At 46.5% G+C, this 130,000-nt stretch overlaps 6 protein-coding genes across 12 annotated transcripts in view; 2 read left to right on the top strand and 4 right to left on the bottom strand.

The window, feature by feature from the left end:
* The first annotated feature begins 15,325 nt into the window (after positions 1 to 15,325).
* Positions 15,326 to 18,478, top strand: LOC149339785 (uncharacterized). Its single transcript, XM_089548445.1, has one exon. The coding sequence runs from the start codon at positions 15,360 to 15,362 to the stop codon at positions 17,805 to 17,807; it is 2,448 nt and encodes an 815-aa protein (XP_089404571.1). The 5' UTR covers positions 15,326 to 15,359; the 3' UTR covers positions 17,808 to 18,478.
* A 1,307-nt stretch (positions 18,479 to 19,785) lies between these two features.
* Positions 19,786 to 56,730, bottom strand: Cul1 (cullin 1). 4 transcript variants are annotated; one of them, XM_089548438.1, is made up of 20 exons: positions 56,633 to 56,730; positions 54,985 to 55,023; positions 53,355 to 53,549; positions 52,686 to 52,848; positions 47,004 to 47,171; positions 45,852 to 45,902; positions 45,319 to 45,409; positions 43,868 to 44,031; positions 37,965 to 38,210; positions 36,042 to 36,197; positions 34,063 to 34,169; positions 33,856 to 33,904; positions 32,893 to 33,024; positions 31,806 to 31,926; positions 30,886 to 30,962; positions 29,277 to 29,411; positions 27,436 to 27,528; positions 26,176 to 26,418; positions 23,692 to 23,805; positions 19,786 to 21,249 (listed from the first exon to the last, which is right to left on the bottom strand). In XM_089548438.1, exons 3-20 carry the CDS (start codon positions 53,510 to 53,512, stop codon positions 21,169 to 21,171), a joined length of 2,349 nt encoding a protein of 782 aa, XP_089404564.1. In that variant the 5' UTR covers positions 53,513 to 53,549; positions 54,985 to 55,023; positions 56,633 to 56,730; the 3' UTR covers positions 19,786 to 21,168. The 4 variants fall into 4 exon arrangements, with proteins under 4 accessions (XP_089404564.1, XP_089404567.1, XP_089404565.1 ...); XM_089548441.1 differs by having other exon boundaries at positions 56,711 to 56,729; XM_089548439.1 differs by lacking the exon at positions 56,633 to 56,730 and adding an exon at positions 56,421 to 56,533.
* A 2,818-nt stretch (positions 56,731 to 59,548) lies between these two features.
* Positions 59,549 to 72,482, bottom strand: LOC149339783 (methionyl-tRNA formyltransferase, mitochondrial). 3 transcript variants are annotated; one of them, XM_089548443.1, is made up of 9 exons: positions 72,202 to 72,482; positions 69,830 to 69,887; positions 68,604 to 68,752; positions 67,932 to 68,054; positions 65,102 to 65,204; positions 64,406 to 64,481; positions 64,027 to 64,118; positions 63,058 to 63,225; positions 59,549 to 59,804 (listed from the first exon to the last, which is right to left on the bottom strand). In XM_089548443.1, exons 1-9 carry the CDS (start codon positions 72,327 to 72,329, stop codon positions 59,652 to 59,654), a joined length of 1,050 nt encoding a protein of 349 aa, XP_089404569.1. In that variant the 5' UTR covers positions 72,330 to 72,482; the 3' UTR covers positions 59,549 to 59,651. The 3 variants fall into 3 exon arrangements, 2 of the variants coding, with proteins under 2 accessions (XP_089404569.1, XP_089404570.1); XM_089548444.1 differs by lacking the exon at positions 72,202 to 72,482 and adding an exon at positions 71,379 to 72,174; XR_016283557.1 differs by having other exon boundaries at positions 59,666 to 59,804; positions 64,023 to 64,118.
* A 199-nt stretch (positions 72,483 to 72,681) lies between these two features.
* Sem1 (Suppressor of exocyst mutations 1) lies at positions 72,682 to 73,664 on the top strand. The gene is made up of 3 exons (XM_089550573.1): positions 72,682 to 72,796; positions 73,342 to 73,438; positions 73,515 to 73,664. Exons 1-3 carry the CDS (start codon positions 72,715 to 72,717, stop codon positions 73,573 to 73,575), a joined length of 240 nt encoding a protein of 79 aa, XP_089406699.1. The 5' UTR covers positions 72,682 to 72,714; the 3' UTR covers positions 73,576 to 73,664.
* A 7,196-nt stretch (positions 73,665 to 80,860) lies between these two features.
* On the bottom strand, positions 80,861 to 123,852 carry LOC149339781 (uncharacterized). 2 transcript variants are annotated; one of them, XM_089548437.1, is made up of 7 exons: positions 123,769 to 123,852; positions 100,921 to 100,974; positions 100,051 to 100,137; positions 97,573 to 97,717; positions 94,180 to 94,276; positions 85,036 to 91,408; positions 80,861 to 83,378 (listed from the first exon to the last, which is right to left on the bottom strand). In XM_089548437.1, exons 3-6 carry the CDS (start codon positions 100,083 to 100,085, stop codon positions 86,292 to 86,294), a joined length of 5,394 nt encoding a protein of 1,797 aa, XP_089404563.1. In that variant the 5' UTR covers positions 100,086 to 100,137; positions 100,921 to 100,974; positions 123,769 to 123,852; the 3' UTR covers positions 80,861 to 83,378; positions 85,036 to 86,291. The 2 variants fall into 2 exon arrangements, with proteins under 2 accessions (XP_089404563.1, XP_089404562.1); XM_089548436.1 differs by lacking the exon at positions 123,769 to 123,852 and having other exon boundaries at positions 100,921 to 101,095.
* A 3,568-nt stretch (positions 123,853 to 127,420) lies between these two features.
* Positions 127,421 to 130,000, bottom strand: part of LOC149339780 (solute carrier family 22 member 4-like) — a 21,703-nt gene continuing 19,123 nt past the window's right edge. The window contains exon 12 of the mRNA XM_089550572.1: positions 127,421 to 127,740. Within this exon, the coding sequence (XP_089406698.1) occupies positions 127,422 to 127,740 (319 nt within the window). The 3' untranslated portion in view covers position 127,421. The remainder of the gene's footprint in view (positions 127,741 to 130,000) is intronic.

Here is a 130,000-nt window from a genome sequence, read left to right as displayed (position 1 = left end):
GCCAGCCAGCCAGCCAGCCAGCCAGCCAGCCAGCCAGCCAGCCAGCCAGCCAGCCAGCCAGCCAGCCAGCCAGCCAGCCAGCCAGCCAGCCAGCCAGCCAGCCAGCCAGCCAGCCAGCCAGCCAGCCAGCCAGCCAGCCAGCCAGCCAGCCAGCCAGCCAGCCAGCCAGCCAGCCAGCCAGCCAGCCAGCCAGCCAGCCAGCCAGCCAGCCAGCCAGCCAGCCAGCCAGCCAGCCAGCCAGCCAGCCAGCCAGCCAGCCAGCCAGCCAGCCAGCCAGCCAGCCAGCCAGCCAGCCAGCCAGCCAGCCAGCCAGCCAGCCAGCCAGCCAGCCAGCCAGCCAGCCAGCCAGCCAGCCAGCCAGCCAGCCAGCCAGCCAGCCAGCCAGCCAGCCAGCCAGCCAGCCAGCCAGCCAGCCAGCCAGCCAGCCAGCCAGCCAGCCAGCCAGCCAGCCAGCCAGCCAGCCAGCCAGCCAGCCAGCCAGCCAGCCAGCCAGCCAGCCAGCCAGCCAGCCAGCCAGCCAGCCAGCCAGCCAGCCAGCCAGCCAGCCAGCCAGCCAGCCAGCCAGCCAGCCAGCCAGCCAGCCAGCCAGCCAGCCAGCCAGCCAGCCAGCCAGCCAGCCAGCCAGCCAGCCAGCCAGCCAGCCAGCCAGCCAGCCAGCCAGCCAGCCAGCCAGCCAGCCAGCCAGCCAGCCAGCCAGCCAGCCAGCCAGCCAGCCAGCCAGCCAGCCAGCCAGCCAGCCAGCCAGCCAGCCAGCCAGCCAGCCAGCCAGCCAGCCAGCCAGCCAGCCAGCCAGCCAGCCAGCCAGCCAGCCAGCCAGCCAGCCAGCCAGCCAGCCAGCCAGCCAGCCAGCCAGCCAGCCAGCCAGCCAGCCAGCCAGCCAGCCAGCCAGCCAGCCAGCCAGCCAGCCAGCCAGCCAGCCAGCCAGCCAGCCAGCCAGCCAGCCAGCCAGCCAGCCAGCCAGCCAGCCAGCCAGCCAGCCAGCCAGCCAGCCAGCCAGCCAGCCAGCCAGCCAGCCAGCCAGCCAGCCAGCCAGCCAGCCAGCCAGCCAGCCAGCCAGCCAGCCAGCCAGCCAGCCAGCCAGCCAGCCAGCCAGCCAGCCAGCCAGCCAGCCAGCCAGCCAGCCAGCCAGCCAGCCAGCCAGCCAGCCAGCCAGCCAGCCAGCCAGCCAGCCAGCCAGCCAGCCAGCCAGCCAGCCAGCCAGCCAGCCAGCCAGCCAGCCAGCCAGCCAGCCAGCCAGCCAGCCAGCCAGCCAGCCAGCCAGCCAGCCAGCCAGCCAGCCAGCCAGCCAGCCAGCCAGCCAGCCAGCCAGCCAGCCAGCCAGCCAGCCAGCCAGCCAGCCAGCCAGCCAGCCAGCCAGCCAGCCAGCCAGCCAGCCAGCCAGCCAGCCAGCCAGCCAGCCAGCCAGCCAGCCAGCCAGCCAGCCAGCCAGCCAGCCAGCCAGCCAGCCAGCCAGCCAGCCAGCCAGCCAGCCAGCCAGCCAGCCAGCCAGCCAGCCAGCCAGCCAGCCAGCCAGCCAGCCAGCCAGCCAGCCAGCCAGCCAGCCAGCCAGCCAGCCAGCCAGCCAGCCAGCCAGCCAGCCAGCCAGCCAGCCAGCCAGCCAGCCAGCCAGCCAGCCAGCCAGCCAGCCAGCCAGCCAGCCAGCCAGCCAGCCAGCCAGCCAGCCAGCCAGCCAGCCAGCCAGCCAGCCAGCCAGCCAGCCAGCCAGCCAGCCAGCCAGCCAGCCAGCCAGCCAGCCAGCCAGCCAGCCAGCCAGCCAGCCAGCCAGCCAACCAACCAGCCAGCCAACCAACCAACCAACCAACCAACCAACCAACCAACCAACCAACCAACCAACCAACCAACCAACCAACCAACCAACCAACCAACCAACCAACCAACCAACCAACCAACCAACCAACCAACCAACCAACCAACCAACCAACCAACCAACCAACCAACCAACCAACCAACCAACCAACCAACCAACCAACCAACCAACCAACCAACCAACCAACCAACCAACCAACCAACCAACCAACCAACCAACCAACCAACCAACCAACCAACCAACCAACCAACCAACCAACCAACCAACCAACCAACCAACCAACCAACCAACCAACCAACCAACCAACCAACCAACCAACCAACCAACCAACCAACCAACCAACCAACCAACCAACCAACCAACCAACCAACCAACCAACCAACCAACCAACCAACCAACCAACCAACCAACCAACCAACCAACCAACCAACCAACCAACCAACCAACCAACCAACCAACCAACCAACCAACCAACCAACCAACCAACCAACCAACCAACCAACCAACCAACCAACCAACCAACCAACCAACCAACCAACCAACCAACCAACCAACCAACCAACCAACCAACCAACCAACCAACCAACCAACCAACCAACCAACCAACCAACCAACCAACCAACCAACCAACCAACCAACCAACCAACCAACCAACCAACCAACCAACCAACCAACCAACCAACCAACCAACCAACCAACCAACCAACCAACCAACCAACCAACCAACCAACCAACCAACCAACCAACCAACCAACCAACCAACCAACCAACCAACCAACCAACCAACCAACCAACCAACCAACCAACCAACCAACCAACCAACCAACCAACCAACCAACCAACCAACCAACCAACCAACCAACCAACCAACCAACCAACCAACCAACCAACCAACCAACCAACCAACCAACCAACCAACCAACCAACCAACCAACCAACCAACCAACCAACCAACCAACCAACCAACCAACCAACCAACCAACCAACCAACCAACCAACCAACCAACCAACCAACCAACCAACCAACCAACCAACCAACCAACCAACCAACCAACCAACCAACCAACCAACCAACCAACCAACCAACCAACCAACCAACCAACCAACCAACCAACCAACCAACCAACCAACCAACCAACCAACCAACCAACCAACCAACCAACCAACCAACCAACCAACCAACCAACCAACCAACCAACCAACCAACCAACCAACCAACCAACCAACCAACCAACCAACCAACCAACCAACCAACCAACCAACCAACCAACCAACCAACCAACCAACCAACCAACCAACCAACCAACCAACCAACCAACCAACCAACCAACCAACCAACCAACCAACCAACCAACCAACCAACCAACCAACCAACCAACCAACCAACCAACCAACCAACCAACCAACCAACCAACCAACCAACCAACCAACCAACCAACCAACCAACCAACCAACCAACCAACCAACCAACCAACCAACCAACCAACCAACCAACCAACCAACCAACCAACCAACCAACCAACCAACCAACCAACCAACCAACCAACCAACCAACCAACCAACCAACCAACCAACCAACCAACCAACCAACCAACCAACCAACCAACCAACCAACCAACCAACCAACCAACCAACCAACCAACCAACCAACCAACCAACCAACCAACCAACCAACCAACCAACCAACCAACCAACCAACCAACCAACCAACCAACCAACCAACCAACCAACCAACCAACCAACCAACCAACCAACCAACCAACCAACCAACCAACCAACCAACCAACCAACCAACCAACCAACCAACCAACCAACCAACCAACCAACCAACCAACCAACCAACCAACCAACCAACCAACCAACCAACCAACCAACCAACCAACCAACCAACCAACCAACCAACCAACCAACCAACCAACCAACCAACCAACCAACCAACCAACCAACCAACCAACCAACCAACCAACCAACCAACCAACCAACCAACCAACCAACCAACCAACCAACCAACCAACCAACCAACCAACCAACCAACCAACCAACCAACCAACCAACCAACCAACCAACCAACCAACCAACCAACCAACCAACCAACCAACCAACCAACCAACCAACCAACCAACCAACCAACCAACCAACCAACCAACCAACCAACCAACCAACCAACCAACCAACCAACCAACCAACCAACCAACCAACCAACCAACCAACCAACCAACCAACCAACCAACCAACCAACCAACCAACCAACCAACCAACCAACCAACCAACCAACCAACCAACCAACCAACCAACCAACCAACCAACCAACCAACCAACCAACCAACCAACCAACCAACCAACCAACCAACCAACCAACCAACCAACCAACCAACCAACCAACCAACCAACCAACCAACCAACCAACCAACCAACCAACCAACCAACCAACCAACCAACCAACCAACCAACCAACCAACCAACCAACCAACCAACCAACCAACCAACCAACCAACCAACCAACCAACCAACCAACCAACCAACCAACCAACCAACCAACCAACCAACCAACCAACCAACCAACCAACCAACCAACCAACCAACCAACCAACCAACCAACCAACCAACCAACCAACCAACCAACCAACCAACCAACCAACCAACCAACCAACCAACCAACCAACCAACCAACCAACCAACCAACCAACCAACCAACCAACCAACCAACCAACCAACCAACCAACCAACCAACCAACCAACCAACCAACCAACCAACCAACCAACCAACCAACCAACCAACCAACCAACCAACCAACCAACCAACCAACCAACCAACCAACCAACCAACCAACCAACCAACCAACCAACCAACCAACCAACCAACCAACCAACCAACCAACCAACCAACCAACCAACCAACCAACCAACCAACCAACCAACCAACCAACCAACCAACCAACCAACCAACCAACCAACCAACCAACCAACCAACCAACCAACCAACCAACCAACCAACCAACCAACCAACCAACCAACCAACCAACCAACCAACCAACCAACCAACCAACCAACCAACCAACCAACCAACCAACCAACCAACCAACCAACCAACCAACCAACCAACCAACCAACCAACCAACCAACCAACCAACCAACCAACCAACCAACCAACCAACCAACCAACCAACCAACCAACCAACCAACCAACCAACCAACCAACCAACCAACCAACCAACCAACCAACCAACCAACCAACCAACCAACCAACCAACCAACCAACCAACCAACCAACCAACCAACCAACCAACCAACCAACCAACCAACCAACCAACCAACCAACCAACCAACCAACCAACCAACCAACCAACCAACCAACCAACCAACCAACCAACCAACCAACCAACCAACCAACCAACCAACCAACCAACCAACCAACCAACCAACCAACCAACCAACCAACCAACCAACCAACCAACCAACCAACCAACCAACCAACCAACCAACCAACCAACCAACCAACCAACCAACCAACCAACCAACCAACCAACCAACCAACCAACCAACCAACCAACCAACCAACCAACCAACCAACCAACCAACCAACCAACCAACCAACCAACCAACCAACCAACCAACCAACCAACCAACCAACCAACCAACCAACCAACCAACCAACCAACCAACCAACCAACCAACCAACCAACCAACCAACCAACCAACCAACCAACCAACCAACCAACCAACCAACCAACCAACCAACCAACCAACCAACCAACCAACCAACCAACCAACCAACCAACCAACCAACCAACCAACCAACCAACCAACCAACCAACCAACCAACCAACCAACCAACCAACCAACCAACCAACCAACCAACCAACCAACCAACCAACCAACCAACCAACCAACCAACCAACCAACCAACCAACCAACCAACCAACCAACCAACCAACCAACCAACCAACCAACCAACCAACCAACCAACCAACCAACCAACCAACCAACCAACCAACCAACCAACCAACCAACCAACCAACCAACCAACCAACCAACCAACCAACCAACCAACCAACCAACCAACCAACCAACCAACCAACCAACCAACCAACCAACCAACCAACCAACCAACCAACCAACCAACCAACCAACCAACCAACCAACCAACCAACCAACCAACCAACCAACCAACCAACCAACCAACCAACCAACCAACCAACCAACCAACCAACCAACCAACCAACCAACCAACCAACCAACCAACCAACCAACCAACCAACCAACCAACCAACCAACCAACCAACCAACCAACCAACCAACCAACCAACCAACCAACCAACCAACCAACCAACCAACCAACCAACCAACCAACCAACCAACCAACCAACCAACCAACCAACCAACCAACCAACCAACCAACCAACCAACCAACCAACCAACCAACCAACCAACCAACCAACCAACCAACCAACCAACCAACCAACCAACCAACCAACCAACCAACCAACCAACCAACCAACCAACCAACCAACCAACCAACCAACCAACCAACCAACCAACCAACCAACCAACCAACCAACCAACCAACCAACCAACCAACCAACCAACCAACCAACCAACCAACCAACCAACCAACCAACCAACCAACCAACCAACCAACCAACCAACCAACCAACCAACCAACCAACCAACCAACCAACCAACCAACCAACCAACCAACCAACCAACCAACCAACCAACCAACCAACCAACCAACCAACCAACCAACCAACCAACCAACCAACCAACCAACCAACCAACCAACCAACCAACCAACCAACCAACCAACCAACCAACCAACCAACCAACCAACCAACCAACCAACCAACCAACCAACCAACCAACCAACCAACCAACCAACCAACCAACCAACCAACCAACCAACCAACCAACCAACCAACCAACCAACCAACCAACCAACCAACCAACCAACCAACCAACCAACCAACCAACCAACCAACCAACCAACCAACCAACCAACCAACCAACCAACCAACCAACCAACCAACCAACCAACCAACCAACCAACCAACCAACCAACCAACCAACCAACCAACCAACCAACCAACCAACCAACCAACCAACCAACCAACCAACCAACCAACCAACCAACCAACCAACCAACCAACCAACCAACCAACCAACCAACCAACCAACCAACCAACCAACCAACCAACCAACCAACCAACCAACCAACCAACCAACCAACCAACCAACCAACCAACCAACCAACCAACCAACCAACCAACCAACCAACCAACCAACCAACCAACCAACCAACCAACCAACCAACCAACCAACCAACCAACCAACCAACCAACCAACCAACCAACCAACCAACCAACCAACCAACCAACCAACCAACCAACCAACCAACCAACCAACCAACCAACCAACCAACCAACCAACCAACCAACCAACCAACCAACCAACCAACCAACCAACCAACCAACCAACCAACCAACCAACCAACCAACCAACCAACCAACCAACCAACCAACCAACCAACCAACCAACCAACCAACCAACCAACCAACCAACCAACCAACCAACCAACCAACCAACCAACCAACCAACCAACCAACCAACCAACCAACCAACCAACCAACCAACCAACCAACCAACCAACCAACCAACCAACCAACCAACCAACCAACCAACCAACCAACCAACCAACCAACCAACCAACCAACCAACCAACCAACCAACCAACCAACCAACCAACCAACCAACCAACCAACCAACCAACCAACCAACCAACCAACCAACCAACCAACCAACCAACCAACCAACCAACCAAAGGTGCTAGAGTAACGAAGTGTAAAAAACGGGGAAACATCGACAGCTCAGAGCTTTCCGAATTTGTGCAGCAAAAGGTTGCCGTTTTCTCTCTCCGTTTTCCTTCCAAGAAATGTTCAGAAAACACTCGCAAGAAAGCTACTCGTGGAAGGTAGCAAATCCTTTTATCGAGGGAAGAATTTTTTTGTTTTAATTTAGAAAATAATTTTACGGCTATATTTTCACCTCTCTTTGCCCGCATATTATTCTCCGCCCGCCCGTCCGTCCGTCCACAAAACGAGAAAATTAAACGCACGCGGAAAGGTACGGGAATGGTTTGGGGGTTTATGGGGGTTTAACGTCCCAAAGCGACTAAGGCTATGAGGGACGCCGTAGTGAAGGGCTCCGCTTTAATTCGGACCACCTGATCTTCTTTAACGTGCGCTGACATCGCACGCCTCCATCGAAATGCGACCGCTGCGGCCGAGATCGAACCCGCGCCTCTCGGGTCAGCAGCCGAGCGCCATATATAACCACTAAGTTACTGCGGCGGGTTGCGATAAAGGTTAAGTTTTTCATACTTTTAAAATATAAGTGCGTCAAACTGAGTGTATTTCAAAACATTATAGTGCTTTAAACTGAATGTGTTTTGAATGGTACGGCAAAACAGCGCTGACGGACGGGACGGAAGAAGATGAGACAGACACATGCGCTGATGATCATGAGACACATGATCTTCTTCCGTCCCGTCCGTCAGCGCTGTTTTGCCGTACCATTCAACATGAACCAACCAGCCCGACTCAGACCTCTCCTTGAATGTGTTTTCAATTTTTTTTTTATATTTAGAAACTATAATGTGTTTCAAGTTGACTGCGTTTCTAATGTACCTCGAACTGGATGTGCTTTCATCTGAAGTGCTTTCTTCTGTAAAGTGCTAATTTGGTTCTGCGAACTGAGGCGCGACAATTTGAACCCGGTATAATGTCGTTTCTTGTATTGCACTAGAACTGCTGCCGAACTGCACATAGAGGGGGCCGGGCTTTCTGAAGCGCCGCAGTTATGCGGCTTTTACCCGCCACCCCCTTTTCTTCTTGAGAAACAAAATAAAGCTTGATATGATATGATTTGGTTCTGATATGATTTCCGGAGCCCTCCACTACGGCGTCTCTCATAGCCTTTGTCGCTTTGGGACGTGTTGCGGCTCAGGTAGCATGGTCGTGCCGGAGAGGGGATGAGGAAGGTCGGAGACGGTTTAAGGGAAAGACAAGAAGAAGAACTTTATACAAGTGAATTTACATATATACAAAAAGCAACTGGGAGAACCTCTCAGTAAGAGAGTCTCAATAACAAGGGGCTTGATGACGAGAAGCTACTCCGCCGTCCTCGCTGCCGAGTTTTATAGCGTTTCCTTTCCCTGGGCTCCCTAGATGGGGAACGGGCTTGTCGGGGAAGGAGTGTCCCGAAAGTTCACTGTGGCACCCATCACACACTCTCTCCATAGGGAACAAGTCCCCGTCACGTGTTGGGAGAGAGAGAAGGATGCCATCTGCGTCGCGCAGATTCTGGAAGGTTCTCGAACAGCGTTCCTGCGCTTTTCAAATTCAAAATTCAAATTCAAATTCTTTATTACATTCAAAAGTACACAAAGATGTGTCCAACACTGTCTGGACCCGTAGCCGTAGGCTAGTCATGGGTCCAAAAAATGAAATACAGTTATACAGACACTCCAGTACAAAGCAATTAGAAATTGTAACAGCGGGGTAGATACATGTGTATGAATACAAGCGCAGAAAAGGGAGAAAGAAAAAATTAAAAACATTACACGGAACAACTATATAATATGAAAAACATCGCCTATGTCCAAAAAAGAAATAATAATAATAATAACAACGAATTCGCGCAGCAGGTTGAGTAAGAGTTAGTTCTTAGTATGTATGTGCTGAAAGAATTTTTTTGCTGTAGGAGTGAAATTTTGAGCGTATTTTACTTCGTGGGGAAGGGTATTCCATATTTTTGCACCAATAAAAGCGAGCTGTCGTTCTCCATATACGTTGTGAGTGGGTGGCAGATTAAAGTTTCCAAGCGTTACATTCCTGGTGGGACGTGATGACATGTTAAATAGGGATATATGGAAAGGATGGTTGTATCTTACGACGCTGTTTACGGTAGTAGCTGTTTTCAGTAGCCGTAGTGAATCGAAAGGTAGTATCTGTAAGTCTTCGAATAATGATTTGCTGGGATGATCCGGTTTAGAATGAGTTATGACTCTTAATGATCGTTTCTGTAATCTTCGGATTGGCTCGATATAACTGTTGTAGGTCCATCCCCAAGAATCTAGGCAGTAAGAAAGGTGACTGTGGATGAAGGAAAAATATAAAATGCGTAAAATATTTGTATCAAAGAAGTCACGTGCCTGTAGCAGTTGATAGCACCCGGAGGCCAGTTTCGCCCCCACTGCAGATATGTGATTTTGCCAGTGCAGGTGCCTATCAAATATTACGCCAAGATATTTAAAAAAAGGTGTATGTTGCAGTACAGAGTTGTTAATGGAAATGTTCATACAGTTAATATCTACTTGTTTACTACGGGAGTGAAATACAGTATATTTTGTTTTTTCAACATTAACAGACAGCTTGTTAGCTGAAAACCAGTTAGAGATGCTTGCTAAATCTAAGTTCGTTTTGGACTCAATTTCCTCGATGTTGTTTCCTGTAATAATTATAGCGGTGTCATCGGCGTACATCAGCATATCTCCGAAATGTAGTGCACGTGGAAGATCGGAAACATATAAAGAAAAAAGCAGGGGTCCCAAAACAGACCCTTGGGGTACGCCCGTGTGTATACGTTGTGGTGACGATGATACATTATTCATTACGACTACCTGATGACGTTGATCGAAGTAACTAGAAAACAGCTCGAAAACCCGTTCTCTAAAGCCGTAGTGTTTTAGCTTGTACAAAAGGATGGAATGGTCAACGGTATCGAAAGCCTTTCTTAGGTCAAGAAAGACCACAGCCACAAGTTTGTTGTTATTTAAAGCACAATTTATTTTTTCGGCTAATAACTGGACTGCAGTTGATGTTGAATGATGCTGCCGAAAGCCGTGTTGCTGTGGGCAAATTATATTGTATTTTTCTAGAAATCTATTAATTCGATTTGCAAGAATTTTTTCGAAAAGGATATTAACAGCACTGAGGACTGATATAGGTCGATAGCTAGAAGGGTTTGAGCTGTCTCCATCCTTGTATATTGGAACTACTCGGGCGGTTTTTAGCGGCGTTGGGTACTTGGCGGTTTGCAGTGAGTGATTTAGAACGTGGCATAATATAGGACCGAGGATATCAATGTTGTCTTTCAACATACGTACAGTTATTCCATCCAATCCAGCGGCTTTATTGCTAGCCATAGTTGCCAATGTAGAATGTATTTCGCTAAGTTCAATGTCGTCTAGAAAAAAGGTATTTAGTAGTGGACTGGGTAACGAAGAGTTTACATCTGTGTTATTTGCAGAGGTGGCTGACGAAATCCCTACTGTAGTAAAATATGAATTAAAGTGGTTGACTACGTTCTGATCAATAACTGCCGGAAGCGTCTGTTGGCGCGGTTTACCAACAACACTGTTCACAATTCCCCACAGTTTTTTGGAGTTCCCAGCGCTATGTTCAATGAGGCGTGTGTAATATTCCTTTTTCCGTGTGCGCATAGCTGCAACAGATGTATTGCGCATTTTTTTGTACTGACCCAAGTAATAGTTGTTATCCTTATGCTGTTTCCATTTGTGATACCAGAAATCCTTCTGTTGTAGCACTGCTAGAATTTGTTTTGTCATCCAGGGCGAAATGGGCTGCTTATACGAACGAGCAGATAACTTCGTACTGCTGCTTGTTGTAGCGCACGTAAGAGTGTGAATAAGATTGGAGAATTCAGTTTCAACGTCTTCATGGTATATGGTACTAGTGTCAATAGACTGAATTTTGGATCTGAGCAAAGTGTAATCGATTCTCGTAATTACTTTGGTGGGTATTGATTTCGGTTTAATGATGTTTTGAACCGTTATATAGGTAGGTAGATGATCAGAAATAGGTTGGTTGCATACCCCTGCACTTATATTCGAAGTTATATTTGTTAAGATATGATCAATGACCGTTGCAGATGTGCTGGTTATTCTAGTGGGGATGGTAATCAAATTCCGAAAATTAAAGGAATTCAGCAGATGCGCATAGTCATTATGGTGTACGTTACGGGTATCTATGTTAATGTCTCCGCTAATTATAACCGGGTATTTGTGTTCTGACATGAGGGTGAAAAGTACTGATTCAAGTTTTTGAAGAAATAAGGCTACAGCTGAATTGGGGGGCCTATACACGACACCCACGATAACACAGTTCTCCAGTCTGATAAATAATGCTTCGATATAAGGTGTGCTGCAAGAAACGTTTGGCAATGCTGAGTAGGTGCGACTGTTGTGAACAAAAAGCGCTACGCCACCACCACGCGAAAGTGAATCACGTGGATGTGAATGGGTTAGGTAATCAGGAATGAGAACATTTTCCCCTTTTCTGAGCCAAGTTTCGGATATTGCGATGACGTCATAAGGTTTTTGGTGCTGGGAAAGATAGGCAAGGAGCAAGTTCAAGTTTTTTCTTATGCTACGTATGTTGCTGTGAAATATGTGCAAGGTATCGTTCTTTGTCTTCGTGAACGCCATATTTCTGCCCTGAGGTGGCTGTGCCTAAGAATGCGTCACTAGACAATTTTCGCAAGATCATCTTCGCATGCAAGATGTATGACTTTGGAATTATCTGCCTTCCGCACCAGGATTCTTCCATTGGAGACCCAGGCAAATTTCCAACCTTTTTCCCGCTTCAGTTGGACGGCCTTTCCTAGCAAAATTTTGTTTTCAGGACAGAGGTGGTCGTTCACAAAAACTGGGTCACTTTCCTCAAAACCGAGCATCGATGTGTTCAACCGGTTTTTCTTTGCAGCCTGAAAGAACGTGTCCCGCACAGTCCTTGATGTAAACTTCACAATGATGTTTGACAGTCCAGATCCTTTAGTTGGAACACGATGTGCGACATCTATATCACAGGCAGAGAGCTCGACTTTTAGGCACTTGGCCACTTTCTGCACTGTGTCACCTACATTCTCATTCTCTACCTCTGGTACGCCCTTTAGTTCAACATTGTTGCGCCTACCATATTGCTTCAACTCGACAAGTTCCTTTTTCAAATCCCCCATGTCTTTCCTCATCCTCTGACAATCTCTTTCCGTATCTTGAATCTGTTGCTTCACCTCAGTGAGCTCCTCGCGCAAGTTCCGGATTTCATTCTTGAATTCATCGAAGCTGTCACTGTTAAATTCAACGGATTTCCTTATGGTGATTACGTCCGTTCGGAGTTCGGCTATGGCTTCAAGAAATTTCGCTGTCATTTCAACGAATAGCTTGGCTAGTTCCTTAATGGTATTTGGTGCCTTTTCTGACATGGATGTAGCAAAATCCTTCAACACTTCCATAGTGTAGAAAATGTCGGAATCCGGCCCGAGTACAGACACAAACAGGCAAATAGGGAACAAATGGCGTAAACTTCCAACCACGTTCAGAGCAGACTGGCAGCTACAAAAATAGATACCTCAAGAAGAAGAAAAATATTTCAATAGCCCACCTGCGATGCGTAAAAACGGCAGGTTAGCAGTCGTCGCTGAACGGCCGCCAGCCTGCTCTGAAGTGTCGTCCGTCGGCGTCCGGTCAGTTTTGTAGGCGTCGAAAGCGCCCCCGAGTGTGCTGATATCCTGCTTTTGTTGATTATGACACGTGCTGAGATGCAAAGGGTGGTGCGCGTGCGTGCAGTCAGAGAACCCGTTTATCCGCCGCCGTCTTGGGCTGATTTTCACAGCTTTTTCTTGCCAGGGAGGCCTGCGATGCGTAAAAACGGCAGGTTAGCAGTCGTCGCTGAACGGCCGCCAGCCTGCTCTGAAGTGTCGTCCGTCGGCGTCCGGTCAGTTTTGTAGGCGTCGAAAGCGCCCCCGAGTGTGCTGATATCCTGCTTTTGTTGATTATGACACGTGCTGAGATGCAAAGGGTGGTGCGCGTGCGTGCAGTCAGAGAACCCGTTTATCCGCCGCCGTCTTGGGCTGATTTTCACAGCTTTTTCTTGCCAGGGAGGCCTGCGATGCGTAAAAACGGCAGGTTAGCAGTCGTCGCTGAACGGCCGCCAGCCTGCTCTGAAGCCTGAAGCCTGCTCTGAAGCCGCCAGCCTGCTCTTCATGTGGTCACACGTGCAGGGTCGCACGTGTGGTTGCACGCCCAATTCCGCGCGGTGTAGGGGAAACGGTCGCTGACCACTTCTTCCTGGAAGACGGATGCTGCTGTCAAACTTGATGACTGGACCCGGCTGACACCCGGGCCCCTTGGAATGTCTAGTACTGCCGACTGTGGCAGCTAACTTCTTTCTGTATTGGACGGTGCACTGCAGAGCTTGCTGGCTAGATGCGGGGTGGATAACTGACGCCGCTTCCGTGGCTAATTCAGGCGTTGACCCCGCGTGCCTTTCGTGACTCATCGGCATTCCGCTGCAACCGCGCCGATTTTTTCTCACGACGAAGGCGAAACGTAACAGACGTTAAACCCCATAAACCATCAAATAAGCGCACATGATTAAGCAACACTGGAGAAAAGGTCACTCTAGGGAGGCTTAAAAATGCGCCGGTTTCCTTTGTATATTAAGCAGGGCAGTGTAAAGAACATAACGTGCACAGTATTCAAGATATTTCTGAGAAAATAAAAACAGCGGAAAAGGGATGAAAAGTAAGCAACCGTCGTTCGCCGCACAAGGACAAGAAGTTGTTATGAAGAGCATTTTTAATGTTCCCAAAATTTAAATAGACCAAGGTCTTCATAAAAGCGTAACAATGAGAAAAGTAAACCGACAACATTACAAAATATTTGTGCTTATACACTGATTTCGACTTCGCTGATCCCGCCCGTAAAGTAAGGCAGTTGTCAAGCAGCGTTTCATGCTGTTAGAATGAGATCGCATTAGATCAAAAGAAAATGGGTCAAATCAGGCTAACAATCCAGTAATCTGTGAAAAAAAAAAAAAAAACTTAAGCAGAAACCCGTCCCTGCTCCCATTCCCAACCCTTGTATCGGAATCTGCCACAATATTTTCAAAGTAGGTCTACACCGGCATGAATCAAACCACAAAACAGACGCATATATGTCTGTGTAAAGCATTCGAAGGCAATAACAATTACTACCACCAGAAAATGTCGTCCAGTGCTTACATGATGGCGAAAACCAGTGTCGTGACTCAGCACATATATGAACGTAAAGAATAAGACTTAACTCAACAATTTTTTACATTCAAGCACATGTTGCCGATGACGTCAGAGTTATATGTGTGATGCAAAGCGCAAATTTTAAATGATAGAATATTATGATATGAAAGATAGAGCGACTCGGTTTGCATGGTCAAAAGCAAAAACATCTCTGCAAGCGTTACAAGTCGGCAGAAAAAGAATAAGGGAGTAAGAACACCTCCCATATTAAAGTCAACAGTTTCGATAAAAACGCACAAAGCAGTTATGATGCATGACGTGGGCAGAGACCATTTGCGTTTCTTTCGTTCTTCACAAAAGTAGCACTCTAAAGTCGAAACCGAAACTTCTGATGTCGATATTCCTCGCGACACCTGGCGACAGAGCTCTTCGCCTTGACGTCATAGGCAAAGCAAAGTCTGGGCAGCAGGACGGGAAAATGCGCATATCAGCTGCACTCGTTGACGACGAAAATTATGTGAACATGGCTGAAACTCGCTTCATTGTCGAGTTTACACCGCGCCCTGTAAGATTTCAGCTGAGCCTGCCGAGTGCTTCCAGCTGGACTACGGTGCAGAACACGCTGCTGCAAGGCTGCGGATTGTCCCCGACTGGGTCCGCCGTCCGCATAACGTACGCTGATGACGAGGACGAGAGGGTGCTGCTTTCTTCCGAACCCGAAATGCAGGAAGCACTTCGTGTCGCAGAGAAGAAAGGCAACGTTCTCCAAATACAGATCACCGAAGAGGATGCGCCTCCGCCAAGTCCATCGACGCGACCACTGAGCAGCGCCCCCCACAGCAACGACTCAGGCGAGTTTGTGTTTGTTGGCGGAAACAGAGCGTCGGCCGAGTCGGCAGCCAACACGGACGCGTCTGTAGCAGCCACCGCGTCGTCCGAGGCGTCAGCCGTGCCACGATCCGATGCAGGCGACGGCGGTTCAACCCCACCAGCCTGGTTCGTCGAATTCGTGCGAACGCTCAGGAACGAGCTCAAGGATGAAGTTACGGCAGAGGTTTTCAAGCGGCTCGACGCGCGCAAGGTCGACAGGTGGACGGCCGCCGCTGCTGCGGAGGCATTCCCGGACGCGCCGACGTGCGGCAATTGTCGCTGCCAGGTACAGGGTGTTCGCTACCGATGCTGGGTCTGCCCGAACTATGATCTGTGTGAAGTGTGCGAATCGCTGCCGAGCGTGCATGACAGCTCGCATGCGATGCTGAAAATCCGTAAGCCCGCTGGCTTGCAGCAGGCCGCGCGTCGTAAGCGTTCCAATGGCTGCACTTTTCGGCCTATCCGGTCCCCGAACCGCGCGTCCGCCATCCGGGAGATGAAGCAAGAGATGAAAATGCAGAAACTCATGAAGAAACTCGAAAAGTATAATCTCAGGGACAGCAACATCTACCGATTGCCTGGTGCAGCGTCTAGCACCGAAAACTACTTGAGCCCCGACGCTTACGATTCGGAGTTCATCTGCGACGAGACCATCCCCGACTGGACCCACGTCCAACCGGGAACCCGTTTCACAAAGCGCTGGAAGGTGCGCAACTCTGGAAGCAGAGCATGGGACGAAACCATCCTTCTCAAGTACTGCTGGGGTACCTTGGGGCTCATGCCGAATGACACGGACATTGAGGCCCCCCGACTGTTGCCGAACGAAGAAGGCATGCTGGAGGTCCAGTTCTCGGCGCCACACGAGCCCGGCCACTACCAGACTCACTGGCGGATGTTCAGTCCGCACGGCTACTTCGGTCACCGCCTGTGGTGCAACGTAGTTGTGGACCCGGCTCTCACCCTTGAGCCAAAGCAGAAGCACATGTCCAGCCTCAAGGTTGTTGATGGAGCCGACGATGACATCGGTCACGAGCCTGCCCTCAAGGCCGAGGACTTCGCCACTGGCCTCAAGGCTAACATTGTCTCGCACACCGCAACCCCATTCAATACTCCGGCTGCCGTTACCCCACGCAAGTCACCCGAGCCTGAGGAGGTAGAGGAGAACAGTGTGACAGCGCTTGGTTCCAACATGTCAATTCTGGACATGCCAATCCTTCACGACACTGAGGAGTCTGCCAGTGTGCTTAGCCTGAGCAGTGTGGACACTGAGGGTGACTTTGAGGTTGTGCCTCTGCCATCATGCTTCAATCTCAACATCCCGTTCAATCTGCCAGAGCCAAAGTCTGCAACAGAGAGAAGCGAGTTGACTGTGCAAAGCCCAGCAACTTCTTGCGAAGTGATATCCAAGCCTACAAAGTGCAACTACTGTGACCCACTGCAGTGCATGTCCTCACCTGCCGTTGCACCTCCCCAGGGCTACAGTGATAACGACGGGGATGGCACTGTTCCTTCACGGTTTCAGGACCCGCTGATTGAATCTGACTCATCCAACTCATCAGCCACTGCTACTCAGACAAACACAGCCGACGCCAAGACATCGTCTGACCATGAAGAGAAGCGAAATGAAGCTACCTCCACAGAAAGCGCAGAAAGTACGACCAAGGCAACGGCGAAGCCAGCGTTTTCTACGCGCAAGACATACAAAGTAGAAGGTGTTGGAGATGCACTACCAGAAGCCCTAGTAAATGGAGCTTTGAATGCAGCGGCCACAGTGTACAATACTGCCAAGACAGTCTTTTCGGGAATCCAGCAGGAAAGGCAGCGAATCAGCTCGCCACAGTGGACGCCACCAGCCACGTGCCTTGCTCCAGAGAACAAGCTCTTCGAGATGGGTTTCAGGAACAGGGAGCTCAATTCAGTACTGCTGAAGAAGCACTCCGGAGACATCCAGAAGGTGATCGAAGAGCTCATCAATGCCAACGCAGAGAGCTGGTCCACAGCAAGGCCCATGGAGGGCCCTCCCACAGCACGTCCTTTCATGTGTTCGTTTGACTAAATTTATCTCTGCACCTTGTGTGTCCTCCATTGGTTCTCTGCTTTCTAATATTATAAGCTTGCATTAACTACAGGAGCCTCTATTTAAGCGTAGATGTTTTTTTAAGCCATCGTACTGCTTGCCTTCACCTTTGTTTATCTAAAATTAGCATGAGTATGCACAAGACGTTTGATCACAAGTTGTACTTGTTTTGCCTGCTGCCTTGAAAATGTAATCTTGGAAACCATAAATCCTACAGTCTTGGCTGTGCTACCATTAGTGTGCTTTTTATGTATACTATGAGTTATCTCTCAGATTACAAGGATAGTGTCTAGTAGAGTTACAAGGAGTAGTAGTGTGTTGCTGTGGTTATTTGGATTTTTTTTCCATATTTTCCTTTTGGCTATAGAAACAATGTTTTACATGTTAGACAGTCATTTCTAGTGGTTCGTTTTGAGTTGCATTGTAGACTGAGCAAATGTCTCTCGTTTTAGACTGTTAGCCTTTTAGAATGTGGTGCACATTCATGGGTATGCACAGCTTTTGAACACTTGATGCATTTGCAGGGCTTTTTTTTTTTTTTTTCTTGTCTGTGTACTCGCAACTGTCTGGTGAAGGCTGTCACTGGCCATCAGCCTGTCGTTTGTTTGCCCACATGTAACAGCATAGAAATAAAGACGAGTCAACAAAAACAGTTGTTTGTTTACTTTTTTGAACCACAAAGTAACACGCGGCGTCTTTACAGAGCTTTTAATGGACATGAAAGAGGGACGCTGCTGCACTTCGTCGTATGCTTCACGGTGAATGTGGCTGCGCCAGCAATATGAATTTCTGGTTTTCTCCGACGCCTATGCGGCTGAAGGCATGGCATTTGGGGCCAAGTGAAACTTCCGTTTTCATAACATCAACTCCAGAGTCTGGAGTCACTCCAAGCAGCATACGCCGTTTGGCGCCAGGTACGCTCACGAAGAACGACTGAAAAGTGCATCAGAACGCTTGCTTGACAACGCAGATTTTACCACTTTCCAGCATTCTAAATGTATGCCTAGTGGCGCACACGCAAAAAACAAAAACAAAAAAAAACACTGCTCGCCAGGTAACGGTTCTGCCTTACTTTAAACGGCGCCCCTCGCTCAAACATGAATACGCTACAGCGCTAAATAATGGATGCGCTCGCCGAGCCCGCTTGCTAGATGATAGATATTACCTTTGCGGCAATATTCAAACAGCGCAGCGTTTAATGTAACCGGCATTCAGCCGTGATGGCGCCGAACTCGGTCACCACGGTAACGCGACCCGTAGCTTATGAAATTCGGTGCAGCGATTGCGCGTCCAACGCCAAGAAAGTGCGCGCTGTTCCCGCGGAAACGCCTGCAGCGCGACTGCATTCCGTACGCGTGAAGGCACCAGACAAACCATTTTGTTTTCGTGGCGGGGACCTAGTGGACGTTGGTAAACCACGTGGTTCTTGTTTGGATACGTCTCTTCCTTTTGTCCGTGTCTTTTTTGCGCTGTTTTAAAATGATATGCGATTTGGTTCGGTTTATGGGGGTTTAACGTCCCAAAGCGACTCAGGCTATGAGGGACGCGTAGTGAAGGGCTCCGGAAATTTAGACCACCTGGGGTTTCTTTAACGTGCACTGGCATCGCTTGGAGGCAGAAGACGCCACAACACCTGCCGCCCCAACTTTACCGTGGCGCTCAAAAATCATCGTTGCGAGCCTCGTTACACGACGCACCTAGGAGTGCCAGCGCATCAATTTTTGCCGAGGTTCCGAGATATATCAATTTCATTTCAGAGCTAACAAGCAAAGCTACAACAAAGCCCTGGCTAAGACAATTCCTCAGTACCTTTCCATTAGAAGTTATTGCACACAGCTGTAGCAGTATAGCTGCAACAAAAAACTGCCGTTCCTCACCATGGATGCCAGCCTGAAATATGTTTTAAAGAAAGAAAACGGCCTACAGACTACCATTTCCAAAGTGACAATGCATGCTCTTCTGTGCACATTTTTTTATTGCTCCTCAGAATCCACATTTCAGCACTCTCATACACAACACGGTCAGCATTTTCGAGGGAGGCAAGTGCCCGTACCCTCTCAAAGAGAGGAGCATGCTCAACAAAATGGAGAGACCCAGTTTTCCCTGCGGACTACGAGAGAAACAATCATGGGAGATGACCACTGGAGAGCGACAACACTGCACCCACCTTTCTCTGCGCCTCCGAAACAAGAGAGAGAACAGGGCCCACTAAAGAGTCAACACAAAAACAGAGAGGACGCCTTGGAACACGCTGCGGCACCTAAAATGAGTGCGCCAACAAAACCGTTGCCGCTATCACAAGACAATGCTTTGGATACCGAAATCCCCAACTAACATGCACTTTTTCTTTCTGCATGGTTTTATATTTGCTCCGTTGATCAGGAAACAGAGCTGGTGACCCATGAAATGACAACTGTAAAGACAGCGTAGCAGGAGCTGCAGCGCAGAAGTTACATGCACTGGAGGACCACCAACCGCACTGCAAATGCTGGAAAAGCGGGGAAATAAGAAAAGGAGAGAAAGGGGCATAAAAGGTAGGAGACCACAGAGAAAGGTTTAAAAAAAAAAAAAGGGAAATGCAAATTTCACATTAGAAAAAAAAAAAACATAGCACAGCACTGTTTCGTTTTCTTCAAGTTCAGGTCGGGCCTATGCACAAAAGATGCCGCGCTGGCTGCAACAAATGCCAACAGGCAGAGAAACGTTCCTAAGGAGCCACACACACACACTTCACCTCGCTTACTATAGTGACGTACTGGCAACAAACAGCATGTGTTACAAAGTCACAACAGAGGCCTTCATCTTTTCTTTTCTTCTTTCTCCCCCGTTGAAGTCCGGTGTTTTCTTTTTTTGCTTCGTTTAAAGTCCTGTCAGGAGGAGGAGGAGGAGAAGAAGAGAACGAGCAGCACATACACGCGCACAGCTGCCAGAATTTGTCGTCTTCAGCGCACAACGTGACCGCCGCTGCTCTTCAGGCCAGGGCAAGTTCAATGGGGAAGGCATGCGTGCCTTGTGTGTTGGGCTGCTGGGAGAGGAACCAATGCCCTCATATGGTCGTAATGGCAGCGACAACCGCAGCACAGGAAATTAAAAAAAAAAAAAAAAAAACCTTGCGCGACCAGCACTGTTCTCTTTCTCCACGAGAGGGGTGGGAAAAAAGAGGGGAGGTCTTGAGGGGGGCAGGCGCAGCAGCTGCGTCGCCATCTCTGCACACAGTTTTGGCTCAACTCTGGGAGCACGCCTTCCTTGAGGCTGCCTTCTTGTTCGCATGCCTGCCGCTTGATGTGCCGCCTGGCTCTTCTTCTGGACCCTCCTTTCCCACCCAGCTGGACTTGGTGCCTCACGCGAGATAAGTGTAGGTGTCCTTCTGGCCGTCCGCCCTCTGCAGGTACTCCTTCTCTATTAGGATGTCTATGCATTTCTGCAAAAGAAATGAAAGTGCCCGGTGAGAAATCATGCGCACACACTTCACCAAACAAGCCAACTCAATTCATGGAAGCCCAGTGTCTCAACAAAAACCAGCCTCTCCGCCGAACCCATGTGACAAGTGGGGTCACAGTCGTGGATCAGAATTCGATAAAAACGCTCTGGGATAAGATCATGTTTCAGAGCACGGAAGAGGTCTTCCTACTTCAAGACGGAAGCCACTGTAAGTCGATCATTTTTCAAGATAAGACTTGCATGTAATGCGACAGAATTGATTACTCAAACTAAATTGCATTTTCTCCTAATTCTGTAATGCATTGATTACTTTTCGCAATGTGCAACGTTCCCCTTAGCCCAATTATATTTTTCAGTAATCAATTATTACCAGTGTTATATTTTTTCCAAAAACAAGTTTTAGCCAGTGGTATAACTACGAGAACCTGAAGCAAAATAATGATGTAGCACAGAATTTCCTCGCGTATCATTGCACATTGGTCGAGCTGCGGAGAAGCCACTCATGCAGGGATGTCCGCACATGCAAACTGGACTCGCCCACATTTGACTAGCCTCATGTTCAGCGCTTCGCACTTTGGCACGATTGCGTAACGGATTGTCATGGTTATTGAGAGCTTCGCCTTTTTCCCCTCAGTGTGTGCATAACACCGAAGTGCAACTTCAAGCTGATATGCAGTCTTCTATGGTAAAGCAATGCATGTCCCATCAGTGCCACATCGAGACGCTCTTCAGTGTTGCTGCGAGTGAAGTGTCCACAAAGAAACACGGAAAAATGCCGGAGACAACTTTGAAAAACAACTCCAGATGGAATTATCAACATATGTACTACAATAGACTACAGAGCAAGCTGCACCAGCTCATTCTCGCACATGTGTATATGTGCTATGCTAATACAGTAGAATCTCAATGATACGAACACTGTTGATACGAATTTGCAAAATTCTCTGACTGGAGTTTACTCTGTATTATGTGCACAATTTGTGATCTTTCGAATGCTCTTCAGCACTATTATGAAGGATATGAATGAGTGAGCCTTGAACACTAAACGCTGCCCGTACATTGGTGGCACCACGATTGCTAGTCACTGCCAGCAGCGAGCTGCGGCACACGGCCCGCCTGTCAACACTGCATTGCACTGCATTAGGGGCATACAGTCGCACTGTATGTACCACGAGTAGTGAGCTGTGTGGGCATACGGCCATAAATAAATCCCGTCAGCTGTAAACAGATCTGCATGAGCGCACTTCCCATGCTTCTGCATGAGACTTTTGTTCTCTTTGGATGATAAAAAATTTCGGATGCAAATTTTTTCATGACCACGCGAGATTCGCATCGCCGAGATTTTAGCGTGAAAGAAGGGTTTAAAATAACATACTATTAACAGATTACATCCCTATGATAATTCAGTAACTTTTCATGGGCTGAAATCTACCGCTGAAATCAGCAAGCTTTCAGATGAAGCAAATGCAATTGCAATCATTCGGTTGCTTGGTTCCTGCAACATGAAGGCTGCTCAAGATGCACTGGTGGGGTCAGAAGTGCCCAGGACGCTCGAGCACTTGCAAAATGCGTACAGCTGATGGTGGCACGTTTTTTATCACCATGTCCATTCCTGCTAGAAGGGGCAGTCGTCCAAGAACGTCATCGAAACAGTTTTTCAATCTCTCAGTTTGATACGCGTAGGAACGCTCAAATGCAAGCTGCGACTCTGCTGGCACAGCGAAGCATCTGAGCCAGTGGTGGCACGTCCTAGGAACTTCTGTACTCGATGGTACACGTACGACATCCTGACCAGTGCCTACAATTTCGCACAGCTGTAGAGCGCCGTCTCAGAGCATAGCGAAATGCACAGAGCCTATGGCATTTGATTCAATGAGCTTTATGACACACGATTCAATGTGCTGAACTTTAATTTGCATCAAGCTAAACAGTTTTACAATGAATCAAAGCTGAAATCAACTCCTTTCCTCTGAACATAACGGAGGATCAGCTGGACTAAATAAAAGCTGCATGAGTAGTATGACAGAGACCTGTAGACAGAACTTGGCTAGGCAGCAGTGAGGCCATACTCATGATACATACGACAGCCAAAACAAATTAATTTGTGCAATGCCTCTCCAATTAACTGAGAGGAATCAAAGCAGTACCAAGTAAGCAGAGACGCTGTAAGCAAACGGGGCAGCACAGCTGCATCGGCCCCAAAGTAATCACTTTGCAAAAACAATTTATAAAGGAAGATTATCACCAGTCATCAACTCAAGCAGAGGACACAGTTCACAAGATATGAGGTGTGTGCAAATTATTGGCAAAGCCTGGTCACTTTTTTATAAATTACCCAACCGCTACGAATAGTGCACGACTTTGAAGTCAGAAAAGCATTCGAAAGCAAAAAAATGTGCCTATGGCTGGAACAAGTGCTTACCTTAATTACAGGCACCCTGGGTTTAAACCTGGAGGACAGCTGGTTCAAAACCTCGGCGAGAAGTTGTTGGTGCTTGAGTGTCTTGCGCATCTTCATGATTCGCACAATGGCCGCCTGGAACAGCACACAATCGCGGATGTTAACCCATTAGGGACCAAGAAAAATCTAACAGACAGATTTTCTTCATTTTTAGCACATAATACTCTCATATAAAGAAAAAGAGATTGCTGAAATTTCGTCACGATTGCTTTATTCCTTCCAGAGGTTACACAGGTGTACTTTTTATAGTACACTGGGTCTTCCCCATAGCACATGTGGCTACTTCACTGCATTCCTATTGGTGGCATGAATTTTGTTATTATGTCCGCGATTTTTACGCAGGGTGATATAACACTTCTTGCAGGCCCTCATGAATATTTTCTGGCTATACTGGCACCGCAGTTATCCTACTTTGCACGGAAAGCTTTCTCCTTTTCAAAGAAGCATCAGATACGATTGAGCCAGAGTGTCTGCGAACCGCTGGTTACTGCATGTCAAGGTGTAGGTAATAATGAGTAACATTCTTACCAAAGCAAAAATAGTCAGCAGGCTCATCTCTAGCATTTTGGCAGATTGTTCAGGCTTTCACAATTGCAAAGTTGAGCTTTGGTGTCAACAACTATCCCTATCACTTTTTGTCCCTGATGCTGATATACTGGCAGTAGATGGCTTGAAGCGAAAGGTCAACACCTGCCATACCACTATTGTAAAAGGAAAGGAGTTTTGGCTTTAAAAAAATCTGTTTTTCTTGTGCTATAGGCAACCACCACTCTACAAAACACGTAGGCTCACTGCTGCTATAGTTGCAAGCCATAGTTACTATACTGTTGGTCGTAGACTTCAATAAAGGCATGTAACCTATACTACTGAAGCAAGAATCGATGTTTCATGGCTGCTTCTATTTCATCGCTTTCTTTGGCCCGAGTGGACACTTTCTAAACCCATTTTGGCGAACGGTTCCTCTAGCCCTAAATTCCTCCCAGTGGAGCGTTACAAGAATGTCTTGAGAGGTAAAAAAATTACAAAAAAAAGATGAAATGGTCACTAAGCGTTGAAATCACCTCAGGTGACGACAGGACAACACGCGCTTCCAAAAGTTTCATTTCTGAACTCAAGTACTTTCCGCAGACAGTGTGAATGGCATAACAGTAACTGTCTGCTCTGTAGAACCTTGAGTTCTTATAACCAAACTTTATTACAACCAATTAAAATCATACCATCATCATACTCAAGACCTCTAGCGGCAAGTACAGCAGCCTCCGAGGCCTTGCTAAGCAGACAAAGTGATTTTTTCAGAAAAATTGGAAGGAACCATAAGATCTATGAAGTGGAATAAATAGGCGCCGTTCTGCACACAGGAAGACCCAGTGTACTATAGAAAGTACAGCAGTATATAAACCATCACAGAGCAAAAAACGCCAAAGGTGCGGGACATTCAAAGCATCCGTTGTTTACTTTCGTCTTTCGTGCTGCTCTATACTTGAAACTAGCGTGATATGTACATAAATGCGGCCGTGAGAAAATAATAAGCAAGAAACTACCGGTGCAGTTTGTGGGAAACAAACATCCTGAAGTTTCACCACGGAAAGCTAACATACTGAGCAGAGGAAGTGCGCCAAATTAGTTGAGGGTGGTTGGCCAATCCCCTGTTGACAAAAGCATGCCCTACTTCAAAAGAAAATTCCAGTCTTTGGGGGTGAAATTATAAAAAAATTAACTGTACTTTTAAAAGTACGCTGGGCGCTAATGGGTTAAGACACTAATGAGCCGTACTATCCTGCTTTCTGGGCTCCACACAAACTGGACTAATCAGAACTTCGTCTACATATCGTTCCCCAAGCGCATTGGGCAATATCAATGCATAAGTGACCAACATATGCACACAAAGCAGGAGCTATTAGGTACATAGTTGCTTGCTCCAGCACAGTGCAAAAGGAGAATGAGTGCACCAAGCTCGCAGGTAGTGTTAATCTCTGACTCGGACCCGAGAGTGCATTAACAGGGACTACTCAAATGAACATGCAAGGTAATGCTGCTGCATGCCGCTGAGCCCATTCGTGCACGCATAACAGAAGACTTTCATAAATCAGTTTGAACGAATGCCAGTACAGCAATGCCATTACAGACGAGGACAGCCACTAATTACCAATGCTCAGAAACAGATTGCCTTGCTTCTACCTTCACGCACAGCTGCACAGACCAAACCCTTCAAAAGCCATTCGAGCCACACATCCTTCAGCAAAGGGGATCCTCTCCAGCAAATTCAAACACATTTTCCTTCCTACCCATTAGAAGAAGCTCCGAGTCTTCCACTATTTGCACAGATACATTTACATGTTTCCATGCCTTTACTCTAAATGTTCGTGACAACTGGCTGCGTGCTACAACACCAAAACGCTGAGCCAAACAAAAAGTTCTTGGCTCTGCAAAACATGCAGCACATGCCTGAATAAGGATCTTCCTGTCCTCTTCAATGTTCTTGTGAGTCGTCTCTTGTTCCACCTTCATCTCGGCCTTCATGGGGACGTTGATGTTGACGCGCAGTTTCTTGTTCTTGTAGTCCTCAAAGAGGGCCACCACAGCCTCGGGCCGCAGCTCACAGTTGCCACCGGATGAGGAGTCCTCCTCTTCTGAACACACCAGCAGCTTGGACTTGAGCAGGATCTGCAGGACCTGCTGCAGAATGTCCTAGAAGAGCAAGCAGGCAGGCAGGGAAGTCAGCAAAACAGAACTGACACAACAGAGCACATGGCCTTCAAGGGTTTTCCATCGTTTTAGCCTGGAGGAACACCTGCGACTTTCAAAATGTGCTGAAGAACCTGTACGTCCTCCCTTCCAGCCTATAAGCAAGCAAGATAAAAAGAAGTGCATGCAGATGCACATCTCCACAAAAAATGCCCGAATTCAATAGTTAATGACAGGCTGTAAAGTTAAACAGCTTGCTATGATTACAGTGTGATTAGCCTCGAAATAAAGTGAGTTCTGGATAGGTGAGGACTCAAACAAGCATGGATATAGGCAATAAGGGAGCCCAGAAAACAAGGGTCCCAAGGAACCCAGTTTAAGAGCCCCAGCAGAAAAGAATAATATGTACATTTTAACTACTGGGTCGGGCCACGAGAGGCTCTGATGTGTTTGTGGCGCCTCGCAGCACGGCAACAAAGAGGGAGGGTGCAAGTGGAATCAACACGAATGCAACAGCATCAAGACAGCCTTCAGTGCCGATGGGCCAGTGCAGCTCAATTTTTACATACAGCCACACAGCAGTGGTTATTGGTGCCAAGCAAATTGCGACTTGCTTGCCTGTTCATTAGCTTCACTGGTGACAGTGCTATGGACGCCAACCATACCTTCATTTTCGTGAGACTGCAGTGCTGTCAACAAGGCGGTACCCAGGCCAGACTTTCAATACTGATAGGCAAGTAGCTGAGAACCACTGTTAGCAGTAGCTTTATAAGAACCACACTAGATCTAGCTATGCTCCTTGAAAAAAAAATTTTTCCGAGCACCATGACTGCCTTCAGTTCCGAACTCCACCTGTGGCTCGAATTACTTGCCATCTTCAGCACAGCTGGAGTATTTTCAGATATTTATTCGGAGGAGCACGGATGGAAGGCACCGTGTCTAAAGCACACGGTCCATACACTTAGACCCAAATCAGAGGCAAGCATGTTAAAAAGGCAACGGCAAACAAACACAACCAACCATTTTGATGCCAGTCCCTTCTTGAAGCTGCTGCACCGTGTAGGAGAGTTCAATGTTGTACTGCAACAGGACAGCCATTTGGAAGGTGGACGCCTGCAAGTAGAGATTAACACACACTTGTCACTCAAAGGTTGACAGGCTCTTTCAAGACAAGGCCAGAAAGCTTCACACATAAGCTTCTGTGTTCATTCCTAAGATAAAAAAATTGTACGCCAATAAAGCCAGAATTTTTTTTTTTTGTGAGACAATATTACTGCAGCGAGCCTACAATTCATGAACTCACCAGTAGCCTAGCAGATGGTGCTACGCCGACATATTAGTGACAGTATGTTATCTCCCTCAGGGCTCAAGACAGCAATGAGAGTGGTGGGCCAGCCCACAGAAGTACTGGAGCAATTTTTAAAGCTGGAACACTTCAGGATCAGAGGAGATTAGATTCCATTAATTTTCACTTCAGGCTTGCCTTAGCAGCAGTAAAATGGCTACACACCATCCCCAGGCAGTGGACACACTGCATTTTTAAGTGCACACTGTGATCTGCTGAGGCGATAGCACAGCAACACAGGGGTCACTACACCCGATGCAAATGGGTTTTTCAATTGTTTAGAGCAGAGCTTCTCTAACTTTTTTGCCTCAAGAAATCTCAACAGCCCTCCATGCATTGTGTCGGCGCACGCACACACAAACCATCACAACTGGTCCGTGTTCCCTATGAGCAGACCTTGCAAGCTTTTTTACCGTTCTGTTCATTTGGTATGTATTTTGTATTATTTTGTATTTTGTATTCACAGTGTGTGTGAATATAATCACACTTCAATAAAAGCTCATAAAATTTAACCTCCATTAATTAGGAAATCAGGATAATTCAAACTGCAGGCTCTGTCCCGGACAACGACAATGCAAGTCTATGGTGTCGTAAGCTCGCCGATTAGAATGCTACGGGTCTCACACCGGTTAAATTCAAACGGTGAAGGGAGGCCAAGTCCAAGTATGACCAGTGCAGCAAGAGATCATCGAACTAGCCCCACTCAAAACCTGAATTTCATGGTGCAGAGTCACTCGTGGCAAAAGTGAAGATGAAGAGACAACCCTGTATTCACCCCCCCTTCCTCTCACTTTCGTTTCCTTCACTTCCGTCCACACGGTTCCATTCTTCCAGTGTGCCGAAACTCTTCGCTCGTCACGTGCCATTCGCTGTTCATACGGCTGAAGCCTCCTTAAACACGCTTGAGAGAGATGTTAAGCGGTAACAGAGGTGCTCCACCGCATCGCACCGTGAAGGACGCCGGGGAGACCCTTACTATTTTGAAGCAGTTTTGCTTCGATGCTCTGGACAGTATTCACACAATAAAGAATTAATGAAGACATGAAAAAGTAACCAATGCCACGCTATTCTTATCTCAAAAGCAGGCACCCATTGCCCAGCCTTTCACCAAATAAATTATTCAGATTCAGGCAGTTCTTGACATTTTTTCCGGAGTCATTCAACAATTCGAACTTTCGGACATTTCGAACATTTATGGTTTGGTTTGGTTTATGGGGTTTAACGTCCCAAAGCGACTAAGGCTATGAGAGACGCCGTAGTGGAGGGCTACGGAAATTTCGACCACCTGGGGTTCTTTAACGTGCACTGACATCGCACAGTACACGGGCCTCTAGAATTTCTCCCCCAAAGAAATTCTAGCCGCCACAGCCGGGATCGAACCCGCGTCTTTTGAGTCAGCAGCTGAGCACCATAACCGCTGAGCCACCGCGGCGGCTCGAAGATTTTTTTTTCGGTCACAAGCTCAAAATAACAAGCTTTTACTGTACACCCGAAATTAAACGTTCCCTAAGCCCACCTGCAATGTGTAGCGGTTCTTGTGGAAGCAGTTGGCAATCAGCTCTCCCTTAGACATGTTGTACAGCCAGTGGAGCTTCCGGCCACTGTGCTGGCTGCTGTAGAACATGGTGAAACGCTGAACGCTGCGTTCCAGCTGCAACATAAGAAAAGTGCACACAACAAGGTCAACAGCTACTCATACAACATGTTTACCCCACCATACAAGTGTATACCTGCCAGTTTTGATGCCAAAGAAATAAAAAAATGAATAATTAAACTGGTCCATCTCACCCACTATAGTAAGATAAGGCACATGAGAGCACTGCTGCAGTGAATGTTCAGCGATGCCTGAGTGGGACCACCACAGGTCACACACAAGTTGCCACTTTGGTTAAGCTAGTCATTTTAGCCTGATGAGTGAATGTTCGGCTTCTTTCTAAGAGGATTACATAAGTAACCTTTGCAATAGAGGCTCGTTGTCTGTGAGTGGCAAGGCAGCTCTTGCTAAGGTCTGTCCATATCCCAGCCACAAGCTTTCCTTTTGGCTACACACAGAATGGATGATATGGTGTGGCATGCGGGGTTTACAGTACTACAGCTGGGCTTACGACACGATATGAGCTATGAGAGACGTCAGAGCAGACAGAGCAGATAACTCCGGATGCCCTAAATGCCAAACTACATCATGGACGGTAACACACAATGCAAAAAACCACTGAAAATGCACATCCAATAAGACTCCACACTTTGTGCACTTTGTGACAGAACCACATCCAAAACGAATTCAGTTAAACCCAGACATAGTGAATTCCTCGATATTATGATGTTTCTCAATTCCCCAATGCCGCCCCCATTGAAGCGCGTGTACTTGTGACCTTCATGTAACAAAGGTGTTGCAGCAGTTCACCTTGATACAGCGAACTCGTGATGGCGACTCTGTTAGCTAGTGCCGAGTTACGAAATTTGGCAGAAAAAGTTTAATGACGATACAACACAAACTGCCATGAGAGGAACGTCTCCAATTGCAATGAATGGCCGCAGCTGATGCAACACGCTGTGGTCCAGCGCTGTTCGCGCATCTCCACTGCTTTGATTTTTTGAACGTCATGCCACGTAGCACTACAATGCTCAAAAACAGCAAAAAATAACAGGACATAACAGGGCTGCACAACATGGCAGGGGTTCTCAAACCGGGCTCCACTGAACCCAGTAACACTACTAGAACGCCCCAGGTGTACTTCACCATGCAATAATGAATCAAAAGCCGGACACAGGCCCAGGCCCAGCATGGGCCCGACAAAGCAACATATTTCCTGGCATGGGACGGGCCGGGCCTGGGTTTTACCTAAAACACCAATTTCAAACTATTTGAAGCAAGCAATAGCAGACTGCCCCTACGTACTGCCTGAATGGTTTACTCATTCATACCAAACCAGCAATCTTGAAAAAAAAGCTTGCTTTTAAAGTCAGTTTTTCCCAACTGCACAGACAAGCAAGTCATATCTCCATGAAGGCCACTGAAACAGTGCATGAATGGAAAAATGACCAGCTTGTTGTTAAACACGCAACAATGGTTTCACAATCGCAATGAGACCACTTCAGAAGAGCAATGTGGAGGAACATCTTACCGCCTGCGGCAGAGCTAACGTGAATGACTGCTGGAATGGCCAAGATCCAGAGCTCAGGACCTGTATACTGAAGTCCACTGGAACAAAGAAATCGGCAGAACATTTTCAGGACAGCAAACTTTCGACAGCGTCCCTCTTTTCTATGAAACAGTAGCAATGCGCAATAAATACTGCGTGTCCCACAATGCAAGGTGAGCTCAGGACTGATCACCTTTTCATAAAAGCGTCCGCAAACAGACTTAAAAAGGGATAGCAGCACCATACTTAAGCTATAAATAGTTTTATAGCTTGAAACTGGAAAAACCATTGCTGGTCAAAAAGTAATGCCATCCATTTTTGTGAACGTACTCCAAATTTAAAAAAAAAAAAAAAATGAAAGAGCCTACAAGAGGTGGTCTTAATTTCTATACCCAGGAAAAAATAGGGCCAAGGTCTTGAATTCTATAAAATCTATAAAAGCAAGGCCTATAAAATCAAGGCACAACTTAAATTAGTGCCTTGGTAAGCACAAGAGGTCTCCAAGGCACGTGGTGCCGTCAATGAATTTGAGCCTTAATTGCTGGGAACACAAATGCGATATGATAGCAGATAACAACAAAAGCGTCTTCCTTCACCGTAATCAAACTTGGTGACCTAGTGAAAGCCTTACATATTCATAAGGCTGACACAACATGGGTTAGCAAGCCATCTACCATGCTGCTGACGCGCGATTTTGTACCATTAGAGAGCATCTTATGAGCATGGCAGGATGGCATCATCATTGTGACATGTATGTATTCCATCCTTGTTTGAAAAAAAAACCTTCAGTTGACAGCAAGCATCTCTTCTTGATAAAAGCACTGGCAACTTGCCAACTCAAAAGAAGCACATTGAGTGGAGTGTAACATCCACAAATTTTTTTTTTTCTGCCCATTACTCACGTCCGAGGGCGTCTTCGGAATTCGACATATGCTTCCGGAATTGCTCGTTGAGGTCCTTGCTCACTCCAATGTCCTGGAACATGCGCTGGAGCTTCGAGGTGTACTCAAAGCCACAGGCTTGCTGCAAATTGAACACGCAGCTAGTCAGCAACAAGAAGCGCCAGTGCCAACAAGCAACAGTGAAATGACACGACTTCACTGCAGTTAGCAAGTTGTGGGAGGAATCTCAGTATCGAATAAGTTTAAGGCATGGTCAGTGTGTTAACGGTGAGCAAAGAAGTGGACCCAACAATGGCGTACCTGAGAATGAAGAGAGATTATCTGAACCATGACATTCCTGCACAAAAGGCTCTTTAGGCTCAAAATTTCACCACAGGAAAGAGGTGTTTGATAGCACCTTCTGACTAATGCTGTTTGCCTAGTTTGAAGTTCTTTCTTCTGTAACAAATTTCAGTGAACAGAGACAGCTCTTAAGGACCTATAAGTACTTGTAACTATTTATTGACAGTGCACTTGAAACAACTTGCCCAGTGAGGCTGTCTCGCATCTTGTAAAACCGGCTAAAAAGAGACATCCTTTTGAATTAGCATGCATGACATTACATTTCTGGTGCATTACACTAACATGGCATAGGGTAAGGTTGCCTTGTTTAAAGTATTCAACAACAACTTCATCCATATTTTTTTTCTTAGTAAAAATTAATTGTTTGCTCTTTTTTTTCTTTGTTAGGCAGCAAAAGACACTTATTGCTGAGGAAATTTAACGCTACAACATTTTTTTTCCCCCGCCCTCTGATTCAAACTTGCAACATCGACCGATAAGGACTCTGATCAGCACTTGCAAGTAAACAGTGGTGCAACCTAGCTTCTGAGATCTGCACTCTAAGAGCTGTCTCGACGCTGCAGTTAGCTCGCAAGAATGGCCATTGCCACCAACACCTGCATTTTTTTTCCGGCCTTCTCTAGCTTAAAAGAGCTCCCCTTTTCTGTGAATGTAGCCGCTTTTTCATTAAAATCTACTCTAACAGGCCAATTTCAATTCGTAAAGGGGAGGTCTGAAACAAAGGCATCAAAGAGGGGACCTGTACCTTGAGCTTGGAGATCATGCTGGCCTCAGCATCATCACTGGCCGACATGTGTTGCACTAGCCGCTTGGCCAACATCTTGCTGTAGAACTTCTGGAACACATCTTTGTCCTCAATGTACTTGAACACTATCATCTGTAATAAGAAAGACATTGCTTGCATTGTCACTCAGCACAACAGCGAAACCGAACACAACAGCAATGCTTGGCAGACGCAAATTGTGCCACACAGCTTGCACGGGTTTCATCTTAAAAGTAGATAACCACCACCCAGGTTTTTACCAAATAAATTTACTACGATGCGAATGGTTTCTGGCAGTTTTTTTCAGGTCCTTTAATAATTCTGATATTTTTCTTGGCCCCTGAAGTCAGAATTAAGGAGCTTTTACTGCATTAAAACTTTTCGGTTGTCTCTCAAGGACTGAATGAACTACCCATAGAACTAAAACTGATTGTGTTCAGGAAAGAAAAAACAGCGCTAAATTCTACACAAACCACACAGAAAGACGGACAGGACGGGCACTGACTCTAACTAAGTTTATTGAAAGCCACATGTAGCATATATATAGCCCGAAGAAGGTGAACGCATGCGCATTTCCCACATGGCAACAGCACCCACACACACACGGACGATAACTTCTCATAATCGCGTATTTTTTAACAATCTGTGCTCACTTCCTCGTAGGGAGGTAGAAGTGGTGCTGACGCACATGCCACCCCTCTCTTTGATAAAAAAGGCTTCGGCCAGTTCGCAAGCTAATCTATCTTTACTTCTGGTTAGAATTTTAATCTCTTCAAGTCGTGGTGCACAGTGCTTTTTATTTTCATCAATGCAAGAGCGGCACAATGTCACAATGTCAGAATTTAGCGCTGTTTTTTCTTTCCTGAACACAATGTCACACCAACTAGCCCAGCAAAAGGTACTGTTAAACTAAAACTGAGCACATTTTTCTTTTCTCTTACTCACCACTTGATTAAGAGTATCCTCTAGCTCCGACTCCTCTGGGTTTTTAGAGCTGAAAAGGAAAAAATAAAAATGAAATGAGACAGGCACAAACATTCAAAGCCGCATTCCTACTCCAGTCACCCTGCCCAGCAAGTGCCCTGTGCACACTCGTGCAGCCTAACAACCAATTCTGCAAGAATGCCGAAAGCACCTTGTGCAAGGGCTCACCTCTTCTTGAGTAGAATGTCACAGTATTTAGCCAGGAGCTCAGGAGATTTACTAGACGAGTTGGCAAGCCTTGTGATGGCATTGTTGTTGATGAACTTTCCACAAGCCTGCACATAAAGACAAAAGAAGTGCACATGAGAAACTGGCAGCGCATCTGGTCGCGAGGTAATGGCTAACAGTGGTGTCGAAGCCCAGCTTATACAGTCGACAACCGAAAATTCAGACGGCTCATTTTTCGGACATGCTTGATTATTCGGACTTTTTCGCGGCACCGCGACATGGCCCATAGAGCCAATGTGTAAGAGCGCTTGAAATTTCGGACGCACCGCAACTGACCACTCGATTTTTCGGACCTCGTTCGCACTCGCCGCCAGTACCCAAGCCGCCATATAATGTGTACAGTGGAACCTCATTAATTCAGACTGCAGGAGATATCGAAAACTTGATCAAATAAAACTAAATTCAAGCCACTGTGCTCGTGTGGTTTCGAATTCGTACTGTTCTTGAATATCTTCCGTCGCACGAACTTAAACTGTAGTCTCAGTTCACGGAACTCATCTGTGCCGACTGTTTCGTCCCGAATACGGAACGCGAATACGATCGCGGAGGCGACGTGAGCGCACACAGGAGCTTCCAAGTGCCGTCCATGGATGGCGCCCGAGGCCGTGATCATCACCATCAACTTTTTTTCTCCGTCGCGATTTTCCGCTATCCACATCGCCATCAGTATTGCCAGCGCCAGTCTTTTGTGGCATGTTAGTGCATTTGCCGTAATAGTTGTGGTTGTGGCTTTCGTGTGCTGCCACCAAGCTTTGCAGCTTTAGCATGATAAGCAAGCGCCTTAAGCTACACGGTTGGGAATTAGCTCTTGAACACGGTAAGCATGTGGCGGGCAGGACATTCGACATGGTCAAGACGTGCGTCTGATGATGGTGCAACCAAAAGAGAAAAACAAGCTGCAAAGAGCGCGCAAGCCGTGCGAGTTTCCCGAAATGGAAGAATAGCTGTCTGCAATGTGATGGAAGTGCGGAACAATGGCTACGCGTTGTCAGCAGACATGCTGCGCGGCTTCTTTTCGGATGAGCATGCACCAGAGCACAGCACCAGCTCAGAACTCCGTGAGTGACGATTGAACCACAAATAAATGTCGCTCATTCCTGATTGGGTGTTTTTACTTTAAAAAAAATTTTTTTTTTTTTTTCGCACATCGCGTGTATGGGCCGCACCCCGAAAATTGGCCCGCGAATCTAGAAAAAAAAGTGCGGCCCTTATACGCGTTCATACGTTATGTCACGTGGTAAAATATAGTCATGAGGAGCTTTAGAATGTGTGCAGTACAACTGGCCGCTTCCTCCGGCATACTGGTAATAAGTTCCGTGATTTTTTCGATGATTTTCTGGACTGGCCGATTTTTCGGTCGTTATCGCGGTCCCTAGAGAGTCCGAAAAATCAGTCGTCAACTGTAATCAGTTTATCAACCCATTTTTGCAATAAAATAAATAACAGAAGAGGAAAAACATGCGCTGGTCTATTCTGTAACTGGCATTGCATGTAGGCACGAAAAGTAAGCTTGAATTACAGATACCCGAGCCCCAGATCGTATCATATAAAGGGACCCAGCAGTGGTACATGAGACATAATTACAGCTTCAGTACAGCTCATAGAGCAGCACTTCAGTGTGGCTCAATGATCTAAAACCTCAAGTGTCTACTCTGCAACAAAACTTGAAGCACTATCTGCAGTTCTAGTACACCACTGATCCACTGCAAACAAACACAGAGTTTACCTTAAACCGTGCTTTGGCTTTGCTAAACCTGCTTTCTCAAAGTTGTGGAATGCCACCAGATCCTATTTAAAAATCTGCCACAATACACACGAAGCTGGCCTGTACCTCTCAGTGCCACTACTACTCCCAGTTCATCGACCTGAACATGAAACTAAAGCCTTTCCAAGGCAACACCCCCCCCCCACACACCGACCTTGTCGAGCGAGGCGACGAAGCCCACATCGTTTGCGAAGGCAGTCATGACGAGGGCATTGTACTTGCGGTGCACTTGAAGAAGGGTGGCCACGTACAGCTTGGGGTCCTGAGCAGCCCCTTCGCCCAACCGCTCCACTGCAGAGAGGCCCTGGGCCTGCATTGAAGACACACTGCCTCAGCATGGCAATAGGTGGAGTGGCTAATGCAAGGACCACTCGCAGCCACACAGTGGATAGTAGACATCTACTGACTACTGAAGAATGCAGTAAAACCTTGTTAATTCACATTTCAAGGAGGAGAAAAAAATGTCCGAATTATCCAAAGGTCGAATCAGTGAACGGCTCCCACAAAACGACCAAAAACCACTTGGATGATACAGACAAGCCCCAATATACCGAATTCAAAGGGGATCACGAAATAGTCTGATATATTAAAACCTCAATAATTAAAAATCAGATAATTAGAAGAATTTCTGAAGCCTGGCAATTTCTAATGTAAATTTGGCCAGATAATTCGAAGTGGCTGCGTGCATTAACCCTGTTAATTTGAAGATCTGAGGTGCTGTGCGAGTTTGTCCAATCCCGATTTTGCCATCAGCCGATGAAGCGACAGTCCCTTGCAGCTACAAGATGGCGCTGCAGAGCGATGCCGATTAGTAATGCTGATGCTTGATATGCGAAACGCGCCAGCCCCAGTACTCTCAGCACAAAAAGCAACCGGTACGATTCGCAGACCGCCGGAGCACGCGCCTGCAGAGGAGAAGACATGCTTCACTGCAATGCTGGCATGGATATCAGTTTCAAAGCAACGTGTTCTCAGCGCTACGTCAAGACATGGCCAAACTGGAGGCACTGGTATGTGCGCGCTCGTCGCTCTTCTCCAGCCGGGCCGCAGTCAAGGCAGCGTCTCGTGGAGAAGCTGACACAGAAGAACCTCCCACCCCTAACAGCTTCAGTGCATGTACCGCGACGCAACCATTCTTGTTATGTGCCTGCGACGGGTTGACCGTGCTCAAAGCCAGCCTGCTACGTTTCCTTGAGTAGTGCGCCCTGGTTAGAGGGTCAAACTTTCTTCAAAAAAAAAAAAAAAACAACCATCGTGAAGTTCGGGGTCGACCTTAGTGGAGCTGACCTATATGCAGGGTCTAGGGTAGTTTTGGACAAGCGCTAGATAGTACATGCCCCGTGCCGGTGCCAGTTTCCAACAGGATGCATAGGGCTCCATGCCAATCACGTTGATTCTTATGCAAATTGGTTCAGCTGAAGATAATTCTAATTGCGTGCCGTTTACAAGGCTCGTTCGCACCATCGGTCACTTCCTCAGATAAGCAGTAGGTAGCGCGAGAGCAAACTTCCGATTCCGAGAATCTCTGGGGAATGAATCAGGCCAGAATACGGAAATACAGGTCCGTTTGCAGTTCAGTTTGCCGCTAGTCAGTCAGGCCGCACGCAAGTATAGAGAAAATATGAAAGCCCCCTTTTCACTTTTCGTTTTCATTGGCTTTGGATAGCTGTCCATGTGACTGCATTGTTATGTGCTTGTTGTGCAAGTTGTGATGCCATTCTGAGGGGAACTACAAATACAGTAAATGCAGCGGCGAGATGAACCACGCGGGTAAGGGCAGGGGTGCGCGTCGACTCATATTTGGAGTCAACTCTTTTTGGCCAGCACGGTCTACATGCTAAACGGAAGACTTTTACAGGCAATATACGGTAACCGCAAAGTTCGTCCAGTGAAGGTAGCTTCCATTTTTTTAAAGGTAGCGCGTTCCCGCAACTAAATTTTCTTGCTGCGGTCGGTTAATTTGAATTTTTTCACGGTCCCAATGACTGAATTAACTAGGTTTTACTGTATCTGATTTGCCAAGAGTACGACAACTGCAGTTCTTAAGTCACGACCCCGGCAAACTGGCCCAACGTACCTGTATGTGTTCCTCCAGCAGAGCTCGCAACTCCCCAAGGCCATCGACGATGCGCGACACAAGCTGGAACATGCGCCCGAGGTCCTCGTCCTTGTCATCACTGAGCAGGTTCTTGAACTCGGCGTAGAAAATCTCCAGGTGTTTCTCGATGAGCACCTTCTCGCACGTCTTTGCGAGTGCCTCCAGGGTCGTCTCGTGCAGGTACAGCTGCACCCGCCGCTGCTCCTCACTCAGGCGCTGCTCCGCCTGCCAAGCCAAACAAAGCCAGCATTAGGCCAAGCCAAGACCGACCACCAAGGGAACTCCCCCGTGGCTGCGAGTGTGATGCTGACAATAGGCACATATGGTCACAAAGAATCCAGGGCCCCTGAACATGCTTAGTGGAACATTAAAGAGAAATAGGAGCACTGAGGAACATAATCACTTTCCAGCTGTTATTACACAGAATATGCTGCGTTTATGAATGAGAAAGACCCCCGGTAAATCCACTGACAGGAACATGAATGAAAGGCGATTCAATAACATTCAGCAAGTCATCTTGGTAATGTCAGCAATAAAATAGAAAGACATAACTGCAAGAGGGAGGGAACATGGACACTGATCAAGAAACTAACAGGATGAACACTAGCGTGCTTGCTCACTTAAGAGGGGATGTGACTTTCAACATCAGCTTTCTGATTTGTTCATGGATTTCATGAACAATTATTTTTTGCATGTTAGCAATGCTGTCAATTTTAAACGCACAAAATTTCAGCATTACATCTGAATACCTTTGGAAAGCCTGCAGACTTGACAAAAATGTCACAGACAACTGGTGTTCATTTTTTTAAGAAAGCAGTTCGCACAAACATATCTAACCTGAAAACAAGATGTTACACCAAAAATGTACAATCCATCAAAGTGAAAAATCAAGACCGTCACTTTGAAAATGCTTGTAAATGCAACAACACAAATGGGGCCAAAATATAACAAAACAGTAAAAAAATCTGCTCCACAAGGCGAGCCTATAGTCATAAAACCAGAACTAAAAAAGCAGATTTTTCGAGCGCTCCTCCGATATCAAGTGCTGCCACAGTTCACGAAACAATTTTTTTGGAGTACTACCTGGACTATTTAAATTTAGTGCACTAAAGAGGAATCTGAACTTGGTCTTTTTACCACCGGAACTTGATCTACACGTTCCGAGCATTCTTAAAAACTCTGAATTATTGTCCTGTGCAGCCGATTTTCCCAATTTATTCCGGATTAAACGTCCCAGTCACGGCTCCTGCCATTTTTGAACTCATTGCTGATGGTAGGAGGTCAACCAACATTTCAGCCAGTCCAGTGTAGACTTGCTGCTCTGTCATCGGCGGATCGATACATAGCGATCAGCAAAAGCAAACAGTCCACGCATATTTTCAGTGGGCCTAATTTGCAGCTATGTTGCCTCTGACTGGATCTATTTATTCAAGGAGACCTAAAAAACAAAACAAAAGCAAAAGAGAAGCCGCCACGTGACCGCTCGAAAGGCGTTCCACGCGTTAGTTGACTTCTCCTACCTTCAGCAGTGAGTTCAAAAAAGGGCGGGAGCTGGGACGTTTAATACGATTTAAATTAGGAAAATCGGCCGCACAAGACGATAATTCGAAATTTCTAAGAATGCTCGGAACATCAAGATTGAGTTCCCATGGAAAAAAGACGCGTTCAGATTACTCTCCAGTGCACCTTTAAGCAACTAAACTTAGGGCAGAAAACGAGGCGTACGAGCGGATGTACAGTCGACGACCGATTTTTCGGACTCTCTAGGGACCGCGAAAACGACCGAAAAATCGGGCAGTCCGGAAAATCAAATTTCACCGAAAAAATCACGAACTTATTACCACTATGCCGGAGAAAGCGGCCAATTGTATTGCACACATTCTAAAGCTCCTCATAACTATATTTCGCCGCGCGAAATACCGTATAAACGCGTATAAGGGCCACACTTTTTTTTTTCCAGATTCGAGGGCCAATTTTCGAGGTGCGGCCCATACACGCGATATGCAAAAAAAAAAAATTTTTTTAAAGTAAAAACACACCAACCAGGGAATGAGCGACATTTACCGTATTTACCCAATTCCAACGCGCCCCCGATTCCAACGCGCACCCAATTTACGGCACCAAAAAAAAAAAAAATTTTCAAGCCCCGATTCTAACGCGCGCCCGATATTGGTAATAAAAAAAAAAACTACAAGCCCCGCTTCTAATGTGCATGTGACTTCCACGAATGAAAATAATTTGCAACCGTTTTTATATTTTAAGGGGAGATGCGGGTGAAAAAACCGCGATTTTTTTCGATAGTCGATTTTGTATTTTCTTGCGTTTTGTATTCCCCCAAGCCTCTTCTTTTATGTGTAAAAAAATCAAAGCCGATAATCAATGGGAAGTTAGTAAAAAATACTATTAAAGCACTCGCGGTGGCTCGCGAAAGTGCGAATTTGACCGAATTTCGGGAACGCGGCATTTCGCTCCACGGCGTCGCCCGCTCTTGAATATTCGCGGGGAAGTAGGCCTACCCATCGTCTACGAGAAGCCACTTCGGCAGCGGCGCATTCTTGATAAAAATACGAAAAAAAAATATCGTTTCCCGCCCGAGTCGAGCGTCGCGACCGGCCCTTCAAATCACGTGGTACGATCGGAGCCGTTCCTTTGGCTACGAGCATTCCACCGCACGGTCGGGCGCAGACGCTCTTTCTTCGTTCTGCCGCCACCGAGACGTGAACCAACGCTTCTGCCCGGGTTTTTCTCCTATCTCCGCTATGGATGTGACTGAGAAACGAGATTTTCGCTCACGCAATTTCCTGACAAAGCATCAGTATAAAGGAAGACGCCCCAAGCGCAAGCGGAGAGCTCCGGTTACGGGAGGTTCGTCTGCTGCTAGGCGTAACTGCGGCAACGGCGATGCTTCTTGCGGAGCATCGATGACTTCGTCAGTGCGTCTGAGCGAAAGATAAAGATCTTCGACTGTAAAAACGGGTGCGGGAGCGCTGTTATCTGTGAGATCGGCACGATGCACGACCTCGTCAGCGGCGCGGCGTGCCCCGCCTGCGGACGATTTAATCTCTGTCAGAGAGTCGGCCGCAAAACAGAAAGGAGTCTCATCGTTTTTGGAACTTTACCGCCGAAATGACGCGTTTCCGATAACCGTTGTTTCATCAACATATTCTTCGATCCGCGTATCTTGATCGTGCAACGGCAGTGATGAGGCGTCCGCCCGCGGCAGTGCACGGGATACCGTCGCCGTGAACGCGGTCCGTGGTCGCTGAGCACGCGACCAATGACAAGCGCCACACCGGTTGAAAACGGCTCCTGCGACGCAGAAAACGACGAGCAAACGTGCTCCCATGTTTCCAGCAGTTAGTGAGCTCCCACATCGTATAATGGCGATGACGATGGGCAGCTATGGGGCAGTTTCGGTTTGCACTCGAATCCAACGCGCATGCGATTTTGAGACGTATTTTCCCCGAAAAAAGGTGCGCGTTGGAATTGGGTAAATACGGTATTCTACGTTCAATCGTCACTCGCGAAGTATTTAGACTCCTGAGCTGGTGCTGCGCTCTGGTGCACGCTCATGCCAAAAGAAGCCGCGCAGCATGTCCGCTGTCAACGCGTAGCCGTTGTTCCGAAATTCCATCACATAGAGGAGCAGCTCTTCTTCCAGTTCAGGAAACTCGCACGGCTTGACTCGGAAAGCGCACTTTTTGCAGCTTGTGTTTCTCTTTCGGTTGCACCATCATCGGACGCACTTCTCGGCCACGTCGAATTTCCCGCCCGCCGCACGCTTACCGACCGTGTTCGAGAGCTAGCTCCCAGCCGTGTAGCTTAAGGTGCTTGCCCATCGCGCTAAAACTGTGAAGCTCGGCGGCAGCACGCGAAAGCCACTATCACGGCGAACGCGCTAACACGCATGCTGACACGCCACGAAAGGCTGGAGCTGGCGATACTGATGCCGATGTGAACAGCGGAAAATCGCGACCGAGAAAAATGTTGATAATGATCACGGCGCCATCCATAGACGGCACTTGGAAGCTCCGGTGCGCGCGCGTGGCCTCCGCGAACGGCGCAGCGCCGGAGCAGATCGCGGCCGCGATAAGATCCGGCGGCGCGCCCGAAGCGCGCTTCGATCGCGGAGGCCACGGCGTGCGCGTAGCCTCCGCGATCAAGCGCTCCGCGATCGTATTCGCGTTCCGTGTTCGGGACTAAAGACTCGGCACAGATGAGTTCCGTGAACTCAGACTACGTTCCGTGTTCGGGACTAAAGACTCGGCACAGATGAGTTCCGTGAACTCAGACTACGGTTCAAGTTCGTGCGGCGGAAGACATTCAAGGACAGTACGAATTCGAAAACACGCGAGCGCAATGTGCCGACTCGCGCAGAATTTGAGCGTCGCAAGAGGCTCCCTTTAAGCTTGAATTTCGTTTTGTTTGATTAAGTTTTCGATATCTCCTGCAGTCTGAATTAATGAGGTTCCACTGTACACATTATATGGCGGCTTGGGTACTGGCGGCGAGTGCGAACGAGGTCCGAAAAATCGAGTGGTCAGTTGCGGTGCGTCCGAAATTTCAAGCGCTCTTACACATTGGCTCTATGGGCCATGTCGCGGTGCCGCGAAAAAGTCCGAATAATCAAGCATGTCCGAAAATTCAGGCGTCCGAATTTTCGGTCGTCGACTGTAATAGGTAATTTTCAAGAAACTGATTTTTTTCTGGCCATTTTTTGCGATCTGAGAGCCGTGTCACCCCTTAAAGCAGCCACAATTAGGCAAGAAAACATCACTGAGCCGAGCCAAGACAAGCAGGTAACTTTCACTGCAATGAATAAATAGCATGAAAAATTTCATGGCACCACAAGTGGCATTTCAGCACCACAAATAGAAACAGCCACATTTTATGACCATTTTCTTAAGATGAAGGTGCTTAGCACATGCAAAACTCATGCAAAAGAACCAAATGGATGACGCATGGAATCATTTTAGCGCTTCTCTAAGGACACTAAACAACACACACATTATCGACCATGTCAACTGCCAATTGCTGCCAGCACGTGGCCTCGTGCTCTTCACGACATTTTAGCACCACGCCAGAGTGAGGTTATCCTTCGTCACGTGTAAATGACCCTAACACCAAAACCCACATAAGGCTAGGCCAGGATTATCATGACACAAAGCTGACCACTGAGCTACGCTCCACCTCACAACTTCCTGCAACAGAGAGAAAGGAATGAGCACGAAGTGGCGGCTTCTGGAAGTGTGCAATTAGATGCAAAGTGTCTGAGATCAATAAACTCATCCAAGCTATCAGCTTACAACGCAGGTTGCACAGCAGAAGTTGCAAGGTGGAATTTAATTGCTTGCATACTCCACGAATCGAACTAACCTCCTCGGCTTTGAGTTCTAAAGCAGAGTGAGAAGACAGAGTTCATAGCTAACAGCACCGTATTTACTGGCATAATGAGCCCACCTTTTTTTTATAAAAGTATCAATTTGGGGAGAGGGGTCATTACATGGGAAAAAAAAAAAAGTTTACAGACTTTTTTGTAACATCCAATATTTCATGTCCTACGTACATCCAGCCGTCTGCCTGCCCACTCACACTTCTGCCCGCCCTTCAGCCGACTTGTCCTCCTGTCCATCGCTCACCCGTATGTCCACACGCCCATCCATCATCAACAAACAAGTTGATGATGGATGATCATCAACAAACAAGTTGATCATCATCAACAAGTTGCATCCCTGCATCATTCACGTTCGTGTGTGGCTCGTTTACAGTAGCCGACCGATCGCAGGGACAAAAAAACATGCACGGACAAAAAAGCTGCCCCAGTCCTACTGTTTATCATCAGAGGAAGCCCAGCAGAAGCAGTGAAAATCATGCACACATACTTTTTTCATGTACTCTGTAACAGGATTCTGTCTGAGGAACTCCATGCTTTCTCTGTTGTAGAAGCGCTCAGTGTCTTCCAGGAACGTGTTCTCAAAGGCATCCTTGTATACAGACAGGTTGGGCCCCTTGGCTGACGGGTCCTCCTCGTTGAGACCAAGCTCAACTGCGATGATGAGTGCACACGATCGGGAACATGATCAGCATTCAAGAGGGTCTATATATATTGAAGCAGGTGGGTTATCATCCAACTAACTCCACATATCTCTATGCATTACATTGTTGTCCAAACTATCTGTCCACGACAGTGTCCACACACAATGCCCTCCAGTGCACACATTACAGCTATGTTACCAAGATCTGCTTCTAACTTTTGTAAAGTTTTCAAGAGACCATGAGGAGTGGCTTCATGAAGCTGAAAAGTCCTACAAGTTGCTCACTGCATTTCAAAGTGGAAGCTGCTTCCCCACTGCTGAAGCTTTTTTGTTTCCGTTTTTTGCGTAAACAAATGACATTTTCCTTCAAATATGAATGGTCTAAGTGTTTGACACGCGTACTGTGTCACAGCCTTTGCTACAGCTTCCCCAAGGTTGCTGCAATACATATGGAAAGAACTACTGCAGAGAAATCCATCTTTCAACACGCATGTATCAGCAATCAGTGTGCAGAGAGTTATGAAACAGCAGCTTTTTCTTTTGGCTCCCACATCATTCTCAGTTGACAAGAAAGACCACGTATTATCGGGAACAAATGTCCCCAATACACTCCGAAAGTTGCTTAGGCCTACAGGCACCACGTTTTTCAGCAGTCAGATGATTCCACTACCGCAGATTAAAGAATGTGAGTGACTTACGCCTCAAGTGTGGCCTCAATCCAGAATCTAATAATAGTGCTATTGACTTTTTTTGCACCTCGCATGTCCTAGAGACTTTTGTCCCCAACTGTACACTCACTACCAAAAGTGTATGGAAGGTACTGGGGAAAAAAAAAAAAGTAATTCCATCACCACCTATGCACTGCCTGGAATCGATAAATGCAGCCTAAATTTGGCTGGGCAAATTAAACAGCTCGCTATTAAATACCAAACAATTTACGCCAAACGCCAAATCTGCCGAATAAAAAATATCTCGAACTATGCACCATGGATGCAAATCAATGATAGCATTTCTTTGCAAAAGTTATCTTCCACAAAGTTTTAATGGTTTGTGTACATCTGTGCAATTTAACTGGTATGGAGGTTGATCAGATCAGATTCATTTGCTACTGAAGTGAGAGAGAGAAATGCACTCCACTAACAACAAAGCTACTGAAGGACGCTAAAAGTGACAATGCTCAGTGTTTTCTTGGATCACAGAAAATCACAGCACCCTAACTGTAATTCTTTGTTTTTGTTGTATTTCATACCAAAAAGAGATGGCAAAGTCACAACGTATCATATCGAGGTGTTTCTTACCATAACAGAACATCACACCGCTGACCAGCCTAGTGTTGATTGGTTCGCCATTCCGCTCCTTCTCAATCAGCTTGAGCACAGCGTTGGTCACCTGAGAAACACACCAATGTGAGCAACATGACAAGAAAGAAAATAAGGTATAGCACATTAAGCCAACATAAAAAGCCAGTGAGAAAATCATTTTATTATAGCATCATTACACACAAAACAAAGTGAAAGCTGCGGTTTCCAGGTTTGATCACAAGCGACTACGTTTTTCAACTGCACAACTGCCATGTTTCCACATGCCTTGTTTGGCAGATGCGTGGTCATCAAATAGATGCCTCCCAATTTACAAGCAGTGTAACATCAAGGGGCATGACCCAATTGGCAAAACTGTTCATTTTGTTTGTAACTAGACTCATCTGCTCCAATTTCACAAACACGGACTCGGTAGGCTGTGAACACAATAAGCAGTTCCCCTTCAAGTCAGACTTCTCATCGCTTCATAACTATCACCACCACCTACCGATGACAATAAATTGGTGCATCACCTGTTTGTGCAGTGGTGAGAAGAAGCAGTCCCTCCAGGATACCAGGGCCAACTGAACAAACAAATCAATGATTTGAATATTAGCATCGGAACAGTGTGCAAAAAAGTTCACGTAAGAAACATATGTTCAACATCTTGATCAGGGCACGAAATGGTGAAAGCACATCAGGCTAATGACTTAAAGAGAGGCTTGATAGAGCAAGCACCGGAAAAAAGCACCGAGTGGTTTGGGTTGGGAGAAAATGTTATAAACCACCATATTCACATGAATATAAAGCAAAATTTTTTACTCAGATCGTCTTGTGAACGCACCTCGCGCTACAGTGTTCAGAACCAAAGTATGAATATAACACAATTTTTTTTTTCGCAGCTCTTCGAGACAGCTACAGCGATCTTCACCACCAGGCTCGCGAGCTACCAGGAGAAGCCAACATGCGATAACCTTTGGGCAAAACGCTCGATGCACATGGGCAAAAAGAGAGTGGCTATGAACACGGAAAAGGGACACAGGCAGTTGAGAACAAGAAGGCCACCTAACACGTCACAGGCATTGTTGTGCTCAGTGGTGTCGCGCACATTTGTGAAGTGTTGCATCTTAAATAGCGTCGATGCTTTGGCTGCCTTTATATCCAATTTAACGACAACAAAGAAATTTTTGGTGGCTCCCGTGAATTTCATTGTAATGCGGTTCTCGACTGCACTGGCACAGTTGGGCAGCGAAGATGCTCCACTGCTCCGATTGGTGGCTGCTTCAAACACAGCCACCAGCAGGGTTGTGAGACTCAAGATTGCTTGTCCCGAGCTCACGTAAAGCTCATTTCTGCACACACAGTTCTTCGGGAAGCTGTCTATATCTCGACCAATGAGCTCACGCGCCACGAGAGGAAGAACCGAATTAATTTCATTGCCACCTGACATGGTGGGCAGGTTGGCCACAACCCAACAGGCAGGTGCGGCAGGTGAGCCTACGCTTTTTCGTGACACGTACAGATGGACGCCAGCTTTTTCTCGTGAACGGGTCCTCTAATGCTATAACATTAAAACATTACGAAACTTGAGCGCCTCTCTAGGTGCAAGCTCCGAGCATCTTTCAGCCTCTCTCCGCAATGGAGAAACGGAAGATAAAGAACAGGAGAGCAGAGAGTGACCCCACCTGGTATATCTCGTAGATGTTCTTCCTGCCCTCGTCGCACTCCCGCTTGACCCAGTGCCGGTTGAGGTACGAGCAGATGCCGTTGAGGACCTTGCTCGAGAACTGGTACTCCTCCCACTCCTTGGTGTAGAAGCGCAGGACATCTTCGTCCATCAGGTCAATTCCATCCTGCACACAGGTTGCAGGGCCCAACGTGAAACACTGGGGCTCTCCACTAGCACAACCGCGATGCCAAGTCCCCCCCCCCCCCACCCCATGAGGGTAACAAAGCAACCCAAACAGCTGAACACAGAATCGTTTATGGGGGGTCTAATGTGCAAAAACGACTCAGGCTATGAGGGACATTGTAGTGAAGGGCTCCAAAAACTTCGACCACCTGGTGTTCTTTCACGTGCACTGACATCGCACAGCACACGGGCCTCTAGAATTTCTCCTCCATCAAAACTCGGCCGCCACAGCTGGCATCAAACCCACGTCTTTTCGGTCAGCAGCCGAGCGCCATAACCACTGGGCCACCGCATAGGCTATGAAGCTCACTGAGGTTATATACTATGCCTGCCTCATGAGAATGAGTAGACCAATCTCAACAGTACTTCATTAGCTCATTATGCTGATGCCATTTGATGACATTTTCACCAGAAATATTTGCTCAGAAAACCTGAGCTCTTAGATCATACCAGTTGCGAAACTCTGCTTCAAAAAGTGACTAATCCCAGTAGCCACTTTCTGGATACTTACGGATGGTGGTACCATCTGGAAGCGGCCAATAAAAGCTGTTGCCATGTAATGCCATTGTATCCTCAAAAACTCCTTTTTTTTCTTCTTTTGCCTCTTAATTTCTCTCTCAAACTGCTATATCTATGGATTTTTGCTACCACATCTCTTTCACTGATTTTGTAACCGGGTGGTTGCGCGTTTATGCAACATGAACCAGTTTACGTTGGAGACTGCAGATGGCGCGGCAATCCGTAAACACCCCAATTCTGGCCACCTCATACCTCTCGTTTTTTGATACGCGGAACCTAGGGAAGTTCCGCACCTGATAATATCCAAGAGCTCTGCAGAAAACCATTGGAACTCTCTGGATTTGTGGGAGAAATGCTATTCAGGTAAATCTCTTGTGTATTACTAGTTGTCAAAGGACACATCTCAGCAGCTGTTCATCAAGTGCTGTCTGACAGATAGTTAAAAAAAAAAAAAACACCAGACTGTGCCAAAAAAAAACTATATAGCCCACATAGAGGAACGACTATCACTAAACCCAGATGAAACATTCTTCATCTGTATGGTCATTCCTTTGTGTGTACCTTAACTTTTCTACAACCAGACTGGCGCAGTTCTCCCTCACAATGAGCAACCAACTATCTCCTGTTCTTGCCGTATTTGCTGTTTGGCAGATTTAAATATTTGCACTAAGCGAGAAAGATTCCAGGGGCATTGGCACCTTAATTTTAAATAGAAAAACTATAAAATGAACCTACAAAAAACACCCATTTTTTCATATGGTAAGGAAAAAGCTATTGAAGAAAATACTGGAGCACTAGAGCACTAAAGTGACCAATAAATGCATTTTAAGGACTTTTCTTTTTTTTGGGGGGAGGGGGGGAGGAGGTTGGAAAAGAAAGGGCACTGTCCGGGGTGCCCGACCTTTCAACGGTTTGATAAAAAATGATGTGGCATAGCTCTGCAGAGAATTTCTAAATCAGTGGGTACTATAGCCCATGTGTACCCAAATGTTAGAAACCATGGTAGCGGAGCACAATAGTGATTGCACAAAAATGATGAAACCAAGAAATGTGGTCCCAGCTGCCAGTCAGTAACTAGTTTTAATGTAACGCAGTGTTCATTAGCATTTCTTGATACAAAGCCATTGCGGCACATTAACATACATCCTGCCAATGAGTTTGAATGGACAATTTTTGTGGACGAAATACAAGACGCTGAGGCAGATTCAACAACTCAGCGTACTTCAGCTTGGCAATGCCAAGAGAGCACCACTTTCCAGCCAATACTTTTTTTTTTCTTATTTTGTGTTGTGTTGATGAATTCTTTCTGTTCTTTCATATATTTATTCCTCCTACATTAGTGCCCTCTTGGTCACTTGTAAGTACCTTCAATAAATAGCATAAACAGACAGACAAACCACATTTTACTGACATTTGGTTACGCTGAAAGATACTGATAATGGTTACACTGTAGGGTAGGATACTGATAATATTGAAATTTAACTACAGAACAACAACACTACACCCTATTTTATGCAATTTTCAATACCAAATTAAAATGACAAATCCTCCTTTTATAGTGCCCAATTCTGTCAATATGAGGAACGACCTTTTTATGTCCACCCCACTCCCCTGTCGATCCCTTTCAAGTCAACGAGGTGATTACTGTGAAGCAGACAGCGCCAAAAACCATTTCTTTAATCCAATAACACAGGGCTGCAGCTGGTTGTCATTCAATACACAAAATTCATTCAAGTGTCACTCTGAAGATAAAAATTCAAAAGAATATCTGAGAGCAAGCAAACAGCTCAGGAAAAATATGTTCTTACATGGCTGCAAAAGTATTACTGCTTTCAAGATATTGAAAGTGTAAAGCAGTGTGCTTTTGCTGGCTCACTACCATGTTGGCTGGAACTGAGCATCACTACATTTACAAAGTTTTACTGACATCTCGAGACGGCAAAGCCTTAATAAATAATCCTCTTTCCTCGCAGATAAGGATAACTTTGCATCGACCTTGAAAATGCTTCTTTTTTTTTTTGTAATGCACACATTCAGCAAGTGCATCTGAGCATTCTTAGATTTTGAAACAGTTCACGCAAAAAAAAAAAAAAAGGAAAACTACCTGTGCAGTGATTCTCATGAATCTTCTGCCAGGACAGTCGTGCAATTAGTTGCCCGAGAATTTCCCTGCTTTAAGATTTTCATCATTGTGACGTGCAAGTGTGAAAGATGACATACGACCGTATGCAAATACCGATCCATGTTAATACACAAAATGGGCAATTACGACACCCTCTATATGGGCCAGATCACTCCGATCAGCAAAACATGCCGCTTCACTTATGCACATCAGTTTCATTCACTCAAAATCACTGACAGGCGCACCCATCGAAACAGAAAATAAAGATGGCGTTCCTAACTTTTAGGCCCATTATCACTAACTTGCATAGTCTGCAAACTTCTAGAATGCACCGTACTGCAACATTTAAACACATATTTTGAAAGCAAACATTTTGTTTGCTTGTCTTGTTTCCCGACAAGACTATCAACTGCCGCCCAAATACTGTAGCTAATACACATTTCCTTTAGCAATGATAACCTGCAGCAAATCGACCCCATCTAAGATTTCCTAAAAATTTCAATTGCATTTCTTATGCAAAACTAATGAATAAATTTAAATCGACATTCAGCAATAACCTCATTGTAGATGTAAAACTGGGTGTCGCGGTAGCTCAGAGGTTATGGCGCTCGGCTGCTGACCCGAAAGACGCGGGTTCGATCTCGGCCGCTGGAGGTCGAATTTCTGTGGAGGCGAAATGCATACTGTGCGATGTCAGTGCACATTAAAGAACCCCAGGTGGTCGAAATTTCCGGAGCCCTTCAATACGGCGTCCCTCATAGCCTGAGTCGCTTTGGGACGTTAAACCCCCACAAAACCGTAGATGTAAAACTAATGAATAAATTTAAATCCACATTCAGTGATAACCGTACCGTAGATTGGGTTCACGACTACCTAACAAATCGGCATCACTCTGTGTACGTAAATAGCAAGAGCTCACAAACAGTACATGTCAGCTCAAGAGTAACACATTTTTTATCTTTATAATGGCCTTTCTGGACAAATATCAATGTAAATATCAAGCTTTTCACAGGCGACTGCATTCTCTATAGTGAAATTAATTCCTCTGAAGATCATGTCACCTTAAACAATGTACCGGAAACTGTGTCAAAGTGGTGTACAGAGTGGCAAATGACACTACATGTTAACAAATGCGTTTTCCTACCAATAACAAAAAAAGAAAAACAAAGCTTACATTTCCCTTACAAAATAAATAATACTCTACTAACCGCATCAGTGAACATAAAATATCTTGACTTGATACCAACGCATAACTTCAGATGAGACTCTCGTGTAAATTTCATCACAGCAGCCACTACACAAAAGTTACTTTTCCTTCTTCAAACTGCACCACCCAAAACCAAAATGCAAGCTTACAATACCTTCATAAGATCAACAACAGAGTATGTAAGCGTCGTATGGTACCCAGCAACTCGACAAAACAAACAAACTAAATGGAATATAAAAGAAGGCAATAAGATCAATTTTTAACAAATATAAAATCACTGACTAGCTAATTCAGCCACCCAGAAAGCTGGTTTGCTCAGCCTGGAGAAACGAGCCATACTCGCCCGCTTAAAAGTTTTGTACCAACTTATGCATCACCATTTTAGTATATATACATCCAAGTACATTGCCACTGCAGACACAAGAATAAACACGCCATAAATACTCCGACTTTAAAGGACCTCAGAAAGGGGCTCTCGATAAAGTTTCGGTACGTCTGGTATGTTAAAGGATGCTGCTTTGCAAACATCCACCAGCGAAAATTTCTTTTTAATGCGTTTGGTCGAACATGAGTTACATGCAGTCAAAATTTGAGCTTCTGTGTCTTTGCGCCTTTCCCTCTCCTCTCGTCACTTTTCGCAGACCGATAAGTCGGCGCTCCTCTACCCACCCAAACCCACTTGGCCCCTCCCCTACCTCCGCCGGCTACCGCACGCGCGTGATGGCTGTGGCCATTGTAGCTTTGTCATGTCTGAAAGAATTTGGTGCGGTGAACCAATGATAAACCCATGCTGTTGACGTCACTTGCACGACGTAATATCGTATGCCAGGTTTCGCGCGAAAGCCTGGCACCACGCATCACCGCAAGGTGCAAAAGCGGGAATTTTTAAAAATGTAGTGCAAATTTCCTGCTCACTTTTGAGGTCTCGTACGCGGCATGAATGCTCAGTGGCCTGTACTCTACATAGAGCAAGCATTTTAGAGCCAAGCTCGAACACCCTTTCCTGTGGCCCTTAAATGAATTCCCACGTTACTCTGACTGCAACACTCATTTTTTTCCACTTGCAATTATGAAGTGGAACAGCTTGCAATCATTTACACTGGATGAACTTGTTAAACTAGTATAGGATTTCTCTCACAAAAATTCTTCAATGTTAAGTCCATGAAGTCCTCATCAGAGCTCATTAATTACTTGAAAATAGTACAATGTAATTCTATAATTACACAATTTATATATTTTTATTGATATGTCTTCATTCTGACCTGTTATTGCTGTGTAATAACAATCTCACTGAGTCATTATTGAAGTTATTTGTTATCAAACAACGTTTTACTGTAGTTATTAATGTACAATGAAATTTTACCTTCTTCGTTTATGTCTTGCTGCATTTTTCCTTTGCTTACACATTACTTTTCTTGTTAAATATTCCTCCCAACAATGCCAGACTTTTCGTACGTGCGCTGTGCCCTACCTGTCAAAATCCCGCAGGAGATCGACAGCTAATAAAATAAATAAATGAGTCATCACATCATTGCAGCGGATGACCTCTGCAACGGGAATTTTGATCACGGAATTCATTCATAGATAAAAACAGAGAAATTACTCACTCTGAGCAGGGTGACAAGGTAGTTCTTCAAGAATTCCTTCAGCCGCTTGTACAGCTCGTATCCCACAAACTGGGCACCCCCAACGGGTTGATTCTTCTTGGCTTTCGCCGTTGGCGTTCGCGAGCCTCCTTGGTGTACACTGGTGCAGTAGTCGTAGACATGGCTGAGCAACATCCCATCGGTCAAGGAACACAGGGCACACCAGCACAAAATAAAAAAAACACACACACATAAGGTCGCCAAACATGGGCTCCTGAAATACTCTTGAGAGCTTATTCTTAGGTCTTTTCCGCTGTTTCCCATCCTCTGCGGCATCTGCTGCAACAAGGTGTCTTTTGCTGCATCACTGAACATGAAGCATCACCACAGTCTGAACTAGAGGGAAGAAGAGGTTTTCAGAGTACATCATCAAAAAAAAAGGCATAAAGATGACATAATTGCATGAGACTGTCCCAGCATCAAGCATTAGTATACAACTGAGACTAGGCCTGCCCTTGTGGCACCTTCCATGAGCACACCAACAATGCCTGGACTCCCGGGGAGGGATCTGCCAGAAACAAAGCAACTTTGCCAAAAGATGAATCTTCAGGAACGCCTGCCACACAAACACAGCACAACAGTCTGACCTTCCAAAGCGCAGTACGAGCAACGTCAGGCATGAAAGGATACGTGTACAACTGCATGTACCGAGTCTTGGACATGTTGTCCTGCTTGTTGGTGTAGACCTGCTCGATGCCCTCGCGCAGATCGCCCCATATCTGGTCCAGGTCGATCTGCTTCAGCCCGTGGCTGTTCTGGGCCCGCACCGACTGGCTGCCGGATGCCATGCTGACCGGCTCTGGCCCACCCCTCTAGTCGGCTCTCCTGCGGGCACGGCACACATCACTCACTTTGCACACCAAAGTGTACGGGGAGCTGCACAGTCTCATTTGCCAGCAACCATGGGCAACTTTGTTTTGTTTGCCACACCTGAAAAATGTCACTGGACAAGCAAAACATGGCAGCTGGGAAACAGCAGACTGTGTTGCTTTCCATCATGGAACCAGAAGACTCCCTACAATGCCTTCACTTCAGTCGATAATGCAGACCAAAAGAGAAGCATCAGGTCATGCTCCTGCACTGGCTTTGCTCAAATGAACAGCAATAGAAACTAACAGCACGCAGTAAACAACGGCCTCTCAATATTTTCTGTGGCACCTACAGCTCCAACAAAGACATACACACTAATACTTAGCCGTAATTACCTGCTAAACACCCAGGATTACTACTACCCAGGAAAAGAAACTACAGAATAAAACACACATGAATGTCCTATCCCTGGCTTCACGATACAAGGAGCCATAACTTTTGTTTCACAAAATTGCACGAATGCCTTGACATACAACAAACTGCGTCATCTGGCGGCATGTAAAATTCCAACATAATGTTTGGTTTTGTGATATTTAACATCCCAAAGCGACTCGGGCTATGAGGGACGCCATAGTGGAAGACTCAAGACAATTTCAACCACCTAGGGTTTTTTAACATGCACTGACATTGCACATACATGGGCCTCGAGCATTTCGCTTCCATCGAAATGTGACTGCTGCGGCTGGGATGAAACCCGCGTCTTTCACCCAACGCAAAGGCTTGCTAACATGTAGAATTTTTGGGCAAGGAATGTAAATATTCCCACCACAAGAAGGTGGCACTAGTATATGGAACTACACGTTTTGAAACTGCACGTCAGCTAGGAAAGGCCATAAAGCAGGGCTCCGGATCAATTTCCTACCGCAAAACCCTCCAGTGGAAATTTGGTTGCAGACAGCTTGCAAATTCAGCCATCACAATTCTGTTGTCCTAAACTGACAAGCTACCACTTTCCTTCCTTTCTGTAGACTTGGTGCCTGAAGCAACACACTTCTCTCAAAATAACACATTCGCAATGAAGTGCGACAACTTCACAGCAACCGCTTATTAAATTAGCCCTGTCGGCTAAGACCAATAGTCATAACTCCCAGCACAGCAAGTGTAAGAAGGCCTTCATCACTGATCAACAGCAGTTTTCGTAAGCTCTCAAGTGCAACGAGCTGGCGAAGAGAAACCCTGGCGAAAATCATTCCCAGCCCAAATGGTTTGTAAAACAATTTCCAGTTGGTTCCAGTTGGAACCATCAGGGTTCCAGTTCCAACTGGAACCGACTGGAAATTGTTCCATAAACCAGTTGAGCTGGGAAAGATTTTCACCTGGGTAGATTATGCACCTTGTTCTTCTCAAGCAAGGCAAAGCAAGCTGCTTAGCAGAAATGTCAGCACATTACCTCTCAGGTGCAGTAGTGCTGGTCATGGATGCGATGTATCTGGAATGCAAATTCAAATGAGAATTCATGCTATACTATCATGTCACCAGTATTGCCTACACTGTGGTGAACAGTTCAAGGGCCGTAGTAAACTAACAAAGGAAATTACAGAAGACCACTTAGGGTACTGTACCCGCACCAATCCAGGTTTCTAATTTCATTAAGTAGGCTAGAGAACTACTGAAATCACAGATGTAGTGCTTATTCTGATCCCATTTTAATGCGTTTCTCTAGTTCCAAAAATCCATACCCATGAGACCTCTTTAACAATCACTGCCATCCACAAGAGAACAGATCAGAAGATCTAGCCATTTTTGAGTATTTTGCATCACGCAAGTCATTACCTGCTGTAATGGTCGCTATGAGGTCTCCGACATTCGTAATGAACATTACGCAACAATTATGGTCTAAATGAAGCTCAGAGAGTTGCAACTACCAAGACCAAGTGACCCTTCCTGATGCAATGCAAAGAGTTTCTGCGGAAGGGCACACTATGTGTACAGACGAAACGAACCGGATTACTGTAAATGCCACGCGGTGCACGACGCGAACGCTGCCTTCAGATAAGCAACGTTTCGTCGGTAACGGCTGCGGTATGAAATGTATCCACGTATTTTAGTGAAACGCAGCTCAAAATAAGTGCGGACGCAGCACTCGCATAAGAAAGCAACTGCAGGAACTACGCCTGACAGCAAGCAAAGCTCATCAACAAAAGACCGCTTGAATTACGTTTCGTTGTCGAATTGCGCCGCAAAAACATGTGCTGCCCACGGCACGGCTGTCTGCTCGTCGACGCGAGTCAACTTCCGCGCCGTATAAATCCGGGCAAGAACATGCGATAACGGCGAAAGACTGGTCGGCTTAGCGGGATGGAACGCTTTTGGGCTGACCCTTTGCGGTCAGCGGTCAAATCTAGGCCACTTCCACAGTTGTCGCGTAACACGGTCATTGTTTGCGCCGACGCGGAGACAGGCCTCGGCTCTGGCGTCTACGGGGGAGAAGCAGCGGCAAACAGGGTAATGATACGGGCTGCTGTGCCAAACAACAACGATGAACGCTACATGATCGAGGGCCGAGTTATGGATTTCGACGCGCCAAGGAAGGTCACTGCACCAAACCTTTAAAACAGGTTTCAGAAACGGTGCAATCCACGTGAACGTGACTCATCCCGCTTTAAACCCGTCGAATGATATCAAGCGCGGCTGAACAGCGTAGGTGTTTCTCCGCGTAAAGCGCCTGTAAAATGACCACACGAATCTACAGCGCCTTTATGAGACATCGAGCAGGATTTGCGTGCCGATGCTCCCGCATGCGGTACAAGCCAACAAAATAATTTTGCAAGAGGCAATGCGAGATATGCAGTAGCAGGATCAACTTCAAAGGGTTTCCCACCTTACCAGAGGCTCTCGGGCTTCATACTAAGCAATTTTGAACGAAATATGTGCTCCACTAGGTCCCCTCATTTTTGACAACAGCCTTTCGCACAGCAAAAATGGCGGATGGATTTTTTTGTGCAAGTAACCGCTGACCGATCGTGAAACAAGCCTGCAGCTTCTATAGCGCGAGAACAAGCGTTAGTGTGTCGGAATTTAAAAAAAACAATACTCACGAGATGGCATAAAATCAATTCCACAGATAAACACAAGACGAACCTTAGCATCTACTGCACAAAAATTTTACTTCCTACCTTCTGTCCGACCCCTGCCGGAGAGCGGAGGCACCTGTCACAATGCAAAACAACCGTAACTAAAGCGCTAAAGCACTAAAACGGTCATTCACAAAACGCAGTAACCATGTCGACAAAAAAGTATTCCGTAAATTTTTGTGCACGAAATAAAATAGTAAGTGTTGGTTTGGTTTATGGGGTTTAACGTCCCAAAGCGACTCGGGCTATGAGAGACGCCGTAGTGAAGGGCTCCGGAAATTTCAACCACCTGGGGTTCTTTAACGCAACGTTACTAGAACAAACGTTGCTTTAACGTGTGTCATGATGTATTAAACATAACTCAGTTTTGAAGCAAACCAGTTGCACACGGTTCCTTCGACGTAAATCAAGTATGCGGTTTTTATTTTTTGCACTCATAGTACACAAAATGGCGTTACCTTAACGCCCAAGGAGATCGTCTTATTCGTAATATTTACATTCTAAAATGTTCGCTTCGGCCTGATGGTATCGTATCGTACATAGAGTTAATATGTTAATATAGCGGCGATTTTCGTCAGCTATAATGAGGTGGCAACCACGGCAACTACATTTTGCGCTGCTGCTTTCCCGATTGGTTGGACCCGTTGGGCGTTCAGTTCGAATTTAATTCCTTTATGTCGAAAGCTTTCCGCATGAGAAAAAAAAGTTAAAGGAAGTCTGAGCATGCACTGTGATATGTTCGACAAATCGAATACAAGGGCATTCAATTCGCTATTCGAACCACACCAGTACAGAATGACTAATTGAAATCGGAGCATGCAAACGAAAGTAGTCCGCAAAGAAAAAACAAATTAAAAGATGTCAGACGAAATTGTATATCCCTCGCTCTGTGCCGAGAATGGGCGCTCCCAACCACTACCGCGCTTTGTACTACCGGGGACAAAAGTGGTTAACCCCAAGCGGCGGGAGCCGCAGCAACGGAAAACTAGAGTTCCTGTATATGCTCCTGCAGGGAGCATGTTAGTAGCATATACAGTAACGCTACGGAAAACTGCGTTGCAACGCCATCTACAGGCTGCATCTGGGATCGAGACAGCCAATGCATGACCTTTATTATCAGCATGCATCATGCATGTCGCTTGGCTTGTTTCAATGTTTCGTGCTGTAGCTCGCCAAAACGCCGCAGTTTTCCGTTGCTCCGGATCCCGCCGCGTGGAGTATACCACTTTTGTCCCCGATAGTACGTTCTGCTGCTACGCCGCGGGATTGAATCCCGGCCGCGGCGGCCGCATTTTGATGAATGCGAAACGCTAACACGCCCAGAACCCTCCACCATGGCGTCCGTTGACTGTAGCTATATATGTGTCGCCACGGGACGTTAAGCTCCACATACCACTCGCACTAAGTTTATATCATTTATATGCCGAGTTCGTGTTGCACACCCCTAGTGATCTGTGTTGTGTCTACTGACAGCTGTCTTCTAAAGAGCGGTGCGCTGCCAGTAGAGTACACCGGCGGGCAGCACGTTGCTGCAGCGCCACAGCGGGGTTGCGATATATTACTATTGCTTCTAGGTTACAGACAGTTTATCTATTAATTGTCATTTATATGTATCGAAATGTAAATGTATCGTACTATTTCGCGATCCCGTTTGAGTTTAATATGCCCTGGTTCTACTGTAATTCTCCATATTGCATGCGTTGTGCGCTTTGGCATATACTATATTACTGGCCATAGAAGATACATATATCTTCGATACTATATCGAAGTGCACTCGGTTGGCGCCATGTGCGCTTTGCTTCCGCAGACGCGGTCCACATGACGACGGCAGATATGAATGTGCCACTGAGCTGTTGTGGAAGCCAGAACGTGACATATGTTGGTGAATGGTTTTGAACTGACGCTAGATGCATGGTTACTGTCATAAATGTTATAAGATAATGCCAGTGCGGCACTATGCTACTAGATGAAGCTTGAGGAGGTAGTGGAGCCTCTCGGTCTGCACCAGTCGTTTGTCCAAGGTAGCAAAGCAATGCCTGAAACATGGTGTAGGAAGTGCCCCCAAATATACAGCAGCATTACTTAATCCAGTGGTCCCACTATCTTACCGCTCCTAGCTTCCACACTCAGTTAATTTTAGCTAGTGACCGATTATAACTTGTACTCAGTACAATCAGCATGCCATGGCGCACATCTGAAGTATACTGACCTTTTTCACTTAAATCCAAATTAAAAAAAAAATTAAGTTTGCATACTTTTATAGTTTTTTTTTCTGTTTAAACCAAAAACTCATCTCAAAGCATGGAGGAAGATAGAAAGGAGAGCCGACTCCGCTGATAGGAACAATTTCGCAGCATTGGAGGAAGCTTGGTAGAGTATCTGATAGGTGGCGCTTGAATTTGGTTTAGGCATTGGTAGCACACTTCCGCCGTGCCACTGCTATGGTGGTTCCAGAGTCCTCGGTGCCAGATGCTTTCTCCCCCTTGTTCTGCAGACGCAAGCATACGCTGTGGCATGCATACGCTGTGGCATGCATTGTCTGGCGCATTGTCTACATCTGCTGCACCACTGATCGCCACAGCATTTCGTTTTGTGGCAGTGTCGACAGGTGGCGCATAGATGCGGCCATTTCTGCAAGGAGGATAGCAAAGGGGGAAAGCCTGCACAAAGCCATGTCGGCGAGCAAAGGACAGCGAAAGGAGAGAGTATTGTGCAACACTGAGTGACCAATGCACACTGGGCATTTGTGTAGCAAAATCGCACCTGTCGATTGTACTGCGGCATACCAGAGTACCAGAGTATCTTACATCTCTTATTAACACGCAGTAGAGAAGAATGCAAACAAAAAGACTACATGGGGAAGAAGACAAAACGAACACCAACCAGTGAAACAGAATAGTTTAACCATGGAAAACGTACCTAATATTACCACAGAGTACACAACTGCTGAATGGTCAAACAAGGATTGTGAGACAATGCCAGCTCATGTCCTGGTTCCTTCGTTACTTGCTGCATTTGCTACTGAAAAGAACTGTTCATGAACAGGCACTTTGCTCAGAAAACCACAGTTGAAGTCTGTAGCTGTCATCTTCTTGTGCCCTTTTATAGTGATGGTTGAGAAGGCAACCCATCCATCCTGAAATGATAAAAGTAAACAAATCATAGCATAACTATGTACCACACAAGTTGCTTAATGAGTGAACCAAATATGTGATGCAATTTATTAAGACAGAGATAAAAAATGAATGAAATATAAAATTATAAACATGCAAACAGAACTCAAGCATATGGATTGCGAAGATCTTAGATCAAACACAGGAGGAAACCAATTATTTTGCCAAGGGGTGCAGTGGAAAAAGACGGATCTGCACATCTAAAATCTAGAAGTAAAACAGACCCAAGCAATGAAATCACAAATATCAAAAAGCCACAGAAGACATAACAGAGGACATACAGTGTGTAATATATGAGCTGAAATGAGATTTCACAACTGTTCTGCAGAAAATGTTGGCTTTGGCTACCAAGCCAACAAAGTAACCACCAGTGCATGAGTCAGAACATCAGCCAAGCAGTGTCAACAAAAAGCATCAGTGAAAATCATGCCACTACCACCTAAAATGCTGTAAAGGTGCCTTGTCCAAGTAAAAGTTGTGAATAAACGATGTGTTACATGACAGGATATTGTTTCTAAAAAAAAACCTTTGCTATTCTGCGTAACCAATTAGAACGAAAGTATGCATTTTCTGGATGAATAAGTTGAGATGAACTCACCAAACGATTCTTAATGGCATTGAGTTCAGTGGCATCAATGCCACTGTTAAACAGCCAATTAATGTTCCTTACATTTAATGACATTAGCCCACTAATGCCATTTTTTTTTTCGTGACGCTTTTACACAGCAAAAAAAAAAAAAATGTAATTTGCAAATGATGGTGATAAAAATCATAACACAGCCAATGCAGAAAAAGCACACAAAAGTAATCAATGTTTTAATGCAAACATTTTTACATTCCAAAAAAGTAACAAAACCCATGTCAAAAGGTTACTATTTGAAACAGTTATTATATTTGATTACTGAGAAAAACCAGCACGAATCTGAACATACAGAAACTAATACAACTAAAAGAAATAACTGCATTAACTTGTACCCTGTGGCTGTCTGCACCACGGATGGAAGCTGATAGACACGCAATGCCAAAAACAAACCAAATAATGTTCCCCAACTAGTTTGGTGGCACTAAATGCCATCTTCAGCTAATGTCACAACCTTTTAAAATGAAACAAGAGCCAAGTGACATTAGTTATCAAACATCATTCACTAGAAATGACAATAAATTGGCATGTGACAGGGATATGAGTTTGTCCATGTCATGTTACATGAAAGGCATAAAGGAGTAGAGACCAAATTTGCACATGAATGTTTTTTCTTTGGAATGGTGTACAAGACAATAATATACACAAGTCACAGTGTGGAATTCACCTATGCCAGCTGAATTGATTTGTAACTGAATTCTTTTTTGTCGTGCCGCTTCGGTTTTGATTTCAGCAGCCAAACAATGGCTGTGATGTAACAGATGACTATAGGTCTTACGGGCCATGCAAAAGCAGCGACGCTATCACTGCTTGTCCATGTTTTGTTATTCCAACTCTCGGGCAAGCTTGCTTATGAGTTGGCGTAAACTGAAATAAAGAAAGCAGCAAGCATACCGCAGTTTTTGTGTGCCTCATGTGACCTGAAATCGTCTGTCACGTCACAGCTATTGTTTGGCTGCTGAAACCGAAACGACATGGGAAAAAAATATTCTATAATGAATTATTTACCACTTCTTGGCGCAATCCACATGGCTGTCCATGGTTTCTAATGTGCTGCACTTCATTCCAAAGAAAGAACATGCAACGAAAATTTCGTACATCTACTACTTTTAAGCTTGAGGCACCGTGACCTTATACTGCCATTTTTTGTGCATGCGCAGCACAGGTATCAGGAAAGCGAGACAGCTGCTGAAGTGGTTTGCATCTGCACACTGGCAGAACTATAAAGAGCCATAAGCTGACCTTCAAAGTTTTCAAGACTCCATTTTTCAACATTTCTATGAAGACAGAAGCTGCATTCTTAATGAGTGCAGGAAATACTCTCTTAAAGGGACAGTGAGGAGAGCTCTATCAATACTTTTTTTACAGCAAAATCCGATAGTTTGGCATTTCATGGCTTTGTTGGCACATGGCCGGCAGCGAAAGTAGCATTTATTTCTAAGAAATTTGGATTCGAAGTTGACAAAGTTTTTCCCGCCGCTCTGATTCAAACTTGGAATTCTCCTATGACGACACAGGACTAAGTGACGTGAAACATGACGTGTACATGACGTAACACAGACTCCGTGATTTCTGACGGCCAGCAGTGCGGCCTGGCAGCAGCCGAAAAGAAAGCTACCGCCGGCCGCACGTTGAAGGCATCTATCGGCTATTGCGGCCGTCGCTACCGTCGCTTCGTTTACGTTTGCACCAGCGTTTTGCCAGCGTTACGATGGATCCCGTTCTCGAAGTCGTCAACGTAGTTCTAGCAAATAGACACCTTTAGCATACGGTGTACCTTGTTACCGCTAGCGGAATACCGGGAGCCCACCTACTGCCGGAGAGCAGGTGCTGATTGGTCCCGATGTTGCAGGCGCGCCCGTAGCTGCCGGATACGCGACGTCAAGGAGATTTGCGCATTGCCATCTGGCGACGTCAAGGAGATTTGCGCATGCATTGGCTACGCCTCAGTGATTCGTAGTTCCTCTTTTTTTAGTGTTTCTAGAACCATTGGTTCTAGCAACATTGTTTTGTCCTATGACGTCATCACGCTTGTACTTGCGAGTTTGGCCTGTGGCGGCGATACCTGTATTTTGGTTCTTGCTCTTTTCTACGTTACAAGAGCTTTTGTTGTCAGTATGAGTGGCGTTTTTGTAATCAGGAGCTGGTATTCTGTCGATACAAGCCAGCTTCAATTTCTCCTCAGTGTCCCTTTAATGAGTCACTGTGCACTGCCAAGTCACTCTCTGCTGCCAAACAGCCATTTTGCTTGTTCGCTGCTGGTTTCCTTTTCCACATCTTCACTTGGCGTGGTTCCTGCAGTACTTAAATTTGTTTGCGAAGCATGATTAAAGGCGATCAATAGAGCCATTTTTTATTGACATATACATCAATGTGTTGTAAAAGCAGGGTAGGCATTTAGAATAGCTTCAGAAAAGATGGCCAAACTTTTGACCAAAAATGTGCATTCTGTGTCGCTTTTGGCGAGCTCAACTGCGCAAGTTTGTACACGTTGCACAGCCACTTTAATGAAAACAAAAAAAAAGCAATACATAGCGACTAAAGCAGGCAGCCATGCATACCAAACTGCCTCCTACCTTGCATTTGATGCACAGTATTTTGCGCTTTGCATGGTAGTAGCACTGGCCAGGTCTCGCACTGTCACTGTTCACAAGTTGCTCCAGTCTGGCAGTGACTAGCTCTGATGGGGGCACCATGTCAAACAATTTCACCTTGAAGCCATGCCAACAGGTTGTCAGAGTGGTCTTGACAGAGCGATGGAAAGACAAGGGCACAAGAACACGTTTGTAATGTTACTGCACTCCGACAACCACATTCCACGCAGCATGCATCTGTCTCCATTTCTGACAACAGCTGAGATCATTCGCACTGCTTTACTGTAGCGAAAAGTACAAACAACAAAGCATGCAATTACTGCCATTAAGCAGAGCTTGTGGTCAAACATTGTAGCATAACAGCAGAACTTGACTGTGAGACTTTGACCACTGATTTCAAGCGAGCCACTAGTGTTTCCAAAAACCACCAACTGCAAGAGTGACTAAGCCCTGTTTCTTTGATATGTACAGTTGAACCTCCTTACAACAAAGTTGAAGGGGTCCGGCGATTACTTTGTTATAGCCATAGCTTTGTTATAGCCCGCGCCGACTAAGCTTCCAAGAGAAATCGTCAATACTTTGTTATATCCATTATTTCTTTATAAACCGTTTCATTATAACGAGGCATGACTGTGCATAGTAATCATCTCTAAGTCCATTTTTGCCAATGACATATGGCATGAATCCAGGTCAAACACTTCGTCTGTTTTGTTTTTGCATCCTCATTAACTCTTCAGGAAGTAAAACTAGAAGTGCCAGGCACCAAGGAGCCAGGCACCAAGAAGCCAGGCTTAGTTAAGAGCTTTACAATCATGCTAGGCTTGCTTTTTTTTTTTTGCCTCTTAGTAACAAGCACACTCCCGGTTCTTATTAAGGATGACAATGATAACTTTAAGCCAAAAACGTCACACTTGAAGACAAGAGTTAAAAGATGTCTAGACTTATACCTACAAAGTTTCCAACAGCCCTGTACAGTCTATCAATGTAATCAGCTGTGTGTTGAGCCCAGTCGATGGCACCAAAAGATGGAGAGACCTTTGAAGCTGAAAGAAAATAACACTACATGAAAAAAAAAAAGACAGACCTGGGTTAGTGTAGATTTGAGCGAGAAACCTACAGCGAAACAGAAACCTACATTTACTACAAAGCATAACATAAAACAAACTGCATAAGGGTCTGTGAGAGCTAAAGTTGGCATAGCAGCCCATGGCAACAGTGACCCCAGTGGACATGCCAACATTACTAAGTATTAGGATCAATCTATCGGCACAAACGGCTTTCAGAAAATTTACCGCCGCAAGTGAAAGTCAAAGATGAAGACATGATCAACCTTTAGTCACTCCACTTGTTCCCTGCTCTCGGGCTTGCGACAGCAGCAGTGGAAGGTCTTGCAGGCACTTCAACAGCTGAAAAAGCCATCAAGGAGGAGTGTATTGTCAGCCAAACTGTACAACTGTATACTATGCGTGCCTTCTTCGGCACGTTCAAATGAATGAAATCATCACCCCGTCTCGCCTCTTTCTCTATCGCTATCGATCGGACCCTTCCTGTCCCAACTGACCCTGTATCTATGCGGACCTTGCCCATTGCCTCTTCTATTGCCCGGCTGCTCAGCAGTCGGGTTCCTACCCCCCACCTTCTTTATCCATCACCACCTGGCTTGACTGGCTTGGCGCTGAAGGGGAGGAAGAACAGCGACTTCTGGTCGCTCAGGCGGTCGACATGCTCGGCCTGTAAATTTTGGCCGAATAAACGTCTTCTACTACTACTACTACTACTATGCTGTATTGCACTGTGCTGTTTAGACACAGTGTACTTCAGCACGGTCAGGAGAATGATTTCATAGAAAAGCTTGGGAGCATGTTCCATGTACTTGAGTGAGGGCCAGCTGACTGGACAGCAAAGTGATGTGGCATTAATTTTGTTCCTATCAAACATATCTCAAGAGGTTTTGTTCATGACTATACATTACAGTATACAACTGTACACCATTAGGAGACTGTAGAACAGTCTGCACCATGCTTACCAGACTGGCCCCAAGGGTGGCCATCATCTTGGTGTAGTCCGCAAGGTGGATTCCCTGAGGCACAGTGACCTCCTCCTGTGCCAAAATTTTGCCCGTGTCAAACCTGAGTGGAGAAAAAAAGAAACACAGTGACAAGAGACAGTCAATAAGTAACTTCAGACCAGAGTGCTCGGATTCACTTTTACTTTGTGCATTTCCGCACTTCACTTTTCACACTTTCGCGTAAAATTTATTTTCACATTGCATACTTTTAAGGGGGGACACTGGTCTTGAAAAGAAAATTTCATTAATTTAGTCATAGTTATGAAATTTTCAGGGCACATGTATTTCTGTGCGCTGATTTTAGATATGTCATTCAATTTCATGTAAAACAATTCCTTGAGCACTTATGCACTTTTTATGCTAGTATTTTGCAGAGAGTTTTGAAGAAAATTTGCTGTGGGAAACTCACTGAAATGTATGCCATTGGGTTCTCCTGACACCAAGGAATGCAATAAGGGTAAAATTATCATCCTGGCTCTCATAGAACTTGAGTAATAGGGTACTGAAGCTGCCACTTCAGAAACAGGAATACACACTTTCCTTCTCATTTCTGAAGCAACAACTTCAAAACTCTATAACTTAAGTTCTATGATAGGCAGGAAGATAATTTCACCCTTATTGTATTCCTTGGTGTCAAGAGAACCCAATGGCATACATTTCAACAAGTTTCCCATAGCAAATTTTCTTCAAAACTCTCCACAAAATACTGGCATAAAATGTGCATAAGTGCTCAAGGAATTGTTTTACATAAAATTGAATGACATATTCACAATCAGCATGCAAAAATACATATTCCCTGAAGATTTAGTAACTGTGACTTTATTAATAAATTTTTTTTTTCAAGACCAGTGTCCCCCCTTAATGCAGTGACAGTGAGAAACTGTGGCTGAAAATACATTCATGCTGCTGAGCATGCTCAGCCACCAATACTCCTGCGCCAGTGAGGCCTCACCTTAATTAATTAATTGGTGGCATTGCACATTGAAGAGCTCAACAGAAAGAAACGGGAGAGCTATTACAAGGTGGGAACGGATATCTCATTTAATGTTTCTAAATGAGAAAGTACACTGCTGGGCAATGTTTGATCACTTCTTGCACTGCGTCAGCCTCACACATTCAGATGAGCATGGTTCGTATGGCAACATCTGTATCAAGGCCCCAGAACAGAGCCCATGACTCATGATTACAGTGGTTTGCAGTGTAGCTACAAAAATGGTGCAGCAGTTCAAACTTCCAATCAATCAGGAGCTTCAATTGAATAAAGTGAGTGTGCAGCCAACATAGGTTCCGAACAGTGTCTGCTCCCAGTCACGAGAATGCAAAAGGATGGCTTCCTGATGATACAAACTTGGTCAGGCGCCTGTAAGTGCATACATTAAAATTCCTGCAAATGCATGACGTTATCATGCTTCTGTTCTGAGTGTGCTTGGAACACAAGACTAGTGATTTAGTACCATGATACCTGCAGCATTCTTTCAAACCTCTATGGTAACTGTCATGTGAACTGTAGCATTACACAATCTTTAAATGGTCATTTCGATAGTGTCTAGAACATTCCGAAAACTCGCTGCATGTCCCACTGGTTGATAAGGAACACTCTCATTAAGTCCAGCTAGTTGTATTCAAGTGTGGAGCTCTAACTATAAGTACTCTCAGGTGTTCTTGCCTCAGAGTGAAGAGCATTCTAAATCTGCGAGAAAGTGACTGTCACATGATGCCAGGCACTTCTGCTGCCAGACACACTCGTTCAGACTGCTAAAGATACTATGTGTGCACAGCTGGAGTTGCAGTCAAATGTGCACAGCAGTTATCCTTCGCTGTCTACTTCTGGCACCCTCATCGCTCAAAAACCATGATGAACGAATAGCATTCGGCTGAGATGCACTTCCTCATGTTTAGAATCAGAATGGTTATGCATTTAGCAGCTTTGAGTAAAAGGACTGAAGAAACTAGTAGAAGAAATTGCTTGATAACGCTTGACTGGAAAGTGAATGTACAGCCACTCTGAATAGACAATCATCATGCTTTAATATTTTTTTGGTTGTTGCAGCTGCTGAGTCGATTGTCTGTTTTGTGGGTTTGGTTCTGCCCTATGAACAGCCTGCAGCCAAGCTTGCTCAGAACAATTTTCTCACAGTGGCTGCCGAATACAGACTTTCATGAGCACTTTATAAGATAACCACGAGAACTGCTAACTCTGCATTGGCGGATGCATGTGAATACACCTCCTGCATTACGCGCCCACAAAGAAAAAAAAAAGCCGGAGGTGAGCCTTTTTTTTTTTTTAAGTGTTACTTGAGGTTCAAGGTCAGCAGAATTCTTATGAAAAAATTGTGTACAGTGCTCGGACATAAGTAAACGGAGCATGTTCTTTCGTTCTAATTGCAATCACGCCTTCTCCATTAGACTTGAAGAAACACTATTTGTCTATGAGAAAACACACTAGCGTCCACTAGCATCCTTTTCATGCCACCACAGCCAGTTTCAATTTGGCAATGAAAAACGTTGGAAGGCAACAGCGCGCTCCGATTACTTTTCTCCGCACCTGTACAATAAGGATACATGCTGCAAGCTGCTTTCCTTTGCCAAGGGAAGAGCACCATGAAAAGAGAGCTGAATGAGCCTTGTGACTTCACAACTAACCCTAAATAGTGCTCACACATACAGCTTTCTAAACGAGAATGACTTTAGTTGATTATGCAAAGTCTGGAAGCCATTCGTGCACCAGCTGTGCCAATAGTGCTGCCAGCAAAAGTACAGACATCGAGAACTTTTTCTCAGTCAGTACCTTTTTGGTGCCACCGTGATCACCGAGACGCCGGATGTAGTATCGCCAGCTAGCAGCGTGTGCACCAGAGGAGCGGCCCCTCTCCATCTTGGAAGCAAGCTCGGATGGACATTGATCATTCCGCTGCAAAGCAAGAAGCAAAAAAAGACCGGTTGTCCATCTGACCGTAAATTACTAACCGGAATTTTACTGCCGCTCAGCTGTTTTGTGAACTGTATCGCCAAGTTCACTAGTACACGAACCCACTTTCAATATATATATATATATATATATATTGTATGCTTTTCTATGTTGCAGAGCAGACATTTGGGCTAGTTGGTGTGAATTCATGGTGGAATTCATGGTCTTTTCTATGTTACCTGATTGACGGAATGAATTTGGTCCATTGTCGATTAGCCTCACAATGCCCAAGTCTAAGCAACTGCACTAAAAAACTTGAGGTAAGTTTGTGAAGTGGCTTTACTTTGTCATCTACAGAGCTGAGGATTGTTCTCAAATGGCACTGGGCATCCAGTACAACTCATGCGCCAACATGGGCACACATAAGCCTTCCATATCCTCTGCACATAAGTTCCACAACATGCAGATGTTCATTAACTGCCCTATTGAAATCACATGCTAGAAAGAGGATATGCAAATAATAGAAGCAATGCAAAGGTATGTGAGACTTACTATTTACATGCATGGATGCTGTTTTCTGGGATTAAGTGCCCAAATGAAACCACAACTCCGATGTCAAAGGCACCAGGGTGCACGGCATAGGGCCATTCATGGACTGGCAGGTTTTCCTTTTGGGCATAATCAGCCACAGGGCCCTTGAGCTACAAAGAAACCAAAGCAAATGAACAAGAAAGCATACAAGTGCTAGAAAAATTTCTTCTCACTGCTAGAGCAAGAAGTACAAAAAGCCCACCATCCATGAGTCTATTGCAACACGGGTGGCAGCAAATATGTTAGCATAATATTATATCAGGTGAAGGGAGTATAGGCCCAACAAGAGCACTGCCATGAGAATGTGCTGGCGGTATTCTCTAGGAAGTGCTCTTGTTGAACATGCGCCCCCCCCCCCCCCATTCAAGAAACTACCTTGGGCCCCTCCAGAAAAAATTTCCTGGCTATATGCCTGTATGCTAGCGTAGAGTCTTTCATAGTACACCTGGAAAAGGAAGCAATACCACAAAAGTTCCTTACAATAAAGTCAAAATTTGTAGACCTAGGACAAGGACACAGAAAGAAAAACGAATGTATCAGATAGCACATTCTTGCCAAGTGCAACAAATTTTGAGAAAAAAAAAAAGAAAGCGAAAGAATGACAGATGGAAATAATGAGAAAGTGCTTGTAGACAGATTTGACGTTTTTTAGAATGCAGAAATAAAAAAAACTTCAAAAAACTATGTTCATATCTTAATATGCACAAATAGTCATCTCCCAATTAATACAGCTGAGTTGACTTAAATCTCACAGATAACATGCTGGAATGGATTACAATGATAATGCAGCATCTGCTAGCCATCCTGGTTAGCTCAGTCAGTAGAGCGATTGCTCCAGAAGGGAAGTGGCACCGGGTTCGAACCCTGGACCAAAGCGAATTTTTATTGAACTTCGAAGTTTCTGTAAAGCTGCTTTACTTTATAGCCATATGAATGTGTTTTGGTGGATGCTATCCGGTAATTACTCCCTTATACAAACCTATTCTACCTCGGGAGATTCCCCTAAAACACTAGACCGATGATGATGCAGATTTTTTACGTCTAACTCGCTTGACAGCCCAGTAATGGAATGAGTGGCCACTAAAACACAAAACTTGTTACAGCTGCAATGACATCAACCAGGCTGTATTCAATGCAGTGGGTGCCACACACAGCAGATGGGGTATTCAGAAAAAAAAATGCTTTACCTTTGGACATACAACTTTGACTGTGTCAATAACTTCAGGAAGCTTCGTCTTTTTCAGCCTGAGGAAATGAACGTTTGGGCACAAGGTCACAATATGCTTGGGATCTTTAGCATATCAAGATCCCTTTAGTGTGATTAATGCGTGAATGTGGCCCTTCATGCAACATTGTGTGTCTAAATGAGAAGCAGTTCAAAAGAGTAGAAACATCAAATTTTAGTTCTGCTCCCTCTCTTTAAAATGATGCACAGTACATTAAAAAAACATAGACAGCCACGTGGGTTGTGCCAACAAGCACTAAATAATCTGTAATTGAATTTTTTTTTATTGCATGCTGTTTCCGTTTCAACAGCAAAATGACAACTATAAAATAAGACGCATCGAGGTCACACACAAAAACTCTAGTATGGTTACTGCTTTCTTAACTTTAATTCACATCCATTCTTACTCAAGCCTGCTCAAGAGTTGGAACGAAAAAAATGAACAAGCAACGATTATATCACAATTTTTGCATGTCTCACGTGGCCTCATATTGCCTGTGATGCCACAGCCGTCATTAAGCTTTTAAAACCAAGCTGAAACGACATGAGAAAAAAATTAAATTACAAATTATTCATCTGACAAAGAAAAATTCCCCATTGTGACTCATGTATACCACTTTCCATCACACCATAATTAAGGAAAAAAACATGCATCCATAAACATGGTGCCTCTACTCCTTTAATGAGCATTCGTGCATTGATGCAAGTTGCTGCCATGTATAGTCAAATTGTCAATGCCAGTTACCAACGGGCGATTTGAATAATTCTGCATTTCAAGAAATCTCTTCATCGCATGGAACCAGCCAGTTCTAGGAGATCAGTATAAAGTGATGTGAACTTCTGAAACAGTCCAATGGGATCGTGAGTAGTTCAAGCATACTGGCTAACAGTATGAGTTGTTGTAATAAAGAAGGTTGAGCCTCACTATTACCAAAGATCTTTCGTTAATTGAACAGCACACAACACTTAAGTTAATAGGAACACTGAATATGACATTTTGCGCCTTTGAGCAGTAGCAAAAGGTTGGAGGTGTCAAAAGAGCTCATTCAGGGTTGTCTGCCCTTTGACTTAAAGGTGGGCTTGTCAGCAGGCGAATCAAGCCATAGAATATGTCAAGCATTTGAGACTAATGCTGCGACTGAATGCACTGCCAGGAAATGGTTCCAGAACTACAGCCTGGGAGATCTGACTCTCTTGCACACACCACTGTCACCAGATAATAGTGTTGGATGACGAGGTCCTGGAGGTAGTCATAGATGACAGCAGCCAAGCATGAGGTGAACTTGCTATATGCTTCCAGGTTTCTGACAAAACCATCAGGCTTCACCTGCACTGCACTGGGAAGGCATTGAAGAAGAGCATGTGGGTACCTCATAATGTCGGATGCCATCAAGCAATGACAAGTGATGACAGCCTGTTTGTCATGACCCTCCAGGCACTGCAACGCATGCTTTTGTCATCTAGAGTCACCAGTGACGAAAGTATATCCTGTATGAAAGTCTCAAGTATACCTGACATTGGCAGTCACCATGGAGCCTTGTGCCTCATACGGGGAGACCTAAGCACTGGCGCAAAAGCTAAATTTCTCTTTGCCGCTGCTCGAACTGTGATTGCAGTGATGGTGCAGCACATGTGTATTAGTAATGGTCAATCTTCCTAGGACAACTCTAGTATACTCTGCTAGCACAGTGGGCAGTTAAAGGCGTATCCGTTCCATTTTTCTACTGGTTATAATGGGTGTGTACAATTTTTCAAATAAAAGAAAGGGGAAGAAAAACTGTGTATTTAAAGTACAAGTGGAACCGGCTGCGGCACTAACACCGAACAACGGTATTTTTTAAACGGCTTTAATTTTGTTTCTGAGGCTTCCGACGACATCTTCATTTTCAAATACAGTCGAACCTCGTTATAATGAAACGGTTTATAACGAAATAATGAACATCACGAAGGAATGACGATTCCCCTTGGAAGCTCAGTCAGCACGAGCTATAACGAAGTAGCCACCGGGCCCTTTCAACTTCGTTATAACGAGGTTAAACGAGCAACATTTTCTCATGTGCACGGTATACCTTAGATGACTTCAGAGTAAATCACACCGTGTGCGCTAACAATCACTGCGAAGATTTGACAAGGCGGGTAGAATTTTATAAGGTATAAGGTGCAAAAAGGACGCGACTCAACGAAACACGATATCTTGTGTCACACACTGGTGCCTCATGTCGACACTATTCTCACGTTGCACGGTACCCAAAAAATGCGCGATATTTCCCCATGGTTTCAAAACCGACAAGCCTTAGCACGAAATACACTGATGCTGAAACAACGATAACGTACCTGTTCTCGTTTAAGAGTTGAAGACTCTTCAGCGAGAAGCTATCCGATCCAAAAAAGATAACCTTCCACAACGGTCTCTCGGCATTGCAACTAAAAGTTTTTCTCTGAATGTAACGCGTGAATGTCATCAACAAGAAAGTCGAAACCTTATAGTTCAGGCCACGATGCTGTTTGTATGTTGTCTCGATCAAATAGTACAGCAGCTAGCTTTAGCAAACACATGTACCCCGCACATGGCTCGCTGGCCGCGCCGGCGAATGTGAAACTTGTGAGCGAAACCAAACAAATGGAGCGCTCCGGCTGTTTTTTTTATGCCAAGCGCATTTCTTTGGAAGTAAACCGCTAAATTCACAATGCGTAAAAGCTACACTATAAGCAACTATTAGAAACAGCTCTTTAGGTTTTAAAATGTTTTTATTTTTCCTCGTTATCGAATAAGTACGGTGCTACGGTGTGGCTGAATTTATTCTGTACGTTTCCCATAATGCATCATTTTTCAGTGCCGCTGACAAAATGGCTGACCAGAACGCTAAAGCCAAAGTTGATCTGGGGCTTCTCGAAGAGGATGACGAGTTTGAAGAGTTTCCTGCCGAAGGTAAGCTACACGTCGCTGTGCGATGTTCGCGAGAGTGATCCTGTGTTGTTACGTTGTTGTCCCTTTGACGTACTGCTTCAAAATGTGATGTACCGGTGGACCCCATTGCGCTTCGTCACGGTGTGGACGCGTGCGTAACTAATGTGCGCAGCCAGTAGGATTCCCCGCTCATTTAAAAGGTGGCCAGTACAGTTACATGCACGTTATTAAGAAAGGTCACAGCTGTGTCAGTTTATAGTAGTTATGCAGTTACGACAAAAAGCGCTTGGCGTCTTGTGTATCCGGGACTTAAGGGTCTACTGTCATAGTGCGGTACCATCAACTCTTGCATTGAATATTACTAATGTTGCCGGGATTACTTTTCTTGGCATCGGCTGCTTGAAATCGCCGGTGTCGCAGTTTATATTTCATGTTTTTTGTTCTGCATGCGCATATATACAAGGAACATAGACAGGAAGCGGAGGGTTGGCAGTGGAGAACTCTGGTCAAGTTGAAACTGTATCGTGATTAGTTGACCCAACTAATTAGCTTTTATTTGTCTGTAGAGTGGACGGCGAAGGCGGAAGATTCCCAGGACGTCAATGTTTGGGAAGACAATTGGGATGACGACAACATTGAAGATGACTTCAGTCAGCAACTGAGGTATGTGCGTTGTGCGGCGACGTATCTTTGCACATCCCACTTCAGTGTGCTGATTCATTCTCCCAATGCTTTGCAGGGCGGAACTCGAGAAGCAGGGCTTCAAAGTTGACGGTACAGGAGAACCGATCAAGACGTGAAGCTTAACACTTAAAGAAAATGTTCATGTGAAGTTTTTCTCTTTCTTTTCTCTTTGTGCTTCGATAAGAATAAACTGTTTCCTGTATTATGTGATGGCGGACTGACCTGCCTTCCAAATGTGCAGTTTCTTTTGGATCTCGAAAAGAATGTATATTTGCTAGCTTTGTGTGAATTTTTTTTTTCATTTGGCCATTGTGACACTTATTTTTGGATAATGGCAGCCTCCATTGCCAGAACTGATTTCAGAGCTACACTGTAAAAATGGGCAGGTCTTAATGTTATGACACTGAGTATGACACTTATTTGTGGCATGGCAAGAATTGTACTGCTCTGGTGTAGTCCTAGGACGAGGCATGTCAACTTTATCTGCTGTGGTGGCTTGTTTGGATTGGTTAGAATTGCCAAAAACATGTGCACTTGTAATTAGTGGCTGTACCATGCTTCTCCAATGCTGTTGGGTATGTTAACATTGCATTTCTTCTAAACCAGGATAATGGTTTAGTTTAGTTTATGGGGTTTAACGTCCCAAAGCGACTAAGGCTATGAGAGACGCCGTAGTGGAGGGCTCCGGAAATTTCGACCACCTGGGGTTCTTTAACGTGCACTGACATCGCACAGCACACGGGTCTCCAGAATTTCTCCTCCAAAGAAATTCAACCGCTGCGGCCGGGATCGAACCTGCGTCTTTTGTGTACAGACAGTTTGAGCATTCTACAAACTAGCCAAGGCGATGGTATGCATTTTTATCAAGATCAGTGAGCTAATTGATACAGTTTGATGCAAATGGCAGAAAAATGCACAAATGCTAGTGGCATTCTAGTGCAACATGGCATTTTTAGCTACCTCAAGATTGAGGTTGGAGTAGTTGGAATTATAGAACCCTGGGCAGCTTTTCTTTTTGATCTTTTTAGTTTTTATCCTCTGTTTCGTGGTAAACTTTACAAAGCCCACCTGGTACAAAACGGCATAGGCATCGCCGTCACCACAGAACACTACATTTGCAGTTCAATCAGGTAGTAGAGGGTATGCATGAATGTATAAAAAAAGAAAAAAAAATGTTAACAAGATATCAAACATTAAGCATAGGTATCCATGTTCTAAAACTGCACCTTTGCCTTGTGCAAGGAAATTGAGAAGTGCTCCAGGGTGGACGTCTGCCTTTTTCCTTGGTGGTCAAAGCCTCATCAGATCCTTAAGCCTTCTGATGCCACAGCTTGTATATGACCTCTGCTTGATCGAAATCTGTAGCTTCCCTCAATTTTTGCAGTGTGTTGCTAAGTACTAGGAGGGCATGCTTTTAAGTAGACTTTTCCATAACCAAGTGCTCGGACGCCTGCAAGCAAAGAGGAACAAATGTATTGAGTGTACTTCATCCACAATTTTCTCAGCTCACAGTTGTCTCCAAGCAGCAAAAATGCTGGTTCCCGAAGTTAGCATAACCTAACCTATAGGTTAGCATAACCTATTATTTCCCTTTATTATACTTCATGATTCATCATCAGCGTGACTACGCCCACTGCAGGGCAAAGGCCTCTCCCATGTCTCTTCAATTAACCCTGTCCATTCATATCCCTGCAAACTTCTTAATCTCATCCGCCCACCTAACTTTCTGCCACCCCTTGTTGCGCTTGCCTTCTCTTGGAATCCACTCCGTTACCCTTAAAGGGCAACTGCATAGGTTTTAGAAAGTGGTGAGCTTAACAGGGTTGAATGCGTGAAACTTCCAGGTAAAGCAGGCAAAGTTCTTTTGGGCTAGCATTTGAAATGGGGAGGTAATCGCCGATTAAAATCGCGACGACCTTCAAGCTTCTCCGCACTGCACAACGCCAAGTAGGGGGACGCATAATGACGTCATCGAAGGTATTGGTACATTTCCAATGCATGAACGCTTGCTTTGAAGGAGACAAACCACCACCACCGAAGGCAAAGCCCACCAAACGTTTGGCAGCATCCAACAAGGGAATGCAGGGTGTGGCTGACGGCAGCGGTAATTTCAAATCATACCTTCCATGATGTCACACTAAACTTCTCCGCACTCCTCCGGTGCATTGAGGAGAAGCGCAAAATTAAAACGTCGGTTACGTGGCTATCTTAAATGCTAGCTCAAAAAAACTTTGCGTGCTTTATCTACAGCCTATATAGATTTGAATACTTGAATATCGCAAAATTCTCAAAAAGTGGTGCAGCTGCCCTTTAAGGACCAGCAGTTATCTTGCCTTCGCATTACATGCCCTGCCGAAGCCCATTTCTTCCTCTTGATTTTGACTAGGATATCATTAACCCACATTGGAGACCAAACTTTTTCAATGTTTTTGGCCCTCATTAATATGGAAACTCGCTACAACAGACAGAGTTGCAATGCATAGAGCTGCGTAGAGGCCCACATATTCTTGCCTTGTTAATATCGACAGCAATGAGAGCTTGAAGAATTGGATAAAACAGCACAACGGAAGACGAGACAAGAGAAGGACAAACACCAGCGCTGACTAACAGCCAAATGGTTGTTAGTCAGCGCCTCTTCTGGAATGAGAGCTAGGCCTCGACTGCCCAAACCTAAGATTTCTTTTCCTGCTTTCACAGTGCAGGACATCTGCGAAAGGTAATGCAAGAACTGAAATTTGTCTAGCTGTCTTTATTTCTTTTGCAGTTTTGTGGCTTGCAGAGCCAAAGCACCCAGTCCTTTTTCATCTACTGTGATATATTGCACAAATAGCATCAGCAGCTGCTGATGCTTTGACAGTCGTGTTCAGCAACTATTGGCTGTCTGTGTGCTTGTGATTCATGCAATGGCAACAGCCGCAGTAGGAGAGACCCATTGCTCGTCTCATGGCCCAGAAGTGCTTCAAAACTATGGTTTATTGGGGTTTAATGTCCCAAAGCGACTCGGGCTATGAGGGACGCCGTAGTGAAGGGCTCCGGAAATTTCGACCACCTGGGGTTCTTCAACATGCGTTGACATCACACAGTACACGGGCCTCTAGAATTTCGCCTCCATTGAAATTCAACATGTGCTTCAAAACTGCACATTTTTTTATATAATGGCAACCAGGGTAATGCGCAAAGAGTTATAAAAATGTTAATTTTAGACTGCACTGAGCACAGCTCTGAGTGAATGTTATTATGGATGACTTGCTTCATGAAGAGTTTTGGTTGGGAACTAAAGAATCCATATTAGTGGGGTGTGACTGTATGTCCCTTTAATGCCACTTAGAGTTACTGCGCTAGAAAACAGAAGTGGACAGGACGAGTACCACGAGAACAGTAAGTGTGGGTGTCTTCACACAGCTATAGTGTTGCCGTGGGGGTTTCTTTTGTTAACTTAAATCCAAACTTTCGAAATTCTGTCATGATTTTTTCAAAACAGATTTCGATTTCCTCTTCCTTTCAAAGTGCCCCATTGCCATGTTTTCTGCTGTCATTTCATATATGTGTAATTAGACGTGTTTCGTCTCTTTCGTTGGGACCCAATCCAAAGTCTGGCCAGTCCATCTCGCATGTATCTGTCTGTGCCACAACCGACGGGGAGGAGGGATGAGGAATAAACATTGTTCAAGGCCAGTACTAAGGCCCAGTGTAAAAGAGCGCTTGCTTTGGCGAGCACTAGTGAAGCCAGTTAAACACTAGGAAGGAGGGGGAAGGTAAGAGAAATAAGGAGAGTTAATGGCGTATGTTGTCGTCGATCGTTGTGCTGAGACAGGACACGCATGTATAACGACGACATGCGCAAATGCATTCTTGCGAAGCTGGTGCTGGAGAGAGTGCTCAAGTCCAAGACAAGTGCTTGAGCTGGATCAATGTTGGCCTGGGATTCCGTTTGAAACTCAACAACTGGAACACGTAGAATGAAATAACCTGCACAGCTAGGTCATTCCATATTCTACGTTTCGTGGGCCGTTGGAAGAAACTGCCGATCAAAAGCCGGTCATAAAGCAAGCGAGTTCACAGACATTGATGAACTTCAGGGAACAAAGCTTTGCACATACAACTTCAGATATAATCACATGTCGAAATAAATTATGCATTCATTGGCAATTAAGTTTTATAACAATACACTTTGCAACAAAATAAGTGCAGCGAGAGCCCATTATGTTGTGATTATAAATGAGTATTAACTGATGGATATTAATGCAATAACGCAGAAACACAAAATAGAAAAGCCGTGGCGGTCGAATTTCGTTGGAGGCGAATTCTAGAGGCCCGTGTATTGTGCGATGTCATTGCACGTTAAAGAACCACAGGTGGTCGAAATTTACCAAGTCCTTCACTATGGCGTCCCTCATACGTTAAACCCCCATGAAACCATAAAAATTAGAGACAAATTGCAATAGATTTAAGATAAAAAGAAAGGCGCAGTAATTGTTGCTCTCGTGGTGGACGCTTTTTGATGTTTTGAGGAAATGAGACGCTGTAACTGGCCCACTTCTCGTTTTTTTTTTTAAATTTAATCAACTGTCTCACTTCTCCTACGACACCTCAACCAGGCTTTGAGGGAAGGGAGTGAAAGAAGAAAGAGAAAAAGGTGCTGTGGTGGAGGGCGCCGACATAATTTCAACCACCTCCCAGTCAAAAAAAAAAAAAAAACATTGGGTCCAATTGGAAATCTCAATTGGACCCGATTGGACTGAGGAAAGCCAATTGGGAAATCCAACTGGTTTCCCTAATTCTAATTGGACAGTCCTGAACTTCCAATTGGACTCCGGAATCCAGTTGGACTCGGGAATCCAATTGGGGAGTACAAATGGTTTATGTACTTTCAACTGTACTCAGGAATCCAATTTGGTCTCAGCTTCCAGTTGGGGTCCAGTTCGCTCTGCCATTTAAACTGAATCATTCAACTGGTTCCCGGGACTCCATTGGCTTCAGCACTGTCGGTTCGACTGCCCAGTTGGTCCTCTAGCTGTGTTCCAAACTATGTTCAAGTTGTGTAAAGGCAGAGTTGATTCCTCTATTACCAAGTGGTTGTCTGCTAGCCAGGTAATAGAGTTAGTGCCTTGCTCCAAATGAATAGTCGCTTAGGGTGTGTGTGTGTGTGTGTATTGGTTGGGTGGGTGTTTTCTGTGGCTTAGCCGCAGTGCTTAGCGCCGCGCAACAAATTCAAATTTCCCGCTCTGCATGCAGCAGTCTCTGGCGGTACCACACTGCCAACATACTTTGTTTTTATTACTGTAGTAAGAAACGACACCCCAAAAATTGATGCGCTGACAATCGACCTCTATTGTAATTAGTTATTAGTACATTAAGTAATGAAGGAGGAAGAACTACCATCATGTCAGAATTCATGCCTGGCACGATCGACGCGCCGTTCGTCAGCCGATAGGTGCACTACAGTGGGCGGGAAATTCCGAAAACGTTCATATCGTTCGGTTCAAGGTTGGTTCTGTGTTCGGACTTCACAGATTCGGTGGTGTTCGTGTGATCCTGCTGGCCGTAGTCGCATTTGGGGCCCGCCAGGCTCTCTTTCCGCTGCCCTATCAACCTTGGTTTCGCTGCCGGTGAGTCTACATTGCCACTGCTCCGTCATGGCTCACAACGCCCCATCTTTAGCTGCACCGCAGCCGCTGCAGCCTCTTGCAACTTGCATGGACAAATTTCTGAAGAAGTGGACCACTAAAGCGGAAGCCGTTGGCGACGACGAAGACGATGTATTATTCGACAGAAGTCTTGACGGAAGGGAAGACAGCGTGTTGGGCTCTTGGGTCACGATTGGAACTACCGAAGCATCGTCACCACTTTGTACCGCGCAGGTAGACACGCCAAGCACCGTGGCTGGCAGCGATGACAACACCTCACGCACGCAGCAAGAGTCCAACGGTCAGCAGGACACCTGTAACGTGGCTCTTTACCCGCCGGAGTTACTGAATCAGAAAGTGTCTGAGCTGCGCCCGCACGACGCACACACATCGGATGACGTGCGTGGCACCGATGGCAGTATTCCCGTCCAGCAGCGACTGCCGTGTAATGAGGCAATTTGGCCGCCTCTCTCCGAGATACCTCCTTGTCCGCTGGGGTTGTATTACCAGCAGTCAGCTAAATCAAGGTCGCTCGACATTCTGCGACGCGCATTGGGCGAAGAACGATTTGCTAGCTTTTTCCCCGGAAAAACGCGGGCAAAACAGAATTACAAGGAGAGTTGACGACTAGCTCCCAACCGACGCACAAAACGGGGTTAGTTCGCCTAAGTCATCTGCTGGCTTTTCGAACATGGACATCTCGCATTGGCCGCGCCTTCTGCGGTGTGTGCTATACTGCGTTTACCAATTGCAGCTACGCGCGAAATTTCGTTGGTCGCGCGGCATAGAGGACGTATTCAGCGATCGAGGAAAACAATGCCTAATTTCACAAACGTGGTCCTTGTTTTAAAGCTCAAATATCAGTGGCCAATTATACGCGCAGTTCTGCATGCAAGGATTAATGGTGTATTATTATTAACGTGACAAGCCATTGTTCCAGTCTGGTGATGTGCAGCAATAAAAACTGGTGAATGCAAGTGCTTTTAAATGAGTATGGACATCAAATTTTTAGGTGCGTGTTTTCTTCGTTGAAATTATCTGCAAGGCATTAGTACACATGAATCGCCATAGAGAATTCACATACCCCCGTAAATAACCTAATTTTGAGTGTACTAGCATTAGACGGGTCATTAGCAAAAAGCTATTATGTCCAGATGAAGACTCCGCTTACCAAGGGAGAGAATCCAACTCTCCACTTGAAGGGACAAGGATGGGGAGGCCGGACTAATGACTCGGCAAAAAATTTAAACTACGCAGAATGGCTTGGCAAATTTAAATGCATCTGAAATGGTGGCTGAAGTTGCTGAAGAGAATGACATCTAGATATAGACGTTTAAGCAAACGCCATTGCATTTTCTCTGCATCAGTCCAACCGATTGCCCCTAAACAAGGGCAAACATGCTAGCGCACCTAAGTTGCATTTAGCTTAACTAGGTATATCGGTGCCAATTGTTTCTTTCATGCTGTTTCCGTTCCAACAGCAGGACAGTGCCTATGATGTCGGTGAAGTTCACATTGCGAGAGACATTAAAACTGCGATATATCCACTGCCCCATTTCAGTTTGTTACCGCACCCTTATGCCAGCTTGCCCCAACAGCCAAGATGACAACAAACGAAGAAGCGGCTAAAACATCATTGTTTTCATGCGCCCCATAAGACCTAAACTTCTTGACGGCACCATTTGTTTTGAGCATGCACTGCACAACCAGATCACTAAATTCTTTTACTGTTCACAGAGAAAAACGAGTGACCATTTGTTTTGAGTATCATGTAGCCAGATTACAAACGTCTTTTATTGTGTTCTAAAATATATAGAGCCACATTTTACAGACACTGGTTTCATGATGACAAAAAACATTCCTGTACATATTCAATGAAGTACGTACATCGGCAAGGACAGGTGTTCTTGATGCTATGATGGAGTCGCAGAACAAAACTTATTGCGAAGCGCTCGTTTTCATCACCAAGGATGCTTATCAACTCGCTGTGCACACCCGCAGATGTGTCAAAAGAAGCGCACCAAACACAGGCCCCCAACGCAATCTACAATTCTGTGCCTCTTATTTTGCCATGCACGACAGTTTGAGCATATGATACGCTTGGAACTTCAGACGACAAACAGTTCACATGATGCACGATGTTCAACATATGTACAGCACTGTTCACCTTAAAGCCGGTAGAAACACTATTACACCAAGCTTATTTACACGCAAAGTCAAGCAAAGTGACTGCAACACAAAAAACAGCGCGATCCATACAGCGAGTAAAATTTTCTTCTAAAGCACAGTGACTGGACTGTACATTGCCGCTGTGCACCACAGTGAAATGCCAACAGCAATAACCTACACAATGAGTGCAAAACATGATGCAGCGTATCATAGGACAACTCACTACATACATCCACTCTGTGTAACAAGCTTACATTATATAAAAGCTGCGTGGTAAAGATGTGATGCGACTGGAAGGGAAAGAAAGAAGGGAGCGGCAGCTTTATACATCGGAAAGTAAAGGGTTTTGTGCTGCATTCTGTCTACCATTTGGTAATGTTGGGAACAAACGCTGGCAAAAAGGTATTTACAATGCAAAATGGAAATGACAAATTGAGTGCCATCAGCTGGACAGATGGATGCAATGACTAGATCAACGGGCCTTTCCACGCAATGGCGGAAAACAGCTCGCATTTCTTTCTGCACCAATCGAATGACCATACCTTGCACCATAACCCAAGGTTATTTTTGTGCAAGACCACACAGGTTCTATAAAGTGGCAGCAAGTTCAAAAGAGAGCCACTCAATTTGATGAGATAAGCACCTTTTATGGCGCTCATATCAAACAGTAGCACCTCCGACTTTTCAATTTCGTAATACACTTTAGCTGAAGTCCACCTGAGCAATATTTTTTCCCGCATGTTACTATTACAGACAATAATTATTATTCGAAGTGCAGAGAGTTTCTCCTATCCATCATTACAATGCACGTCTGACACATCCAAGATGCAGTGTTGCAACTGTATTCTGCTGCTGAACGCTACGCCACTGATGTTGAGAAGAAAATAATTTTCGTCAACTAAACGGAAGAAAAAAAAAAAGGCATGGCAGCAAACACTGACAAAGATGTTGGGATGATGCTACGATTGAAGTCTGTACACAACACTGGAGAATTTAGCTGCCAGACAATGTACGGAAAAGGAAAGTGCTCGAAGTCTATATAGTCCTTTATGTGGCAAAACTGCTTCTTTCTGCACGGATTCACAGCCTCAGCATTGAACACCGGAGAGTAACCTAGGGCTATATATAGCAATGTCTAATTTTTTTTTGGTCACAACTAAAGTAACAGGAGGTGGGAAACAAACGGGAACCTCCAATTTCTTTTCTTTTTGATGCGTGCCAAATTCACCTTCAAGCAAACTCACTCTGGAGACGACCTTGAGTTATCAAGTACGAGTACTAACAAGAAGCTTAGGGTAGTAATGGCTGCACATAGAATAAATGGTGAGGGCTCACCATTTGAGCCGTAAAGCAATGATGGGATAGGAGGACTAAGACTAAAACTGTTTTCAAAGGTCATCTATTAGAACTTGGCCTCTGCTTGTGTAGGCGGTTTTCCAAAAAGAAAAATGAAGTCAGGAAGTACATACAGTGTGCTAAAGCACCCAGTGAAATATGATGCTTGCCATCAAAAAAGAAAAAAAAAAGCTTTGGAAGCATGGCCATTCTATGCCATGTTACAGATGTTTCAGGCGATCTCAGCCATGAATTAAGAACAATACATTTAATACGATGTCTGTAGCTCCTCAATAAGCAGCCTGCCCAGTTAACAACACAAAACAAAATGAAAAAGGGGTGGGAGAGCCCCAGTTTGCCAGCTAACGCTTTGACAAAAGAACTTGTCTTTCTTCTGCCAAAAGACTTGCATTAGGACTTGCAAAAGACTGATTGTTGAAACGTTAGCTAGCAGAGTGAGGCTTCCCTCGACCCTTGTTCATTTTGTTTTGGGCTGTCAAGAGTCCCATCTTCCTGCTTTCCCTCTGCCCAGTCAAAGAAAGATGAAAGCACAGAACACGCATCACAGAATGGCAAAAAGGTACAAGGCAGATGCAGACTACTGGAAGGAAAATATGTTTAGCGGAAAACAAGAAATGAGGCCCGAATCACGTTGCGGGTGAGCACATCAACAGCTTGCCTAATATTTGTATAGCATGAATCAGAAGGATGCCTGCTTTACTCAAAAGCAAACAAAAAAAAAAGAGCTAGCAGCACTAAATTTGCTTCTGCTAGAAAATTTTATAGACCTTATGCAAAATTGCTGCCATCTATCGGAGAAAAGGAGAACCAGTGGAAATCCGCCATGTTGGAGGATGACAGAAGCTCGTCCCGCCTCTGATGTCTGGATTTAGGCGTACCCTGCGTTAGCTTCCTTACTGCTGTGCTGGCTCGAAAATCTTATTTACTGTCACTTGAGCCTGTAAACATGACTGAATGGTCAGTCGACCTGTTTCTGCTGCCCAAGTTTCTAAGTGACTTCGCAGACACTTACTACGCGTCCAAACCACTTTCCGAAAGCCACCGAGTACGGAGCTACAAGTTTTTCACGGAGTCCTACGTCAGTTTGCCGACGCTGAACACCAAAAAATGTACGAAGCAAGTGTAATTTCCGTTTACGGCTATAAATGTGCGCATTTCGGCCTAGTTTGAATCAGTTTTTATTTGGTTCGATACTTTTTGCGGACGGGCGTGCTGCTTGAATTGCTGTTGTTGTGGTTGCGTTTTCTGTGTTGTGTAGGCGCCGAAAGCAAACGATAGTAAACTTCACGCTCATGTTGGTAGTGTCGAAAAAAGTGGCCTCTCAACATGTGACGCTTTTCATTTTCCTTGAAAAGTTCATACAGCATTTGTTTGTTTGCCCTAGTGCTCTAGAGCCCCTAGTTTGCCCTAGTGCCCTAGACCGAGAGAGAAAACATTTTATTATTATTACCGGGCACATAGACCCCTGGGTCGCCGCACGACCCCACTACACAAGTGCTTACCATTCTTGGACTATCGCGCCGCTAAAAACACGTAGCCCGTGAATGCAGCAGTGTATATGGTTTTACCACGACGAGCAAGCAGTTGTGCAGTGATATTTTTGGAGGATTCTACACGCGTTATGCATTCCCGCTACTAGTTGGAACTATAGTACCGCTTGAGCGGCTGCCCTTACGGTCCTTTCTTTTTTTTTTTTTACACAACACACGGTTTCGTGGAAACCGGCCGGTTCAGTGAAATCGCTACACGCATACAAGCCGTAGCTCCACAAAATAGGCACCTTTCCCTGGTCAACAGAAACGATTGACTTACTTGCAGAGCGCAAACGTTCTGTGCCACGGGCACTTGACCCTTGCTAGTGTTTCCGTCGAAACAAATATTCGCACTAAAAACTAACGCGTGTAACCGCTGCAGCGGATAACGCTAGGAGCGACGGTTCTCACAAAGCGCGACCCGTACCACTGAACAGCTGATCACGATTACTCTCTTGCGAGGCCGATAATCGCAGCACTTCACGGGAAATCGCAGCAGAAAAACAGCTTTTGTGTGATATTTTCTTCGTGCCTACAAAGCTTATTTCTAATTTCATTTGCTACATGGCGTTAACGAAATGTGTTGCGCGATGTCTCGACATGTAGCGACGGTTCTGCAACATTTGTGCTGCGGACGTCGGGGATCGCAGTCCAAAAATAGAAATGCGCTCAAATCAAGCCCTCTTGCCTTTTCTCCCTGGGCTTCTTTGCGACCCTCCTGCGTACAGCAAGGCAATGAGCAATATGTGAGGGTATTGAAGGCGGTGAAACTCGAGCGCGCACGACGAGCGTGTACCAGTACGTGCTGTGAATCCGGCGGCTATCCTCCAACATGGCGGAACGCGCGCGGCGACCGCTAGATGGCAGTGCATTTCGCATAAGGTCTATAAACTCATTTTCTGTAGTTGCACCAAAGATCACTAATAAAATTCCAAATCTGATCCTAGTTTCTGCGTGAAACAGAACATACCATTATTCTTCAGTTGACTTGTGACAATTTTAACTTGAAAGACCGAAAGTTTGCTCAAATCAATGGGAACCTTATTTTGGCCACCTCATTTTCATGGGATCTATGTGTCAGTTCAATGAAACCAAAGTTCGAATTGAGTTTGATTTGCTGCGATTTACTGCGAGTCCATTGCATTAGCATATGCTCATCAAACCAATAATAATAAAAAAAAGCATTGGTGCATTATAAACTTCTGCTGAGAGATTCGCATTAAATACTCGGTGAAGTTCCTACACTGAGAACTGGCTTTGAGGAAAGGAAAGATGCAGTAACTGCCTCAGTTCTCAGTGGACACTTTAACCCCGCTGTGAGGGAAGGGTGGAAGGCAGCAGTGAAAGAAGGAAGAGAAAAAGAGGCACTGTATTGAGGGCTGTAGATTAATTTCGACCCTCTGGGGTTCTTCGATATGCAATGACATCACACAGCACACAGGCAGCTTCTGCATTTCACTGCCATCGAAACGCAGCTGTGATTGAACACATATCCTTGGGCTCGGCAGCCGAGTACCCTAACCACTGAGGTACCGCAATGGGTAGTGCCTAAATTATATTACAGACTCCGTGCTGATGCTGCAGTTTCAAAAGTTCAACGTGAGCTGTGCAGTGCAGAAAGAAACGCTTTTTGAAACCAAGGCATATCTCTCAAAGGTTCCCAACAGCACCATGAGCAGATGCAGCTTAGATTCAATGAAGCCAGTTGAGCAAGTAAGTGAGCAGATCTGTGCGCTCAAAAGACGTGGCTGTTGGAGTCAGGTGCCCAGCGAGCATCAGACACACACCTGCTTTGCTTGTCGTTTCGAATCTCCGAGGATAGAGTCCTTGCAATATCGGGCAAGCAAAAACCACTAACAGTTCTTTTAACATGCAACAAATCTAATGTCAAGTCAACATCACGTGGGACAAGGACAAGAAATAAATAATACACAAAAAAGACGCCTTCAACAGAAACAATACAAAGGCAGAAAGTAACACAACTTTCGCGCGAAAGACAAAACTTTCAAGCATAAGTACAAGAGCACCAATATGTGCGCCCGGCATTGAAATCACCCCTAAGCTGCCCAAGGTACCACCGAGATGGCGCTTCGCACACAGAGGCACCTCTCTGAACTGCCTCAATTCACAGCATGAGCGAGGACCGGTCTAGTGTTCGTGCATAGGAAAGGTGAGTGGAGGGATGACATTGGAGAAAGAGGGGGCGTGGTGGCCCGAGTGCACAAAGTTGTTGTGAGTTGGTGGCGGTGGTGGAGGCGGCGGCAGGATGTGGTTAAATGAGTTGTGCAGTACGCGACTCGACGGGTAAAAGTGCGTCGACGGTGGTGGTGGGGGTGCCGCACTGGCTCTGCCCTGTTCCACCGAGGAACCGATGTCGGGAAAGATGTTGCTTAGGTTGAAGTTGGGCACGTGCTGTGACGGCGCAACTGCTGCTGCGCAGTTTGTGTAGGGTGCCGCTACTTGGGCAGCTGCGGAAATGCTGGGGCCGGACGCCATGGATGCCACGGATGCGACTGATGATGATGCTGAAGTTGCTGCACTGCTGTGCTGCTCGTTTCTATGCAGCGAACTGTGGTGGTGTGAGAACGGAGTAGGTGCTGTGGATGAGTGGGGTGTTGGTACACCCGGCCCGTTTAGGTTGAGGTTGAAGCTGTTCTGCTGGGACTGAGGCCTGAAGAGCGGGTTGTAAGCGGCGCTACTGATGTTGGCGCCACGGTCAACCTCAACACCACTGTGGCTGGGCTTCGAGTGTGGCGGTTGTGGGATTTGCTGCTGCAGCTGCTGGTGCTGTTGATGTGGCCAAGGTGATGCTGACGATGTTAATGTGGAGGTCGATGAAAGGGAAGAAGCGTGAGGTAGTTTTTGCGAAGGTGCTGGCGGAGGCGGTAATGTGATCAATGCGTGGTTGTGAGATTCGTTTCTGAAGTCTGGGAAGTAAGAGATGCTCGAAACGGAAGTGTGTGAAGAGGTGTTTGAGGGCTTGCTCTTTTTGGATTTTGACTTGGTCTGCTGCTTTTCTGTCTCGGGGCACCCAGCCTCGGAGGTCAGATGGACGCCCTGCTTCTCCCGACGACCACTCTGCTTTTCAACTTCTGCACTTGCAGGGGGCAGTGAGGTGCCACAAATGGTGTTGCCAGTGGCTCCGAATGGACCAGGAATCAGGTTGTTCACAAGATGCGGTGCTTGTGCACAGTGTTGTGAGAGGTTCCCAAAGACTGGAGGGGCAGGTGGTGCTAGAGGACCTGAGCACTGGGGCCCAAACTCTGTCGTCAGGGGCAAGATCGGTGCTGCAGAGGCACCCGGAAACAAGCATCCCTGCTGCTGGGAGGTGGGAACCTGCATTCCGAAATGGTGGGACTGCCTAGGAGATGTGGCCTGCAAGCAGCTAGCTGGCGCTCGACTTGTCATCGGGACTTCAGGCCGTGAACCACAGGTGGCAAAACTGGGGCTTCGGTGGCCCAGGGAGAAGTTGGGGTAAGGGTAGTTCTGGTGCTGAAACATGTTCTGATTTGAGCTTGCCTCCGGTTGTACATGATGGTTGCGAGATGATGGGGACTGTGACATGTGCGGTGCCATGGTGTGCAGTGGTGGAGTGTGCAGTGGTGCCGAAGGGAGCATGGGGAAATCCTCCTTTGCTGTGTGGTAGGAGTGGATGGGGTACCGAGAAGGCGTAGCAGCTGCCAGACTGCGCTGCATATTGTTGTAGCTACTGTGCACAGTGGCAGGTTGAGGAGGCATGGCCGTTGATACGGGCAGTGCCTGCGACCGGTTGTCTGCCACTGACACGCTTGTAGTGGGAAGGTGGCTCTGCTGGGATGTGCTCGTTGGCAGCTGTCGTTGATGCGAGTGTCCAACCGAATGCTGCGTGCTTGTCTGGGGTTGATAGGAAAGCCTGTTTGCAAACCCAGGATGATTGGAGAAGCCAGGCTCCTTGGTACTTCCTTGGAGGTCCTTCTTTGGATTGCTAGCCTGGGATTGAATTAGACTTTCTGCTGAATAGGAGATTTGGGGACGTGATGACTGCTGGCAAGATGACCTCTGAGTAGTGGGCACCTGGGCGCATGAAGGGGGCGTAAGTCGATACGAAGATGGCAAGAAGTTCTGAGCCCCAATCAATGCTTCTGCAGAATAGCATGACAAAGCAGTGTTACTGCTAACCTGCGAGTTACTCTGTGGAGTAGGTGTTCTTGTGCAAGGGGTGTACTGATCAGGTCGAGGAAAAGGAAACGAAGTGGTTGTCATGTATGGGTTTATGGACATGGGAAATTGGGATGACAGACTTTTGCTTGGCGTGGTGCACCGCCCAGAATCACGCACCATTCGACATGGTGAAGGTGGTGGCTTGCCACTGCTGTCTAGCATAGACAGAGATTCAGGGTCCTTAGAGGCAGCAAAGCCTTGCGCTGTACTGAACCCAGGGAGTGAAGTGGTTTGCGTTTGGATTGGCGCAGTTACTGCCGGCGCGGTTGAAAACTGCGGGCCTCTGCTATGCATCGAGAGTGCTGGCTGTGGATTCGAAACAAAACTGTGGCACGATACCTCTGTGTGCAGTTTTGCGGGAGGCACACTGTGAAGCTGTGGAGATCGGGCAGCATGGTGGCAGTCTTGCTTGCTACCAGAGTTCCCTACAGCGTGCAGCTCTTCCGAGTGATTTCTGTGCGTTGAAAAGCTCTGGGAGTCGACATAGGCATATGTGCTCCTGTCTGCCGACTCCTTCTTTTTGTTTAGACTTGATGTGACTGATGCTTGCGTTCCGCTGGCTGGGAGGTGAGGTGTTGGCGGGGTTAAAACAAACTGTGAAAGGCTGCTGGTGCTCTCCACCGTCTTGGCAGTACTGTTTCCTAGTTCGTGTTCCAGCTGATCGCCAGGTGACAAGGACGGGAAAGACAGACCTGGGTTTGAGTTGCTATTGAGTGAACCGTGCCCATCATCTTCAGGAATGCTCAGTATAAGGGGCAGCTCCTGGTCCGACGCCAAACTGTCAGTACTAGACACAAAAGCTTTGCTGTTGTCTTCACTGCTCTTGCTACTGGGTGGTGTAAGTTGGCAGAGTAAAGAAGCAGCACAGTCGGTGATTTTAGTGGAACCTTGAGGTGTGTTGTGGCCACTGTTATTAGCCCCAACTGAAACGTAAGTCTCAGTAAAGGTTGTTGAACTGACGCTCGGAGATATGTCAATATTTTCTTCCATTACTATAGAGTGCAAACTGAGATTAGGAAGTTCATTTCGATCACTATCGGGTACCTGCACGTCATCTGATCCTTCAGTTGCTGACGCCACCTGTCCACCATTTTCGGTTGACACTTGGCTAGTAGACGTTGTCTCTGCGTCCATCTGAGTAGGCCTCTCGTTCTCAAAGACATCTTTCATCTTAGGAGACTCTTCAACACTGCTGCTGTTGGCTCCAGCAGCGTCTGTGCTACAAACCGCTTCTGCGAGCACCGAGGCGCTTGAACACTGGCTTTGTGTGACAGCAACTGAAGTGCTGGGTGGTGAAGCAGCAGCAGTTGTCACGGTTGCTACTTGCCCACTTGTGGTCTCAACAGAGGTTGAAATGGAAACAGCAGGAGCAGAGCCCTGGTCATTCGAGCTTGCTGATGATTGGCCTTTACTTCCAGACTGGGGTGCCTGGTTTACCCCTGCAGCTTCTACACCACCACACGAAAAGATCGACTCTGTTGCTTGCGCAAGGATGTCTGCAGCAAGTGGCGAAACCTCCTTGTTGCTGGTACTGCTCACACCCTCTGTGCCTTGGGCTGAAATGGTGGCCGTCGTAGATGAACAAGTCGCACCATGCGTGACACTCTCCTCATCCGACCGCAGCATGTCTGTGCGTGGCTTCTTGGCTGGCACCTCTGGAGACGGCCTCGTTGTAAGCTTTTTGCCACCTCCTTTACGAGCGCACGTAGGCTTAGCCTGACTAGAATCTGGAGTTTGTGGAGTTGGCTTGGGCCTGATGGAGCAGAGTGGTTGCTTTGATGCTGAGTGGGAACAAAGCGGCTTGGCCTTCGAACTGTCTGGCACAGCAACACACTTTGACGAAGAAGGCGATGAGTGCTGTGGGCAGGTGTGATGCTGCTTTCTGCAGCCTCCGTGCTGAGCCGACGCAGTGGCTGTAGAAGAACCACCTGATGAAGGTGCGGGTGCCAGCGCTTTGCTCTGTGCAACGGCCGAAGCATGCTCCCTGCACATGTAACCTTGCGTACCATCACATGGCAACACCCTCCCGAGAGAGGTGCTGCAGCTGCTCACAGCTGCAGCCACACTGGCTGCCACCTGGCTCCCGAGAGGGTGTGCCGATGGCACCGGAGCGCTGACCACTTGTGGCTGCGTCACCACAGGAATTATCTGTCCCGACGGAAGCAAGAAGGCGGAGGGAACCTGCGGTGCCGGTGCCGTCTGTCCCGCAATCACCGTGGTCCCAGCGCCGAGGGAGAGGAGGGGCTGGTTCATCATCATGCCGGTGCCCGAGAGGAATGTTGCCGCGTTGTGCTGCACGCCGCAGAGCTTGGCCTCCTTCAGCTTGGGGTCGCACTGCATCAGGCCACCCAGAGCTGAGTGGGCAAAGTCGTCGGCGTTTTGCCCCGCTGCCAAGTGCATCTGAGGCAGCATGTCGGGCCCCGCGAAGGAGACCATCGATCCGGGCGCGCGAGCTCCCATGGCATGCCCCTGTGGATTTAGGATGATCGACGTGTTCTGGAAGGTCACCACGTTCTGCAGCACTGGGACTCCCTGGTCGTTGATCACCAGGATCGGCTGTGAGACGACTCCGCCAGCACCTGCCGCAGTGGCCACCCCTGCTGTGGCTGCGGGTGTGACGGCAGTCAGCGGGTGCTGCTGCTGGAATACCGTGACTGCAGAAGGCTGGGCTGTGGACATGACTGGTGCCGATGGGAGAGCCTGAGTCACCAACGTGCACCCAGGTGTTGCGTCACGGGCGCTACTTGCCGGAGGTGGTGGTGCAGCCGGCACGGGCGCTTGCTGCGGCACTTTTGGAGCCACAGGCTCGGCAGGCTTTGACTGTGCTGTGGCGCCAGTGCTGTGGTGCTGGCACGGCTGGAGAACCGTCTTCACCTCGGTACAGGCAAGTAAGGCACGTTGCTTGTCGGGAAGGTGCTTCAGGGAGTACTTTTTAGGTTTGTGGTCCCATATCTCTTCGGGACCGCTTGTCAGGGGGATGCCCGCGGTGGTGAGCAGCCTCGCATAGTTAGCGTTCAGTTCTTCCAACTCCTTTATCTGCTTGCGCAGGCTGGCAAACACAGTTGCTGTTGAAAATAAGAGAAGAAAACGCCCACAATGTATATATTGAATTCACTGTGTCGTAACAACAAGCGATACTCCTGTCACATGGGAAGCTTCAATGTCCACTGAAACTACTGTCATTGAGCTCAAGGGGGTCAACTGGTGCTGCACGGCGATTTTCAACAAACCATGAACACTACAGGAATCGCCTCAATGGAGGCTCACAGATGGCCACTGGAATCTCAAGGGCTCTTTAGAACAGCCTTGCAATCACCATACGTTGAAAACATAAGACAAAAACTCAAAACAAATAATCAAATAATAACTGTTTCAAAAATAAAATTTCAAACTATGTTAACTTATTCACCAACTAATTTTGGATCACTACGCATCTGACTATTGATTGTGATAGTCATGTGACTGTGCATGGGAAAAGTGTGTAGAAGGAAGGCGACTGAGCAATAAATGTGGCTGCTCACGTCCTTTTCATGGTCTCGTCCTTCTCATGAAACTATGCAACCATGAAAATTCCTGCTGGTGTATTTTAACAGGTCTTACTTCAGTAGGTGGCTCGTGCTTCATTGCTTCATTTTTAATAAATCGATGGACAAATTTTCTTAGCATCCCCTTTCAATCGAGGCAGTAGCAAGTGCCATCTTGCATAGTAAATGTAAGTGCTTGTTTTCATCCATACTTTTTCAGGTATGCTTAGCCTTATTTGATTCCTTGCTATTCTAAGCTTTTTTCTTACTCTGTTCTAAGATGCGTTACTTTGATTTCTGTAATGGTCCGTGTAATTTTTTCATTCTGCTTTTATGCCACCAATACTCTAGACTTCTTTTGCTCGTCTCTGCTGGTGATGTGTTAATTTTGCTTTCACTATCTCTGTAACCCAAAACTTCAGGAAGGCTAACTATATACTGCCCTCGACATCTGGAGGTACAGCTTTATGGTCTGTTAGAATATTTCATACCCTGCTTCTGCAACTTACATATCGTCTTCCTGCTCATGTTGCTGTGCCTAGAGCCATCTTTGTGGATCACTTGCTCACTTTTCAATGGTCATTGAAATTCACTGCGTGGCAGTGACACATCTGGACGAACCCGAAAATGTTTACGGTCAATGACAGCATGGGCTTCGAGATTGTCCATGTGACAGGCGTATAGAATTCGCAGCACTCTAGTTTACCCCCTCAAGTTGTATGTTTTGAACCCGCAACGCTAATGTTTCCACTCTGTTACCACCAGGACAGGCAACAGGTCAATATTTGTCAATTACTTTTTTATTCTTTGAAATCATTGGTTCTTTTCTACACAGTGGAGTTTAGAGTCTCTAGTACCTGAATGTTCACTACCGTGCATGCACGTTAAGACAACTTTTTACAACAAACATGCCTCCAGTTTCCCATACTCTAGAAGCATTCCTGGCATCACCCGTGACATTAAAAAAACCACGATGGGAGGGTTTTTATTGTGATCAAAGCAATCTGCTTGGTTTGACATGCTCTTTGGCTAAGCTAACAGCACAGGCCAGTGATTGAGCTCACATCAAAACTCACACCATGTTTGTTATGTCATGCTGGCAGATCACTCGAGTGTTCATAATGTTGCAAGAGCATTTTCTCAACTCCTGCAGTTTATACTAATAACATCAGAGCCTTGGAAAATGGCCCAATAGCCTAACAGTGTCGTATTTATACAGTTGCCGACCGATTTTTCAGACTCGGCGGGACCCGAAAAATGGTCCGAATAATCGAACAGCCCGAAAAATCCGTGAACTTAAAAAAAAAAACTTTTCTGCGAAAAACTGGCTTCCAAAATCGCGAAAATCGTTGCTCCCCCTGGTCCGCCTACAAGCGATAATATTAGTCTCTCTCTGAGTCACAGCCCTGCTTTCTTCATGTCCGCACCCTATCACATGATGATAGCAGACAGTGCGACGCGGCCGCAGTCATGCCGTGAATGAATGCACTCGCTGCATGAAGCAAGAACAGTCAGATTGCATGGGGCAATGACGCTGACGAAGACCGAGAGGTAACCCACCGGAAGACACGAGCGGAAGCGAGCGCCTCCGAATGCAGTCCCCCCTCCCCACCTCTACCGCGGTTGCTGCCCTGCACCGCGGGGTGCGTTGTCCAAGCCGCGGCGGACACTGCAGCTGTCCCGCTCTGCCGTTTTCAATGCGATCATGCACCCTTTGTATGCCATCTCGATGGCAATGGAAAGCATCTCATTATCTCGAGTGGCAATTATGGAGAACAAATAGCCAAGCCTATCCTAGCCAGTCTGATTGCACTCGCCGAGCAGATTCAGTTTAAATCCAAGATGGCGCCTTTCACGGTGGCGGCAAACGGGTTGGTAGTGATAGCGATGGCCGCACGCGTCTATATATCAGGCCAAAATAAAGAACAACACAACATTGTTGGCGTCTATTTTAGTCCGAAAATTCGAACTTTTACACCCCATAAAGTCCGAAATATCGGTAGTGAAAATGCACACGTTCCTATGAGGTGCGCGAAGGTTCCTCAGCGAAGTCCGAAATACCGCGCTAGTGCGAAATATTGGAGTCGGAAAAATCGGTCGGCTACCGTATTATTACACACCATACAGCCAGAACAGGCATTACTTTGGCACCCCCTTTAGAAATGATGGAAAAAATAGATAAGCTCCAAAATCACAGGCTTCCAAACAAGGTGCTCCAACCGGGTAAATTCCCCTTGCAAATAAAGCACTGCTAGGTGCAATTTAGGCTTTGCTATTAGGTGCCAGGAAGAATGACTGAAGTGGTAGCTTGCCTTCCACATTGGTGACCTTGTCCCTCACCAGCTTCTCGTTCAAGTCCTTCAAGTATGTTATGTAATCCGAAGCACGCTCAAGGATCCCATTCTTGCTCTGCAATAAAAACAAAGGAGTGCAGTGAGCACCAGCATCCTGTAAATGCTTGCTAGCAGGTACTAACGTGGGCCCGACATCAATCTTCAGAACTATAGCTCAGACCTGCTTCAAGAGAAGTGCACAACATTTTAGCGCCTTCAACTGTTGTGATCCAGTCTAATAAGGATTACAACAGTGATATCATAAAATTTTTATTTTTTTTTCAGGCACAGACTTTTGGAAGCCATAGTAGAAGACAATATTTTTTCAGCTATTTCTTTGCAATAACCTCGGAGCAAGAATACATTAGAGCAAAGGGTCAACAGTGTGTAAACTGTAAAAAAAAAAAAAAGCACATGAGCAACTCAGCAGTGCTGGAGGACCATCTTTTGCAACTGTCTAACTTGCATCAAGTATCACATGCGCCAGTACCCAGCAAGGTAATTGGTTGTAACAGAATTCCTTCTACAGAGTTTCATTCCTGAGAACAAGGATGAGCCTGCGATCTCGCATGCTGCAGGTCAAGTCAGCCAGCAAACCATGGGCTACGTCATGTGTAGCCATAGGCTACAATTTTGTCCATTCAAGAGCGCATGTGAACACACAAATGTGTTATAATGCGAATGAAAAGCCACCATAACGACAGTTCTGAAACGCCTGACAGTTCATTCCAGTTGACCTGACAGTTCATGCCAGTTGATTTCGAATGCTTCAAACTTGTGACATATCCACAGCCTCTCAGCTATGCTTGGTGATGTCAATGCTTGCAAGCAAATAAAACGAATAAATTATGACTGTGGACTGTAAATTGGACTTTGGACTGTCCACCTAGATCTGATGCCGACGCTTTCATGCTGATTATCAAAGAACATTCTTTTGGTTTAGGTTGGTTTGTGGGGTTTAACGTCCCAAAGCGACTCAAAACATTCTTTTGCACATTTCCCGGAAGTGCACCTTTTTGAATTTGCATGCAATATAAAGTGTGCTTGACTGAAGCGGAGCAGGATGGATCACAAAATGCAAAAGACGCTCCCTAATTCCACCCGCATGTGCTAGGTCTCAGAGCAGCTACAATCTGTCGCAGGTTCTCAGGCCATTGTGTTGACAAGAGAAGTGTATGCAGGGCTGTGCGGTGTCAAAGTGATTGCTACTATCATCATCAGATGATGAAAAGGTATTTTGCCATTGCTTCACAGGGTGTGCAAACAAGTTAACATACATTAAGATAAGACGCAACTGCTCTTGCCCTAGATTCAAGGCTGTTGGTCGACAAACTTCTGCGACGCCACATACCAACTAGCCCAACCTTATACCTCACTAGTGCAATTACAGGCGAGTCACTCACCCCAATCACTACCAAAGACAGTGAATACGACACATAACGACAGCAGGAACAAGAATACAAGAGCCCGAAGTAAAAACAGTTCAACATTCCAATGGCACAACATATGCAGTTTAACGCACCAAAGCTGCTCACATGCTACAAGAGATGCCGTAGTGGACGGCTACGAAATAATTTCGACCACCTGGTGATCTTTACCGTCCACTAACATAGCACAACACATATGCGTCTCTTGCATTTAGTCTCAGCATGCATTCACAGAGTGACAGTCACATTCCCCACATTAAGTGGTCCATGTTATGTGCTTCATGTTACATGCCCCACGTTATGTACCCCACATTATGTGCCCTGAAACATTTGCAACAATCTTATTATAAATGCTGTTTGCAAAAAATACCAAAACACATTGGCCTGACATCAGTATTTAGGTTACCTGCAATTGTGTGAATTATAACACAGAAGCATGGTTTTAAAGGGGCGGAGACACCAAAATTTTTGTAGCGAGCTTTCGCTTTGGAATTATGCATAGGACAACAGTGCACATGGATCCCCAAGGTGACAGCTCAAGCCAGTGCAGCCCTGGAATGAGGACCCCACCCACAAGCCTCAAGAAACATTCCTCTCATTTCAATCATGAAAGTTTACTTACCTACCTATCAACCCAAGGTGAATTCGCTAGTGCTCAATAAATAATTTGTAACTGTTTTTTATCCTGTAGTTTCAGTTTCAGCAGGCAAACAAAGGTTACGAGGTCACAAGTTATGAGATTATGTGATGCATACAAAAGCTGCAACATAATTGCTGTTTTGTTGTTTTAAATTCCCTCCAGCTCTTAGGCTAAACTGCTCCAGAAGCCAGAATGACAGCGAGTGAACAAAGAGCAATTATATTGCAGTTATTGTGCATCTCGCATGACATCATACTTACTCAATGCACCACAACCACCGTTCGGCTGCTGAAACGGAAACTGAAACTGGATGGCACAGGAAATTCAATTATATATTATTTAATGAGTGAAGCCAAATTTCACGCGGTGATTCATGTTTACTAATGTCTTATGCATCACCGAAAGCAGAAATTACTAAGAAAAATTTGGTGTCGTTACCCCTTAAAGGAGCAGAGAAAACAATTTTCTTTAAAGAGCATTTTTGCTCTGTAATGTTGCGTTCGACATTAGTAAACATGGATCAATGCGTAGCATTTGTTAAAGCTCAATAAATAATCTGTCACTGAAATTTTCTTCCCTCTGTAGTTTCGGTTTCAGCTGCCAGACACAGGTGAGTATAAAATCACGTGAGGCATACAGAACATGCAGTATAATTACTGCTTTGGCATTTTAATTTATTCAAACTCTTAAGCTAAAGAGCCCCAGAAGCTGGAATGGCAGCAAGTGAACAAAGAGCTATAATATTTTGCAGTTTCTTTATGCCTCACATGATCTGGCACCCACTTGTGACGTCGCAACTGTCTTTCGATTGCTAAACCAGAAACCGAAACTGCAGGGAAGAATTAATTTATGGATTTATGGGAGTTGAATGTCCCAAAGCGACTCAGGCTATGAGGGACGCCGTAGTGAAGGGCTCCGGAAACTTCGACCATCCGAGGTTCTTTAACGTGCACTGACATCGCACAGTACATGGGCCTCTAGCATTTCGCCTCCATCGAAATGCGGCCACTGTGGCCGGGATCGAACCCGCGTCTTCCAGGTCAGCGGCCAAGCGCCATAACCACTGAGCCACCGCAGCGGCAGAATTGGTTAAATTACAGGTTAGGCACTGAATTAAATTAGAGGTTAGGCATTGAGCATAGGCAAATTTGAGCTATGGTGGTCACACATCATTCAAACCCAAAAAAGAAGAAAAAAAAGCCACGAAAAATTTGATGTCTCCAAGCTACGAAAATTTTGATGCCTCCATCCTCTAACGACAATGCGCAGAAGACAGGGTGGCCAACGCACTGGCTCTTTCCACACCTGCTTCCTGGGATCCTTGTCGGGCAGCAGCTCCCCGAGGCGCAGGATGCCGATGTTGATCTTGTCTTTCCTCCTCCTTTCCACCTCATTGTGGATCTCCTTGCGCTTGTGGCTGCTGCGGCCGCCCACTTCCCCATTGCAGATGCTGTGCACGTGCACGAGACCAGTTTAGCCGCAAAAAGGTGGATCGAAAAACACCCGAGACCTAACAACAATCTGTGTGTCCAGAAGAGCGGCACAGAAATTTGCGAGGTCATTCATTTTGCTGCTTAGAAACAACAAAGGTTCACCTTTACCTCAGAAGCTAGTTTGGCATCTCATATTTAAGATTCTAATGTTTCATTCTGGCAATGACAAGAACAAGAAAGCGTGATTACTTTTGAACACGCCAGTAGGCTAGTGCTGAAAATAACTGAAAAATTAAGTGAGACTTGAAAAAAAAAGAAGCAATGAACTAGTATGCCAAAAACTGATAGTTTTTGCAGAAAAGAAAAACACAACAATACGGTCTGCGGCGAAAATGCTAGCCAAGCATAAAACATGTAAGACACCGGTCCCTGTATTGTGCTCACTGAAGAAAGTCTATCGTAATGCACTGGAAAGATGAATATCTATACTTCGACGATTGAATTACTGGGCAAATTGGTTTCCCTACAGCGAGAAACTGGCTAAAGAATATCAGAAGTAATGTAAAAGGATATTCCTGCTAACATACTTTTTCGAGCATCCTAGCCCTCCTAGCTGAATTTGTGTGCCACTTTGTTATTACAGTACGATTTTTAAACAGTGGCACTGAAAAGCAAGCAAAACCAATAATAGCTACAGCTCGACACGCAAGAAGAAATAGCTAAGAAAATTCAAATAAACCACGCACGTAACAACATTGAGCTGTGGTTGACGGAGCAAAAGATTAGACATTTAAAGCAGGTAGTGGTTTTCATAGGAAATTCTTGCACCCAAGTGCTGCCACACAGCCACACAGACAATAAAAGCATAAGCACAGTGCCTGGAACAAAGCAGTTGCATTAAGATCTCTCCTGTGGCACACCACTCAAGTGCTCTATACTCTGTTTCATACATAGCAGTCAATGCTGCCAAGGCAAGTGCCTCTGTTTGCGCAGGCTAAGTCCACGCCCAAAATCAAACTCAACACAGGCATATTTCGGTGCGACAAACTTTAAAGGTTTGGTTTGGTTTATGGGGTTTAACGTCCTAAATCAAACTCAACACAGGCATATTTCGGTGCGACAAACTTTAAAGGTTTGGTTTGGTTTATGGTGTTTAACGTCCTAAATCAAACTCAACACAGGCATATTTCGGTGCGACAAACTTTAAAGGTTTCGTTTGGCTTACGGGGTTTAACGTCCTAAAGCCAATCAGGCTATGAGAGACGCTGTAGTGAAGGGCTCCGGAAATTTCGACCACCTGGAGTTCTTTAACGTGCACTGACATCGCACAGTACACGGGTCTCTAGAATTTCTCCTGCATTGAAATTCGGCCTCCGCGACCGGGATCGAACCCATGTCTTTCAGGTCAGCAGCCGAGCACCATAACCACTGATCCACCGGGGCGGGGACAAACTTTAAAGGGGCTCTGATATACCTTCTCACTCAATAACTACACTCTCTCATCATATACGCCTGAGCCAAATAATACACTTCTACACACAGCATAGCCCACAATCATGTGCAGAAGATTTCGTCCTATGGCTCATCAGGACTTCGAGCAGTGAGAATCACATGTGGCGGTATGATACACGGCTGGTATGATGAATCACTCTTACTCAATCTGTGCCTAAAAGGTAGTTCACATTCAATTAAACTATAGTCGGAGGGCCCAAACACCAAGTGCCTCAATCTTCAACCTTGATTTTCAATGCTACCACTTCATTTTATACCACTCTTTGTTTTTATACACTCACAGAAGTTTTGAGAAGAATGAAGAATACTTGGCAGAGTGATGTGGTTTCGTGAACGCATTACTCTCACAGCCTCTGCAGCGGCGTAGCCTGCTATGTATGAAACTGAGCATAGACATGCCTGCCCTCCTTTGTACTTACTACCACATAGTGGGCCTGCAGTTTTTATGAACTGATTCAAACGATGATTACAGGGTGATGATGCGAGTGACATTCATATATGACGATGCAGCAACATACATGCTGCTGCTATTCTTTCCCAGCTATAAATAGATGGCTGCTGAAAAATATGGCTAGCATGTTTTCTTGACCACATTTCTAGTGAGCTGTAGTAAGTATGCTGAGGTCTACGCTACACAACGTTCGTATTCCGGAAACGATTAACAGGTATCAATTCTGTGTAAGTGGAAGGTTGAGAGAAAGGTACGCTTTCCATGTTCATCACAAGAGAGAGCAAACCCAAGAACCACACACATGCACATGCGCACGCGAAAATTATTGGCAATGAGAGGTAATAGCGATTCTGGCACGCTGAAAACGGCAAAATAGGAGGTGTTTACCAGGCATCTTCGTCGCTGCTATACTGCTCTGACATAGCAGAAACAGAGGTATGCAGGCCACAAGAGAGCCAGTGGTGGGCGAACGTTCTGCACAACAAACAAGTGAAGGAATGTAATCAATGCTGTCGTGAATTGTTGCCGCTGCGGTCTGCAGGCCAGACTTCAAAACGGCATGTCAACGAGGGAACATATGGACTGCGGAACTTCTTCCGAGCACGCTGACGAACTAGGAAGACCAAGTTAAAGCAAGTTCAATCGCAACAGCTGTCTGTTTACAGACGCTGGTTTTCTATCGACTGAAGCAGGAGCTTCAAAATAGGTGGCCGAAATAATAAACAGCGCTAACGCGACGCTCGCGCGCAATCTTACTGGAGCGACTAAAGCATCTAGCCCCGTTCTGGATTTTGCGCCGAAAGACACGTAGTCCATGCTGCGCTCAAGCGCGCGCCTAAAGCATGTGCTGCACGAAAACAGAAGCGCGCTGTCAACAGCAGCGACAATGGACGCGCATATGTCAGGTTCCCACACTTTTTGATGCGGCAAGTAGTAAATTATAGTTTCACAGGTTCAAGGCCACACAAGCATGTTACAACTGACTGCTTTCGACGCTTCGGAGCAGATGAGAAGCTCGTTCAGATAAGCATCGAGACGGACTACAGTTTGTTCAACGCAAACTTGTGCTGATCGCAGATCAGTAATGGATATTAGGGAGAATGAATTTGAGCGCATTAATGTACTGCAACAGATAATTTGTTTGCTCATACACTGCTTTTCAGTTTTCCATGTTCGCCTGCTGCAAAGTATTACCGGCTTCGAAGCAGCCGTTTCCCGACAAAGTAGAGTACCATATTTCAAAAATTTCTAACTCACCATGACAAATCTCTCTTCTGGGTTTAGCACACACCAACAACTCCAAAAGATTTTCTGCAAGAGCGTAATAATCACTCTAAACAAAACTCGCAGCCATTTTGAATAATACCTCGAGTACCTACGATGCGGCGCCACAGGCAATAAAATCGACGGAACCCTAGAAAACGCTCCATAAAAAAGCAACAGAAAAAGAAAGCGAGAGCTCATCGCCTTAGTTCTAAATAATACCGCTTCAGCGCTAGTGTACACCTACTTCAGTAGTCTCGCAAATAATATATCCAGTTGCGAACGCTCTTCATCGACATTCCCCGAAGGGCGGCTTTTTTAAACAAGCAGCTCTCGCAGCGGTGTTTCTCAACGGAATCTGTTGAATTGCACGGCAAGCTTAGCTGGTCTGATGGGCTCAAGATCGCCAAGACCTCTGTAGTCTTGAACAGGAATCCAACTCACAATGCAGGCGGTTACATTCTTGGAATGTAAAATTTCTTTTTTCTCTCGATGACTGCAGTTTTGGTGCACTTAATTTTCAGCACAAGGCGCAAGCTCACTTACCACACACACACACACAAAGTAATTTGTGTGTTGTGGACGGCAAAAATTCATTCAATAACGGACGGACCAAAATTTTGCTCTTTATTCGTTGCCTTTACTCCATCCTTGATATAAACAGGGCCCAGACTGAGTCCACCCTCTTCGTAAAAATTCAGGGGGCACTTTGTTGACCTAAAGTGCGGTGAGGCGAAAGCCTTAAGCGCGGTTTTGCTGCTTATGTCAGTGATGTGTGGTTAAGATGTTAAGTTTCGCCTCTAACAGTGGAACGCGACAGCGTCTTGCAACGCTGCCAGGGAGTCCAAAGAATGCCATCGCCTGTTCGTCTGTACGCCTTGCTCGTCGGTAAATTGTTTTTATTGCGAAAGCAATACTGCTAGCACTTTTCTGCCGTCGGTGGAGGTCGTTCCTTCGCTCCGGCGCAGCTGCGGCGCACGACCACGTGACAGCGTGACGTCACGACCAGAGGAGAGCAGGGGCCCCAACTCGTCTCTTCGGCCGTAGTAGTTCCTTCGCTCGGCGCGGCGGCTACCACGTGACGGCCTCCTCGGCCCGCCGCGTGAGGGCGCTCGCTAGGAGAGGATTAATTAATTAATTCAATTAATTAATTTAATTAATTTCACTTAATGCCGAAGATTCTATGAGTAGTGCGGAACGATATAATCACAACAGAAGAAAACGCCGTGCGGAAGAAACGCCGGAACAGAAAGAAGAGCGGCTTGCTAAAAGAAGGTTGCAGTATACAGCCAAGAAGAAAGAGCAAAACGTTGTGGTGATTCGAGACGGTGACATCGTGGCTCAGCGACGTGAAGAACAAGAGATAAGAGTTGGCGAGTTCGAATCTGCTACGCGTGAATTCGAGAAACGAAACTACCAGCAGAACCAAGCGCAGCCAGGTGTTATTGCTTTCGCAATCAGCCAGGCTTAACCAAGCTAAGCCTTCAGCCAATTTTTTGAGGAAAGAAAATGTACCTGTCTCGCATATCTAGGTGAAGGTCGGCGTCCCTAGTCCGGGACACCGCACGACAAGGCCCCGCCTCTCGCCCGTTTCACCAGAGCCCTTTGGGACTCAAGCGAGGAGCAGTTGAGGAGGGAAGTCTCCCATGCCTCTCTGGAAGGGGTAGGGGAAGGGGGGAGGTGGGGATTTTGAGTACATGCCCACACCACGTGGAAAGATATCACAGGTCTCCCCACAGTGCGGGCCTCGCCCATCCGTGTTAGGATCGTAATGTTTTATGATTGCAGGACAGAGTAGAGTACCTGTCTGCAGGCGCCTTAAAGTTCGCTCTCCCCTTTGCAGGGGCCGGGAAAAGGCGGTTGTTGTCGCTATAATGCGTTATTATTTCCCTGAATCGCAGCAGCGGCTGGTTAGTCTCCGAGCCAGAAGAGCTGGGATGAGGAGCCCGGTGAATAAGCGCTCGGGCAGCCGCGTCAGCGGCCTCATTACCTCGTAAGCCCTGGTGGCCAGGAGCCCAAATGATTCTTTTCGGTGTTGGACCAGTGGCAGTCCGTCTTAGAATGCAAGCAGCTAAGGGGGAGATCTCCCCTGCCAAGTAATGATCACATGCTTTTCGGTAGTCCGTGATGATGATTCTCGAATTGACGTGGGCGGCAGCAAGCGCTATCACTACTTCCTCGGCTCGAATTGAATTCGGGGCTCGAAAGGAGAGTCCATCAACGTGCATTTCCTGGTGAACGACAGCGGCCGTGTAAAATGCCGTGGGCGATGGCCCGGCTACGTCTACATAATATACATCGGGTCGGGAGCCGTGTTGTCTCTCAAGAGCCCGAGCCCGCGCTTGTCTGTTTTCGTCCATGTCGGTGTCCATGTTACGGGGGAGCGGGGAGACCCAGAACATATGGCGCCACAGTACTGGGATACGCTCCGCCTCCTCTGGAGTGTAGTCGTGTTGGATGCGTAAGCAGTTTAGCAGGCGGCGCCCAGGGGCCGTCTGCATGAGCCGCGTGTATTGGTTCACGAGGTGGGCCTCCCGCAGCTCCTGATAGGAGTTTAGCCTCCCCAATGCCTTGAGTTTGGCATTAGAGGTAGCCACCAAGAGATCCAGGGCTCGCTTAGTTGCCTTGCGGATGATGGCGTCTATTCGCGCCTCGTCTTGCTTAGTAGTGCGGAGACATGGCACGGCGTAGAGGATCCGGCTAGTCACGAAGGCACAGACGAGCCGATGCGCGTCCTTGCCCCCCAGACCGCCCCGCTTGTTGGAAACGCGGCGGATCATGCGCCCTACCTGTTCGCCTACTCTCTTGAGTTTCACAATGGTGGAGTCCTGTATGAGTCTGTGGTGAATGAAAAGGCACAGAATACGGAGCTCCTCCACCTCTCTAATAGGACCTCCTGACAGAGAGATGTGAATTGCTGTCCTATCCTTTGGGTTCGCTCTGACATGCAGAAGCTCTGATTTCGCTGGAGCACATTGGAGCCCACAGTCAATAGCATATGCATCGACTATGGAAGCGGCCTGCTGAAGGCGGTCCTCCATGTCCCCAAGGCTCCCCTCAGTGGTCCAAATTGTAATGTCATCTGCATATAACGCGTGTTGAATGCCTTCCACCCGGGCCAGTTCACTTGGGAGGCGCATCATAGCTATGTTGAACAGGAGCGGTGATAACACCGCTCCCTGATGGGTGATGGCGTTCTGTGGACTCCCTGGCAGCGTTGCAAGACGCTGTCGCGTTCCACTCTTAGAACTACACACCAGTGACACAAGCAGCAACACCGCGCTTAAGGCTTTCGCCTCACCGCACTTTAGGTCAGCAAAGTGCCCCTATGAATTTTTTATTAGTCCTGCTCCTGAAATATATACCGCTTCCAAATCAACTACCCTTTTGTTTTGAGCAGGGAAAAGTTCCAGATCGTGCCTTCGAAATTTTACATAGATGTCAGTACCGGGGTTTCCCAACCCGGCGCACCATCATCTGGGCCCCAGCACATGCATGCGGGGATAGAGGGAAATAAGGTAGCGAACGCTACCGCCCGCGCGCTTAACCACCGAGCATCGCCTCTCTCGCTGCCTCTTCCGGCTACTGATTTCAATCCGGCTATTACTTTTCTGGAGATCACTCTCCAGTATCAAACCGCTCACGGCCGATACCCACCCCCCTGTAAAGGCCTCAAGAAGGCGGAGGAGCGTTGGCTTCTTCGCCCCTACACCAACACAGTACTGTGCCCGGCAGTGCTTAAACATTTCAATTCGGCATTTTCGGGCGAGTGTCCACACTGTGGGGAAGTGTTTGCGGACACGTATCACATGGTGTGGGCATGCCCTGCCAATCCTGCTTTCCCACCCCGCCCCACACCACCCGAGAGGACTGGGAGGCTGCCCTGCTCGGCTGCTCAACTCTCCAGGAGCAACCAACCCTGGCGACGAGAGCCCGGGCCGCCGCGGAGGCCACTGGGGTCCCGTGACTACGGATCCCTCCTAGTGATTGCGAGGGCCGGGGCCTTCAGGCCCGGCCCAAGCAATACCTCTCTTGTAAATAGTACCAATAAATGTTTTACACCACCCCACCACCCTTTTGAGCTAGCAGACGTAAGCACAACCTCGATAGCTATTGCCAGGACAGACACACCCGCTCCATCTCCAACGGGAGCCGCTTGATCTCCCATAGGAGATCGAGCGGCCGCGGTACTGGCTTCGACTACTGACCACTGACCGCAGGCTTCACCTAAAACTCACCTAACTGATCAAAGGCGGCGCGACAATCTGTAAAACCTCAAAATTTGACAGCGTAGGTGATCCTGTTTATTGCGCTGACCTTATTCTAAGCGTTTACTCAGCAAAATTTATCCTTCCACATATGCCAACAAATGCCCGCTATGCGGTGAACACCCAACGCTTTACCACGTTACATGGGCCTGTCAGAAAATGCAGGCAGTCCCGATAAACAACACACCAACACCGGAGCAGTGGGAGGCTGCGCTGTCCAGCTCGAAGCCTGAAGAGCAGCTCAAGCTGATCGACAGGGCTTGCAAGACTGCAAAGGCCGCTGGGGCCCTGGACTGAGGGCTCCACCTACTCTTCGATAAAGAACACTTGTTGTACAATAAAGTTTTTCATTCATTCATTCATTCATTCTAAGCGTTAACCCTTGCCATCCGATTCACATAATTTAATCGTCAGTACGGGGGCGTGCAAATTTGCACTAAATTCACCGACTCTCAAGCCGCATACCGAGACTTCTCATGCAGCTTCATGTCTCCCCAAGCAAACCAGATCTATACAGGGTGTTTCATATAACCAAGGATTTAAAAAAAAAAAAAAAGTGGCGCACCGGAGCTGGGCGAAACCAAAGGCATTTTCTTTCCTATCGTGTGACGCTACTCAGAGTAGTCTTAAAATTCCGCTTAATAAGTTAATTAGCTTAGATTATTTATGAAAAAGTTTTAATATTCACATTAGGTGGTTATGAAACGTCCCATCCAGTTCTTTTTTTTTACCAATTTTCTACGTGGTCCTTTTTTCCAGCATTTAAAGGTGCACTCAATAGAATTCTCTTTGCCACGGGAACTCGATCTACACTCTCCCAGCATTCTTCGAAACTTAGAATTATTGCCCTGTGCGGCCGATTTCCCTAGTTTAAATCGGATTAACACCCGGCTCCCGCCTTTTTTTTTTTTTGGGGGGGGGGGGGGGGGGATGGGAGGCGTAAACCAATGCGTGGAATGCCTTTCAGGCAGTCGCGTGGCGACTTTGCTTTCGCTTTTATTTATTTTTTTTAGGTTTCCGCGAATAAATAGATCTAGTCAGAGACTTCATAGCTACAAATTACGCCCACATAAATAAAAATACGCGTGGACTCTTTGCTTTCGCCGATCACTACGTATCACTCCGCCGGTGGCAAAGCGGCAAGCCGCCACAGGACTGGTTGAAAGGTTGGTTAAAGGGTGGCGGAAAGATCAGCTAGGATGTATAAGGTCTAGAAAATACTTTGCTTCACTGTAACATTTTAAATTCATGAGTGGTAGCGAAATGCTAGACGCGCACAGGACGACGGCTAATATTGTCGTTTCCTGTCTGCCTCTGTTATTTCGTTTGTAATAATGAATTGAAAAGCGACTGTAAATTATCCCAACTAAACGTTTTTACGTCAACTGTAGTAGAGGCGTATCTTTGCATCATCGGCGTTGGAGGTTTGGTCTAGTCGTTATCGTCGTCTTCTGGGTACTGATCTTCCGCCGATCTCTTCATATATCGAAATTGAAATATACCTGCGCTTAAAAGACACGGACTGAAAGATAGAGACACACAACACACAGCGCTGGACTTACAACTGAATTTTTATTCGGGAAACACTGCTCTTTATACATATATATCTTCGAAGGATATATCTTCATATATCCTTCGCAGCCGATGAGAAAGTAGCGCTGGGGAAGGAATAAATGAAATCACGTTCCGAACAGTCCGACCTATGAGGCTCAATGACAAAGAAGGCTCTCATGATTGGATTTGGCTCATTTTGATCCGTACGTCAGCAGTATCTGGCTCATTTTACCGTGATAGCGTTAAAGGGCACGCTACATGGAAAATCCGGAGTCTGCGTTGTCGGCGTTGTGAGCGAAAAATCACGCGCATATTGCTCTGGCAGGTGGTCCCCAGAGAGCAACCTAGGAGGCACTTGGGCCACTTAGGTCACGTGACCTTGCGGCCACAACCTGCCCACCGGAGAGTGAGCAAACTGTCCACCGTGGCAGGTGGCAGTTAAATTAATGATTGCTCGCTCGGGGAGATCAACCTGGGTCGCACAAGGCCCACCGCTGGGAGCACCTGCCATCGCAGGGCAGTGGCGCATCGCTTAACCGCTGCACCACTGCGCCAGGAGGGGTATGAGGACTCCTAGGGATCTATGAATGTAAAATAGAGGATGACCGTCTGCATATATGGGAATTACGCTAACGCTCCATACCCCTAAGGCGGAGCTTAAGTGTCTCCTCGATTTTTTTCTATTGAATATAGAATTTATGCGCAGGTCTTCAAGGCGTTGATCGGAGTCTTTCGTTCTCACAGTTTTTGCAAAAGTAAGATTTACGGATGAGCTTTTCATTGCAGCAAAATTTGATTTTCTTTCAGTTTTTGGATTTGGCTCATTAAAAAAAACTCATCAAATAGAGAGTGGCAATTGATACTCAATTGAGCTCACTCGATGCATCCCAGTGAGTGGAAAGTGAACGTCAGCGGAGCTGCAGTTGAATGTGTATTCACCCCTTTTAGTCACTACGTTGAGTGGTAATTGAGTGGTGTTTGGTTTTCCAAGGTGAATGGTTTGGAAAAGAAGTGTGCGCCTTCAAATCCCGTCCATGTGAGTTTGATCCGCGCTTCTCAAAAGGGATTTAATGGGCTGTACTGCACAAGGACGATTACGGTCCTTCGCGGATAGGATCGAGGGAGGGTGAGTTGACCAAAGGCCCTTTTCCAAGCGTTTCACCCCAAAAGAGCCGAGCGTCAGGCCGGAGGAAATCTTGTTCCCATTAGAAGACCGGTGGGTGCCCGGCGGCTCTGGGGATCGAATCGAACACCTCCCGAATGCAAGGCGCATTCTCTATAATACAAGGCCACTGCTTCAGTTTTTAAAAGATGGCCACCCTACCAACACGGTGATTTCCCAAAACGAGCTGAGTCATCCATCCTTCCGAGGGTTGAGGTCCCATGATGGCCGAGCACTACGCCGAGAGCGTCCTCGTACCTATTTTACCGGTAGGTGCAGCGACACCGAAGTGCCACCAATGCCATGGCGGATGCTCAACCACAAGGCCATCCATGGTTGGACAGAAGGGCCCGACAACCCATGCCGGAGGGAGCGCCATGGGCCCCCCTTCCAGATGGAGCCTTGTGGCCGAGCACATAGCCGGAGGACACCGGTACCAATTTATGGCGGTGGGTTCCCCGCCGATGGAATTTCGGGCTCTCCCACAGACAAGGCCGGATGCTCTGAGACTTGCGGGCCTCCTCTGGTGCGGCTTGAGAGGGTTCTGAGCGTTACATCCACGTACGAAGGGTCGGATGATAGGCCGGGGGGTTTGCTAGTACCTATTTTGCCGGTTGGTACCCGGCGACACCCATGATAGGCGCCTCCCATGGCCTCGGCAGACGCTCCACGATGATGTCAACCATGGTCGGGAAGGGGCACCCAGTATCCTCTTCGGCAAAGGTGCTCAGAGCCACTATAGGTCCCCTTGAAGACGTGACCCCTTTGAAGGCTGAGCAGCAAGCCAGGGGAAAACCTGTAGGTTCCCGACGGCACTGGGGACCGAACCCGGCGCCTTCCGAATGTGAGGCGGATGCTCTACCACAAGGCCACCGCTTCGGTATCCTGATACGAAAACGTTACCAGAACGTCACGGAGGTATTTGTTCGGGTAAAAAAGCAATAAAACACCGTTTCCGTCATATATTCCAAAAATTCTGCAACGTCATGCATAAACTCTAAAGAAAAGTTTCCAAGCTTCCACGAAAGCAACAATGTTTGCGTAACTTTCGCTGAAACAATATTTTATAACCAGAGTCACCAAATTTTACAGCAAGTACACTCTTCCAGCGCTCTGAAAGCAGCAAGTAACAAGAAGATAGTGTAGACGGCAGTGATAAACAAACTACGCCTATGAACTCACATGCCTCACATCCATGGGCTCAGGCTTATAGGCAGCCTGCGCATCTAACTCCAGTGCGACGCGCGCGCCGCGTCCCTGTCAGGAAGGCTGGGGCAGCCCGACAGCTCCCGCTGTGCTGCGCGCGCCGTCCCGAAGCAGTTTTGGGCGTCCTTACCGAGCAAAAAATGGCACATAACAACAGCAGGACACACTGCTGTGTTGCAGGATGCAATAATGCATATATAAATTCGCCTGGGACAAGGTTTTGTGGACTTCCGACGCGACATTGGGAGACTGCCCACCCTTCGCGACGGGCAACACGCACGCGCGGTTTCTGGTCAAGCAGTGGTCAAACCCGTGCAGAAGCTTACTTAACTCATGCATGGCTGTACACAATATGTGGTCTTGAAAAGCCACGCATAACTCGCCCGCAGTCACGCCTGTGGAAGAAGCCGAAATTTTGCGCAGTAAAGAATCGTTTACCTTACTTCCAGTTATGCGCGGAATCCTTGCTCGCTTCCACTGCGCCGTGTCGTCCAGCGTCTTTTTCGACAGTAAAGGCACGTTTTCAGAGGCAACGGCAACATGTTCTTGATAAATCTTTGCCTCCACATCTGAACGACTGGGTGATAATTTAGTACAATTCTAATGTCGAAAATTTAGGGTACTTGTACTGAATGTGTAGAAATTAAACAAAGCTTGCAATGAAATCCCGCTTTTCGAGCCCACGCATTCTGCAAGAATCCTGCATGAAATAGCTGGGATACTCCTTTTTTGCACAATCCCAGTCAAAAAGTTTTATGTTTTCCGCACCGAGTTTCAGTGCGCACAGGCGCTTCGCCGCAGCTTGCATCCTTTTCTGCTTGCAAAAGCTAGTTCATTGGACATCTCATATCATCAAAACACTGACGCACGTGTTGCAACGATAAGGACCTGGCAGTTGCTGGAAAAATGAGAAAATATGAGCGGCAGATTACGCCATGGATACATCATTTCAAGGCGTAGTTTGAACAGGGCATTTCACATCGAACACCGAAGTTGCGGCAGACGAGAATGTTATGAAGTCAAGTTTGCGCCGCTCGCTCAAAAAGTGGACTTTTCTAATTACCTTCAATGTTATGCCGCCTGGCCGTCTTTGAAAGTTTAGGGTAAGTTTTTTTTAAATGCAGGAACACTGCAGGCTTGCGGGTGGCTCGTTTTGGAGAGCGTTTCACACCGCTCCAAAAACACGGCAACGACAGCAGCGCATTTACATTTGCCTGCGATGCCTGCCTTGCAACTACAGCTTGCGGTAACAAGCTGTCTACTGGAATATAGCTACATAAAAAAAAATGAGTGAGAGTTCAGCGGTAACAGGCACCAGATACAAATATTTCTTAGCGTTAATTTGATGGTTTTCGGTGGCGCAGGGATGCTTGTCTCCGCAGTGTACCGGGCTGCTACTTCGCTCCCGTCGCAAGATACCGCCTCTTTCACGTTGTGTACATGGTCTGCTTCAAAAAGCTTCGTTCCTTTCCTGACGTTCGCTCCTCGAAAGAATTTTTCAGCCTCATGAATGCATAGGTCGAAATCCCGCCTCTACGAACAGCGGCAGCCGCTAGCAGATGCCATCCCATCGCTGTCGCGGGGCGAGCCTTCCTGACAGGGACGAGGAACTGGCCGCGCGGGGGAGCTGAACGCAGCCTCGACGGTGGCGGTGCCTGGCGGGTGCAGGTTGCCTATAGGCAGAGAGGGGCCGCGGCAAAGAAGGGGCTTTTTGGAAAGCCGCGATCTTCAGAATTTGAACGCAAGAAGTAGACGAGAACAGGAGATATTTATTACGAGAACAGGTGATATACACAAACACTGTTTGGACCGATAGCTACAAAAGCTAGTGGCCGGTCCAATACAAAAATTACTTGCAGCTCAGCCGCAGAGCGCGGAAGACTAAAGAGTTAATCATGATACACACAACAGTGCAGGTAACAAAAACACACAGCAAAAAACAAGAATAAGATAGGAGACTGCAAGAAAGAATGCAAAATACAAAAAAAAACAAAAGCAAGAAATGAGTTCAGGAAAGTAAAAACAGCGCTAAATTCTACACAAACCACACAGAAAGACGGACAGGACGGGCGCTGTCACACCAACTAGCCCAGCAAAAGGTACAGCAAGAAATGAATACACAGAATACAAAGAACAACATACCAAAAGCAAGCACCCCCAAGGAAAATGAGGTGTCAAGAATTCACAAAACAAGTTTCAGGCAAAATTTGATTAGACTTGTAGTGCAGTTTACAAGTCATTTTAAAATTTCTGGCTACTTTTACCTTGATGGGCAATCTGTTCCATATTTTTGCTCCACTGAACTCTATCCGGTGTTCACCGCATACATAGCTACATTTTGGAACGTTAAATTTACAACTGGATGCTTGTCTTGTATTACGGGGAGGTAGAGCAGAAAGGCTTAACGGAAGGGGAGAGCTAGTGTTTATTATGCTGTTTATCAAGAGAGCGATTTTATAGTTACGCAAGGATGGGAACGACAGTACTTGATTTGCATCAAAAATGTTGCTCCTAGAGTGATCTTTATCAGAACTTATCGCGTTCAGTGCCCGTTTCTGGAGATGAAATAAAGGTGACAAGTAGGTTTTATATGTCTGGCCCCAAAATTCAGAACAGTAACTGATATGTGAATGACAAAAGGAATGCATAGGCACCCTGCGCATCTAACTCAAGCGCGACGCGCGCGCCACTGGCGGCGGCGCGCGCGTCCCTGTCAGGAAGGCGGGGGCAGTCCGACAGCTCTCGCTGTGTTGCGCGCGCTGTCGCGAAGCAGTTGTGCGCCTCCTTCCCGAGCACAAAATGACACATAACAACAGCAGGACACATTGCTGTGTTGTAGGATGCAATAATACATATATAAATTCGCCTCGGACAAGATTTTATGGATTGCCAGCGCGACATTGGGAGACGGCCCACCCTTCGCGACGGGCAATACGCGCGCGCGGTTTCTGGTGAAACAACGGTCAAACCCGTGCGGAATACGCTTGCTTGACCTCCTAGAGAGGTTTTTGAGTCATGGCAAATTCAGCAGACTCGGAGGAATGCTAATGGCTCTCTGGGAACCCTTCCCTTTTCTTGCACCCACGATTTTCGGTCATTGACTTGGCTGTCAAGAATATGTGGGCTTACAAAGCCACGCCGAAACTAGCCCGCAGTCACACCTGAGGAAGAAGCCCAAATTCTGCGCTGCAAAGAATCGTTTACCTTAGTTTCAGCTATGCGCAGAATCCTTGCTCGCTTCCACTGCGCCTTGTCGTCCAGCGTCTTTTTCGACAGTAAAGGCACGTTTTCAGGGGCAACGGCAACATGTTCCTGATAAATATTTGCCTCCACGTCTGAACGACTGGGTGATAATTTTGTAAAATAATCATAAATCCTAATGTCGAAGCGCAATGAAATTTTGCTTTTTGTGCACAAGCTTTTTGCAAGAATCCTGCATGAAATAGCCAGGATATTTGCAGAATCCCAGTCAAAAAGCTTTGTTTTCCGCAGGAGTTTAAGTGCGCACAGGCGCTTCGCCGCAGCTTGCATTCTCTTCTGCTTGCAAAAGATCGTTCATTGGACATTTCATAGCACCAAAATACTGACGCACGTGTTGTAGCGATAATGGCCTGGCAGTTGCTGAAAAAGGAGAAAATATTAGTGGCAGATTACGCAATTGCCACATCATTTCAAGGCGTAGTTTGGACAGGGTATTCCACATCGAACACCGGAGGTGCGGCAAACGAGAATGTTATGAAGTCAGGTTTGCGCCGTTCGCTCAGAAACTGGAGTTTTCTAATTACCTTCAATGCTATGACGCCTGGCCGTTTTGAAAGTTCAGGGTAAGCCTTTCTAAATGCGGGAACACCCAAGGCTTGCACGTGGCTCGATTTGGAGAGCGTTTCACACCACTCCAAAAACACGCCAACGGCAGCAACGTGTTTACATTTGCCTGCCTTGCAACTGCAGCTGGCGGCTACACGCTGTCTACGGGAAGATAGCTACATAAAAAATAAAATTCAGTGAGTGCAGCGCTGACAGGTATTAGATAGAAATATTTCTTAGCGTTGATCTGATCGTTTTCGGTGGCGCAGTGATTCTTGTCTGCGCAATGCACCGGGGAGCTAGATTCGCTCCCGTCGCACGACACCACCTCTTTCACATTGTGTACTACATGGCCTGCTTCAAAAAGCTTCGTTCCTTTCCTGACGTTCGCTCCTCGAAAGAATTTTTCAGCCTCATGAATGAATAGGTGGAAATCCCGCCCCTACGAAGAGCGGCAGCCGCTAGCAGATGCCTTCCCTTCGCTGTCGCGGGGCGAGCCTTCCTGACAGGGACGAGGAACTGGCCGCGCGGGGGAGCTGAACGCTGCCTCGACTTTTAGAGAGATAGCTATTTTTTTCCAAGTGATTGATCGGCATTTGCGGTAGCCAGACTTTTATTTGATTTTGCACGTGTTTTCAAGTGTTTTCGTCTTGAGCGTGTAGATATCTGGGCATTTGGTGCAAGCAATAATCGAGTGTTGCTACGATGGTTAAGTTACTGAAGGTTAGATGTATGGAGTGTGAGGAATCGGTGAATTTAAAAGAAACGCGGTTCGATTCAGTGGAGGAGGCCGAAGGCGCAGATTTTATGTGCAAATTCTGCGTATTAGGTGCACGCCTGGACAGGGCTGAACAGGCGAACAGCGAACTAGTGCTAAGGATGGATGCTCTAGAAACAGAGTTACAGATAGAGAGGGCAGAGAAGCGTAAGCTTCAAGTACAGCTATCTCAGATCGAGTCAAAAACGGCTGACACCGCCATTGGAAGCCACAATGGCGGGCATTCCAGCGCCAGCCACGTGGATGGGGCTTGCACTGGCATGGACAGCGAGGGGCCAGTAGGTCAGACATGTTCAGGCAGGAACAGCTATGCACAGGTGGCAGCTGGGAATTCGAGAGGCGGTACTGAGAAGGGGTCCGGGCTACTTCCAGGAAATGAGGGCACAGTCGCTGATAAGAGGCAGCGAGATCCGGAAGTTAGGAGGGAGTGGCAGAGTACCCTAGTGCTTATCGCTGGTGACTCAAACATGGGGCGCTGCAAAAGAGCTATTCTGGACCGGGTGAAGGGTGATAGGCGGGTAGGAGTCGGGGTGTTTCCAGGAAAGACAATGGACGATGTCCTGACAGCGACTAAAAGTGAACTTTCCGAGAAGGCTGCAAGGCGTAACTTGGTAGTGGTAGCGGCGGGGCTAAATGATGTCCTGAATGGTAACGCCGCACAAGTAGGGAAAACATTAGCTGAGGGAGTTGACGGTATAAGGGCGATAGCACAGCAAGCGCAGATCGTGGTGTGTACAGTGCCTGAGGTACAAGGAAGGAATGCAGAGGTTGCTAAAGACGTTGTGAATCTTAATCGCGAGATAAGGCAGTTAGGCCTCGAGAAAGGCTTTGAGGTGGTAGAAATAAACAAGGAAGTGCACAGGGCAGGTTCGGGCAGAGACTTTGGACGAGATGGCATCCATTTCAGTGGAAGGGTAGGAGAAGAGATAGGCAGGCGCCTGGGAGGCCGAGCGTTAGCTTTTTTAGGGGGTCCACGGTGGCTCAGGGCGTAGGTGTAGGTAGAAGCGATGTAAATGTAACAATGGCGGCTGATCCCAACAAAATGGCCACTAGGAGGCCCAGAAAGAAAACTACGAAAAAGAAATTTAACGCCAGGATCAGTTACATAAACATGCAAGGGGGTAGAAAGAGAGCGAAATGGCTAGAAATAGAACAGCAGTTAAAGGACGAAGCAGTAGGTGTGTACGCTCTATGCGAGACACATCTGAGGGATCTAGAAGATCCACCTTTCATCGATGGCTATGTCTGGGAAGGGTGCAACAGAACAACAACGGAGAAGAAGGGAGGAGGAGTAGGTATGCTGATACATCAAGGAACAAATTGGCAAAGAATAAAATCAACTTGCAAAGAACATGTCTGGGTATCAGGTACAATTGCTGGCAAAAGGACATGGCTAGGGGTAGTTTATTTAGGGACCGGGGACAAATGCAGGCAAGAAAACAAGGATCTAGTTAAGTGCCTCAATGACGATATAAAGCAGATTGGAGACGGTGTCGATGTTATTTTGCTTGGAGACATGAACGGCCACATCGAGGATCTGGATGGATACACAGATTGTAACGGGAAGTTAATGCTAGACTTGTGTGAGCGGCACAACTTAGTTATTGTCAATAGAGAAACTAAATGTGAGGGACAAATCACGTGGGAATCCCGTAACAGGCAAACAACCATTGACTACTGTCTAATGTCGCAGGGCATCTATAGCAAGCTCGCAATAATGGAAATAGACGAAGAGGGGAAGGACAGCCTAGGAAGTGATCATAAACGCATTAGTCTACAGTTGGGAGCCCTAGTCAAAAGAGAAATGCAACGAAGTCCAAAAGACAACGCAAAATTAAATGATGAACAAATAGCGCTAATATCAGCCGATATAGAAGAAATAATTGAAAAACGCCACATGGAAAATTGGGATTATAATCAGTTGGAACTGCTCATCGCTACAAAAATGAAACAAGTGAAAGGAGTTAACCACTGGAGAGGAAAGAGGAAGCCACGAAGCTGGTGGAATATGGAAATTAAGGAGGCCATCGAACAACGACGGGTGGCTTCAAGGGAACACAGAGAAGCAAAGAGGGCGCAGTTATCTGTACAGGAAATAGGAAAAAAATGGGAATCTTATCGACAAAAGAAACAGCAAGTTCAGGTCCTAGTCCAGGCTAAAATAAAGCAGTCCTCTGATAAATGGCTGGCTGAAGTTCGCGAGGCAAATAAAGGGGGGCCAAGAAAATTCTGGAACCATATAAGCTGGTTGGGAAAAACAAATCAAAGAAAGCAGGAACAGATTATAGATGCTGAGGGAAAATGTTTGGAGGGAGACGATGCTGTGGACTACATTACGTCATTTATAGCTGCGTCTTTTAGCGACGCCAATGGGGTAATCTCCCCAAGTGAGGCGGCAACACAGGACAGCACAAAAGAGAACAGCTTAGAACTGACTAGTCTTAACTGGGAAAAGGCGGAAGCGAATATTCCTAAAACCACATCCGCAGGGATAGACGAAATTCCAATTAAGCTGATTAATGAACTTGGCCCAAGAAGCAAGGACGCGCTGATAAAAGCATTGGAGGCAGTCATAACAAATCAGCAAATTCCGCACAGCTGGAGACAGAGTAAAATGAATTTGATTTATAAAGGGAAAGGAGATAAGATGAACATAAAATCCTTCCGTCCGATTACGATAACATCTGTTATGTACAGGCTGGCAATGCAGGCGGTGAAATTAAAAATGCAGTCATGGGTAGAAGGGAATAGGATACTCGGAGAACTTCAGAATGGGTTCAGAAGGGGTAGGCGGTTAGATGATAGCCTGTTCGTGCTTACCCAATGCATAGAAATAGCTAAGGCGGAAAATAGACCTCTGTTTATAGCCTTTCTAGACATAAGCGGTGCATACGATAACGTGAACAGGGAACTCCTGTGGAGCATATTGAAAGATTTAGGTATTGGTGATGAGGTAATTGATTTTCTACAGGAAATCTACCGAGATAATGAAGTTGAAATTACATGGGAAGGGAAAAAAAGTACCACAACTGTAGGGGTGCACAAAGGATTAAGGCAAGGTTGCCCTCTATCACCGCTGCTGTTCATGCTTTACGTGATAAATATGGAAAGAAGGCTAGAAGAAAGTAATCTGGGTTATAATCTATCGTACAGATTAGGCGGAAATGTAGTTGAGCAGCGACTCCCGGGTTTAATGTATGCGGACGATATTGTACTGTTAGCAGATAGCCAGGAAGATTTACAAACTTTGGTTAATTGCTGTGGAGACGAAGGAGACGCTCTAGGATTCAGTTTTAGCGCAACTAAATCAGGTGTGATGATTTTTAACGATACAACTGATCAGGTGCTTACAATACAAGGCCACGAAATACCCAAAGTGGCCGAATACAAATACCTCGGGATATGGCTAAACGAAGGGCAGATATACACGGAAAAGCATGAACAGGCTCTTAGGGCAAAAGGACGAAGAGACGCCGGGATAATGAAACATAGGGCATTATGGGGGTACAACAAATATGAAGTACTAAGAGGTATTTGGAAAGGAATAATGGTGCCGGGTCTTACTTTCGGCAATGCGGTTCTGTGCTTAAGGGCAGAAGTTCAGTCGAGATTAGACGTAAATCAGAGAGCTGTTGGAAGATTAGCACTAGGTGCCCACGGCAAAACCACAAACGAGGCAGTACAAGGGGATATGGGCTGGGCATCGTTCGAGGCACGGGAAGCTAAGAGTAAAATACTATATGAAGAACGCCTGAGGAAATTGGACGATAACAGATGGGCAGCTAAGGTATTTAAATATTTATACAGAAAGAACGTTGACTCACAGTGGCGGAAAAGAACTAGAAAACTAACCAGTAAGTATGCCGGTCATGAGGACGGAGAAAGAAAGAGCATTAAACGACAGGTTAAGAACGCGGAAGTTAAAAATTGGATGAATTCAATGGAAAAGAAACATAGTGTAGAATTATATCGATTCTGGAAAAGGCAGATCAGGAAAGAATTTTTCTATGATAACTCAAGAGGCAGTGCCCTACTTTTTGAAGCTAGATCAGGGTGTCTTAGAACGCGCAGCTACAAAAAGAAATTTAACGAAGAAGATGACACATGTGCAGTGTGTGGTAGATCTGTGGAAACAATTGAACACCTCATAATCAAATGTGATGGTATCCATCCGGATGTCGATGCAGGCACAGTCACTCTTTCTGAGGCCCTAGGGTTTAAAGATAACAATGGTCATGTAAATAAATCTGCAGTGGAAGTCAGCAAAAAGCGATTGGAGGATTGGTGGCTGAAAAGCAGAGATGTGGCATAAGGTTAGAATAGTAGGAAACCGTAGGCAAAGTTGATGGAGAATCTTAATGAGAATTGCCAACACAGTAAACAAAAAAAAATAATAAATAAAGAAAAGCTGAGCATGGTGGCAATTGCCACCACCCCGTTTCAAAGGGGGCGCTCCTATCCATCCATCCATCCATCCATCCACGGTGGCGGTGCTTGGCGGGTGCAGGGTGCCTATAGCATACTATATACTAGCTATGGAGGGTGTACGACCAATTATTAGAGTTGAGTTGTTAATAACCACCGATTTCGAATACAATTTCAGAGCAATTATTGACGCAGTCTGTGGGTGACACAAACCAAGTGGTTTAACTGCGAAGTTATCTTCGTTGAGGTGAGTCCTTAGTGCACATACAGCAAGAAATCGATGCTTGACATAGGCTTCTACTACTTGTCCGGAACGCTTTTTTTCCCCTTTGCACCAATGCTTCAAGTCAGTGTTTCGTAAATACTGCCTAATGTCTGCTTCTAACCCTACTGATAAGCTTTTAATGAGCGTTCCAAGATAAAAATTAAGCTCTGGAGAAATAGTTACCGAACGAAATTACCTGAAATTCAACTGACACGTAGACAGTTGGTTTCCTGTTGACTCAAAATTAAATGAGACTCAAATGACCTGCAGGTAATTGGCTTCCTCTTGACTCACATTCTGATGAGACTAAATTGACCTCTAAGTAATTGGCTTCATGTAGACTCATATCAGTAGAGAACATTTTGACATCTTAACGAACGAGCTCAGTAAAGTTCGAGCTAATAAAAGTCCCAATAAGCCCGAATAAACGACCAATAGAAACTCACATTGCATTTCTATAAGAGTATGTTCTAGCAGTATTAGGTAATTTTGTTTGTGAAGGTAACCATCGGTTAAATGAAGGAGTTGAGAGCAGCCCAAGAAGACTCACACAGCCTAGTGAACGATGAATTCGTGAACTATTTATTTGGAAATAATTCGCTTAACTTGGAAGCGTGCGGAGCGTCTTATACGAGTTCAATTAACTCACTGCTGTTGGGAGTCGCTTATCGTTGTCCCCAGTATCTTTTCATTACGCCCGGTCAATTAATACTAGCTAACCTTTGAAGTCTTGGCTTTCGGGAAAAAAGTGTCATTAGGAAAGTCGTAGATCGTTTTGAGTAATAGCCGGCTGCACTGTCCACAATAAAGCACACTTTACGAAGCTTTCTTTTAGTACTCGCTTAAAAGCCTGCTAAAACAAAACTGCCACGAGACAGTTCCCTGTTTCAACGCTTTCAGGCACGCTCTCAAGCAGCCAAATTCTTCAATCTGAGAACCGCTGTCCCCGACGGCCTTGGCGCTTTTGATGGCCGTGAGATAGGCGCCAGCAACTGCTGCTGCTTCGAGGAAGATGAGCGCTCGCATTGCGTTATTATCGGGCGCGCAGGGACAGCGGCGGAGATAACAGTGCATTGCGCCTCTACATGTCTTGACATAAAACGTGTCACTCCTATATGAGATGTGCTCCGTTTATAAAATCAAGCCAGAAGAAAAATAGTACAAAAACATTTGTTTAGAATATGCTGCATCTGTCTGGAGCCCTGGCATCGACTCGCTCATTTCAGATTTGGAAGCTGTGCAGAACCACGCATGCCGTTTCATTCTTTCTAATTATCACCGAACAAGCAGTGTAACCGCCATGAAATCAAGTTTGTCCCTACCACTTCTTTCCCACCGCAGATCAATAGCCTCATTGTGTCTTTTTCATAAAATTTACCACAACAACTCTCTCAATCCTAAGTTACTGTCAAGACCATGTTACATATCAGCACGCGTTGATCACCGTCATAAAGTTGGAATCCCATCTTGTCACACCAAATGTTTGCATGACTCATTCATACCCCCAACTTCTGTCAGCTGGAATCACCTCCACACGACATCGCAGGTATTTCTGATAATATTGCATTTCGTAAAGTCCTTAATGTTTCTTTCTGAGTATGTGTCATTTATTACTGTATAAAAATTTCCTTTAACTGTCTACACACTGTTTTAATGTATCCCCACTGCATTCTAATCTCATTGCCTTCCTGAGTTTTCGCTTTGTCATGTATTTCTGGTTTATTTTTGTTTTCTCTCCTTTTTTGTTGCTGTTTAGGCTGAATTTTTTATGTATTCCCACTCCCCTCCGTAATGCCTTCGGGCCCCGAGGGTACAATAAATAAATAAATAAATAAATAAATAAATAAATAAATAAATAAATAAATAAATAAATAAATAAATAAATGGAGACTACACCCGCGCAAATGCCGATGATTCAGCTCTAGCTTGTCCACATTGTTATTATGTAACTGTTTGCCTTTGCTTTGACTCCGCGGATGAGTGCATGGCAATTGTGGTTTGCTTTTGGTGGGGTTACAAAGAAATGCGTTGGCTCGAACTTAAAAATATTTGCTTGGTTTGGTTTATGGGGTTAAACATCCAAAGGTGACACAGGCTACAAGGGACGCCGTAGTGGAGGGCTTCGGATAATTTCGACTAACTGGGGTTCTTTAACGTGTGCTGACATCGCACAATACACGGGCCTCTAGCATTTCGCCTCCATTGAAATGCGACCGCCGCGGCCGGGATCGAACCCGCGTCTTTCAGGTTAGCATCTGAGCACCATAACCACCGAGTCACTGTGTGGTGGCTTGTTTTAATGGGATAGCGTTAATATATGCATTCAAGCCAGGTATATAGGCGAGGACAACTGCGTTTAAACAAAAAGCAAACAAGATGTAAAAAATCTCAAGCTGCTGAAAAAAAAAGTAATGTTACATTGAATAATATATACAGAAATGACTTGCCACGCGTTATCAGTGAGGTGCTTGACAGTGGATTCTCGCGAAAAGTGTCACGGTTGCGTTGCAAGGCGATGTAGTCCGGAAGATCGGGCGGATACAGCGAGAGAGCGCAGAAAAGTTAAAAGGTACAGCCTTTGTCAGAAGTTTAGAGCCCAGGGGGTTTGCTTCTGGGCCACACTGCTTTGCTCGTAATGCGCGCTCGGCATCCCAAATCTCCTGAAGGTAAGAAGATTTTTCGTCCTGCTCCCTCCGATGCGTAGGATTTCCATGAGTGCTACAGAAGCGCCACAATAGGGCTTTGAAGCAAACCCCCTGGGCTCTAAACTTTTGACAAAGACTGTACGTGTACTGCCGCAAGTGCAGGTGGGGTTTAAGTTATCAGCGAGTTTTAGAATAGAAGGACTATACCGGATATTGGGATAAGGTCCTCTTATTTTAAAACTAGGTTAAAATCGGTGTCACTAGCAACTTCTTTTTGAACGAACGGCGGAAAAGCGCAGCAAATAACGCCATCATTAAACCTAACGGCATCCTTTTTTAAAGCACGCCTCATAACGGCTTCCATATGCCCCTTGACAATGTTGGTGCTACCTTCTTGCTAAGTAGATGTCGGTCTGGAGACCACAGCCACAATATCACGACGACTCAGCGGTAAGCTTCGCGGCTTAGCAGGGTCTCACGATTAGGTGTCTCGTTCATTCTTCGCGCCCAAGGACTGTAGTTCTTAACAGAAGGCATAGATGGAGCCACGACACAACCGCGCTGTCAAGTGCAAGGTCTTTTGGTAGAGCGGAAAGATTTAAAGACGTCTGTTGTTGTTGTTGTTAGTGCCTATTTTTTTTTATTTGATACCTCAAAGGCCCCTGGTACGGGGCATTACATGAGGGTAATAAAATATTGGTAATAAAAAAAAATGGAAGGAAGAGATTTTGCTAGCCGCGGCGTCTACCATCGAAACCCGAAGCACCTGAGCTGCGGCTAGCGGGAATAAAATTACAGGGAGAAGGAAAGAAAGGGGGGGGGGGGGGAGCGATAGAAGAAAGGTTTGGTTTACGGGGTTTAACGTCCCGATGCGACTCAAGCTATAAAAGACGCCGTAGTGAAGGGCTCCGGAAATTTCGACCTCATGGGGGTTCTTTAACGTGAACTGACATCGCACAGAACACGGGCCTCTAGAATTTCGCCTCCATTGAAACGCGACCGCTACGGCCGGGATCGAACCAGCGTCTTTCGGGTCAGCAGCCGAGCACCATAACCAAGGAGCCACCGCGGCGGCCTATAGATAAAAGAAAGGGCAGTGGTGGGACGGCAGTATGCACTGACGTCTGTTGACAGCCTTCATTATCAAGAGGTCATTAAGGCGGTTTATATGGCTGAAGCATATGAAAAATTCTTAATCTAGTTGCCGGCATGAACTGTAAATGAAATTTTATGGTGTTTCCACAGTTACTTGAGCATGTTTTCAAGTTGTTCAAGTTTGGGCGGTCATTTAGACAGCGATACAATATTTTTTTTCCAATATGTAATGAACTGCATATGCTCGGCAGGAGCAATTTTGGGAAATGTAGAGATCTGCAGGCACCCTACACGCGACAACAGGAGTGCGGCATCCGTACGCTGCCGCCGGTGTCGAGAAAAACCTCTTTTCCTATTGTATAGGCGCAAAAACTTCATTTTTGGTCTACTAAAACGTGAAAGTGAACGCGATTGCTGGGTACCTTTTTCCAATCATCAACGAAGTTGTGCCGCAGCCTTTGCCTCTCAGTGACATTCCGGAAAAGACACGACAGATGCCTCATGAAACTAATTTTTATTTTGTTCCATATGAACACAAAAACAAACTGCTACAGTTACGTCACCATTTGGCACATTATTAAGCTTGTTCCGGGCATCTCCTGCGTAGTGTAATTGTTATGGCACTCCGGCACACAGGAATGGTTATCGTTCGCTGAAAACGTAAATTACGGGCTCGTGTAATCCTGATAAACCTCATATCAAATCTGCGCGAATACGTGAAACGTGATAAAGCGACGAAGCGAAGAAATGACCAACACGGACAGCATTATTTTACGAACCTCGCGTGCGGAACATTGATGCATCGTATACAACACCGTACACGCCGCCGAGGTGGCTCAGTGGTCGTGGTGCTCGGCTGCTGACTCTTAAGACGCGGGTTCGAACCCGGCCGCGGCGGTCGCGCTTCGATGGAAGCGAAATGCTAGAAGCCCGTGTGCTGTGCGATGTCAGTGCACGTTAAAGAACCCCAGGTGGTCGAAATTTCCGGAGCCCTTCACTACGGCATCCTTTATAGCCTGAGTCGCTTTGGGACGTTAAACCCCCATAAGCTTAAACATCATACACATAGCATACTTTACTACATGGTGCAGACATCTCCCAATAATTTTCAAGCATTCCGTCATTCCCTGACGTAATCCAATGCCCCCTAAAATCTCGAATACATGGTCAACTGTAGCGTTTTGTTCGACAGAAAGTTCAGAACAGGGGTGGCCACAGCGCAGGTTCCCAGCCACACGCTCACAAAATACTCGTATAGGCGCACTGAAAACAAATGCTCGGGTGCCACGATTTTTTTCAGTACCGCGGAGAACGGAATTTTCGACGCAGAAGTAACTGATGTTTCAACTTTTATTCCTACACGTTACATTTTTTCCGCCGCTTTGAAGAACGCATTCCGGTGTTGTCACCACAAAAACGCTTCTCTTGAAGTTGGCCAATTTTTGATGTTTACCACATTTTTGCCACCGTGAACAAATCACTCGCAACAAGTTGTACATTATTGGGGGCCATAAAGGGCCACGTCCCCGTAAGAGTCAACGTGAAATTAACCGCGCCGCAGCAGCCGGCCAGCGTGCTCAGCCTGAATTACTTGAAATGCAGCTCAGTTTTATAAAAAAACAGAAAATATCTCTCACCTTGCCTTTGTCAGAAACCGCCGGAAATCCGCGTCGAAGTACAGCAGGAATGCAAAAACGCTGAAAGACAGAGTTTGCGCAAGCTGCGAACTGAAGAAAGCTGCGGTTCAACTGCGTTGAGTGCGTTCCGGACACGATAGGCAGTGCGTCCACCTTGCAACCCCGGCAGGTGGCAGTTGATGGTTGATCGCGAGAGTGCTCACCCAATGAACGCTAGTGCCGCGGGTCTGCCATAACGTTGTCAGCGCTAACGCATGCAGCCCACGTCTCTCTCTCTCACCACCACACTACCTCAAAGCGCGATTCAGGCGTCCACTGACCTAGGGAGCCAGTTATGCGCACTTCCTTTCCTTCAAATCATCGGAGTTTAAAACGTTGTCAACGCCAACGCCAATGAACACAGAGAAGACCGATGGTCTATTGCTTCAGTGCCGCGTTTCTGCCAGAACGTTGTCAATACCAAATTGGTAAATCGGTAAATTGGTTTTTGAGGAAAGGAAATCAGTATCTGTGTCACATATCTCGGCGGACACATGCAGCGCGCATCTGTCACTACCGCCACATAGCTGAAGCACGGCTGAGGTGTCCACTGTCTCAGGGGGGGGGGGGGGGGGGCAGTGATGCGCCTTTCCTTTGCTTCATCTGTTGGCAATTTAGCATGGGATTTGGTTATAAAGGTCATTTGAAGGTCAAAATTGCGGTCACGGTGAAACGGGCTTCACCTAGCGCAGTGAAGCTTTCCCTTCAAAAAAATTCGCTGTGGCTTAGCTTGGTTAAGCCCGGTAATTGCGAAAGCAATATCCGAACCTACGCCATGGGACAGCTGGTAGTGTAGCTGGTGGTGGTGCTTGTGGTTAGACTTGTGGTGATGCATCGGTTATACAATCCAATCCAATCTAAACCAATCCAATGCAATCCAATTCAATCAATTCCAATCCAATCCACTGCAATCCAATCCAATGAAATCTAATCTAATCTAATCTAATCCAATCCAGTCCAATCCAATCTAATCCAATATAATCCAATCTAATGCAATCAAGGTCAAATGAAGGTCAATGGTGGTCACCGCCGCGGCACGGCAAAGGCGTGAAAGTGCAAGTAGTATTGCTTTCGCAAAGGTCAATGGTGGTCACCGCCGCGGCCCGGCAAAGGCGTGAAAGTGCAAGTAGTATTGCTTTCGCAATAAAATTGCCGACGATTACGTTACTTCCTAATGCGAAATTTGGGCGGTGCTCATCAGCTGTTTCAGCTTTTCGATAGTGTGGTAAATTGGCTTTTGAGGAAAAGAAATGGCGCAGTATCTGTCTCACATATCTCGGTGGACACTTGAACCGCGCCGTAAGAGAAGGGAGGGAGGTAGGAGTGCAAGAAGAAAGAGAGAAAGGGGTGTCGTAGTGGAGGTCTCCGGAATAATTTCGACCACCTGGGCATCTTTAGCATGCACTGACATCGCACAGCACACGGGCGCCTCTTGCGTTTCGCCTCCATCGAAACGCGGCCGCCTAGGTCGGGTTCGAACCCGGGTACTCCGGCTCGGTAGACGAGCGCCTTAAAGGGCCACTGCCCAGGGTCCGGACATTTTTGAAAAACAAGCCCACTGCATAGATGAGGCATCGAAGATAACCTCTGCAAAATACTAGAGCCATGCGCGCCCCGAAAAGCTGCGAAAATTCAAATCAAAGCCCGCTCGTTCTTTCCTTCAACAAAAAAGGGCCCGGCCCACTACTCTGAACCCCGCTGACGTCAAGGGGGGCTACTTTCGCTAAAGGCACTCCATTGGTGCATCGTTCTGACTGACGGGAGAAGGTTGGGCGTAGCCTTGGCGTCGCGTCGTCTGCACAACGCTTTCCGCAGCGCCTTCTGTTCTGGCTCATGCCTACAAACCCGCATGAAGGAACAAAAAAAAAAAACTGCGGAGGGAGCGTGCGGCGACAGCCTTGAACCCTTGCCATAAAAAGTAAAAAATAGTAAAACTGAGGGAGTTGGTTCGCCCCCCCCCCTCCCCCCGCCGTGATCACCTCACGAGACGCTCTGCGTACGCGCTCCCTTCTCAGATTTTTTTCTTCTATGCAAGCCCCCCAAAACAAGGTTTTAATTACTAGTGCAGCAGAGCCTTTCCCTCGCTCGCCCACTTGACCGCTCCGCACACACACCGCTTATCTTTCGTGCATCTTGCGTACGCCTTGACTCCAATGAATGACATATGCTTTGGAGCGGAGAAAAGACACAAACACACGGAACACAAACACGCATGGAGAAAAGCAAACGGGCGGTTGCCGGGTCCGCGCTTCGCCGTGTGTTTCGAACACAACCGACTTCCACCCCTCCGCTCGTGAAACGGTGGGGAGGCCTAAAAGAAAATGAAAAGGTGGCTCGTTAACTGGGAATGACAAACAGATGTATGAAAGGATGCGCTCGCTAACAAGTCTAGGTGGTCGAGCCGATCGCGCCTCTCGATCGTTCAGTGTGCGGAGAAAATGCAAAAACCAAGAAAAGAATTCTATTGAAGGCGGGGCCATGACGTCGCCCTGTGACGCACTCCACAGACACCACGCCTCCGGCTTACACCGGAGAACGAAGGGGTGATTTTGCCTTGCCGAGCCTACTCGACGAGGAGCGGGAGAGAAGAATTTCGAGGAGGGAATGGAAGTAGAGGAGGCTCGCTCAAAGAGAGGTAGAGAGTGTCTGCTGCGCTGGGGTGGGCACGGGCCCTTTAAGGCAAAGAATTCGAGCAAGACGTACATGTATGCACAATTACAGACAACTTGTTATTTTTCTCACATATTCCTTCTTCAAGAAACACTCCAATGAAGGAAGCTTTGTGGTCGAAGAAATAGATTAAAAAATTCAAGACGTTAAAAAAAAATTCAGGGGGCACTTTGGCTCTCTAAAGTGCTGCAAGGCGAAAGCGTTTCCTGGCGCACTGTTTGGTTTTATTTACTTTTAATTTTTGATATTTTGTTTTTTTATATCTTATTTTTGCTCCTTTTCTTATATTTATTGATTCTTATTTTTATTTTGTTTTTATTTTTGTTTATTTTTTATTTATGAAACCCATGCATTCACTAGATGCGCCTTTATTCATGCTCGAACCTTGAGCCTTCGTGGCGGAGTGGTACGTCTCTGCTTTCAATGCCAAAGGCCCTGGTTCGATTCCCATCCTCGGCGCAGTTTCTTTTTACGCAGTGACGCCGAAAGGCGGACAAATCTGCGGACACTGCTGCCGACGCGTCTGCTAACGACAGTATGAGGCATTACAGGCTTTCGCCTTAATATAGGCTCGACTTGCTGCACCAATGCCTGGTTTAGGTAAGGTCTACGCAAGTATTTCGCGAGGTTGTCACAGCCGTAGAAGGCGTTACGAGCAAGAGGAACGGGATGTTCTTCCGCATAAGTGGTAAAAAATTTCTGTTTGTCTTTAATAATTGCTCTTTTGTATGCCTGCTCTTGTGTCATAGTTTGCGTTGGAAGCAACCATGGTGAAACCAGCACTATATGTTTGTGGCTATGGGATGAAAGCATTCTTGTGTATTTTTTGGGCACTTGGTGTGTAGTAAAGAAAAAGGATTTGCCGTCCTGTCCGCGACAAATCTTTGCTGTCCCCACTGCAAAAATGCATGCGTAGACACCAACTGTTGCCGGTAAACAAACCTTTATACATCCGTTTCTTTGCTCTTGTCTCTGCTGCCGTCGCTCAGGACGGTGACGAAGTGATCAACGTTGACTTCAAGCGAAACCTCTTCCATCGGTAAGGCTTCCTCCGGCGCCGAGTGTCCAAGGGCGTCTTGAAGGCCTGGTGGAGACGCCCCTTTAGAACATGCTTCTCGCTTCGCTTTTCCCGTCAGCTTCTTCCAAAGGCGATCTTGCTGTCGACTCGCTGATGCTGTGTCTTGGCTGCGATTATCCTCTGTGAGCGCTGCTTTTCTGCCACGAAGGCGTTGATTTCGCAAGGGGCGCGTATGCTGGCTCCACCTAGTGGCCGGAGAGGGAAACGACACAGGGGCGGCTGAAGACGACAACACCAGAGATGTGGATACATACTGAGATACATAACATGGACAAAGCCGGTGGTTAACTAAACACGCGTTTTTCATGGTGGTCGGCGTCTGTGGCCTGTGCTCGCGAGTTTCGCACGATAAAAAAAGCACAGAGGCTAACCACATGTTTTGTGTGCCTCAGCACCTTTCACTTTTTCTGGTGAATTCCCACACTTCGTCACTTTCAGTTGCACCTGGAATCCTTCTCGCTATCACTCTAGGAACCATATACTTTCTCTCTCTCTCTTATAAACACAAGTTTTCGCATAATGATAAAAAGCATTTTTATAATTTTTATATTGTATTCAGTATTATTCAATAAATGCGTATGCATAAGCACTACAACGGTGTCGGATAACGTTCATGGCAGATACAGCACTTCGAATGAGACACTTCTGCAAGGCTCGACACAGCATGCAGGTGTGGACGAATCTGTCGTCTGCAGCGGCTATCAAAAGCCGAACGTTTGCTTTCAGAAGTGGAATTAAGAGTTAAATAAATTAACTATGTAAAATGTGAATCTCTGGCGTGAATAACTGGCGCGAACACCGCCGGAACATAAATGAGCTGCTTCAGTTTCCGTAATACATATACGGACTTTTACAATTCTGCCCGACAACGCGGACATATCCCATGCATGGACAAGCTACGAGGCGTGTCTAGAAAGTGAGAATACACCACAAGACAGCAGCTATGTCACAAAACGGGTCGCAAGATGACTGTTCTGCCGTAGACCTTGAACCTTGCGCTACCCGCTCTCCCCTGGTTTGTAGAGCTCTCCTACGCTTGGCCGAGTGGAATGTCTTCGAAATGTCTGATTTCATCCACACTCCCGTCATATGTGAGTTACGATCCGGGATACGCTTTTTGTGCACAAACCATCAGCGCATAGCGTAAGTTTCGGTAGAATGCACTGTCAACTAATTATTAAAGCGAGAAGCTCCACTCTCCGCACGCAAGAGTTAAAGTAAAAACCGCTTTACAATGAACTTCAAGCAGGAGGAAGGGCGGAGGTGTGGCTGTGACGTCAGATCATGTGCCTCGCTCATCTTACTGGGTTCAGCCGGGTCCTCCGAGTAAGTCCTCCGAAACAAGCAAGAAAACTCTACTTTCGCCAAATTTGCAGATTTGTAAGAAATGCAATAAAAAATTGTAATGGGCAAGAATAACTTGATGAACTCTACAGTAATTAGAAACATCTTCCAAAAAATTTCAGGCGTGCCATTGTGAGATTTCTCTTGTCACTGATAATCAAAGTTGGCAAACGCAGCAATGTGAACAAACAAACAAACAAACAAACAAACAAACAAACAAACAAACAAACAAACAAACAAACAAACAAACAAACAAACAAACAAACAAACAAACAAACAAACAAACAAACGAACGAACAAAGAAACAAACACTCCTGGCGTAGTGATGCATAGGTTAAGCGATGCGCCACTGCCCTGCGAAGGCAGGTGCTGCCACATACCGGGCTCGAGGGACTCAGGTTGCTCTTCGCGTGCAACCTCTCGCGAGCAGTCATTAATTTAAAGGGAAGCTGAAATAGTTTTTCGGAAATTCGAGGTGATTCAATGGTTCGAATGTATGAAGCTTCTAGGTGAAGCATGCCAAGCAGTTTTGCGCTAGCATTATAAATGGTGACGTAATCACCGATTAGAACAGCGACGATATTCAGGCTTCTCCTCATTTTGTCGGTGAAGTGCGGAGAAACTCACAACGACGTCATTGTTGGGGAAATTTAAAATTTCCCTGTCTTCGCCCACATGCTGCCGTGGGTTATTCAACTCCGATAAAAAAAAAAAAAAAACGCTTTGTAGGCTTTACTTTCGGTGGTGTTTTTTTTTTTAATAAAGCAACCGTTTCCTCGCTCTAAACGTAGTGCCGCTAACTTAATGTCATCATTGCGGCCCTTCCCGGTGCTGTGCCCTGCGGAGAAGCCTGAATGCCTACGTGGCTTCATTCGGCGATTGCGTCACTATTTTAAATGATCGCACAAAAAAGACTACGCTTTCTTTTCCTGCAAGTTTCAAACATTCGACCACTTTAGGAGATCTTGGCATCAGAACGCCTCGGAGATGTGCTTTGTTACAGGAATGAAATTCCGATACTTCTACAAGTTTTCTGTCTCTCTTGTCTTAATGCGTCGCCTTTGTGTGCGCAAAAAATAATTCTGACCAGTTTTCTTCTCG

The sequence above is a fragment of the Amblyomma mixtum genome, chromosome 6 (genome assembly GCF_055824585.1).
Source record: "Amblyomma mixtum isolate Tamu chromosome 6, ASM5582458v1, whole genome shotgun sequence".
In the NCBI taxonomy this organism is placed as follows: Eukaryota; Metazoa; Arthropoda; class Arachnida; order Ixodida; family Ixodidae; genus Amblyomma; species Amblyomma mixtum.
This window is presented reverse-complemented; position numbering and strand designations above follow the sequence as displayed.

Excerpts from the sequence above, each read along its gene's own strand:
- LOC149339785 (XM_089548445.1), top strand. The coding sequence starts at position 15,360 with ATGCGCATATCAGCTGCACTCGTTGACGACGAAAATTATGTGAACATG.
- Cul1 (XM_089548438.1), bottom strand. The coding sequence starts at position 53,512 with ATGGCATCCGGCAGCCAGTCGGTGCGGGCCCAGAACAGCCACGGGCTG. Across the intron at positions 52,849-53,354 it reads CGGTACATGCAGTTGTACAC|CCATGTCTACGACTACTGCA; the intron begins GTATCCTTTCAT and ends GATGTTGCTCAG. Across the intron at positions 45,903-47,003 it reads ACATCTACGAGATATACCAG|TTGGCCCTGGTATCCTGGAG; the intron begins GTGGGGTCACTC and ends TTGTTTGTTCAG.
- LOC149339783 (XM_089548443.1), bottom strand. The coding sequence starts at position 72,329 with ATGACATTCACGCGTTACATTCAGAGAAAAACTTTTAGTTGCAATGCC. Across the intron at positions 68,753-69,829 it reads TCAAAGTTGTATGTCCAAAG|CTCAAGGGCCCTGTGGCTGA; the intron begins GTAAAGCATTTT and ends GTTTCTTTGTAG. Across the intron at positions 64,482-65,101 it reads CCACCCTTGGGGCCAGTCTG|CTGTTGAAGTGCCTGCAAGA; the intron begins GTAAGCATGGTG and ends TGGCTTTTTCAG.
- LOC149339781 (XM_089548437.1), bottom strand. The coding sequence starts at position 100,085 with ATGTCAGAGCAGTATAGCAGCGACGAAGATGCCTG. Across the intron at positions 94,277-97,572 it reads ACAAGGATCCCAGGAAGCAG|AGCAAGAATGGGATCCTTGA; the intron begins GTGTGGAAAGAG and ends TTTTTATTGCAG. Across the intron at positions 91,409-94,179 it reads CAAGGTCACCAATGTGGAAG|CAACTGTGTTTGCCAGCCTG; the intron begins GCAAGCTACCAC and ends TATTTTCAACAG.
- Sem1 (XM_089550573.1), top strand. The coding sequence starts at position 72,715 with ATGGCTGACCAGAACGCTAAAGCCAAAGTTGATCTGGGGCTTCTCGAA. Across the intron at positions 72,797-73,341 it reads TGAAGAGTTTCCTGCCGAAG|AGTGGACGGCGAAGGCGGAA; the intron begins GTAAGCTACACG and ends ATTTGTCTGTAG. Across the intron at positions 73,439-73,514 it reads GACTTCAGTCAGCAACTGAG|GGCGGAACTCGAGAAGCAGG; the intron begins GTATGTGCGTTG and ends AATGCTTTGCAG.